Below are 144,179 nucleotides of genomic sequence, written 5' to 3'. Positions count from 1 at the left end.
AGGCAGGAGCAAAAAACCTCTTCCATTTCTGCCTTTGTCCAGCGTGCAATGGTGATGTTAATGAACACAACATTTTCAAAAAGAAAAGAACAAGGAGACAGAGAAACACCAGTGCATGGAAAGTGAACTAACTGGCTAACCTGCTCTCCTGCAAAGAGAACTGGCTGTCCCTCTAAAATAATAAGGTAGAATTTTTTTTTTTTTCAAGTTATACATTGCTGGTATTTTGGAAAAGATCAATGTTTGTCAGCACGAGATTTGTAGAATTTGACAGGAAATGTTTAGGTGTACCATCCTTTCGATTAAAAATGGATAAAAATGTTAATGGACAAATAATCATGGTTCAACTTGTAGGCATTCCTATTAGAGCAGTCACTATTTTCATGTGACAATTAAAAAGATTTGATACCTAGGAGCTTTGAGATCAGTTCACTGTAGTTTCGCGGGGTCAGGGGGTGAGTAAACATTTTAAGAACACTGAATTCCCAATATTTTAAATTTAGAGTTCCTGAATGATTATTTTTTAACATAAACTTCTGTAATTGTACCTGGAATTAAATCATTGATTATTGAAGTAGGAAGGAACAGTAGGCATGGGCTAGTCTGAACTTCAGAGCTGAGCCGGCCTCAGGGAGTATAGCCTGGTTGTGAGCAGATGGGGATTTTCATTAGATGAAGTTTGGGGTAAGATTTTATTTTCATGATTAATTGCAGCATGGCTAGAATTAAAGGTATTCACCTTCTTAAGCCTCATTATCCTTATCCATAAAATGTGAATAATAGTATCTATCATATGAGGTTGCCAGGAAGATTAGGCCAGATATGAGCAAAAAGTACACTGAATATGAAAAGTGCCTAATAAATGGCAGCTATAATTATTAATGCTTGAAATCACATGACTAATAACCACTCCACAATGGCATATGCCACAGAAAACAGGTTCTTCAGGTTGTTACCCCTATGTAAAACTAACCATGACAAACTATTGCAGAAAGAACACTGGATTAACAAATGACCTGTGCTTCTGTCTTGACTTTGATACCAACACTATATGATTTGGGTTACATCACTCTAACTTATTTCAATCTTGTTTCCCATAATTAAAGCATAAGGTAAGCCTATGTTACCTGTAAGTGCCTTTCTAGAGATAAATTGATATCATCCACTTTTGTCTGTATTCCTAGTCTCTGAGTGATATGGAGACGGCTCACAGCTTTTATACAAGGTAGGCGCAGAGATTGCTCTTGAGTTGACACAATGCTATAGGCCCTAATGGAAAAATGACTGAGTCGTGCCTTTGCTGTTCTCTATACATTTTCTATTGCCCTGTAAGACAATCCATCAATAATGAAAAATCACTACGTGACAACCATGATAAAGTAAGTCGATATCCTTGGGTCCTTTGAGTGACCCAAATTTGAAAAGGTAAACATACACATAAGTAGAAAACTAACTTCACTCAACCTTAAGCATAGTTTATGACAAATATTAGGTGCTAAATTCCTGATGAGTGTATGAATAAAAGAAAAAGAGATTGAACATTAACTATTTTGAAGATGGATAAGACTTACATAATAAGGAGACATCCAGTGACAAGTAAATACTTCCTGTATTTCTGTTCTGTACTATCTTTCATTTACAGACACATTATTCTTTAATTTTATAGTCTCCGTCATTGTTAAGTATTTATGCATTTCATAACTCAGGCAGATATGAGAGGATATCTGTATATAAGTAAAGTCAAATATGACCAAAAAGAAAAGAAAGAAAAACACAAGTAGTAGAAAGTCACTTTTTCCTAAAACCTTTCAGAACATTTAAGCTTGTGTTTGAACTTTAAATTAGTTCATAAATTTTGATCATTTCTCTACCTGAAATGCTATTCCCCCTCATCTCTGTAGTATGTGCAAGAAAGAAGAACTGAGTATTTCACAATCAGGTTTTGGTGATGATTCAGGGCTCTATCATATACCAGCCTGACACAAACCTGTTAGAGTCCTTTATCATTTTTACAATTCCATATCTGCCTTCTCATCAGCTCCTTGCCAAGGATGCAGTATGGTTCAATGAGACTGTCCTTCCTAATCACTCCCCTATCATACACTGTCTTTCAGCCCTAAAAATGTCTTTCCTGATCTCTGAACACATGTGCTCTTTCAAGCAATTTGTCAGAAATGCTCCATCGCTTTTCTGCACTTGAAAAATGCTACCCACTTTTAAAAATCTCTGTGTATTATTCTGTTCTTTCCTCTGCTCCCTCACATATTTGCTAAGACCATCCAGTAGAGTTTTTACCAATTCATATTGTAAGGCATTTTCTTATATTGCCTGACTAACTTAACTGGGCATGAGTCTTCAAAGGCACAGTGGATCATTCATTTTTTGTATGGTAATTTTGTTTGAATCAAATGGATTTAAAGACTCAGAGTTTCTCTAAACTTCCAACAGCAAATGTAGGTATGTTCCAACAGCAGGAGACGTTAAAAGGGAAAATGACTCCAGAATGACGGGAGGTTCTCCTAATGAAATTGTGAAGCTGTACTAACATATGACCTTGCTAAGGGAAAAAAAAATCACCTTCTATTTGAAGAGCCTTATATAGATGTACAGGCTGTTTTCTAATGAATTAAGATACCAATGGGTATGTATACAAAATGGAAAATAAATAAAGAAAAGATGAGAACTCAGAAGTAAGGTGATTTACTCCGGGGCACTATACTATCCATGGAGCTCTAGTCCTCTATTGGGAAGCAAGATGTGAAGAAAAACTGCAATGTCCACCAGACCACAGAATATGTGTGCTGGGACAGTGTCACTATCCAAAGAGGCTGATGGAAGTGATAAGGTGTATTAATCAGACAAGTAAAAATTTCTCAGTTTCATGTACTCCCCGTGGGAGTCATTAGGACCTTGTCAGGATCTATAATACAGGGCACATGGAGAAAGAGATTAGACTGTTTGTTAGAGTCACAACCAAATGAGTTAGTGGGAGTCCCATCTCCATCAAGCTACAAGAGTGTAAATCAGGGTCTGGGGAGATCAGTTATTGGGTTAGGGAATTATAGAGCAGGATATTGAAAAGAAGTGACTATTGGGTGTTCACAGATATAGGGGAGTAGAAAACAGAGGAGCAAGAGATGCCAAGCTTAAACAGTCAGATTAAGTTCTCCTCTCACAGATGGAAATAGTGATTTTAATGTATAATTGGCTGTTTTATCTAGGACCACTAGCAGAGTAAGATCAGGGAAGATAAAAACAGAATAAATATAGGTCAACTATGCAATGTGATTATCATGGACTCTTTAATCCTAATCTTCATTAATAAGAGTTAATTAATAGAAATGTATTATCTAGAGTAACACGTGTGATTAATACTCTATATTTGAACTCCCGGTTGCACGCCGACCATGTCATGTTATGTTCTCAGCATGCATGTTTAGATGGAAAAAGACACATGAACGTATTGAATGGATTAGTAGACAGAATTCAAGATAACGTCAAATCATGCTATATAAAGGCAACGTTATTTTTAGTCAGAAAGGAAAACATGAATCATGATAGCACTATTTAAATGTAGACGAAGGACTAACTCTAGATTTTGTGAAGTTGGTACAAGTTGGAGAGAGTGTATAGTCTGCCTAAATACAAAGACCTTTGCCCTTTTCTCCAGCAGTAGAGCTGCCCAAGCAGAAACAGAATGATCTGCAGAATGCATACTGTTATAAACACGCTCATTGGTGGAATATTTTGTTCAATATATTAATAGGTAAGAAAGAGATTAGAATTATCAACTCAGTGGTATCTATGACTTTTAAAATCAATTCTGTTATTAAAAATACAATTAGAAATTATTTTGCTAGCTGGACTCCTACACCTTAGGATTTCTTACCTTTTTTGTCTTTTTACTACTGTAAATATTCTCTTTTGAAATTATATATTCAAAGAGCTGTTACTGGGGAGTGGGAACAAAATTGGTTTTCATATATTGATCTAATATCCAGCCATATTGGACTATCTTATAGATTCTAAAATTGTGTCTATAAATTCCTTGGTTTTCTTCCTATATACACAATTATATAATCTTAAAATAATGATTGTTTTATGTCTGCTTTTCCAATTCTCATAAATTTTATTTCTTTTTCTTGTCTTACTCCACTGTTTATAGTGAATGGAAGTAATAAGTACAGCCATGTTTCTCTCCTTTCTTGTGTTAAAGAGAATGCTTCTAATATTTCTTTATCAAAATTGGGTCAGATAAGGGCTAATATCAAAAATATATAAGGCACTCATACAACTCAACAACAAAGAAACAAACAATCTAATCAAAAAATGGGCAGAGGACCTCAAGAGACGTTCTGTCAAAGAGGACATACAGGTGGCCAATAGACATATGAAAGATGCTCAACATCACTAATCATCAGAGAAATGCAAATAAAAACCACAATGAGATGTCACCTCACCCCAGTCGGAATGGCTATCATCAAGACAAATAGTAACAAGTGTTGGAGAGGCTGTGGGAAAAAAGGGAACCCTCATACACTGTTGGTGGGAATACAGATAGGTGCAGCCACTATGGAAGGCAGGGAAGTTCCTCAAAAAATTGCAAATAAAATTACCACATGACCCCGCAATCCCTCTCCTGGTATATACCCAAAACATTTGTCCATAAAGATATGGACAACATATCCATATATGGAAAACATTTGTCCATAAAGAAATATGTGCTCCAATGTTCATTGCAGCATTATTTATGGTGGTCAAGATATGGAAACAACCAGCGTCCTTCAATAGATGATTGAATAAAGAAGATGTGGTTTATATACACAATGGAATACTACACTGTCATAAGATGAAATAGTTCCATTTGCGACAATATGGATGGACCTTGACATTATTATGCTAAGCAAAATAAGTCAGACAGAAAAAGTTGAGCACCACATGATTTCACTCTTATGTGGAATATAAAACTGAAAGGAACAAAGGAACAAGACAAAGATACAAAAATTCATAGACACAGGCAATAGTTTAGTGGTTACCAAAGGGTAAGGGGAGAGGGGGAAGGTCGAAGAGGGTAAAAGGGGTCAAATATATGTTGATGGAAGGAGAACTGACTCTGGGTGGTGAGCACACAATATGATATATAAATGATGTATTACCGAATTTTATACTTGAAACCTATGTAATTTTACTAACCACTGTCACTCCAATAAATTTAAGTTAACACATTTTGTCAGTAAGGGTTGATTCAGTTGCAGGAAAAGAAACGACTCAAACTATGTTAAGCATAAAATTAGTTAATATACAGTGTTGAAGTATATTAACTTGACTGTCATCCAAGAAAATGTATACATATCCTGACTTGACTTTCCAAAACAGCGTTCACCTAACTTCCACCTTCCAGATCTTATATAAATTTATCCAACTGGAAGAACTTAATTCACTTTCAGAACCTTACCAATGAGAGAGGGAGGGAGACATAGCTTTTAGGTTTCAAGACATTGCAAAGACTTGCTAGAAAAAGACATGCTGAGGGCTAGTCTTGTGGTTCTTCCACATTTATATTACTTTCCCATGGACATTTGCCCTTTCAAACAGTGTCATCTTTCTTTACACTCCCCCACTTACTTAAAAGGGAAATCCACAGTCCTAGCAATCAATGACTGCACACATCTCTGGATGATGTTCTTTCCTCTTCCAGGTCAGTCATAACCTCACCTTATTATCCCATAATCTAAGGACTTAATTAAATGGCTAACCTTTATCAACAATTCTTTTCTTCAGCCTGTTAAAAAAGGGGAATAGGAAATTCTTTAATTTTTATAAATATATGCTTAAGAAAGCAAAAATGAAAATAGAGGTAGTTACTAGATTTTTAGTTTCTGCAATTTACCAAGAGATCCTTATTGACATTTAAGGATATCATTTAAAATGTGTTCTCCCTTTACTCATTTAATGTTTCCATTGCCTCATTCAGCATCTTAGCTGGATGAGTTCTTTCTCTGGGGGAAGAATCATGATGGGAGACCCAAATCTGCATTTCACAGCATCTGAGCCCTTAATGCTCTTGCCTATATGGATTAGCTAAAGTTTTCCATGAGTTTTACCACCAGACATAGCATTAGAATGAGGTGCCCAAAATGATTCTCTAGCATTTTCACACATTTGTCATATCACACATTGCCAGAAGGAGCCGTACTTCACCATATTAATCCAGATTAACAAGCCCAGCTGACATGGAATATTGGGGGGCCTACTGGATCAATTGCATGAGGAATCCAAAATGGCAGGTGGCAGTCTTAATGGAAACATAGTTATTCCTGTGATGAATCATCTCTTCCTTATACCCTAGACTTCTGACACAGCAGAGCCCAGATTTATGGTGATAGAAAATAAGTATTTTGCATATGGGCCCTTTGATGTAAGACTGACAGGTGCTATTGCTTTTTTTTCACCCCTGGGTTCCTGATCCAATGTTCTGGCTATGGAAGAGACAGCATTATTTCTTCCTTGATCTTTCAATGCATATACTATGCCTTGTAGGATACCATTCCACATTTACAAGGTATTTTCTCCCAACTGATGATGTAACAGAATTGTCAGTGAGCCAGCTGCATCTAACAATTGGGTACATGGCACAGGTGAATGCCCTGGTATGAGTCAATTGCCTCATTTATTTTTCCAGTTTTTAAAAGGAGAGAGAAAGAGAATGGCTTATTTGATCAGAAATAATGCTGTATGGAATACTATGAATGAGAATAAGGCATTCAATACATTTACAGTGGTAGTCCCCGAAGAGATATAGAAGACATGGGAGTGAACTCCATTTTCTAAGTATATGGGTTACACTATAATGAGAATGAGCCAATGGAGGCAACCGACCACGGGGTATCTGGTATCCCCACAAGAGAAGAATGCCATATCAGAGGCTTGGAATCAATCTCTGCTTTGGTAGAGTGGGTCCTTATTAGTGTTGTGGAATGTAAGTTCATATTACTGAGGGCTGTATTTAAGTTTATAAACTTAGGAGGTCTTCCTTTGGTTATCCTTTATTTGTTTCTAATAAAACTGCATTGGAATCAGATAATGGGTGGTACCAGTAATTTTTTTCTGACATTTGTTAGTACTTTATGACTCAGCCACAATTTTTATAAATACCTTATGGTGCACTTGAGAAGAGTTTGTTTTATGAATACATGTAGATATACATGCTAGATATACATGCTAGTTTTAACTTTTTAAAAAGTAAATATACTATGAGCATTTACCTATAAACTTCCAAGTTGGGCTAGTAAAAATAAACTTTTGAAACTTTAACATGGAACTTGTCGGCAAAGTTTTCATAATTCCTAGAATATTCTTTAAGACATGCTGCTTAGGGACTCATGGATATCATACACTGAAAAGGAGTCTAACTGTAGAATTATGAATGTGTAAAATTTAGGAGCCTTTATAACCATCCTGTGTTATGTTTGTTTCTTGTCTCTGTGTCTTTCTCCCTAGAGTTTGGCAGTGAAATCTTTACAAATAGAGAACGCCCTGTGCTTCTTTTCTAGGGCATCATTGAGAATGAGGAAAGAAGAGATCCATTCTATACCAGGTGTGGAGAAGATCTGACAACAAAGAAGAAGTATAAGGTGCTGGCTTTTGCACGGGCAAAGTGGCTGAGTTTCCTTGAATTGACTGGCAGGAGGAAAGGAAAAATATGGGGATCCAATTTGCAGAATTCGTTTTAGGCTCTATCTTCTCTGCTTGGAGTCTCTAGGAGAGAGAGAAATGCATTCCAGTACCGCCCTGCACAATTTAGCAACTTGACTAACACCCTTGCTGGGAACCAAGTCACTGAATCCTGCAACACTTCACCCAGATTGCATAAAAAATGAGCCCACAGGCATCTGCTGAATGGTCTGAGGGACAACGCCCTTAAATTTCTTTGAAGCCAGTGTTTGATTTGAAGGACGGGAGGCATAGCCCTCAAAGGCTTAGAGAGCCCTTGGTTCCACAGAAGGTTGATCTTTCCAAGGTTTGATTAAGCATTTCACAGTGACATTCTCATTTTCATCTTTGCACCAGGCTTTGCTGACAGTACTCTGGATTAGATATTTGCTCAGAAGCCATTTTTTAATTTTAGAGTTGTTTGGCATCTGGAGAGCTGGGAGCCTGCCAAATTAACAAGTCACGATTTATTTTTGTTGAAAGTCCTTCCTTTACGTATCCCTGTCCTTTCACATTTTATAATAGTCAACAGGAGCAACCAAGTAACACTTGCAACACCCTGGCCGGAAACCTCCTCAGCTAAATCACCCAGTAATTTAGGTATATTTTCTACCTTCCACATACTTGCAGGTAAGAGTGTTGGCCCTTGTATCTCTAAAATAACAAGCACACATGTTGTCATTTCAAATCATGGTTCCACTCATTGCATACAGGAGAGATTTTAGTTTCTAAAACACCACATTAAATTTTCAGTATTACCTGCAGTACTTCAATCCTCAATTAATACTACCATTTCCAGCCAATGACAATACAGGAAGAGGAAATGGGGATGGGGAAAGAAGGAGATGGGATGGGTTGGAGAAGCAGCAGACCAGGTAGATGAACAATAAATGGAGAAAAAAATCATTTAAAATAAAACCCCTATGCTTAGCATAATATTTACTAGGGTCAGTGCAGAATCTAGAATAAATGATTTTAATCAATAAGATCCTGTTTTATGCCTCAGCTCCAGATCTGGCATGACCTAACTGTAAAACTTTAAGAACATCAGTTAAGCTCTCTGAGTCTCCAATTTCTCTTCTAAGAGATCAGGACCTGTAATGTCCCTTTGGTTCTAAAATTCTGAGCTTAGACTACCTTTGGAATACTTGTGCAAAGAAGAAACTATGCATTCCTCCTTACCCTCAGTGTCTAAGGATGATCAGCTGGCAGAGAACTGCACAAATCAAGCTGCATGATTCTTGGGGCCCCTCCCAGCCCGAGGTATGGATATCACAAATGTTTTTTATGTTCATATTCAGGTGTGGATATCACACGGTTTTATGTTGATATTCAGGGAGATATGATGCTGTCATTGTGTTTTTCCTGTTTGCTCAGATTTTCCATCATTACAGTTCTTCAGATTGAGCTGTATTAACTTTGTTCACTGTCACCTGTTAAAGAACATAATTCAACCAAGCAGATTTGAAGATCCAGTTGGTTTTTTTAAGCTATTCATAGAAGGGGTGCCCCAAGGGGTTGTACAAAATGGGTGGTTTTATAGGAAGGTGGGACAAGGGAGCTATTAACAAAAGAAAAGAAAGTATTATATTTAGACCAGGATATCTTTTGGGGGGAAAGGGAACAGTAAAGCGTTTTACTATGTGGATTATTTCTTCTTTTCGTGAGTGTTAGTGAGAGAGCCCACATGATAGATAACCTCACTGGTGTTGACCAGATTCCAGACTGGATGATTAAGACTATATTTCTGGAAGAGGTTGAAAGGTAATTAGGTCAAGGTATTAAATCTAGGTTTGATATTATGGACTTTAACAGGGATGCAATTTTGGGCCTGTGGTTTTCTCTTCAACACGCCAGAATCTCATCTGCCTCCTTGTTGTTTCCTGCTAGTTGATAATAGATTGCTCAGTATCAAACATATATTCTAACACTTAGAAGACAATGGATGTATTTAAGGCCATATTATCAATACTATTTTTATCTACTCAGAGAAAGAAACATTGAAAATATTGTAAACCAATGAAAACCATCCTGGGAAACCATAACAAAGGAAAGTCCATACAGAAAATTGCAGTATCTCAGAGACGGAAAGAAGAAAATAGATAATGAAGTAAGTTGCCTGTTATAGAAACCTATTAAGTATTAAATAAGCATACAAGGGATTGTCTCTGAACTCCTAAAGGGCTTCTCATTCAACTGGCATTTATGCCAAATTTATTTATATCATTAGCTTTGTCGTGAAGTGTTATATTTATGCAAGTACATTTTAAGTTTCTTAAGGATATTTATTTTATGTACTCAATCCATATGAGTATCTTCAGTTAATATTAACAATTATAGTTTATGACTTGCCATGTGATGCATAGTGTGGAAGTCAAAAATAAATTTCAGTGTTTCTAATGTCAAGAAGCCTACAGCCAGTTGAAGGAGAGTGTCAGGTTAGTGTATCAGGCTATGAGTCTCATTGGTTCCTGCATCAAACATATGTCCTAGGTTAATTATTGGCCTCTTGCTCAGTGATTCCATCGTCTGTAAAAAGGGGTTTATAATATCTGCCTCAGAGTTGTGAAAACAACTTTAACATCAGTTAAATACATGTTGTGTACATAACATGCTTGGTAGTCAACAACCATGGAAATCCATTTTGTCTTTCCTAAAAACATGGGAACTGCTTGTTTAACAAGCATTTACATAACACATCTGTGTCAGTCAATGTTATGAAAGCTTCATAAATATCAGTTAAATCTTCACAAGTACCCTATGAAGAAAGCATTATTACCAACTCTTTTACAGAGGGTGACATTGAGGCCCAACAGCATTAACAATGAATTGCAAAGCTGGGACTTAATAACAGCCAACACAGCTTCATATTCTGTATTCTTAACCATGAGGTGTGTGTGCTACTTTGGTTTACAAAGCCAAGCATTTGTGAGAGGATAGTCTCCTAAAATAGTCTGACTTCTAAGATGTAAGTAAAAATTGAAAATTGATGTTTTTATTTTTAATTTATGATGAGATTGGACATTTTTACATTTACTTTTCATTAAACATCTTTGGAAAATCTCTAAATTTCCTTTTTTTTATTAATTTAATCATCCATTGTTGATTTGCTGTACATATTCTCCACTTATTAGTATAATAAATTTTGGCTGTCTTACAAATATGCATTTCTATTCAGTCATTCAACAAATAGTTATCAAGAGTTTATGATATGTAAAATCTGTGCTAGACACTTGAGACATAAGGAAGAAGCATGCTTTGCCATTTGACAGATCAAAGTACCTAAAGGCACAAATATTTAAACAAATTCACATGTCAAAGTGACTATCAGTTTGATCCTCTGAATCTTCCTTTCTTCATTTACTACCTAGCTGGGAGACACTGACAAAATACTTAACATCTATTTCCCTATTTGTAAAATTAAGGTAACGACACTATGTAACTCATGGGGTAGTACAAAGAACTCACTGAGGAATTCATGTAAAGTGCCTAGCAAGAAGTAAATTTCAGTAAATTTTACCTACAGATTAGGAGACTGTTTACAACTAAACATATGACACAAGTTAACATAAGAAACAATAAAAGGGAAATAGAAAGTTTAATGAAGGATGTTCCATGAGTGTTGGCGCTTGTAGGTTGAGCAAGTTTTTACCACCAGAAATTCATGTGAGGAAGGAAAGTCTAGTCTGAAAAAGAAAGAGGGCAAGGATGAGAAACAGTAATTTCAGTAAGTTACCTGAAACACTGGCCATTTAAAGTAGCCGGCGGACAGGGTAAAACATCAAAGTATATTGTGATATTAGATTAAGAAATAGAAAAATATATACATTTTATATTTATATTTATTCTCATGTTTGTATTTATTGTTCAAACTGAAGTATTAAACGTTGAGAAGTAAAGTTTTTCCTGTTGGTGATTCTATCCATGTGGGTTTAAAACTGGCACATTCTTTAATAATCCTTTATAATGATAATTATTTATTTGAAGAGAACTAGAGTGATAGAGATATAACTTTATGGAGATCAACACCTGAAGGCATTAAACAGATTATTAAAATGCGTCAGTAGCTGTGAGAACAGTAAGACAGACAATATCAATGTCATTGCATGGGTACACCTCCCACCTGTCCTAATGAGCACTGGGAGGCAGTGAACACGCAAACACTTCCACAGCTACCTCTTTGTCAAGGCCATACACTCTCACAGGATTTGGTTCATTTCATTAACACTTTTGATAGAAAACGTAATAATATCCTTTGAACCTCTCATAAGGTTAGGATGTTAGGATTTTATTTTTCATTCCATTATGTTCATTTTCAGAAGATGCTGAGTTTTTTTTCCAAGGTCACACAGCTAGTAAGTGATAGAACTGGGACTCTAATTATGATGTTATTTCCACAACCTCATAATGCTTGAGTGTGTGCACACATATATTCACACACACACACACACACACACACACACACACACCATGATTTCATAAGAATGGAGTAATCAATGCAATAAGCAAAGCTCTGGAAGTCAGTACCCCCAGAGGGTAATGCATTCATAATACCATCAACTTTTATCCCAGATAATGAGGCACGGATTGTGTCGTGCTAATTCCCACTCCCTTCACTTCTTCTATATCCTCCTATCTTCAATTACTTATTCTATAACCTGATTTCCTTTTAGCCCAATTTTAGCCCATAAGGTTTTCTGTAGCAGAGTGAGAAACACTTGAATTTTCTGCGGAACATAACTCCAAAATACAAGAAAATTTCAGTGGTGGCTTAGAAGAATCATAGGTTATAATGCATACAACTTGGTCTATACATTTTATTAGCTTTATTGAAGTATCATTAACCTACAATAAAAATGAGCAACTTTAAATGCACAATCAGATGAATTTCCCAAATGTATATAGTCATTTAACTACCATCACAATCATGATAGTGAACTTTCCCATAACTTCCCAAAGTAACTTCAGCCAATCCCAGCCACTGTTCTGCTTTCTGTCATTAGAGTTTTGCTTTTTTAAGAATGGCAAATAAATGGAATTATAGAGTGGATAGTCTTTTGGGTCTGTGTGTGTGTGTGTGTGTGTGTGTGTGTGTGTGTGTGTGTGTGTGAAGAGTGGGCCATTTATGTTCTCAGGGAGGATGAAAGAATGCTCCAGACTAGATGTAACATTTAAACTGTGACTTAGAGGAAAGATACATTTCAGGCAGGAGGAACAACCTGCGTGAGAGCAGAAATATGAAAGTTGATCGTGTGTTTAGGGAAAATAACGAGTAATTCACTTTACCATTATGATATTTCTAAAACGTTAAGAAGTTAAATGTTCATTATATTCCCAAGCTAAAAGACATGAGAAGGTTAAAAAATGTCCAGTCAGTGCAGCTGGAGAAACATATTCTTAACCTACTTAATATTATTATTAATCCCTTAATTATCCCTAGTTAAATATTCCTTAATTCACATTGACTTCCATTTTGTGAAACCGGAAGCATACTAAATTAATCAGCACATCTGGGGAGGCAACTGAAATAAAGACACTTTCTTCATTCTGTTAGCTCTTGTCCTGCTGAGGGAACTCGCTTATGTGCCCTTTTCCTCAATGTTCTCCAGCTTAATTTTCATGAGCTTTCTTCTCATCCTGCATCCCACAGTTTGCTACTGACATAATTTCCTCTTGCTTTTATTCTCCGAGGTCAAAGTCTGTATTTGCATTGTCTCTTCCTTCTACCAATCGTTAACATCCTGCTAAGGGTAGGATTCTGATTAAGGGCCATTCATGATTAGGCTAAAAATGTCCTCCTTATTTTTTTCCTATCTTTTTAACATACAATGCCTTAAAATACAGCTGAAGTGTGTTCCATTCTCTTATAGTTTAGACCAGAAGCTAAGCTCAGATGTGTTCCCAGATATTCTTAATTCCAAGGTCAAGTTCTTAAGATAACCCCAAACTGGGTCTAAGATGAACAAGAAAATACTTATAGCACCTTAAATGATAAATAAGGCAAAACCAGACTCTTGTTGACATTGCCATACTCAAAGATTTATGCAGTATTATTAGCATCTTTACGTAACAGCAAAGGTACAGATATAAAATAAGTCTCTTGGATTTGAGAAAGTTACAACCAAGGTAAGCAACAAGAGATTAAAATATGAGCCCTAATCATGAAATATGTAGATAGTTGATATTTATAGTATAGATATAATTAGGTGCTTAATAAATTTTAAGAATAAAAATTGTTGCAGTCCTCTGTGAAAAGAAAAAAGTCCCTTTTGGCTGACATGTGATGCACTAAATTGCTACACCCTTCCCTAAACCCTAGACTATCAAATGCAAACCTTGCTTGTGCCTGAAGTCACTGTCATTTTAGTTTGCCAGCTAATTAGTGTTCTCTCCTCCAACCGTGGTTATATAGGGGATGAAGGAAAACTAACATCGAAACCATCCTTCAAGTCTGACACTGTGTTCATAGTAACTAGATATCCTTTGAAATTCAAGTTAAATAGACTTAAAAACCCATCTCAAGTCCCTAAGGAGTTCTACATGCTCTCCTACTAGTAATTAAGGGTGAGATGGGTTAGGAGAGGAGTGATTTAGATAGAGTATTATAAGCCTTCTCACTGTGATCCCTTGTAATAGAGTTGGGAACTGGCCTCTCGTTTGGTCCAGTGTGGGGTTCAATCTGTGTGTCCTGGATAGGTGCTCTCCCACAGGATGAGTCTCGGTTAGAAAATCGATTTTTTTCTTAAGATCCTGTATTCTGGTGTCTAACCTGAAATAGGAGTGTGATGTTTTGCATTCTGTAACAATGTTGGTGATTTGCCTCAATATCTAGCATACTTCACCTGATCAACAAATCAACTTCTTATTTGTCAAGTAACCATTATTTAGAAGTCATTACCCAACAAAGTCTAGTTAAAGTCAATGAATACAATAAGGTAATCCTCAGCTTTCTAGCCTCATCTACAACCATTCTATCCTCCTCCTATAGCAGACAATTAGGGATTTGTATTCATACACATAGCCATCTTGCTCACATGGCTTTGTTCAAAAGTCTTCCAAAATTTAACTGCTTACGTGGACTCTCTTAAGATGAAGACATGGTGTCATTTGGCTAGTGATGTCTTTCTAAACCCTAAAATAGATTGAGTGCCATTCTCTATCCTCTGAGCAGATCATCAACTGAGAAAAACTATGCAATATTAAAATTATCTGTTTGTATATCTGTCTCTCCCATGAGCTTATAAGTTCTCCATATCATTTCAGATTTTCACAACATGTGATCTTCAGGCTACTATATATCTGAATACATATTTAAAAAAGACCCTAAGATTATAACATTTTGTTTTGCTTTTGTTTTTTTTAAGTTTATTGGGATGACAATTGTTAGAAAAGTTACATAGATTTCTGGTGTACAATTCTGCAATACATCATCTATATATCACATTGTGTGTTCACCACCCAAAGTCAGTTCTCTTTCCATCACCATATATTTGATCTCCTTTACGCTCATCTACCACTCCCCTCCCTACTTATCCTCCAGTAACCGCTAAACTATTGTCTGTGTCTATAAGTTTTGTTTCTTCATTTTTTTCTTATTCTTTTGTTGTTTTCTATACCACATATCAGTTTTATATAGCACATATCAGTGAAATCATATGGTTCTGTACTTTTTCTGCCTGACTTATTTTGCTTAGCATTATAATCTCAAGATCCATCCATGTTGTCACAAATGGCACTATTCCATCATTTCTTACGGCAGAATAGTACCCACATAAATATGGACAGATAATTTTTGACAAAAAAGCCAAAAACGTACAAAGGAGAAAAAACAGGCTCTTCAATAAATGGTGCTAGGAGAATTGGAAAACCACATGCAAAAGAATGAAATTAAACTGCTATTTTGTCACTGTGTGCCAAAATTAATTCAAAATGGATCAAAGACCTAAATATAAGACCTGAAACAATAAACTACATAGAAGAAAACATAGGTACTAAACTCATGGACCTTGGATTGAAAGAGGATTTTATGAATTGTCTTTTGCTTTTAATTTGTGTCCCCAAAGCACCTTGCATAGTGCCAATGGAAAATGGGTACTTAATATAGATTAGTAGATCTGACTTGAATAATGAGCTATATTATAATAGGGTTGTATTATATCAATAATTAAAGTTTTAGTAAAATCCTGTGACAAAGAACAAGGCTAATTCACCCTAGAAAGGGCACAAAGCCCTTGATAATGACAAGATTAAAGGCCTATTACTATTTTAGGAAAAGTATGATCATTAACATTTATCTATCATTTCTTCTACTTTTAATTCTACGTCACTTTAGGACTTAATATGTTAGCTCATGAAATTCAATTTTCCACTTATTTGTTGTTTATTTATAGGATATAAGTAACAGCAAATTTTGAGCTTTAGGAACACAGGGTTCCTTCTCTAAAACAGAATAATCATGTGGAGAAGGAACAAGGATTAACTACAAAGTGTCTATACCTTAAATAAAATATGTATGTATTTGAGGGGAAAAAAATCTGAGTTAAGGAATGACACTTATCAGAAATAGTCAAATGGGGAATAAAATGTCTCTTGAAAAGAAATAACTGAAATAATGATAATCGTGGATGAAATGATGAGTGAGATTATAAAAATAATAGATGTTAGAAATAAGCTTAAATGAAGTCATTAAAACAGATGATCTATAGGACAATACACGTAATTCTTGGTTTGTCTGTTATTTCACACAATAGGGTACTATTTGCTTTCTTGTAAGTCAATAAAATGTAATGTATAGACCTGAAAAGTCATTGGCAGAGGATCTACTATGATGAGAATATATGTACTTTTATCAAGAATAGAGTGATGATTAGATTATTAGCCAGGCGCAGGATTGTTTTCACTATTGGCCTTTCTCGCACTATAATTTCTACTTGCTTTGCTCTTCAAGGACACATATTTCCTGAAAGCTGCCAATTGACAGACCACACACTCAAACTAGGTCTCGTATACATTGGTTGAGAAAAATACTTACTGTTCAGAGGAAAAACATATCATTGAGCATTTAATTTTATTAATATCCCGCATCTGCTTGATCTCCCACCTATAAAGGCATTTATTAAATTGCAAGCCCAAAAATATATGGTGTTTGGGTAAAGATTTGTTCATATCTTTGGCCTCAGAAGCTTTTTATTCCAGTGGAATCTTAATATACTACAGAGCATTCTTGGACAGTAGCATGAGTAAATTCATTGCATAATTAGTATTTGTAATTTCTAGCTCAACAATGCAATCATTCTTAAATATCTACTATACTTCATCAAGGTGGGCCCAGTTTTTGACACTTGCTCGTATTATAATAGGTTGGTTTGAAATATTACCACAATCAAGAGAAAGGAGTAATGCCCAGCATGCTGGCTATAAATTTCTAATTTAGCAAAAGCTATTATCATTATCTCTCAAAGACTTCTCTGTGTGTGGCCCTGAGCTAGGGACTCTGTACTTGTCTTCCCAAACTCCTTTATAGGACTTCAGTAATAGCCACACAATTAGGTCCCCATATGGTTAAAGAGAATCAGCATAATGTAGCCAAATTAGCCAGGCTAATATAGAATACCTTGTAGAAGATAGATGGAATAGGTATACGAGTGTGTGTGTGTGTGTGTGTGTGTGTGTGTGTATAAACTTTAAAATAATTCAAGCATTACTATATAAATAAGCAATGGATGTATATACAGTGAGATAAATAATAAAATTAAAATATGGTAGTATTTCAACTATATAAATATTTTAGATGCATTCATGCTAATTTAACCTAACATTTCACTAAAGCATATAACTACTCTGTGATGCTTTGTCAACCAGTTTTCACACGACATGGCTCCATTCTTTTTTTAGGTAGTCTATTTTAAAGTATCGTGCTATTCAAATGGAAAGTCCCTTGGTTTCCTAGAATTTATAAAGTTTTACTGTTCAAATAGAATGATTGCAACAGAGTTATGAAGAGAACACAATCTGGAATCAAAAGACCTGCATGAAAGTGCATCCTGTCACTGTGTAAATTTTAAAATCTATATTCACATTCTCTGAGCCTCTCTCTCCTCATCTTTTAAATGAACCGATTAATAATATTTATAGTACTGTTGGAAAGATTAGATAAAATCATATATGAAGACCGTCTCAGGACAGAAATGGCTATCGTTACTGCAGACCATTTTTAAAAATCCAGCTGTTAAAATAAAAGGCAGTTATATTGTTAGTTTTATAACCTGATGAGACTCTGAGTATTTTAGTCTAAGAGAGAGAGAGAGAGAGAGAGAGAGAGAGAGAACGAAACAAAGAGAAACAAAGAAAGAAAAGAATGATTACATTGCCCATAATCAAACCCAGGTGAAAGGGCAGTGACTATTCTACCCCCATCTTTGTGCAAGCGGCTGTCCCTTCCAGGGGATGGCCTCTCTGCCCAGTCACCTCCACCACCCACTCATGTCCAGCTCTATTTTTCCTCACCCACTCAGCTAGGGCTTCCCCTTTTACTGAACCTGTAGTGAACTTTCTGACCCTACTGACTTAATAGTTTCAGATATGATCCTGAAGCGGGAAAAAGTGGAGAAGCAGAGAGAATGTCAGTATGAACATTTAACAAAAGAGAAACAATAAAAACAGAAATTTAAGCATTGTAAAGAAATCAGGAATTGCTTGGTGAGCAGAAAATCATTGTGGGTTTTATACATGCTTATTATAAGATGATAGGTGTGTATTTATACCAAGAGTATACATGCAATACATAGATAACAGATCGTTTCTGCTGGGTAAATCTCCCATTGAAATGAGAGGCATATGGATTTTTTGATAAAGTGAATGATGTATAAATTCCCTTTTACATCAAAAACTTACCAACATATCCAATGATATCAATGAGCAATTAGATCAGAGGTTTTCAAACGTCTTTAAGATGAAGTCAGAAAGAACTAAATAGTATTCAAATTGCCATCCTGACAATTTTTGCAGAGCAAAGCATATTATGGGAAAGTATACTAGTTATTAAAATGCAATTCAGAACTAATAACACTTTTCATAAAAACTGATTGCTACCCAAGAAGGGATTACGGTACTTTTGTTTTCATTTAGAACAATCTTACCTCATATATATTTGCCTAAATGTTTTTGTATTCTGAAGACTATTTCATTTTATCTGATCAAGTTTCCTTCAATGCCTAGAGTTACTTAAGAAATTAAAAATAACAATGACATATTCCATCTTGAATAGTGTAGAGAAGTTCCTGGTTAGAACTGTATTTGATTTTTGCCAATGGTATGGGAAAAAAAGAGTGCAAATAACAAAATTTAGTTGGGAACAGAAAGCCTGGCCTATTTAGCCAAAACCCAATTTAATTGGACTTAAATTTGTAGTACAATGAAAATTGCTTAATAAACCTAAAGAAAATACTGTGAACAAAAGGAGAGATGTAGGAAATAAACGATGCCAGCAGGATTTGGTGGACAGAAAAGAACTGATGTGATGCTCTTGAAAGTCCTTGGCCCCTTCCAGGCCCTGGAAGGGACCCTAGCAATGTGTTCACAAGGGAAAAGATATTCAATATAGAATAATTCTTCCCCCGGCTCCCCCAAAAAGTCTTCTTGGATTCTCACTTCACGTTACACCAAAACAGATTCCAGAAAAATTCTAGACTCAAACAAAACACTAGGCTTTTGATTAAACCATCCAATAATTTGAGGAAAATATAAGTGAATCTTTAATAAACCAGTTGGAGAGGACCCAATGAACTTCAAAATAATTCAAACAGAAATCCCAAAGGAAATTATCTATTTGGTAAACTTGGCTGAATTTAAGTCTGGATGTTTCCCATAGAACACACCAAGCCAACCACAAAGGTAGTTCACAATGAGATTTGCAGATTATCAGCTTCCTAACACAGCTACCCATCCTTGGAGAACCACTGTGCCCACGTGACTGGGGACAGACTGAGCCAATCTCAGCTGCAGGGGTAAGAGGAAGAGGGGCTGCTTGCCTTAAACCACTCAATGAAATCCATTCCCGGGTCACAGCTGCTGGTTCAGGGGAAATCCAGGAACCAAAGTAAAACAATAAAATGTGAGAAAATATTTCCTAAGGTCTTCTGGGAAAGGGAAGCTCCTTTTCTTTCCACGGAAGATATTGAGAGAGAATCTTTCTCCTCTTTGAAACTACATTATGTGAGAATTGAGGTGAGGAGCTGTTGAAACCAGTATGCTGTGACTGGGAGGGAGAATGAGTGGTGAGAGGTTCTGCTGCACCTTAGAGAGAGAATGGAATTAACACGAAGTGAGGCAGAGGGAAGAGTTTTGATGTATCATGGTCTTGGGTACATTGTTTAAGTTATTACATAAAGGCTCTCCTCATGCCATATTTTCAGTTTCAAACCCAGTAATTTACCTTTGCTGTGTAAAATAGTTCAAGGTGTGTTTTCCATAACTTACAACACAAAACATTCAAAATGATGCATTTTTAAATTGATATTCTCCCAAGGCAATTTTTTTTTCAAGAGGGTTTTCAAGTCATCCTCAGATAGTCCCCAAAATATAAAAATTCACAGTAACACATCAGGAAGTAATTCCTTATAAATAATTCATGATGGGAGTCCGCTGAATATAATCCACCCTAGTGCACTTAAGATGGAAACTGATTTATAAACAATTTATGTTTTAACGTGAAAGGAATAGTCTTCATCTCCTAGAATTTCACCGTGTGTAAAGCTGTTTTATGTATATTATCTCATTCAATCTAGGAAACCCAAAGAAGCTTACTTTGGCCAAGATCCCAGGAATATGCTTTTAGAAAGAGTTGATGTCTATCTTAGTCCATCTGACGTTGATATTGATTCATTTTGGAGTTCTCTGTAACTGTGCAAATGCTGTAAACCCAGAATTACTGGATTTTACATATTCACATATCACCATCCACTTACTCGTATCATATCTCACAAAGCAGACCCATAACATTTTCTGGTTGATGATCAGTGGTTCTGTAACTCTACTTCCAAGTGGGAAGATCTTGGGCTTGTTGGGAGACAGACTGGGTTTGAAACTGCCCACGTTTACTAAATATATAGCATCTGGAGAAGTTACTCAAAACACTTTGGGCCTCCGATTTGTGATGTGAAAGTGGGAATAATAAACACCCACATAACAGAGCTTTGAGCACTAAGCAAGATAATTCCTTTTTCATTCTTTCATTCTTCCTGTAACTTCTCTTACCCTCACGATTTCTTATTTCACAAAAATGTGCACATTTTCATATTTTTTAAATTTATGTTTGATCATTTCATTCCCATACAATCAGTGACTGCAGAATGAAACCTGAACTCTATTATCAGGACTTCCAAGATTATCCACGACCTGGCCCTGGACCACTTCTCAGTTCTTCTCAGTTCCTGTAATTTGGCCACCCTTATAGCCATGTGCTCTGGAGGTAGAGCCTACCTTAAAAGGGCCTGAGTGTTCCCCTCAGCAAGACTCAACAGTAGTCAGGTTTCTTCTTACTCTAGGTCCTGACCTCTCTCTTCTTAGAGCATTTACTTTAGAAAACGTGTGAATTCTTACTCAGCCTCTTTGTGATGTACACAGATCTTTTTAAAGCCACTTGCAAGTTTTACAACCCAGGACTTTCTTTCTCAAGGACCTGGCAGCCATCCCTTTAAAGTGTAAGCATCCAGGAAGATAATCCTATCTGTTGGAGGGCAGGAGCCTGACTTTGGTGGGAGCTTTGCTCCAAGTGATAAAGAAGCTACAAGAATGTTAACTTTTCCTTTAGGTGAAGCCAATTAGCAAACACAGATGGCCTGTGTTCTTCCTCTCATGCAGTGCTTACAAATCTTTCCATCCTGTGTTGCAGCAAAGTTCAGTTCAGACAGAGTCTTGGCTTCTCTCCCGTGTTGCGACAGCCTTGAATAAAATCTCCCTTGCCTGTCTACTTTTGCTGGATGCAATTTTTTCTTTGACAGTCCACCAATGCAGTGTGTGGTTATGCTCATGCCTATCTTAGCCCATGTTCTCTCAACCTAGGACAATTTTCTCTCTCTTACCCACAGCTCTTTATGCATCTTTATGTCAAAGGATTTACCATGTGGTTAATTGTGCTTGTTTTAACCTTCTCCTCACTCGGACTAGGAGCCACTATGAAGGCAGATACTGTTTTATTCACATTTTTGTTCTTACAGGTTATCCCAGTATTAATTAGATGCTTACTGTACCCTCGACAAGAGATTGGTATCTATCAAGCAGAACAAACAACCTCCCATCAGACCAGACTTTTAGCCTCTTATTTTATAGAGTTTGAACAAGTATGTTAGAGCCCAAAAGGAAGTTGGAGGTGAGAAGGAAAATCCCATAAACATACTAGTATCACTGCTCAGCAAATAACAGTTTGACAATGATGAAATCTTCAGAGGAAATAACTGTGTTCCTGTAGGGGGCCCTAGCATCTCAAACTGCTTAGCATCTTGATACTAAAGTACTCAGAGGTTCCACTGATGACTGTTTGTTAATCCACATGGAGCCAGCAAGGGAATTAACAATTGAAAAGTATTTTCCGAGGAAAAACAAAAAAATATCAAAGATACTCATTTAGAGTTTTAATAAGACATCCCAGAAAAACTCAACAAGAAAATAGTTAAATTAACTTCAATCTATTATCTTTTATTTTTTTTTCAAAGGTAGACAGGAAAGTAGCTTAGATGGAAAATAAATTAATTTTATACAACTTTAGAGGCTTCACATGGATAGTAGCCATGACCTTGAGAAGGAATGTTGCTTTTATCTATGTTAGAGTGAGAGTAGCTGAGAAAAGGGAAAAGTAATAGTGGGAAAGATAAATTGAACTAGATCTAAACACTTAAAAATCTTGACTGGAGGCATGTACTAGTGAGTCTAAGATAACATAACTAGTCTCTTTCATATTACATGACTAGTTATTCTGAGTAGAGAGAAGTCAGTTTACTTTTTCAGCAAATTATCCTCTAGATAATGTACTTCTGGATAAATGTATAGAACTTTTTCCATGACTATGTGTTACAATATGTTTTAAAATGTTAACTTTGGCAAAGACTTCATGCATCCCAATGCACTATGCATTTGCTAAGTTTAATAGTTAATGTTTTGTCCTCAAATAGCTCACGTTTCTCTGGAATTTGACACAATCTAATGTTCTTCTTAAAAATGCTGTCTTCCAAGTCCATCTGTATCTATGTCTGTCTGTCTGTCTGTCTGTCTGTCTGTCTGTCTGTCTATCTATCTACATATATTTAAATGTCTCCTCAACAAATCCTAATGTCTGTTCCTCAATCAGCTGAACCTTCTGTGTGACTGAATTTTCTTCTCTTGCTGTGATTTCTCTTTCTAGGCTGAGTTTGTAGGGCTGCTGTTCAAGACTGGCATTATTGTCCATACTTTATCTCTTTTCTCTCCTGTATCTAAGTTTTCTCCAAGGCCAACAGATTTTGCTTTGTATCTCTCACAACTGTTCTCTCCTCTCCATCCCCATTGCCATAGGCTGCCTTTGTTCAAACTCTCATTATACATTTTTCAAAGGTCTCCTTCATACTATTCCTTATCATCATCCTATCCATCCATCCATCCATCCATCCATGTAGCCATTCAACCATGTATCCATCCATCAATGTATCCATCCATCCATCCATCCATCCATCCATCCATCCATCCATCCATCCACAATACTACTACCTGAACAAACCTGAAATGTTATTCTGATCACGCTACTCTTCCATGTAAAAAGCTTCAGTAGCTTCCTATAACTTATATAATGAAACCTAAATTCTTTAGTAGATCTGTCAAGATACAGTATCACCCAATTTTTAATCTTCATCTGCTTTCTGTCTTCCCATTCATGACTTATGCAATAAGCAATTCTGGGCTACTTATTTTGCAAATACACTATTATGGACAGAACATTTCTGTACCCTTAAAATCCATATGTTAAAGCCCTTATCAACAATGTGATGGTATTAGGAGGTGGAGCCCTTGGAAGGTAATTAGGTTTAGATGAGGCCTGGAGGGTGGGGTCCCCATTATGGAATTTGTACCCTTTTTTAAGGAGAGGAAGAGGCATCAGAGCTTCCCCTGTCTCCATGCACTTGCACCAAGGAAAGGCCGTGTGAGCATATGGAGAAAAGGTAGCCGGCTAAGTCAAGAAGGGAGTCCTAAACTCTGGTGTTGTCAGTTTAGGGGATATTAACTCTTCTGATAAGTGTGTACTGAGTTCTCATTGTTTTTCATCAAGTATGATGTTAGCTGTAGATTGTTTGTAGTTGTTCTTTATCAAGTTGAGGATGCTCCTTTCTATTCCTAATTTTTTGAGAGTTTTTATTATGAATTGGTTTGGGAATTTTTTCAAATGTTTTTTTCTACCTCAGTTGGTAAGATCAGAGGATTTTTCTTCCTTAGCCAGTTGATGTGGTGGATTATATCAACTGATTGAACTATATCTTTTCACTAATGACACTGTGTAGCTAAAGAAATGCAAAGACTCTATTTTGAAACAACTAGAATTAATAAGAACTTGAGAAGGTGGATACATATATAACAATAAAATTGAATCACTTTTGTGTATTTCATTAATAAGTACCTAGAAATGAACAAGTGGGAAAAATATCATTGACAATATTGACAATAGTATAAGAAGTTTTAGGAATAAATTTAACAAGAAAAGTATAAAATCTATATAAGAAATATATATAACTATTTTTGAAAAGCAAATAATACAATTTATTTTAGCTCTTCTGGATCTCTTGCTTTTTCATAAAACTTTTAAGATCAGCTTGTCAATTTCTGCAAAATGGCAGCTGGGATTTTTATAGGGATTAGATTAGATCTGTATATCAATTTAGGGCATATTGCCACCTTAACAATATTAAGTCTTCAAATCATGATTTGTTCGGGTTTAAATGTACTGCATCACTGTTTTATAGTTATCCTACCTGTGCTGTGTTCTTTTTGCCTTTTGTTTTTTTGAGTGGGATGAGTAAACATTTTTACCATTTCATATTTATCTTCCTTTGTTTTAACAGTTAACCTTCTATTGACCTTTTTTCAGTGATCATTATAGATATTACAACATACGTGCTTGAGTTAGTAAGTCTAGTAAAAGTGAGTACTTTCATTAATTCTCAAATCTTAGAACACTTCAACTCCATGTATTCTCTGTTTGCCATTTTTGTAATTGTAGTCTGCACTTTAATTTTACAAATATTTTCAATTCCATGGATGTTACTCCTATTATTTGTACAATCAATATTCATTCAGATTAACTCACATATTTACTCAATTCATTATTTTTTATTTTTCCTTAATGTATAGTCTTCTATACGGGATAATTTTCTTATATATACGATCAATGTCCTTGTACCTAATGAACTCAACTTAGCATTTATTTTAATGAAGTTCTACAGGCAACAAATTATCTCAATATTAGTTTTTGTGGGAATAAATATTTTATCTTCATTTTTTGAAAGAGAATTTTACTGAGTTATAGAATTCTTAAGGGCGATTATTTTCTTTATACCTTAAAACATATTGCTCAATTATCTTCTAAATTCTATTATTTCTGTTGAGAGATCAACTGGAAGTTTTATTGCCTATATAAAGGTAATGTGTTGTTTTCCAGTTCTGTCTTTAAGATATTTCTTTTTGGAATTTTATTTAACAGTTTTACTATGATAAATTTAGGTGTGTTACTCTATATTTATACCGCTCAGGTGGTATATTTTAATCTGTGGCATATTGTCTTGCATCAGTTTTTTTAAAGTTTATTATATTATGTCTTCAGATATTGTTCCACTTTATTCAAATACTATTTCTGCCCTATTCTCTCTCTTTCCCTTCCTAACTTCCATTACACATGAGCTGTTTTCATTATACCTTATGTACTTTTCTGTATTTTATAACACTTTTATATGGATATTTCTAGTGAGAGATCGTTCCTGCAGCTGAATATAATCTGCAATTAAAGCCATGTATTTCAGTTACTGTATTTTTGAATTGAAGACTTTTCTTGAATTCTGTTTAATACACTGAAATTCTCTGGTAAAATTCTCTATATTGTCATCTATTTTCTGGAACCTAACAATGACAGTTATTGTAAGGACTGCATCTAATAAAGTCCATTATCAGGACCACCTGTAGTTCTGCTCCTATTGTTTTTTGGTTTTCTTTTCTCTGCTTCTTGATATACTTGGTAATCACTGGTTAATGGCAAACACTTAGAATAGAGAAAAATCCTCTTCATTCCACCTGGAATTGAGATCTGCAATATATGCATGTATGTCTTCCACTTGGGTATGATTTCTCCCCAGTCTATGACTGCAAGAGTATACCTCCTGGTTCTGAGGTGGGTTCTGAATTTCAGGCTTCAAAAGTTATGGTGGATTTCTTGTTTATAGTTTTCTTAGGATGCATCTCTTCAGACATTCATGCATCCCAACTAAGAGTCTGGGATGCCTTATAGGGTACCTCCTTGGCGGGATCGAAATTCCAGTTCATTGGTGTCGTCTGAGGAATGTGCCTCCCCAATCCTAGCTGGTTTGGTAGCCTAAATCTCAATTTTAGTCTTGTAGTGTTATTTAGCTGTTTATTCTCTCCCTCCAGTTAGGAAAAGGATCTCTGCCTGATTTCAGCTGGACCAGTCTCTATGTTGGCCCATGGCTGCTATGAAACCTAGGTAAGCGGTGCCTGGATCCATCCAAGATAAACCAGGTGCCATAGGAGCTGGACTTTGTACCTCTCCTCCCACTGGAGCCAGTCACTGGATTCCTACTGGGCATAAAGTACTGTGTGACATGAGGTTAAGAGGAACTCAGAGTTAAATGAAACACGGCCTCACCTCTCAAAAGAATTTACAATCTAACTAGAGAAATAACTGCTACACCAGAGAGTTGACAATGTCAAGAGAAGGCTTTTTGTCACATTGCTTTTGAAATGCAGGCTGTTACTTATTCCAGCCTCATTGACATTTTTCCTCCCCACCCCATTTCTCCTACTTATACGTTCTGCCTCTCCTTTGGTCAATATTGACATTAGTCCAATAATCATTTTTGAAAAGAGCCCAGAAGGGAGGAGCTCTCTCCAGGTTTTAGAAAACAAGATAAACAAATACACAGAAGGACAAAAGTGAGGGATGTACTGAAAGAATGAATAGTCAATACTCCAGGGTGAGAGTGAGCTTTCAGAAAGAGAGGACATTAGCAGATATGACAGTAAAAATTAAGTGAAAACATTGAATAAAATGTCATCTACAAACCTGCTTCCTCCTCTTAATATTCACACAAAGAATAGAGTATGGGTACAAATATTCTGTAAGCTCTGTCATGGAGTTACCTAATCTACTTACAGCACAGACCAAGCAAGGCTGAAGAAATCATCTTGGAATTGAATGGAGCTGGGGGAACACAGAGACACAATCAAAATTGATTCCCTTAATAATGCTCCAGACCCAGCACCTTCTCCACAGCCCCATCTTCTCCTGTGAGATGTTGTGTGCCCACACAAATTTCTCTTGTTTCTCCTGCCCTTACAGGCTACCTTTCTTTGCCCTACATCAGGCTGCTCTGATTTGCAGCATTTAACTCTGGGTCGTCTTGAAATCGCAATTTCTGTCCTACTTGAATGACTGCTAGTTTTATTCACTAATTTCTTTATTTCTTACTGGATAACTCCTTAATAACTTAGTAATTTCTCCATCGTTTGACAATTATCTTTAATATTCAGGTCTCTTTTCTGAAAACTCATCATATTTTCCCTAATACTTTTAATTGTAATCAGTTATTACATTTCCAACAATCGAGCAACATGATACTGTGGATAAAAGACTGGTCATTGCAGCCAGACTACCTGTTTTAAAATCTTACCTTCTCTACTTAATAGCTGTGAAAAGTTGGCAAAATCCCCGCCTCAGATGTGTTGCTTGTAAAATAGGTACAATAATACTGACAGAAAGGTTGTTGTATTAAAAAAAAACGATACATATTGGGGTGGCCGGATGGCTCAGTTGGTTAGAGTGCGAGCTCTGAACAACCAGATTGCCAGTTCAATTCCCGCATGAGATGGTGGGCTGCATTCCCTGCAACTAAGATTGAAAACCGCAACTGGATTTGGAGCTGAGCTGCGCCCTCCACAACTAGATTAAAGGACAACAACTTGGAGCTGATGGACCCAGGAGAAACACACTTCTCCCTAATATTCCCCAATAAAAATATTTTTAAAAGTAATAGAAATTATATATTTTTAAAAAGAAAGATACATATTGACTGCTTTCAACAGTGAGAGGCATAGCTTTAGCCGTCAATAAATTTTAGTTATTTTTATTATTATTGACCTTACTATCCTACGCTATCTCCATATTGAAAAGTTATTTTCATTGTTTGCATATACATACATGTTACTTTTACATAAAGGGGAGAAGGAGGAAACTCAGTCACATTAAAAAGAGAGAGAACCAGCGTGTTGGAGCTTAGGTTTTCTTAGAGGCTATTCTGTGCTTATGCGATATTATATGCTGCCACCTGCTGGAATCCTCAGGAATTGTTCCTGTCGCATGAGGTGGTGATGAACCTTGCCATGTTTGACATAACTTCCCATTTACACAAAATAAAGAACGTAAAATATATTCCTCACAGTATGCATTCAACGAATATTCATCTGAGCAATTCTCACTAGGTGGTTCTGGGAATAACTAAACGTGATCTTAAAACTCTCTGAAAGGCTGTGTGGTCTGCAAAAGACAATGTCAACGTGCTTATGAACTTCCTCGAATTTATAATGACGATAAAGGTTCTTTTGGTTATGAAATGCACACTTCAGGGTTATTGTAATGAAAAGTAGAATGTTAGATAAATGTGACATTTAAAAGGCTGTATTTTAAATAAAAGGAATTTAAATTATTGATATCATAAAACATTTTTTTCTTGTTATTTAAATATACTACAGTATAAAATGAAGAAAATAATTAAATAAGTAGAAGACACTGAGATAAAACAATCAACAATATCTATTCAGAATGTTAAGGAAAAGAAAAAATATATTTTTAAAATCCTTCTATTAGTTCCCACTAGTTAGCAGATTTTTGTTTCACAGAGTCTAGAGTTCCGTATGAGAGCCATATTTTGGTTATATGCAATGGCTAAGCTTTGAGCCAAAGTGAGAGAGAAATTCATATGGAAGCCCAGAAAATAATATGGGAGGATTTCATAGGTAAGCTTAGAAAATATAACTCCTCACGATTTAAAAGTGCTTAAGCTCAAATAGAAACTTAGAACCTGTGAGATCGCTCACATTATAGGAAGTTAGAGACAGTAAAGTACCTGTCCCCCAAAGGTGAAAAACCCCAAGGAGATGTTGATGCATTGTATTAGCACATATCCCTTAATAACAAGAAACTCATTAAATACTGGAGTCTCTGTTTAGAAGGAGCACAGGTTAAGGCCAGGAGCATCAGGTAAGAAAATGTGACAGCACTATTCCTAGCTTCCCTGCTGAAGAGGTCTTGTCATCTGAATACACCTCTGCCCCATTCAGGACCCTAGTCTATATCCTGTGGGTATTTGTACCTCATAGTCAACATGTTTGGTATCAAGAACACAAGTATGCTTTAAAGTCATATGAAAGCTATAAAGATCTCAGAAAAGTTCTCATGTCCATCATACACACACCCGCACACACACACACACACACACACAATCGCCAGACCCCTGAATCTGTTTCTTGGACCCCTTAAGTTTAAAGAATCCAGGATCATATCATGTGTAAGGAACTTTCCAATACTAAAGTCCAAGTAGTAAATGTGGGGCATCGTGATAGTTAATTTTATGTGTCAACAGGACTGGACCACAGGATGCCCAGACGTTTGGTCACACGTGATTCTGGGTGTGTCTGTGAGGGTGTTTCTGGGTGAGATTTACATTTGATTTAGTACACTGAGTAAAGTGGATCACTCTCCCTAATGCGGGTGGGCCTCTTTCAATCCGATTGAGATCTGAATAGAACAAAAAGCCTGGGTAAGTGGAAACTTTGCTCTGAGTTTTTTAAAGTTGGATAATTGGTATACAACTGCCTTTGCACTTGGACTTGGATTCGGACTTACACCATCTGCTGTAACAGAACCATAACGTCATACATTTATCTTTCCAGCCTCAAGAGATGCAATCCATAAAATGGCACTTTAAATTCAAATTAATAAAGAACATTATGAGATTCCAAATGTCTCCATTCTAGCACAGTTGACAACACATTGTCTTGTTCCAAGGTCCTCTTGCCCTTAAAGTTTTGATTAAAAAATGCAAAGTTTCTACTTGTTACTGTAACAGAAACCTTGTTTTGAATTGATCACATAGGTATTCATGGTGTCACTTTTCCAAAACACAAGAATAAGCAGAACAACTGATGGTTTTCTAAATCAGCCGTAACTTAGGGGTATTATGGAGATGTTGTTATGCTCTCTCAAGATGTTTAACAAGCTTTGTGCTCTTCTTTTACTGTGTCATTCTCTAATATCATCAAGAAGTCACTCCGCCCTGTATGGAGGCTCACAGTCCTCCAGAAGGCAATGATACCTTCATAAAGTTACCTCATTTCCTACCTAAAAAGAAATTGATCCCTTTGGAAGCAAAGCTTCTAGCAAGAAAAGTTTTGTTCGTTTGTTTTTTTGTCTGTTTGTTTGTTTGACATAACATTGGAACAAAACACTATAGCTCTTACTGAAAGTGAAAACAAACCTCAGATAAATGTGTGGATTACTGGGCACCCATCTTTGTTATCCTCACTTTCACCTTTTCCTTCCAAGTAGAGTCACTTACCTGCAGTGCTTTGATTTCTCTCCAATTTATTCTCTCCATTTTAATAGAGAGAGACTAAACTAATAATAGCCCTCAAAGGATAATGTCTCTGCACAGAAGTTTCTCAATCAAAAATAAATAAATAAATAAACGGTTCAAGATCTGTTCTCCTTGTGTTCATTAAGGATCTGGGTTCCTTTCACCTGTGGCTCCTCTAAAGAGCAGTAGGTAAGACGTGAAGGCGGAGTGTCTGCTTCTAAAAATTCTTGGTTTTGCAACGCTGCACATCACTTGCACTCACATTTTATTGGAGAACTTGTGATATGGTCACACTTTCATGCTGAGGGGCTGGGAATTGTAGACGCTAGGTAGGTAGTTGCCTCCCAGCTACAATAGTAAATTATGAATGGAGAACATGAACTGTGGTTCCACTACCCATTCCTGCTACACTCTACAGACATGCCATTGAGGAAAACTTAACCTTAGATATTTCATTTCCAGTAAGCTACAAATGACTCCTAAAAACACTGCTTTTCCTCTCCATGGGTGATCTTGTTCTTATCTGAAATCAGAACACATATCCCAAAATGGAATTAGATTTATTACTTAGAAGGTAGAAATGCGTGGTGATATGAATGTCAGAAAACCTTCTGAAAGTCAGCAAGACAAGCAGCTGACTTATAGAATAATCATGAAATATTAGATTCTCAAAACTGTATGAAGCATTCCAAACAGATATCCAGACTACGTAGTTTGATTATGGGGGTGAACATGTTAATAAAAGCTAACATCATCCCCATAAAAGTAACTCCCTACAATAGAATTGCTTTAATTTTCTACATGAACATCTAGTCTACCCACAAGGTAGGATTTAAGCTTAGACTATTCACACAGAAACTTCAGATACCAAACAAAATACCTCTTTTATTACTGTTGTGGCCTGATTCTAATGGGCATGTAATTCTCTCTGATGCAAATGGGAAGTGAATTGCCTTGCGAGCCCTGAATGGGAAATGTGGTCCTCACAGAACATTATCTCCCAATCCCACATGCAAACATCCCAGTGCAGGGAATTATAGCAGCTTGTCTCATGTTGTACAAAAGGCAACAGAACAATGGTCTCATATTGAAATATTCAGTTCAATAACAAACGAGAGCACATTTCATTTGCTTTTGTGCATTTTTCACTTACTTTCACTTGTTGATGTGAAAAAATCTCGGCTATGATGATTTAATAGAAATGGCAAATTTTAAAACACTGAGTTTCTACAATTTGAATTTAATACCTGCACATTATGAAATTCCATGACTACCTTTAAAAGTCAGGCACACTATGCATTTGAATGGGCATCAGAGCTTTTCCTGATTTATGTATGAATAGCTACAAGTTCTGAAAGCCAACTAAATAGTCTAAAGACAGATATTTATTACACCAAAACACCTATGTGATATATTTTCCTGGAGAAATTTTAGAATTTTCTTAAATAGGTGAAAAATATCCTTAACATCACATTTGAATGACACCGTAAGTATATTCAGAAATAAAATGTGACTTAATCATATAACATTTTTGCTTAAAATATTTGGGGAGGACAATTTTCTTGATACACAAATAATAATATAGAGACTAAAGCAGGCATTGGAGTTGTCCTTTTCCCTATGTCATGGGTTAAAATATGGCTGTGCACCAGAATGACATGGAGAACTTCTAATGCTACAGAGTCTAGGTTCTATGTCCAGAGTTTCTCATTTAGCAGGTTTTTTGTGGAGCTTGAGAATCTGCATTTTATTTAACAAACACATCAGACGATTATGATTTAGCTGGGTCACAGATTTGTCGATCACTGATAAGGATTTTGAAAGATTTGGAACAGTGCTTCTCAATCTTATTGTTCATACAAATCATCTGTTTCCAAATGATTGTTGTGACTATCAAATAAGAACACGTAAGACTTTGCACATTGTGAGGCTTTATATTAGATATGATATTAGATATGATTGTTTTCATTAAAGGCTTATGAATAATTAAAAAAAGGAAAACTGTTTAACTATTGGAATACAATTGCAAGCAAACTGAATGGGGATGCACAGGGAAAACAGACACTAATGAAAAGACGGGTGTACACCAAGGCTTCACTCTCCTGGGGCATGCCCATTTTAGTTCCTGAAAGATGAATGCACAGCCTTCAAACACATAACTCTGTTTCCTTCCTTCCTATTTTCCAATGTATTCTCTGCAATAGAACCAGATGGAATTTTCTAGCAAGCCAGACTGAATGTATCACTCTCCTTTTAAAACCCCTCATTGACTTGTCATTGCTCTTAGGATGAAAGTAAAATCCTCAACAGTATCTGTTGATGCTCTTCTCTTTGCCTGGGGCCCTCTTTCACCACCCCCAAGTCCCATCTACATTAATCACCCATTAATGTCTACATTATCTACATTAATTATCTACATTAATTCCCCAATTTAGGCACCACTTCCTCTAAGAAGCCTTTTTTCAAGACTTGTGTTTCCCCAATGCAAGCATATTCATACTTCCTTGCTTATTTTTCTGTGTTCTCCTTTAAGTCTGTAACAATGAAGGCAAGCATTCTCATTGTCTTGATCACTAATCCTCAGCAGTCACATCATGCCTGGTACACCATTGGTGCTTAATAAGTATTAGTTCTATTGATAGATGAATGGATGGAAAAATATGGTACGCACACACACACACACACGATGGAATATTATTCAGCCATAAAAAATAATAAAACTGCCATCTGTGACATATGGATAAGCCTTGAGGGCATTATGCTAAGTGAAATAAATCAGATCGAGAAAGAGAAATACCATATGATCTCACTTATATGTAGAAGCTAAGGAAACAAAACAAACTACAAAACAAAATCCAAGCTCATAGATACAGAGAACAGAATGGTGGTTGCCAAAGGTGAGGAGGGTTGGAGGGGTGGAGGGCGAAATGGATAAAGGGAGTCAAAAAGTACAAACTTCCAGTTATAAAACCACTAAGTCATGGGGATGAAACGTACAGCATGGTGACTATAGCTTAAAACACCATACTGTATATCTGAAGGTTGCTCCTGGTCCTGTTGGGGCTCTCCGACCTTTCAGCTTGACTCTACTACTAGTCTGTGATCTCGCTCCACCTTTCAGCATCCTTATTATTTGGTGAGGTCATTCCTCCTGTCAGTCAGTCAGTCTCTAAATATCTATTGAACTCTGTGCTAGTCACCAGGCTGGCTGCTGGGAAAGTAGGAGGAGAGTAAGTCAGCTCTGTCCCACAGGACCTGGAACGTAACAGAGAGTGCATGCTGTTCTCATGGAGTATGGAAAGCTTTACAGGCCTGCTATTGGTGTCACTCAAGGTGACCTTTATTATTTTCTGTACAGTTCCTTCTCATAAAGAGTTTGAAGTGGCCTGGGGCTGGGTGACCTCCCAGTGGGCCAGCCAGAAGCATCCCCCCATAGCAGTAAAACAACTTATAGCTCAGGGTCCATACAACACCCTCCTTCCTCCCTCAGGGTGAGTTTATTGCCTACCAGGACACTGTATGTGACTCTGGGCTGTTATGTTCTATTTAATTCAAGAGATTTCACTCTGGGGTATAGCTGTTATTTCTCATGTGTCTTCTCTTTTCCCAGAGTGCATCAAGCACTCACACAAGAGAATATGTAGAAGATCTCCACAAAAATAAATGTTGCTACCTAGGTGAGAAGATGAAGAAATTCTAGTATCTTCATGATTAGAATTCAAACCCCATGTCAGTATTAAACGATGGACAGGTGATCTCCACAGAGAAAACTAATTGAAAGCAGAGCTTCTAATAATTCTCCACCTGTTGATTCTGACCTCCCCCCCCCCCCCCCAGGTCTTAAACTGAATAAGCAGAAACGCTCCAAGTTGCAATAAACTCATCTCCAAATTAAAGAAATAACATTTGGCCAACAGGGATATTCATTCATACTCTAATTACCTTTTGGTAATTGGAAAAAATCAAGAAAGCAAAGAACAGTTGCTCCTTATGACCAGTAGTTCACCCAGGAATGTACAACAACCCAGTAAAATACAAGGTGGGACCTAAGCAATAAAGATAAATGTTTTAAATAATCTAACATGTACTAGATACACTGTGTTTTATAGCTGCACAGTGAAGTTAGTGAACTGCAGTATGATAAGAGAATATAAAATACTAAAGAGATTGGAAGCAATTTAGAGAAACCTGAGTTAGGAATTGGAATAAAGAATGATAAAGCTGTTTTGGAACTAGAAGCTCTCTAACAGGAAATGTGTAGCTATACATATTTTTAATGTCAATTATTCAGGGCAGCATTCAGGTAATGAGTGATCCAGAATCCCGATAACATGACGTGAAATCAGAGTGAGTTTAGAACCTCCACTTCAAGAAGAAAGGAAACAAATATTTAGTCTGTGCACGAAGGAGAGAACAATATGGAGAACGAAAACAAAACAAAACAAAACACAAACTTGGCCTCCAGTAGAACCTGATCTAGAAGAGGAGCCGCTGGTCTGACTGAGGTAAAGCAGGGCATGCTGGCCAGATGAGCCGGCCCTTCAACCCCAACGAACATGTTTATCTTGTGGAAACCAAATGTGCTCACACAGTCCCTCGTGGTGCGGCAAAGCCACAAAACTGGTGGATATACTTTTAGAGTGCTGACATTTTACGCCAGGAGCCCAGGCACAATGCTATTGAGTAAGGCTAACGGATAACATTTTCTGGACTACTGACCAGACACATTTCTACTAAGTCCTTTACCTGTGTTTTCTTTCTTCTTCCTCCCCAAAGCCCTTTAAAGTGTGTATTCCTAATATTCCTATTCTATGGGTGAGGAAGTTGAGTCAGAGACAGGCCAAGCATTTTCCCCAAAGTAACAAGTGGGACTTCCATCCCAGGCGTTCTGACTACAGGATCCCAAATTTGAACCATTTATTTGTACTTCCTGAAAATTCTTCCTTGGTCTCCAAGGCTGGATGAGATGCCTCTCCTATGTGCTCCTTTTCATCCTGGGTCCCTCTACTTGTTGGCCTGTCCTGGTTCTATCTTTCTGTTCAACAAATCTAGAAACTCTTTGAGGCACAATAAATGTCTTATTGTTGCATCACAAGTGTCAATCACATACCAGGCCCATAATTTATATTTGCTGAATTATTGCAAGACAAGACTACAAATCAATGGATATTAAAACAGGAAGACTGCCGGCCCGGTGGCTCAGGCGGTTAGAGCTCCATGCTCCTAACTCCAAAGGCTACTGGTTCGATTCCCACATGGGCCAGTGGGCTCTCAACCATAAGGTTGCCAGTTCAATTCCTTGAGTCCCGCAAGGGATGGTGTGCTCTGCCACCTGCAACTAAAATTGAACACGGCACCTTGAGCTGAGCTGCCGCTGAGCTCCCGGATGGCTCAGTTGGTTGGAGCACATCATCTCAACCACAAGGTTGCCGGTTTGACTCCCACAAGGTATGGTGGGCTGTGCCCCCTGCAATTAGGGCAACTGGACCTGGAGCTGAGCTGCGCCCTCCACAACTAAGACTGAAAGGACAACAACTTGAAGTGGAACGGCACTCTCCACAACTAAGATTGAAAGGGAAACAACTTGACTTGGAAAAAAATCCTGGAAGTACACACTGTTTTCCAATAAAATCCTGTTCCCCTTCCCCAATAAAAAAATCTTTAAAAACAAAACAAACAAACAAAAAAAAACCGGAAGAGCAAGAAAAAAATTTTGTTCTTGACCAGTAGGTGGCAACAGTGAAAAGCTGGCAAAAGAAGGACTCTGAGACCTGACCAGGAGGCCTTCGGACTGGGGCTACCAGTTTTCAGAGGAAGTCACTCATTATATAAATAAATTTAGTTACTCTTCTCTAGATGCCTCCCAACTTCATGGCACCCTTTTCCACCACCAGAAACTAGAAATGGTTTAATTATACCATTTGTAATAATATTTCTGTTGGATCTATTTTCCCACTAGCCTAACTTGTAAAATACTTATTTTCAAGGAACTGATAAAAGGGTTTATATATTTTACTTATCTAATGAAGCTATAATTTAAATACATATACGATATATGCTCCAATTTGAAAGTATACTTTCCTATTCTTGAATATTTGTGGTGTAAAGAAATTCTGCCTATAACCACAACCTGATACTGGAGGAAAACGAAATTATCCAAGACTAGAAACCATTATTTGTACTGAACAAGGAAGAGGAAAATTAATGTGAACAATTTTCCCTTTAGATTTAACCACAGTTCAAACATTCTAGAAGAAGGAGCACTCTGCAGTAAAATTAAGAATGTTCCTCCCACAATTATTTATATACAGTCTCATTCCTTCTAATAATAAAACTACTTAGACTAGTGCTTCTCAGAGTTTATAGTGAATATAAAACACCCAGGGATCTTGGTAAAATGCAGCTTCTGATGCAGGGAATCTGGGGTTGGGCCAGAGATCCTGCATTTTTAACAAGCTTTCAGGTGAGGCTCATGGTGCTGGATGATGGACCACAATTTCAGCAGCAAGGATGTAGGGTACCATTATGTTCAGCACTTTCCGGACAAGAATAACCTGTGCCTGTGTGTATTAATAGGTATCTGATGTCCTCAAATTGAATCTTAAGAATATGAGTATTTCTTAATTGTATTTTGACTTATCTTAATACACTTAGATGAGTTACTATAATATATTTTGTAAAATCAGTCATTTCCCAAAATTGATATTACGTCTTTTCCTGAATTAATCCAAAGTATAATATTCTAGCTATCCATTGCTGTATAACAAACTTTCTCAAAACTTAGTGACTTCAGACAACAGTAATTCCATTCTATCTCACAATTTTGTGGGCTTAAAATTGAGGCAGGCGTTGCCTGAGGTCACCAATGATATTCAGTTGGCAGGTAGTCTGATCACAAGGGTCCCCAGTGTTTTTGGTGACATGTCTAGAGCAGTGGCCGGAAGGCTGAGTCCATCAGGGTTCCTATCCCATTCCGTGGTTTCAGAGCCTCTCTAGATGGCCTTATCGGCAGGGCAATTGGACATCTTACTTGTTTCAGGCTTCAAATCAGGTGAGAGCTGCCGCCCACGTAAAATAGAAGCATGGCATCACTTCCACCATCCTCTATTAGCGAAAGCCATTATAGGCCAGCCAACGTTCCAGGGAAGTAGAAACAGACCCTTCCTCTGAACAGGAGGAGTGTCAGGGAACGTGCAGCCATCTCGAACCTCCCACAGTTAGCTAATATCAAAGAGCAAATCAATGTCATAGAATCAGTACACATCTGTGTATTTGTTGGCAGGGGTAGAAAGGACTGGCATATTTATATTGATTTTTTTCTCTATAAAATGAATTATATATTAAAATTGAATTTGTGTCTCTCTTTGCTTCACTTGACTATTATTGTACGCAAGACAGAACACATTTAGGTTTGCAAATATATTTATTCATACTGAGAAATGTATACAATCTTTCTAGGTCTCAGTTTTCTTATTACTAAATTGAGCGTGAGAACTTACCTGATTGCTAAGTCTCCTTAGAACTCCATGATTCTAAGATATTTAATCTTTCATCTCATGAATTATACTTGTAGTTGTTTTTTTTAATATTTGATGTCTCAAAAGTATATCAAGCCAAACAAATATGTATATACGTGTACATGTATACATTATTACATATATAATTACCTATTTATATACTCTCTGCCTCATCTTTATTTCCAGCAAGTTCTTCAAGAGCTTCTGCATAATTTAAGTACTGCTTATTTAAAGATTTACCACTTTAATTATAGACATTCTCCCTCTTTGAAGATCTTTTAATTGGCATGTGAGATAAACATACCTGCATGTTAGTCTTAGGTTCTGATGGAAATGAAATGCAATTGTGCTGCCATTGTTTACTATAGGACTTGACTGGTGTGCGGACACTTAAAAAAAAAATCCTTTATACGTTTAGGGAAATCTTACAGCTCATTCCATCCCATATAATCTGTTTATATAACATAATTTTAAAGCTTACATAAAACATTCTTCAGTGCCAATTATCAGTGACTATTTTAAATCCTTTAACCTTCTCATGATTCCTATAAAGCGTTCTCTTGTAATTATAATTTCCAGAAAGTTAGAACATAAAAAAAATCTCATCTACCACCTTGAGCCCATTCTAAAAAGGGGTGATAGTGAATATTTGGGTTGGCTTTAAGACCTAGAATAGACAGGCAAAAGCATTTTGTTATCGTAAAAATGTCATAAAATTTCTAGCCATTTAAATACACATTGACTTTTCAAAGAAGTAAAAAAAAAATGTAACTCGGGATTCAAAAATAAAAGGGCTGGGATTAGGAGAACATCTTCAGATTCATGGATGCAGGCAAGAAGTGAGATACCAGATGAGAATAACATACCAAATGAAAGAGGAAAGGGTTAGGGGAGAAAAATCCCCACGCAGAACTAAAGGAGAAAATATGGGGCTGAGCAGTCAATGCCAGCCAGAGGTTGTAGGAGCCACATAGGAAAAGCAAGTGCTCATGAAAAGCAGGGACTGGAAGCTCCAACAAAGGTTTGCACACAGTATGGCTGCTGACAGTTATCATCCATCCTTTTTAGGCTGTAAAATGGATGCCTACTTAAGGTAGTTCTTAAATATACACTGTTTTATCCCCAAATTTGGAAAGTACCTATGATGGGCTAAATCATTCTCCCCCAAAATTCATATGATGAATCCCTAACCCTTTGTACCTCAGAACATCACTGTATTTGAGATAAAGCTAAAAAAAAAACACACGTTGATTTTGAATAACTAAGGCATAATTTGAGTGTTGTAGAGGAGGCGGTGGTGAATAGGGAGGGGGGGGTTATTGAGGAACAGAGGAGTATCTTTCACACCCTGGAAATGATGTCTTATGGCCTCTCAGTCACAAGCCATCATTTTTCCTAATGCTCTCGCTTCTGATTTTCACTTTTTGTCCTTAATAGGCAGAGTCTGTGAGCTAAATATTTTTGGTTTACCCGAGGATGCTAAACTGCACCGAGTCATTAAGCTCATCCTAAAGGTTGCTGAGGGAGGATTGAATAAAAGCAGAATCATACGATTCAGTTATAATGCACTTGATATACATTGCTAGCTTCATAATTTATAGTTCCTGTCACTTACATGAAGGACACCGGGGGAATTTTTACTTATTATTTTACTTTATTCTGATATATTGTACTACAAAATCAGTTCTTTGCTTAAAGAAAGTACCGGAAAAAATGTGTATGTAAAGCTCATTCTCATAGTATTCTATTCAGTATTCTGGGTCTAGCCGTCACTTGCAATTGGACTTCATAGCAGGAAGGACTAGAATTCAGGTCTAGAATACTCCGGTCTCTATCTGGTGTAAGACCGTGAGGGAATTACAACTAGATTATACCTAACAACTTACAATAAGAATAAACCTTAACTCCTGTTTCCCATTAGTAAAAATTTGTGAAATAAATCAGTCATCAGAAAGGAATACATATCTAAAAAATATATTAGCCAAGACAAAAAAATGTACATATGAGTTCCACTAGAGAGAAAAATAAGATTTCTAATTTTGGTGTTCAGTGCACATTTTTAAGTTCATACTAATTTCATTTTACTGGAACTTTCCCCTCAGGTCACAAGTACTGGAAAACTTCGAAAAGCACAAAGAAAAGAAGGCACTCTAGTTACTGCACTTACATATAATTGGTATTCATATTTTGATATATGATCTACGGTTATATTTTTCTGTGCATTGAAAAATGCTTTTTAAATCACGCTGTATATATCATTTTGCATACATTATGTATCATTAAATCTTCTCCCTTTATAATTTAGTGGCTCTCAATTATATCATTATAAGAAACACTCTGTTTTACTTAACCATTTAGATTGCTCTCTACTTTTCCTATTGCAAATAATATTGTGATGAGTATCCTTGCACATATGTCATCCATATATATTCCATATATACAGAACATCATTTGAAAGAGTAATGCTAGCCAAAAATTACATCGTGAACAATGTAACTCCCTCATTCTCACTGCATTCAAATAAATGAGTATGATTAAAATTATGCATATCATCTTCACCTCTCCCATCAGGTATTTGATGGTAACTGACAATTAGCAATTGCTCCTACAGTGATCTAATTTACATTAATTAACAAATACAGTTGAAATTTATTGTCCTGTTGAGTGAATCATGAGTCTGGCAGCTGCTATTACCAAGGCAGGTATTTGTGCCTGGCTATTAACAGATGGTCTGAAAAAGTATTTTGTTGACTGTGTTCTAATGAACTTATTCTAAGGAACAATGTTATATTAAAAAAAAAAAATACATCACCAAATTTCTCTGAGAAAAGTTTAAACTGATTTTACATTGGGATTTCCTATACAAAAGGGGAAACTCCTTCAACTAAATTCATATTAAAAGAAAACCTAGATACTCTGGAGTACAGACATTTTAAGATACATTCTCAAGGGGGAAACATCTTCTCCAAGTATTTCCTGTGCTAATGTTGGTCAGAGAAAGACAACACTGCTGAGTGGAAAGTAAATCTACATCTATTTGGCAATTACAGTGCTGTCTAATTTTCCATCTTATCATTTATCTAGAGTATCCATTTTGAACAAACCAGATCTTGTCTTTTTATCTATATTTACAATAAAAGGATCAATATCCAAGTGTGTTCACTGTCAGTGCAATAATAACAAAGAAAGAAAGCTGTGGGTCTCTGTAATGATGAGATGAATTTCTTAGAATTAACATGTATTTTTGAAAACAAACAAACACAAAACAAAGTCTGAACTTAGCTTGGCCCTCATGCCAAACCAAGTAAATTTAATCACTATAAAAATGCGTCAAGAAAATAGTCAAGGCTTCTTAATCTGGGCTATTTCAAGTGGCATCCTTAAATTAACTCCAACAAAACTTCTATGTGATTAAAATGGCATTGTTCATTTGCATACTTTTCAATAAACAAAAACATTTTTACTTTAAAATACTTGATTACTATGTACTGAATAACTAAATATGACATAGTTTTTGAATACAAAAATACTGTTTCATGTTTTCCTTCCAGGAAGATGCTCACTGCACAGTCACTAGGCAAGGCAATTGTATTTCCTTCATCTCTGGATGTTGTCATGGCATAAATATAGGAAAATACTAAGGACTCTGGTGATTATAGTTATTAGTGTGAACAGGTATTCCATTGGTTGGCCCTGCCTTGTTTTCAATAGGTAAACATAGCACAAAATTTAGAAGGTATACATAAGTGTAAAGAAAAAAATCTCTTTCTTACTCCTGTCTCCTCAGACCCTCAATTGTCTTCTCTCGAGGAGACGCTCTGACAATTTCTGTGCAGTCTTCAAGAGATGTGACAGCATGTAGAAGCATTTTAGTGTATGCATATATCTCTCTTTTAAAAAAAATACTAATGGTAAAGGACTCTCTACACACTGTCCTGCAGCTCCCTTTTATTTTTTAACATGGAAATGCCTTGTTCTTTTCTAATAATTTAATGTTGTTATGGTCTGATATGCTGTCATTCAATCAAACTTCTGTTAACATTTATTTCTTCTCCTTCACCATAGTGTAATTTTGACAGCATAGAGTAAGATCAAGAGATATATCAAAATTTAGAGACATTTATTCTAGGAAATATATATTTTTGTATATGTGTAACAACATCTGTAAGATAAATCCCTGGAAATTAAACAACTTAGGCAGAGTATAAATTCATGTAAAATTGTAATAGGTATTGTCATTTGTCCCCATAGAGAATCAATATATACATGATATAAATATAAATATTTGCATCAAGAAAGCATGACAATATCTATTTTCTCTATTTTTTATCGATACAAAATATCATCAAAGTTTTGGTTTGAAAATTTGATAGCAAAAAGGAAAACAATTATTTTGTCTTTGTGATGGATGAGGAGAATATCTTTATATAACTTTAATAGCCATTTATTTTCTTTGACATATTGTTTATGTCTTTAAACATTTTTATATACAGTTGTACTTGTTATTTATTATCTAGTTTATAGCCTTTCTTACAAAAGCTTTTCATATAATAGAGAAAAAAGTCATTTTTTCTATTTTATTAAAAATAATTTTTCTACTGCATCACTTTCTTTGAGTTTTTATGTTGTTTACTGCAGAGTATTTTTATAAATTTTATAAATTAAATTTAGCAATATTTTTTTCTCTGGCCTCTATTTTTGGTTTTGTTTTTGTTTTCAATACTTAAAACACCCTTCTTCTAAATTTGAAGTATGTGTATAGCTTTGTTTTTTTACTTTTCTATATCTGGTTTATCTGAAATATATTTGGTTTAAGCAATGAAAGAAGACTCCAAATTGTTTGTTTTCTAAACGATTACATAGTTGTCTCGAAACTATTATATAATCCATATTTCTCCCAATTGACATGAAGTGTTAGCTTTATAATACATTGAAGTTTACATATGTGTTCCATCAGAATTGGGCAAAGCCAAATCCCACAGCTCAGTCTTATGCCTCCACAAGGATAGCCAACCAGGAATTATCTCAGTATGTCACCAACAAATATTTCTCAAGGTCGATGCTGAGCTAAAGATAACTGACATATAAATCTACAAGTTAGACTCTCTGCCCTAACAGGAAAATGTCACATTAGGTAAGATCAAGAGATATATCAAAATGTAAAGACATTTATACTGTCAAATATAAATTATCTTTTTGGGATATGTTTTACACTTCATACCTAGAGAAAAAAATAAAACATACTGTACTGACCCAGTATCTGGCTTTCTTCAGATTTTTGCAAGTCATTTTATTATCTCATTTTATCAGACACAGTCTAAATTACACAATGACTCATGGGCCAAACTGAATCGTTTATAAATATAAGTAATATATGTTTTTCCTATGAACGATTTTTGTTTCTCCATAATCTCCATCTCCATTAAAGTTGTGTCATGGATTCTACCCCCCCCCTTGTTATATATAGTGTCTCAAAATTAAAAGAAATTTACTCCAACTTAGCAAACTCATCCCAAAGCAAAACCTATAGTTTTCTTGATCTTAATGAGCCAATTTATATACAGTCATATCCAAGCTATACAAATTGGCTTAGGTCCCTGATGCCTATCTTTCTCATTATAAAAGTTCCAACTTATCTAAAATAACTCAGTATCACTCAGGTCTTTGAGGCTTTCCCGTGTTAGTGAACAAATACAGTCACAGCATAAGCCTTCCAAAAGGTAATTAATAATATTTAGCATTTACATAGGACTTTACATCTTCAAAGGACTTCACAAACACTAATTAACCCACATACTGACCCTTTTAAAGGAAGTAAGCAGGAATTAGCATTCGTTTTATGAATGAAAAACTGACTTGTAATAGAGTTGTGATTATGCAGCAGCTAAAGAAGTTAATCCCAAGTAATATAATGTCTTCTCCCATTATATTTCAGATGATTCTGGAATAATTTTCCTCATTCTCAGCACTGTTGCCATTTTGGTCTGGATAATTACTGGAGGGGTCTTTTCTGTTCATTGTAGGCTTCTTAACAACACAGATGACCTCCACCCACTAGATGCAAGTCACACCACCTCAATCTTAACAATCAAAAAGTCTCTAGATATTGCCAAACTCCTGGGAGGCAAAAAACATCCTCGGTTGTGAACGACTATCTAGAAGAAAGGGCAAAAAACTGATTGATTGTCTTTGTCACAAGGTTTTCCCTTACAAATGCCCTTTGCTTCTCTAATTCAGTTTTAGTCATTACTATATATCGCAGAATCTCAGCAGCTAGTATTATTCTTCCATCAGTTGTTACAAAAATAACAACTGATATGATTTAGTGTCCTAAGCATTGTTCTAATACAAACCCACACATGCACATGCACACACATTTAGTCTTCAAAGCAACCCTATAAAAAAGGTACCACTGTTATCTTATTTTATACAGGAGGAAACGAAGGCAAAGGAAATTTGCATAACTTCCACAAGTAGAGAAGTCTAGATTCAAACTCAGGCACTTTGGTTCCTGGGGCTTAACCACTAAGCTATACAAGTATGTTTTTTTTTTTCCCAGCAGAGAGTGTTTCCGCAGTGGACACTGTTAATTTCATATGTGTCAGTATAAAATCTCTAGAAAGCAATGCTGATAGGGAAAGAACAAGTCTCAAACAAGAAAGGAGAGAGGCAACACTGTGTAGCTGTACTCTAAATATATTTATGAGTTACTCAATAAACACAAGATACACAAAGCATAAAAGGATCACATAGCACTATTCGTATCTTCAAAGAGCTAACCCAAATATATCAGATAAATGATTATGAGGCACAATATAAAGAACACAGAATTTCTAAATCCCTGGGTGGTAGAGAGGAGATTCATCATGACTAGGGAGCGAGGGCAGATCATGTAATAAAATGACATATGAGCTGTGACTTTAAAGATGAATGGGATTTTAAATTTAAGGATTGTTGTAACAGGTACTCAGAGAGGGCATTTCAGAAAGACGAAGCAGGATATTCATGGAAGTAGAAAGGATGAAGTGTAGTAAGTCAGTTTAGCTGGAACTGGCTAAGCAGAGAGATAAGATTAAAAAATTAGTTTGAGGCCAGGTTATAAATGTATTTTAATCAATTGTAATTTTTCCAGTAGGCCTTACAGAGCAAATTAAGAAGGAGAAGTAATTCTGTAGTGCTGCGTTGTATTCACTAAACACGGCTGAGCACTTTGACATACCCTTATTTAATCATTGAAGGGTTTCAGAAAGAAGAGAGCATGATGAGATGTGTGTTATCAATTGCTGGTGCCTTCACCTGGAGGCTCGATTGGGAAAGCATCTGCATCCCTGCTCTGTGGTTAGCAGCATTTGTTTTCTTGCATCCATAGGATCCATGGCAGCTTACTTATATAAAGATCAGCAAGGATGGGGAGTGGAGGGAAACGGAGGGAGAGGGAGGGAGAGAGAGAGAGAGAGAGAGAGAGAGAGAGAGAGAGAGAGAGAGAGAGAGAGAGAGAGAGAGAATGACTGGGGCACCTCGGCTAGTAAGATGGAGCCTTATACAATGTAATGTAATCACAGACTTGCCATCTATCACGTTTGCCATATTCTATTCATAAGAATCAAATCATAGGTCCTGCCCACATTGAAATGGAGGGGGTTCTGCAAGGATGTGAGTACTAGAAGGCAGGGATCATGGGGACCACCTTATAATCTTCCCACCATGGTCCATCTTCCAACCCTCAATGAGACACCTCCTCCCTTCCATATGCAAAATATATTTCCTCCTCCCAAGTTTCCCAAGAATTTCATCCTATTATAGTATCAGCAAAGTACAAAACTCATCATGTATATCAGGTTCAGGTACAGATGTGGTTCCTGGTATATAATCTATTGAGTCTAGCTAGATCTCTATCTATGGACCTGCAAACTGAAGACACAAATTATCTGCACCCCATGCACCTAATATGTAATGGTGGGAGAAGTGAGATAACAGCTGTAGACATTCCCCTTCAAAAGGGAGGGGAATGAAAGGTAGAAAGGAGTTTTTGTCCAAAACAGTTCTGAAATCCAGCCGAGTGAATGTTGGGAGCTCCTGGAGAGGTTTTCAAAGCTTGGAAGTACTTCTCTGTGGCTCTTGGTTCCACCCTCTGAATTTATGGTTCTGGCCTCTGAGTGAATCATCTTTTTTCCCATGATAGACGGCAAGTTTGCAGCTCAGTAATCTTCTGAGACTGCTAACTGCCTATAGAATTTACATGGTTTTCCCTCAGTCTCTTTTCATTGTATACGCCCTCTGTTCCTTTTAGTCCAAGCTAGCAATGTTTCTGCGGAAATAATTTTCTCAAGAATCTTATGGGTTTCCTTACGGTTCTTTCCACTAGACAAAAGTCACACAACAACAGATCTACGCAAGATAAGACCTTTTCTACTTCGTCCTCCTGCTGAAATGGCTCAGAGACAAACAACATACCTTACCTTTCTACAGGCCTTTTATTAATAGTTTGATAGAGAGGATCTCTTGTGGAGTTGAATACTTTGGTTTTTATGCATTTCCAAGCTTAGAGCAAAATTTGCACAATCACAAATTCAGCTATGTCTACATGTCACATTTTTGAAGCAATTTCTTAATTTCAGAAGCTTTGCTATCTGGAGAGTTTGAGAATTTTCAAAATCATCAACTTGTGGTAACTTTTTGTTCAACAGACACAAACAGATTTTGTTTAAATTCTTTTGCATTTTACTATAAGCAGCAAGAAACCAGGTGGCATTAGCAACACTTTGCTTGGAAATCTCCTTAGCCATATGACCAAGTTTATCACCTACAAATTCCCTTTTTCACATAATTGCAGGATACAATTTTACTAAGCTTCTGCCACTACATAACATGATACACCTTCCTCCAGTTTCCAATCATACCTTTTTCACTTTCTTTTGAGCCCTCATTGGCAGTATTCTTGAAATCCAATTTCTACTAACAGCCTGCTTTGTAATTTCAGGTTTCTCTACTGTGCTCCTCAAATTTCTTTCAAACTCTACCACTACCCATTCTCAAAGACACTTTTTAGGTTTATTAAGCAGCAGCTTCTTCTGGCACCAAAAATCTGTATTAGTTTTCTATTGCCACTTTCTCATCTGAAGGAAAAACCAGGAAACCACCACTTCCCCACTCTCATGATTGCCATAGGCATTTAGTTGTTTGAGGCTGTGCAATCCACAGCTACTTTTTCAAAGCCATCAAGTAGAGAGAAAGAGAAATTATTTCAGCTGAGTCTCCAGATATAGTGGAAGCAAGACAAGACATTCCTGTTTTGTTCAGTCTGAACACCTGAGCATAATTAAAATGGTTGTTTTATACCATTAAATTTTGGGTTGACTTGCTAAGCAGCAATGATAACTGGAACAATATTCATAAGTCCAATTTTTGTTTTTTAATAAGTAAATGTATTTTAACTTTCTTTAAATAAATTATTAAAGTAAACCAGTATTTGTTGACAGAAATTTTAAGATAGCATACAATATCCCATTTGGGAATGTATGGTTTATTAAAATATGCTAAAATTAACTATTTCAGCATTAAGGATATATAAAAATACTTCAATTTCACAATTATTTATTTTTGTAAATTGTACTTTAAAAAAATCAAGTGGATTTTGTTTTAAATGTTTATTTTCTCTATGTGGTTAGAAAAAGAGAACATTTGGACTTATAATTGGCAAGTACTACTTCACAAATAAATACATTAGCGTTATGAATAGTGCTCTATTACCAATAAATAAAGGGAAAATTGGAGGAAGGGATCCAAGATGGCAGAGTAGATAAACACTGTATCTACATCATTCCATGATACTACAACTAAATTATATAACAATCAACCTGGAGAACCATCTAAAGTCTAGCCACAGAAGTCCTATACTAAAAATGTAAAGAAGTAGCCACATCGAGATTAGTAGGAGGGGCAGAGGAACGAAATGGACCACAAACCTTCCTTTGCTGGTTGAGAACCAGGAGGGCTATCTTGGACGCAAAGGTTCCCCTGGGGCTGTGAGGGACCACAGCCCCCCACACCAGGCTCCCCAGGTTGGAGTATGCATGCCAAGAAGAGGAGCCCCCACAATATCCGGCTTTGAAAAACACTGGGGATTCTGACCATGTCGGTGGGACAGAAGGCTGTGGGAAAACCATACATCCTCTTACACAGCCCGCACACAGACTCGGTCACTTGCAGGCACTCACCTTGGGCTCCTGCGGAGAGATGGTGACTCGGGGCATGTCAGAGACATACAGTGGGCAGACTGAGGTGTGTGGCTGAAGACTGGAGGACAGTTAGCATTTTCCACTGAGGGCTACTTCTCCCAGGCAGACAGCAGGTGAGAGCCATCTTTCTTGTGTTGAGCCCGCCCCCCCAGGCCAAATCTGAATCTGACAGACCTGGTGAGATCTGCTGCTCCACCCTGCTGACTCAGCTGGGATCCCACTCCACTCAACTAGCGCACTGCCAGAGGCACTTTCTTCATCGCAGCCCATGCTGCATTGCATTCTTTCTTGAAAAACTATCAAAGTCCACAGGCCCCACATGGGCAGCGTCTGGCCTAGGTATGCTCTGAGACTTTTGTTGACTCACTCCAGGGTCGGCACTGACACCAAACCAGAGTCTACATCTATATTTGTTGGGATGATAGATGGGAAGAGGTTGGGAGCAGGGTGAACAAGTTGAAGGGATTAAAAAGCACAAATTGGTAGTTACAAAATAGTCATGGGACATAAAGTGAAGCATAGGGAATATAGTCAATTATATGGTAATAGCTATGTATAGTGCCAGGTGGGTACTAGACTAATCAGAGGGATCACTTCTTAAATTATATAAATGTCTAACCAGTATGCTGTACACCTGAAATTAATATAAAATAATATCGAATGTCCACTGTAACTGATAAATTCAAAAGGGGAAAAGGTGGAGGGCAATAAGTGGTCATAATTTCTAGGTATAACACAAATTAAGTCATGGGGATGTAATGTACAGCATAGAGAATATAATCAATATTATTTTGATAGTGTAGTATCGTGTCACATGGTTGCTGGACTTGTCATGGTGATTACTTCTTTAAGTATATAAATGTTGAATAACTATTGTGTATGCCCGACACTATTATAACATTGTATGTTATCAAAATCTTTAATAGAAATCTTTAAAAAATAAAGTATTTTTAAAAATTGTGATATTTCTATACATGAAACTGTAAGAGTGGATGAATCACTAAAGCAAGAGAGTATAGTATGAAAAAGCAGACTGAATGTAGAACATTTAAAACCCAGAAGGATCTTTTTTAAAAATTAAAAATGAATAAGAGTATAAAATAGAAAAACCCAAAATAAAGATGATAAAGGTATAAGGAAAAGTGAGGGTGGCAATTGTGTTGAGCAACCCTTTTCCATTGATTATGGTGCTTTTGCTGAGAAAAGTGTAATATTTTACGTAGTTAAATATATCAATGACTTCTATGAATTTAGGTTTTCAGACACAAAGGGCTTGCTTTTTTTTGTTTGTACCTAATTCCTGAATTCTGTTACCTTATTTCTGAATTTTTATAATTCTGATATACTCATATGTTGTTCTTTCATATCTTTTATCATTTTTCTCCACATCTTCCAGCTTTTTAAATAGAACTTTACAATTTTGATCTGTTTTATGACCATTTCTTTTTTGCATGCTTTCATTCTCTATGAAAATGTTATTCCTCCAATTATTGTTTTATTTACATCATATCTTTGTACATTTAGCCTCAATATTTTTTTGGTTGCTCAATTTTAGGTAAGATTCACTTCCCTGATCATTTAGGGAGGCTAAATGTGGTTAATGGTAACTTTTCTAATTTCATAGAACTCTCCCTTCTGGTACTTTTCCAAAATATAGTAGTTTGCCTTCCTAAAATTTGGCTCTGTTTCCCTTCCCATCTTTATCTGGACATTTTATTCACTTTATCTCTCTTGTCCCTCTGTTGCTCAATTTTTATTTCACTCCCAGTTTATCTCCAGTTCTGGAAAGGAGAGATGGTGGCTCAGTTTTGAGAATTCACAGGGTTCAGACTATGCCTGGTCCTTCACCTTTAGCCAGGGCTCCTTTCCCTCAACTGCTTTGGATTGGACAAAACACCTTCCAATTTCAGTGGCTGGTCTCTCTGGCCCACTGTGCTTTCCAATAAATACCTGCTGACTATTTATGCAATTCTTGGTTTTCTCAGGTCCCAAAGATGCCCATACAGCCCTCTGCTCTCGTCACACAAATGCTAATATCATGCAAGTCTTATAATTCACCTGTTTGTCCTAACTTCTTGCATGTTTGGATTCATGGGGATTCTTTGTTATGTGGTTCTGTTGTAAATGTCCTGTGGGTTTGGGGTTACTACCTAGTTGTTCTGTCTGGGAATTTGTAGAGATTAATAAACTATACTCCCATTGCCACCATCATCCCCAAATTCTGAAAGCTTTTGGCTTTTTTGAAGCATTATCACATTTAAGAAGCCTCCTTTTATTTACTTAATTTTATTTCTTTAAGGAAGAATGCTGTTGAATTTCATATACCAATTTTTATTGCTGCCTTTAATCCATTAATATGGTTGCATGACCTCGTATATTTTTAAATATTGGATCATCCTCACACTCATGAAAATTGGACAGTACTTAGAAATACTTTATTGCTCTTCTCCTTGCAATATTTCATTTTTTTAAAAAAAATGTTATTGAGATATTTTTCTATGGGAAATTCTGCAATCAATAGTTATTTTAATTTTTTATATAAGTAATTTTATCTAGACAGCTTACACAGCATAAAATTTGCAAATCATAAGTTCAAGGGTTTTGATATATATATATATATATATATATATATATATATATATATCTCAAACACATCAATAAAAATACATATTTTCATTATTTCAGAAAGCTCCCTTTGCTCCTTTCCAATCAATACCCCTCCCCAGTGTTCCGATTTCTATTACCATAGATTAGTTTTGTCTGTTCCTGAGTTTCATATAAATGGAATCATACAACACGTACTCATGGGCACGTGGCTTCTTTCACTCAGTAATGGGCATCCATACATGTAATTGTTTGCATCAGTTGTTACTCATTTTTGTTGTTAATGATGAGTAGAGTTCCACTATAAGAATATACCATAATTTACTCACTCATACTTTTGTTGAAAGACACATGAGTTATTTCCAGTTTGGCTATTATAAATAAAGTTTTGAACTTTCTCAAGCCATTTTGTAAACATAGCTTTCTCTTTCCATATACAGATATGTAGAGGTGGATTTGCTGAGTCACAGTGTAGGTATATAACTTTATTTAAAAATTATCAGTTTTTCAAAATGACACCATTTTACTCTCCCACTAATAATGTATGTAAGTCCTGGTTGCTCCAAATTCTGTGCTATTTTGGTTAGATGTCAGTATTGAGGTTATGAAATCCTAAGAAATTATTTAGAAAGACTTCCATGTTTCCTCTATGCTCCAAAATGTTTCCAGTATCAATGTGATTATCTGTTTCTTTAAAGGCAATCTCTCTAGGACATGTCACTCAGGAATCCCCAGCATTTATTTGGTTAACCTGGCTTACTAGGGGGTGTTCCCATCACCCTTCAATGTTCCAAGCACATCTCTTCAGAAAATGTTCATCTTTTCTTGTTGGAAGCTATGTGTGTGTGCTCCCTTAACAGAATCTCTAACAAGCTCTTAACATTTATGGGATGCAGCAATAAACAAATCAGACTGTATTTTCTTAAGAAAATTATATATGCAATTTTAAGAGTGAAAAGCCAGGAAATGAAACTAGCACTTTAGACAATTCTTTAAAAATGCGGTGTGAAAAATAAAATTAGCAAGAGAACATAGGCTCGTTTAAGTGTTGAGAGAGACAGCCTCTAAGGAGGGAAAATCAGGAAAACAGAGACAAAGGGAATCATTGATTATTCTCCTTTCCCTCTTACCGAGTAAAATGTAAAATGAACGAAGGCACGGATTTTTGCCCATTTTGTTTATTGCTGTTTACCCCAAAAATTGAAACAGCACCTACAGCTTACAAGACACTTATATTTGTGGATGATTCAACTTAGAAAAGCAGGGGACAGGGGGTGTTATGGACTGAATGTTTGTGACCCCCAGACTACATGTGATGAAGCTCTAATCCTCAGTGTGATGATATTTGGAGGTGAGGTCTTCCAGAGGTAACATGGTTTAGGTGAGGTAATGAGGGTGGGGCCTCCTTGAAGCGAGTAGTGCTCCTGTAAGATGAAGAGACCAGAGCTCAGTCTCTCTCCACCACATGAAGATATAGCAAGAAAGCGGCCTTCTGTAAACCAGGAAGAGGGCCCTGACCAGAACCCAACTTTGCTGGCACCCTGATCTTGGACTTCCAGCCTCCAGAACTGTATTAAATGTCATTTAAGCCACACAGTCAATGGTATTTTTGTTGTATTGTATTACCTTGAACTAAGACAGGAGGAATCCAGAAATTAGCCTTAGATAGGAGCCTAAAATATTTTGCTTAAAATTCTTCAATGCACATTTCTTGAGCACCAGATAAAATGTATATTCTGCAGTGTGGTGTCGTGTGGGGTGTCAGGCGGGGTCTCTGGTCCCGCTCCCCACATAAGAACGCAGGACATGGTGAGGCCAAAAAGGAACACACACAGAGCCATAGGTAGGGGAGTCATACCACTATATTCTCACCAGCGGCATCCGCCTCTCTGCAATCCGCTCTTGCTAGCCCCCGTTGTTTTCTGCTAGCATAGCCAAAGCAAGTATATTAGAGGCCAATGGCTTATGGGTTACAGCTGACGGCCAACTAGCCACAGCTGCTGGCCATCTGATCACAGTTGATGGCCATTTACTACCCAAGCCAGCACCTTTCTATGTGAGGCCGAGAGCCTGGAAACTGCTTTTTGGGGCTTTGTCCCCACAGTGGCATTTAAGATCTTTTAAAGTCTATCCTAACCTATTTACCTCTCTCTCTCACACACAACTACATCTGAATTATTGTATCCCTCCACACTTTTGTGCTTTCCATGTCTTCATTTATAATCTCCCCTCTGCCAGGAAACACCTTCTATACTACTATGACTGAGGAAATTCTACATTATCTTTCTAGAATCCACTCACTTATTAACCCCATAAGAGAGGCCTACGTAAAAACAGCAGATAAAAGCTAGAGAGCTCTTCCGGTATGCTGGGTGCTGTCATTCTGTCCTCAAATATCCTGAGTGACATAGGTGTTGTTTCCATTCGAAAGTTTATAAACTAAAGTTCCAAGAGGTTGTGATTTGCTCAGAATAATACCGATAATCAGTTATAACTGGGATTGAGAGCCAGGATGACTTGATTCTAAAGCTTTTACTCTTTTTTTTCTGTACCATATGGCTTTTGGGGCAATCCATTATTCCCTTAACTAAGATAACACATCTTTTCTATTCAATTATCTTTCTTCCAGTATACTGTTGAGTTCTTTGAGTACAGACTGCCTTATTCAGTTTTTTACCCAAAGGATTATCAGAGAGTAAGAATTTACAGGTATTATACATTGTTTGAAGGTGAATGGTAGCAGTTGTTTACATAATAGTTCTAGTGCTGAAAGAATTCCGTATTAGCTGTTTTAAAGCTAAACTCAACCTATCTCCCAAAAGTGAAGATTTCAAAGATCCAAAACAACCTTGTTATCTCAATTTCAGGCAAAGCACATGCGTATAAAGCAGCTAGTCTAGACACCTGACTTTTCAAGAAGATACTATCATCCTAAAGAAATGAATGCTCTTTCAGGACAGTTGTAAGTCATAGGGATGCAGAAAAGGCCGGCGGAGTTCTTGAACAGTTAAAATTTCATCTTGTTTTCTTGCAAGAAATCATGGCCTCAGAGAGTAAAAGCAGAATAGGTGTTTCAGTCCTCTTTAAAGGATTTTTATTTCATAAATATTACAACAGTGAACAAAGTATAACAAATGTCTTCATTCAGAGTTTATATTCGAATGGTAGAAAATAAAGTGGGGATGGGGGTGAAGGAAAGTATGAGGAAAGACCTGAACAAGGTTCAAAGGAAAAATAAGCAGACCAGTTTGACTACAGTATGGTGAGCAAGGGAAAGAGAGGTCACTGGTAGGAAATGAAGTCAGAGAGCTAACAGATGATGTGGGATCATGTCCAACAGTCCATGTTAAAGACTTTGGAAGTTATGAATGATGCGGATGTGACTTTGACTAGGAGTCACATGACTTGCAGCTTTAAAAGTAAAAATTTTGTTGTGGAGCACAGACAGTAGTGAAGTATGAGAAAAAAGAGGAAGACCTGTTAAGAGGCTCTAGTCCCATGAGTAGTAGGGATGGAAACCATGGTTATTGGAAAGAGTGGCGAGAGGTCATATTCAGAATGTATTTAGAAGCTGTATCCAACAAGATTTGCTGTGTACTAGAAGTATGAGAACAGATGGCATCAAGGACTCTATGGCTTGTGGCTAGAGCAGCCGGGTGAATAGAATGCACCACTTAATGAGGAGGGGAACACTGCACCATAAGTTTGTTTGAGACATCAAGAGTTCTATGGGGAATATTTGTAGATGAAATTATGTGATGTAAGATTACTTCAAAATAATCCAGATGTCGGTAAATATGCAAAAAGACTTATCATTGATAATTGTTGAGACTGGGTGATGTGCACATGCAGGCTTATTATACGATTCTCTCTTTTGCATTTAAAATTCTTCTATAAAAATCAATATTAATGCTTTTAATAATATGAATTTTAAAAAGAATGGCTATGGTTAGACACTTAAACTTAAGAGGGCCTTCAGACTTCATATGGAGATGAAATGGAATTCATCAAAGAAATCAGGGCTAAAAAATAGTGGGAATTATCAGCATATTTAAAGCCATGGGACAGGAAGAGAATATCTATGGAGTGAATAAAAACAGAGAATAGGTCCACTACAAAGAAACTGACCTCTCCAACATTTAGAGATGAGAAAAATCTAGAGGCAGTTTTGCCATGATTTTGCAATGCATATTAAGCCACTGGAAAATACGTAACTTTGAATAATTCCATTTCTAGGAATTATAAGAAATGAATAGGAATAGTGGACACAGACTATGTAAAAGATTTACTACAAATGCTCAGTAGGGAAAGAGAAGGTAGGAAGAGGTGGCATGATGAAACAACCTAAAAGTTAAACAATGGGCTAGCTGGATACACTACAGTACATTCAATGGAGTATTGTGCAGCAATTAAGAATGATGTAGGTATATTTTAGTGACCTGTATATAGTCTCACAATTCATTAAGTGAGAAAAGCTAATCAAATAAAGCATTTCGGTTTGTTTTATACTTATTTGTTACACTGTAATGTAAGTGTGTTTTGTACTTTACATTTTCCTTACCATTGATAACCTAAAATAGTAAATGTTATCTTTGGTGGTAAAATTATGCACTGTTTTTCGCCACTACATTTAAATTTATTTTGTAATTTTTCTCAAAAGACATTATAAAAATATACAAATGATCTTAAGTAGGAACCTGATTTGAATTAATCAAAAATTATATCGATACCATGAAATCTGATTGAAATAACTATTATTATTTTTTAAAATATCGTATGCAATTATTTCAAAAGCATTATTAAATATTTTATTTAAATTAAGAAAAATAACAAAATTACATTAATTTGTCCCACTGTTTGGATAACATTTCTGATTACTTACAACTAACCTAGATACAATTTCCAAAGTACCAAATTCCAAGTATTTCAATGGTGTCATGAAAGCATATTTTTCAAAATGTATAGGCTGCATTCCAAAATTCAGTATATAAATCCAAACACAATATATACTATACACACTGACTTTAAATAACCTTAGGATAAATAAGTTATATTAAAAGTCAAAGCAATTTATTTCTCTATAATGAAAGTTATAACACGTATGCCATTTGACAACTATTCAATGGATTATAGCTAGAAAAATTACTCTGTGGACATCACTTATTCTAGAGTACAAATTCACATAAAAACACTGTCTTTAGAAAAAAGTTAAATGTGGGCCAAGCACTTTTAAAATCTCAACGTTTTTTGTTTGTTTTTTTTAATCAAACTGATCTAATTTTAAGTATTTATACCATTAAGTCTCATTCCTCATTAACAAGGTCTTATTCATGAGCTTGACCTTAACATTAAAAAATAAACTTGTTTACATTTCATATTGAAAAGAATTTGTTTTCCATTTAAAAGACCTGTTTTTAGAAGCCAAATTGTAACAATTCTTTTTTCTTACAATGCTTTTATTAGATAAAAACTTATTAAAATTTTGATTTGATTTTAGAAAATCCTGTTTGGGTCAATACTATGACTTTAAAAGCTTATACATGTATTTTATTAATATCTGAGTCCAAATTCTAGATTTCTATGGGGATATCATAGAAACTGTTCTTCAAACTGTTTATTTCATCTTAATTACAAAAATCATCAAATACTGCACTGCTAAAAGAATGGCTTCTTTCTTGGCTTTGGGCCATTGTGTTTTCTATCTCAAAAGTTAAAATTATTGTTTTCCTATATCTACCAATACTGTTTAAGCAGATTTTAAGAGATAAACATAAAATGTAGTTTAGTATTTTATCATTACTATTATTGCAAGAAGTCAGCCACATCAGAGGCTTTCCTCACTGGAAAAGCAAGCTTTAAAGCAAATATTGACATTCCTCCTGTAATACACATTTGTCTATTGAATCAGTTACCCAACCTTCTTGCAGAATTTTAAACTTTCTCTTAAGAGTTCTTCGAAAAGCTTTAAAATCTACAACACGACTATGATCCTCCCCAATGATTACATGAGACACTCCCTCAGCTAAACAAGAAACCACTTTTGCTCCATGAAATCGAAGCTCTAAGGCTGTGATAGCTAATCGTGTTCCCTCAATTTTGCTACTCAAGTCATTAATAACAGTATACAAGTCCAAATAAATGGTGTGGTGTCGAAACATACTGAGCGGAGAGTTGTCCCAGGAATATCGATGTTCTAAATCAGCAATCACCGGAGCCATTTCTTCAGGAGTCTGTTCATCAGCATTTTTAATTCCTGAAAACACTTCCTTCAGTTGGTTCAAATCTGTATCAATAAAATAACTATCGCCATAACAATCATATTCACGGGCAAAATGTTGTTTTGTTGATGGGCACATGTGAATCATAAAGCGAGGCTGCCATGGCACACAGCTTTTGGTCTTAAAACACTCTAACAGCCACTCAGGCTTAACGACATCATGTTTATTTGATGAAATTATGTTTTTCACTCTGATGTTCTCAGACCCTGCAATAACACAGTATGTGTCTGGGCCGGGATTTTGTACTATGTAACCACCAAGTTCTGCAATTCTGTTCTCCAGATCAGGCTTCGGATGGCTGTCTATTCCATTCATAACACAAAACTCCACATCTTCAAATGTATTGGAAACTTTGTTTATGTTAGAAAGGTTAGGTGCTTTTAAGTGCTCGATAATTCCAATAACTTTCTTAAACTTTGGGGCAGCTTTCCGCTTTTTTTCTTGTGGTTCATCATCACCACCTACATAAAGGTGTTTAGATGCAAGCTTTCCAGATGCTTTCCCTCGAAGTTGTTCTAAGTCATCGAGAGTCATGCATTCATGCCACTCTTTGTCTTCTCTTATCTTTTCAATTCGTGGAAAACGCAAAGTGCAGCCAGTTCTATACATTTCACTGGGGACAATCTCTGATGCTTTAATCTGAACAATGACAGAATTACAAGGTTCTATGTACACTTCTGGCTTTTCTGTTCCACATAAAATGCTACTTGGTGGAGCTTTTTTATGAAAAGGCTTCCAATGTTTGGCCAGTTTTAAACCCAGATCATACAGTTCTTTCATGGTGTAACCCGAGCCAACACGACAGAGAGTATGAAACACTGAAGGTTTTTCACTAGAAGGGGGTTTCTCCGCTACAGCACACAAAAAATGAGACATCATTCCACCCCGAGAACCTTTACCCCAATAGCCCCCGACAATTATGATGTCCAATTCATCCATCAGTCCATTTACATACTCTGGTTTAATTTTTAACCATCCTTCACCTCTTTTGTCTGGCTTATAAATGGATAGAGGATGTTTAACCATGATTCCCTCTTCTCTGTTATCTATTGCTTCATTCAGAGCATCAATTACTTCGTTCTTAGTATGAGCTTGTGTTTTTTGCACTATTTCTATTCTACCTGGTATTGGTGTAAAAATATTACTAAGAATTTCATACCTTGTTCTCAGGGTCTCACGTCCCAGTTTTTTATTATTGACCATCAACACATCAAAAACACAGTAACAAGTTTGCAGATCAGAATCTTCTACCATTCTTTTAATATCAAACTTGTTCCCCTTCTGCATAAAAGTTTGTGTATTAGGATTATAGGCCATCATCTCACCATCAAGGATACACATTTGTACATCTGTTTTGAATGCCTTATGAATGAATGGCGTAAGAGAACCTTCTTGTGGAAAGGCACCGAACTGTTCTGTGTATTTATATCCGTTTCGGGAGAAGTATTCATACACATCCCCATCTTTGTGCATTTGCATACGCTCACCATCTAGCTTGGTTTCGATGTAGAAACTCTGATTTTTCATGTCCTTTTCAATTCGCTCAATATCTGCTATTGCAGCAAGCATTGGTTTAAAGGGAGAGAATAAAGTGATAGAAATGTCAGTGAGTCCTACTGAAGGATCATGCAGTTGCCTGCAGACTTTTTCCAAGTCTGTGGTGACATTATGCAACTCAATAGCATCATTATGAAAAACAGAAAATATAATTTGGTGACTAAAACCAAGCTTTAAGTCCTTTACAATCATGCGTATAAGCCACTTTTGTTCAAGTGCCGAACTCTGAGTTATAAGCTGAAGAAGACTCTTCTTTACTGAGTCCTTTCTTTTGGCAGAATTATTGCTGGCAATTGAGTCTAAAATGTCATTTACTTGTTGTATGGTTAAACTTCCTTTCTGTAAACATCTTGGTTTCAATACAAAGTATGCAATCATTGCAAAGTCTCCAGCATCTCCACGAGTTCCAGTAGGTGTCCTATAATTTAAAAGTTTAAGAGCATCTTTTCCTTCTCTAGGTAAATTGAGCAATTCAATATAAAGCTTGGCAAGCATAGTTTCTTTGATTCCATACGCCATTCTCTCTCTTTCTAGCTGAGGAAGAATAAGTCTCATTGCTGGATAAAAAGAGTCTGTGACATCTTTTTGGTTCTTATGGAGGGCACTGTGAAATCTTCTCCAAGAATCTAAAAATTCCCTGAAGTGTCTGATTTTGTCTGCACGTCCTTTGCTTCTCTGTATTCGTTCTAAAGTTGAACACAAATCTGCAAAAGGAACGTGAGATGCAACAGTTTGCGAAGTTTGTGAGGCAGCCATAGAAGCGATGGTGAATCCTCTGGTTTAACTAATAAAACAAAAAGAGAGCAACTTAAGTAAAAGATAAAATTCAACTAAATATTTAATGTAAAGACCTTACAGAAAATGCCTAGTTCACAATGTTTGATAAATGAAAATAGATCGATGCTATAAATGCTATGAATAATGTCTCTTTTCAATCTCCACATTTAATGATAATTAGTTTACCTCCATTCTATTTAGTATTTATTATCAAAAGTATCACTAGTCCCAATCTCTGTGTTTACAATAGTAAAATCAATAATTCAATTCGTTCTCCCTAAATTGCAACCTCTACTGAAATTATTTATTCCATTTATTTAGCACAGAATGCAAAAGATGATGGCTAATAATGATAACAAAAAAAAACCTAACAAATAAGGCTGAAGTCACTGTATTTCTGGGCCTCTGAGGTGAGACCTAGCCTTATATTTCTCCTCTTTTTCTGTCAGACTTAGCATCAGAAACAAACTTCTTAAAACAGATGTGTTCAACAAAGCTCACTGAATTGACATTTGGCTTTATAGGAAGTTTGAACGCCTACAAAACTAAGATCCCTAACAAAACAAAAGAAAGAAAGGAAGGAAGGAAGGAAGGAAGGAAGGAAGGAAGGAAGGAAGGAAGGAAGGAAGGAAGGAAGGAAGGAAGGAAGGAAAGAAAGAAAGAAACAAACAAACAAACAAGCTACCTTCTTCTTTTAGACAAACAAAGCCTACGTCTATGTTTTACTTTCACTTCTTCACTACTAGCTGTCTATGCCAAATCACTCTGGAATTCAAAATCCAACTCAAAATATCCACCTCACAAAATCTTGACCTATCTCTTTTAACTGTATTTTATCATAGTTACTTACAGTTTTAGAAATTTAAATTTATTGGTATGCTTTTGTTGTTGATATCCCCATGCCAGTTACCCCCACCATGACCTCCATTCACTGACTACACATGAACCAGGCACTGTGCTATGAGCAAATACCCTATGTTTCTTCTGCCTTATGAATGCATACATTCTGTAAAGAAAAAGGGATACAATGGGAACTGATTATAAAATGCTAAGTGCTTTAGCAAAAATAAAAACAGCAAAATGTCATGAGACAGAGCTTTTCACTGAAGTATCTTCTACTGTGGACTCTGACAAAGATACCTGCCAAGAAGAGCTCCTGGTGGCTAACTGGGCTCAAATTTACAAAACAGCCTAGCAGCTATTTCTGCACAGGGGTCTCTCACACAAACTGCACTTAATTGTGATGCCTGCACTGAACTGCCTGCCTCCTGCATTGAACTGCCTGCCTCCTACACTAAACTACCTGCCTACACTGTGTTCCTGACATCTCAGCCAGTCCTGCTCTATAAAGGAATTCCTGGAATTGCATTTCAACCAACAGGACTGAGACTTTCCCCATCCAATAGGAGCTATGCAGTGAAATCTCCATTAGCATCTTCACCAACCAATCAGAGCAACTCCAGTCTGACAGTCAGGACAGTGCCTTTTGGATCAATCAAACTGTGAGGATTTGGAGTCATTTGCATGAGGATAGACCAATCAGGGATCAGGGGTAGGGATTTCTGTCTATCTAAGCCAGCTCTCTTCTAGGAGTGCACTTTCCCTTTCCCCCAAAGGCTGAAGACTGCATTCCTGGGCAGGAGCTAAAACACGGAAGATGAATCACCAAAGATGTCTCACTGGGCCAAAGCAGAGCAGTCTAAGCAGAGAAGGGCCATACTACTTCATAACTGAGCAGCAACACCATGGAGCTGTTCCACAGTGATGCTGTTCTCACAGTCATGCTGTATCACAATTGACCTGTTTGCACTGAAGTTTTCTTCACAGAACTCCAAATAGGGGATTTCTGTTGGTGCTCAATTGACACCAACGCCCATCAGTTGACAAAAGAGAGGGGATAAAGGCTACCTTGCTGGGCTAGGGTCTGGAATATTTCCTAAAGCAGTCACCACAAGTGTGAAATTTCTTTGCAGTTTTAAATATTCATGCAAGTTCTATTATAATCTATAAGGTATCAGAACTATTTTAATATGCTTTAAACTATGTAACACTAAAATAAGCTAACTTTTCAAAAGGAGACTTCAAGTAAAAATGTGTGCTCCAAGAATATAAACTGTTTTTATCCTGCGGTTTCAGACACCTCCTGGCACATCCAATGTAGCCCAGAGAGCCCATAACAGTTTCACAGGGGGCTGGGGAGCGGGGGAATCTACAGTAATGCAGAGACCAAAAATTCCCCACCCCAGCAAACAAAAATAATCACACACACGATCAGGACAAGGCAACATTATCTAATATCTAGTACAAGCAAAGGAATGGGTAATTACTATACCACATTCACTAAACTGTCAGTCTCTAGAATTGTGCCACCAATACCTGGGGAGACACAAGTTTATTTGTTGAATGAAATGCTAAATATCTAGAGTTGAGTTCCTGGGAAAGCATACTAGGAAAGGCCAGGAGACAGAGACACAAACAGACACACAGACACAGACACACACACACGCACACGACTGGTGGTATTTAATTTGGTTAAAAACATTCAGCAGCTGTAACTGCACTGGGAAAGGTTCTCAACAGCCATTTGGTGGTCTACAGGGAAAAAAGCCGCACTTTTCAGTCTAATTCCTGACAAAGAAAACCCACCTTCTACTGAGCCAGTTAGACCAAGAGATAAGCACCATGAGACTACATTCCTGAGTTTTTATCTGCGAATATAGTAACTGCTTCCCCTCACTGTGTCTCATTTGCATAACTGACTGCACCACCTGGTTATGCATGTTCACTGTCCTACCTCTCAAAACATGTTCCCTCAAGCAAGTACATTATAGCATATAATGCTATATTTATAATTTATATATAATGTATGTAAAATGATGTGAAAGATACTTCTTTAAATGTTCAAGTTTTGGTGTACAGTTTCCAACCTATCTATAGAGTCTACATGGTCTCAAAGTTTCCCTTAAGTCCCAGGCAAAAACTCAAATCATTTTGTACTAATGTTGAACTGTAGTGATGGGTGTGGATACGCATACAACCTAAGGCTGCTAGATAAATAACAAGGATTCCAAAACTAATCTAAAATGACTTAAACATTTGAAAATTATTAAAATTGTATCAAAGGCAAATATTAGGATTTCCACTGCTTTTCACATGCGCTGTAATTTGATTTTCTGGATTCCAGGGGTTTTTTTAGCTGATGTTTTCAATTTGTGAAAAAATAAAACTAGGAGCTTTGTAGTTAGGGCTCAGGCTCTGGAGTCCAATAAATATGAGTTCAACTGTGGCCTCTGTAACAATTGCTGTGCAATATGGGGCAACAACTTAATTTCTCTAAGATTCAGTTTCCTTAAATGTCAAATGGGGTTAATAACTATAGCAATTAAGATGAGAATGCCAACAGATAATTTACATAAGGTGCTTAACACAGTACCTGGCAGTTAGTAAATCTTGAATCAATTTTAGTACTATAATGCTGTTGATCCAAGCAACATTTAAAATATATTACAAAGTACTAAGCAGATACGAAGGGAGAGGGACACTTCACTTTTTGATAACCATAAGCAAAGCTTTCAAGACAATGAATACAAGTTATTAGTACACAATATTGGCTCATCATCCATTCAGCTGCTGTCTATATCTTCTGCTGTCCTGAAATGACACAACAAAACACACCAGCAAGATTGTGACTATGGGAGATGATTCAACGTTATTTTATTGGTGAGAAAGTGACTAGCACAATTGAAGTTTACTTCGTGCAACCCTGGACAAGATGATGTGTTTCCTACGAGACAAAGGGTTTACAGTAGCCTACCTTCAACCGCACTTTGTGACATCTGGGGAAAATTTCAGCTGAAAGAAATTAATGGTTAAAAAAAAAAAAAAGCCAGAAGCCAGTGGGCACCAAGCAGTTAATGAAAGACAAAGCGTAAGAAGAGAAATAAGGTAATTCCTTCCAAGTCTCTTTTTCCAGTTCCACCCGTACACACTCATACCTGCAACATCAATGGAATGGTCCACACCTCTCCTCTGCCACCACCACCCCCCGCCAAAAAAAAAAAAAAATCTTCAACGGATCGTAGAGGAATCCCTGGCACTGGGCAAACCCTGTTACTTCTCTGAGCCGAGGGTCCCCATTGGGTGGGGGTGTGGCATTCGGAATCAAAACGTATGCAATTAAAGCAACCAACAACACGGTTCTTGAGAGACAAACGCGGGAGAAGTTCTAGTTCCCTCGCCCCACGTCCCAGGAGTGGGGGTCTTGGTTCAAGAGCCTGAACCAAAGACCTGGTTTCTAACGCAGCGCGGTGGCCAATGTGTATATATATACATATATATATATATATATATATATATATATATATATATGTATGTATATATATCTATATATACATACATATATATACATGTATATATAAAGTTTTAAGGCCGACCATAAGCATTTGCAGGACTGAGAATACGCGAGATGGTCCCCTCCTGCTTTGGCCACCCTTGCCCACCTTCCGCCTGCCCAGGCTTCACCTCTGGCTCGCTCCGTGGACTCCCAGGCGCCTCCTGCACCACAAATCTCCTACCTGACGCGAAGCCTCGGGCACCGCCACCAAGTCTGAAGCCGGATGCCGGCTGCTCCAAGCGCAGACGCAGTCGCCACAAGGTGGGGGGGGGAGGGGCAGTGAGGCCAGGACGCTAGGAAAAGGACGTGCGCAGGCGCGCCGCATCTGCGGGCTTGCGAAGCCGTGACATCACAGGGATGAAGTGTGCAGACGTGGCGACTCTCCGGAGAGATGCGGAGAAGAACCTCGCCAGGGTGTGTAGGACCTGAAGCTTCCCTCCTGGCAGTGTAACTCCAAACAATTCACAACAGCCTCCCAAAGCAGCAGGTGCTTTTTGTCAAAGGTTGACCTACGAGAGTGGATTTCGTCGCTGCCCGAGACCCAGGAACACGCTGTGCATTGGCTCTTTACTTAGACCGTGAGCCTGAGCCCTCTCTCTGCTTGGCCTGCTCATGAACAAGTGACAGCCTCCCTGTTCTGTTACCTATGTAGACGGTGATACCAATACTCATCTTGCTGGTTGGTTATGAAAGCGTGGGTTGAAGAAGGCGTCTTCCCTCCCCAAATGTCTGCTTACATGGAAAATGTTCCTTAAATGGAAAAATTGACTTTGCAATATTGACTACGGTTGTCCTTTCCTACTTGTGTTTCATGATGGTACAACTTTGATGTGAGTTCTTATCTCTTAATACAGATGTAATACATACTTCATAATAATACATAATATATAATTCATAATGTATACGTAAACAGTTCAATGCCCCAAAATCAACCATGGATTCTTCTAGTATCTGTTCAAGGAGTCAAACTAAAGTTAGTAGGCAAACCTTTATTAGCACCTGCTATGATGTAGTAACGGCCCCAGGAATACGGGATGGCGAGATGAAAACAAATCTAGTCCTTACGTTTCAGGAGGAGCTGTTGATTTCTACTAATATTTTGTTATTTTAGCCTACTTAATCCTTGGTGCAGAGACTCCAAGGGCTGTCATTAAGTATCTCCTGGCGTTGCTACGATTATTGATTTATTTATGTATTAGTCTACCGCAGGGCCTGGCACTTATTAGGTGGTCAACAGGAAGCTGTTACCAAGAGCCTGGCTTTGACCGGGAGCTCTCCGTCTGGTAGCAGAAATCCACTCTGTATGTATAAAACAGTACACAGAATAGGGAATGACCAAGTGGAGGGGGGCAGGTTTCTGTAAATAAACTGCCCAGTACACTTTAGTGCCCAAGGGGGGTGACAGTGAAGTTAAGGAAGCGCCAGCTTCAGGGGCCCATTCGTGTGGCCACTTCCAAGGCCCTGAGAGTGGCCCTAGCAATGTTCCCATGTCTTGTGCTATTGTAAAATTTGACAAAGTAAGATAATTTTGCATCTTTTTTCTTTAAAAGGACTCTAGAAGTCTTCCTAGGTCCAAGCCTCAGAAAGCCTGCATCCACCTGTGATGGTCCATTCTGACAGGTAGGAGCCGGCGGGGTGGGAGAAAGACAAAAAGAGACAAAATAGTTATGCAAGCGCTTGAAAGTACAGAACTCACTCCCATGACCCTAACAGCTCTATCAAGCAGACACACTTGCTTCTGTAAGAATTGCATCCGGCAGAGCGATCTGGTGGACTCAGACCTCTCACCCCCAAGCTTCGGCCTCCAAGTGCCCGGAGGGCGGAGAGGCCGCAACATGGCACACCCCCACGCCGCCAGTCCAGCCGAACCCAGAACGGGAATGCCTGCGGCCAAGTGCCGGTGTATCTTGGCCCATCTCGGCCACCGTCTCGGGGACTCCCCTGTACGCGGTTTCTGCGCATGCCCGGGAGGGGGAACCCGGTCCCCACTACTGGGAGAAAGGAAGAGAGCAGGTGATGTGGGAGCTGGCGGGGGTATTTGCCGGCGACACCGCGTGTGGGCCGGAAGTGGAGGAATCGAGAGCGGCGCCGCAGGATCTCCGGGTTAGACTGTGGCAACCGCGGCGGCCCCTGGGCTGGAGGACGATGAGGAGCGACGGAAGCGGCCAGGGGGGACGCTGCTGCGCGGCGCCGGGTTGCGTGTTCACGGCCGACTGCGCACCTTGCGAGCTGGTCTAAGTAAGTGCGGTGCGGGGCCGCCGGGGCCGCTCCCTCCAGGGGGGTCGCGGGGTAGGGCCAGCGGGGGCCTGCCGGGCGCCCTGTTGCCGAACCACCTTCGCAGGAGTGCGGGTTGCGCGTGCGGGGCCGTGCCGGACTGGTTCCCCGCCTCGTCGGCCCCGGACGGAGCCACTTGGCACCCTCGCGTGCTGGGGGGAGAAAGCCACACGAGAGGCCGTTGTGGAAAGTGAGGCGCGCCGGTGACCAAAGGGCCTGTGGTGCCCCGCGAGAACCGGTGGCACGGCGTGCACCGACCAGTACTTAGAAACCGTCCACGCCGCCCTCGCGCTCCCCCACGTAGATGCACCGGGAGACAAAAATCTCAGCTCCCGGGTCGGGGATAGAGCGGTAGCCCAGACCCATTCACGTCACAGACGTTTAGACCTTGGACTCGCGTGGCAGGAAGTTTTGTTTTAAGCCACAGCACGGGAGCAGCCCCCGCGCCATTGAAGTCAGTTTGGCTGTAGATTTTTGTCGACCTGTGTTTTGACAGCGTTTGTTGTGCACTCAAAAGGGCATCGCTACTGTTATTTCGCGAGGTCTCCTAACGAAGGAAAAGTCTCTGATGCAACAACTTTTGCATCTGTTTGCCGTGCGATTGTAACTGCATAGAAACACGCGAGCGGATGTGGGCTCTTCAGTTGTGATGTTTGCTTTCCATTGATCCATTTCTTTCGTAATGGATTAATCCTCGTGTACAGGCTTAGATCAGTGACAGACCTTTTACTCAAAGGTTAAATTTCGTTCGACTGAATTAGAATTTGTGGCTGTCCATCAAGTGTTATACCGTGATCATCCTAAGACATAGACTGCCCAGTTCAGGAATTGTTGTACAGACTGCGGCCAGGCACTGCTATCGACTGAAAATGCAGAGTGGAATAAGACGGAATCACTGTCATCCAGGAGCTCAGAGTCTACGTAAAGCAGCTAAGTTGAACTGTCCTAGGACGTGGCACCTTCGCTAATCTGTACACACTACAGATGTGGGATGGTAGGCAGCAGGGAGTGGAGGTCCAGGAAAGGCCTTCGGAGGGAGATGCTACCTGAGCTGCGTTTTGATAGAAAAACAAGGCATTGCCCTCGTTATTTCCTGTGCGAAAATACTCAGGTATTCTCCATTAATTCGTATCCAGTATTTAATCTAACAGAACTTCGAGTTATACTTACTTGCACTTATTCTGTGCTGATAGGTAATAAATACCTTAAATTTTGTCCCAGAGAAGTAGCTGCATTTATGACACTATGTATTACTTTGATGTCAGCATTTTTTCAATTATGTGTTTCATTCCCCTTTGTACATAAGGGGAGGCATGTGTTTAGAAAGGCTAAATACGTTGGCATAAGCCACCTAGCTATTAACAAACCCAGCCCAAAACACTCCACTGCACCACACTGCCTCCCATTGATAGTTGCCGTGTTTTGCTGAGTATAATGCACACTTTTTTGCCCAGATTTGTGAGTGAAAAATAAGGATGCGCATTACGCATGGGTGGTACTAATTCCGTATCTATATAAATGTTTTTAATTTAGTTATGCTTATGAGTTCAAAGTGTAACTCTAGAAATCAATAACCATATCCGTATGCAAAATAATACCCAGGAATACGATAGTCAGTTTTGTTGAATTTAAGAGAAACTTGCAATAGCGAAAAGTTCTTGGCCTTGTATGATGTGTAAATATCGTTTACCATACATAAAATTTCTTGTACCTTCTGTCTGTTCTTGTGTTTTGTAATTATTTGTTACATAAATTTCTTGTACCATAATATGTTAAAAAATAAATGCTAAGATTCCTTTATAATAACAAAAAACAGGTACCTAAATGTAAACAAATAAAAATTTTAATCAAAAAATTAAAACGAAAGATTTCCCCCCCCCCCGAAAGTTTGGGCCAAAAACGTGGGTGCACAGTGTACACAGGAGCACATTATACATGGCAAAATACGGTAATTTGGAATGATGGACGCAAGCCAGCTTATGAATAGCTGTGCATACAGATCTTGATATACCACCTGCCTTCTCAGGCACACCTGAGGCCCCTTGCCGTCTGAAGATTTACTAACCAAGTTGCCCTGGGTTAACAGTGTGACTTTGACTTAGTGCTGGGTACTGGAAACTGTTCAACCTAACATTTGTCTATGATCTCCCATCTCTTATTACTTATCTCAAGGGAATCTATTTCTATTTCTTTGCTTTTCATTAATTTAGAACTCTGTTAACTCAGATTCTAAAACCATATTCTTGTTTATTCACCTCAGGAATGTCTGAAGCCCTTGTATACTCTTGAATACACTAAAGAAGGTTCTAATTGTGCTAATTAAGATTTTTTCTTTTCAAATGATAGACTTCTAATACATTATTACATTTTATGTTACTCTTTTATATAGGTGTTCACTCCTTCAGCAGTACATTCTATTGGAATTGCAAAGGTGTGTTATTTCCAGAACATGAACTGGAATTTCATGCATTTATGACCTGGTCTGAGAGGCTTATTTCTTCTGTAATATTGATTTTATAAGAAAATCAATTCTAAATTTTCTCTATCTAGATTATAGTAGAGTATTTAGAAAATTACCCCTTTTAAGTTGGAAACTTCTGAATTTCATTATTCTTAATTCTAACATCTATTTTGCGTTGTTAGCCTTTTAGATTTTTTTTTTTTTACCATTTCCTTTCATATAGATATTTATAATCTCAGAATAAATTGTGGTTGGCTTCCAAAGTGATAATGATCTCATCTTTTGTCTGTCATTTGACTATATGGGCCAAGTCTTCTATGCTTCAAGTGAAGGGAAAAGCACAAAAATGCTACTACATTGCTGCCTAGTATGTTTGACATATATGCTCAAGCTGATTTAAATGCCAGTTTAAAATGCCCTGAACTATTCAATTACTCTTCAACATCTCCATAGGCAGTTATTGTTCATTTGTCCCATAGGACTATTAATACACACTTTTTCATTATTAATGACATGTGGGTAACCATTTGGGAAATAGATAATTCATTCTGTGGTGTCTCCAACACATTGATAGCAGCTATTTGCGTTTCCATTTTAGCTGTGCAGCTGGCATGGTTTCTTAACTTCCCAGTGCTTAGCAGAAAAGTAGATATATTCATGCAGGAAGGCTGAATCTGAGTTCTGTATTACTTGACTGTGTTTGGAAGCTGTGAATTTTCCCAGAGTCCTTAGTGAGCGCCATGGAATACTCATTCTTCCTGTGATACAGATGTTAGCAATGACACATGAATTTGCTTTCCACTTTTTATAGTCTTCACTTGAACCTACGCATTGTTCTGTCACTGTTAGGTATGTTTTTCAATATATGAGCACTTTCTATTTTTAAACAAGGTGTTCCTAAAATTATCAATTTGAGATGGACTTAAGGGCCTTTAAAAATAATAGTTCACTTATGACTTGGGATATTTTTATTTTATTTATAATTGGTTAACCTTTAGTTAAATTGTTTTTGGGGAATTCATATTTAGTTCACATATAGGTAAAATCTTTTGTAGTTTTTGAGACCACAAAGATTTTACCTGTATGTGAATTAAATATGAATTTCCCCAAAATAATTGACAGAATCAGTAAATTAATATACATTGCAATACAATGTGAACTTTTGCAATTAAAAAATAACTAGAATAACTAGCATTTACTTTTGGTGAGACAGTTCTGACCTTCATTAAAATAGAATTTTGTCTGTGATTGAAAAAACATTTATTTATAATATTTGGATAAAATATTGCTGGGTAAAGTGATCTGAATAGATTACCAATGTCAGAGGGAGAGTATAAAATTCTTTGGCAAGGAGGAGGTGAGTTGTTACTCTAGACTTGGAATTAATCTTTAATGTACTGTTTGCCATCATTTAATTTTTATTGGAGAGAATAACCTGCGTTCTGGTAAAGCAAAGAAAAAAACACTGCCAAGTTCATGGAAACGCATGACAGTTCCTTGTATATTTATTTCTTAGCTTCTCTCTCTCCCCTTTCTTTAATTACACACTCCTAAAACATACTATATCTGTTGTTGTACATAAAGATTATTTAACTGAAGTTATTTTCTGCCCTTTACAAATACGTTACTTTGATGATAGTGATCTGGGAAGGAGACTGAAAATGTATGATGAATGAAATATTTTATAAACCTCAATTGAAACATAAAGTTGCTACATCGGTGCACATCAGAGATTTCTAAAGACCTGTGCACATCAGAGATTTCTAAAGACCTGTTTTTAATCTTGTGTGCTTGCTTACATCTCTCACTAACTTTTCAATTACTGTTAAGAGTGACACAACCAAGGCCACCAACCTTCTACTGTAGTAGTTAGTAAAGACAGTATTATTTATAATCGAATGCCTGTTTTCTAACTCTTACCTTTCATTTTTCTATCGCCTATAGAAAAGAATTTGTGAGACCTTGGGGATTATTCAGGTAATCTCTTCCTTTAACAAAAGTAGAAATTCAGATCCAAAGTAAAAAAGTGATCTGCAAAGACACCCATTCGAAATGGATCACACCACATTGAAATGTGGGCTTGGCTAGTGATCTGAGTAGGAAGCAGCACTCACTGGGTAAAAGCCTTACTCAGAGCCTAATCCAGGCTCACAGGTCCGCTGTGAAATTTGTCATCTGTCTTACGTTAGGTGTTTTTATTAAAGATACTTCTCTTTCAGCATCTAGCAAGCTTCAGTAACCTATATATACATATGTATTATAATGCACAGAAGATTTAATGTAGTACATCATCTTAAATTTGAAGTAGACAAGTCTCAGGAAAAAAGACAATAAAGTTATACTCTAATTAAGCAGTATAGAACAGTGGTTATCAAACATTTTGTTCTCAGAGCCCCTTTACATTTTTAAAAATTATTGAGGACTTCAATGAGTTTTTATATAGCGAAACAGATATTTATTGTTAGAAATTAAAGCTGGGAATTCATAAAATACGTAACTTTGTCATTTCAAAATAACAGTGAAATTCATTACATATTAACAATATGCAAAACAATTGGGGAAAAATTAGTAAGGAATATGACATTGTTTTACATTTTTGTAAATATCTTTAATATCTGCTTAATAGAAGACTGTTAGATTTTCCTGTTTCTGCGTTCATTCTTGTAGGTTGTTTTAGGTGAAATATATGAAGAAAATCAGACTCACACAAATGTGTAGTTGTAAAGGGAGTATTTTTATAGTCTTTTGAGATAATTGTGAGACCTTGGGGATTATTCCAATATTTAAAAGGTGATAGTTTCTTGAAGGTCAGTTACATGGTGGAACCTGAAACCCGTATCAGAGAACTTTTTGTCTGCTAACATTAAAATTCATTGTTTTATCTTATACTGAATTTTTTATCCCTGCTTGATTTTGTGACATCATTTATTGGTCATTTGGAAAATACTAGTTTGCCATGTTGAGCAGATTCTTCCAAATGTTGATAGGTTTAATAGGTTACCAAAAATCTCATTTGTCGCCAGAATGATGCTATCAGAAAAGTCTGTAAGTCCTGGGAAGCTGTTGGGAACGTCATTGATTTTTTTTTCAGAAAATGTCTGCCAAACACCTAAGTTTGAATAACCAGTTCGTCAATAGTCTTTTTAAATAAAAAATGGTGCTACCTGAAAAAGACAGCTAGCTCAGCTCACAACTCAAACATGTTTATTTCAATACACAACACCCCGTGCTTTATGTTACGTGTCCTCTCCATTTTGTCGAACGTTTGTCACACAAAGGTTTAAAAGATGTGTACTCAAATTGAAATATAATTAATAATTTTAACTGCTTCTTCAGTGCCATCCTTAAGTACAACTGGTTTCCACCACCACCTCCCCCCTTCCTGGAGTTCATGGTGATGGAGAATACGATGACTTCTCCATTTTGGCATCAGTACCGTTATTGCTAAGGCACCAGCAGTTTTCCCCACCACTGGTTTTACACCATTAGTGCAAATGTCAAAGAGTGAAAAGGCAAATAGCATCTTAGAATAATTATAATACTGATCTCAAAGACCTCTGGAGAAGGTCTTGGGGACCGCAGGGAGGCTGCAACTGTCTTTTGAGAACCACTGGCATAGGGAGAGCTTCAAGTTCATCCAGTCCAACTGCCCTACTTTATACTGTCCTTGTCAAGTATTTAGATTACGCTTGAATACTTCCAGTTCCCATGAATAGTTGTGCTAAATGAAATAAAAATAAGTGTCATAGACAGCTGTTTGATGGAAAGGTAAAGAAATCTTAACCCTGGAGTTGTACTTTGTCCTGTTTTTAAAACGTTTGCATAAATCTCCACCTGGTTTCTATGAGTAATGAAGCACGATGAAATCCAGAGATCACTAAACTTACACTGTAAAGGACACATAGCTAAGATTTTATTTTCCTTTTGCTATATTCCAAGACAGTTGTGATCCTCTATTTGATTTCCTGTGTCATCTATAATTATATAAATTATGTTAGACACGTACAGTTATGTGAGTACATGTCCATGTCTGTTTCCTGAGTACATCATGAGCTACTTAAGAACAAGGGTTGTACATGTAGAATGTGTAAGTAGTCTGCGGTGCCTCATCACTATGATTGACAGCTATTTGTGGCCTTGTCTTTAATCTTTAAATAGTCTGGTAGGATGCATTGGAATCTGATGAGGCTGTGACGCCCCCCGGGGGCCACTTCAGTGGTCCAGGCTGGGTTTGAGGGCTGCCTGGGGACTTGTGCTTATGTTTTGAAGACTTATCAGTGTAGCTGGGCACACTTGAGTACTGATCTCTGTTTTTAGATTTTTTTTAAATCATCAGCGTACAGGCTCGTTATTTAAATATTTGTCCTTCGCAGTGGAACCATGTGCAATCCTCCAAGTCCCCACGTGTGTGAGGTGATGGAGAGGAGAGTGCCCGGCGCTCAGTTCACTTACTGCTCAGCTAACACTAGCCAACATGATGGTTCTGACAGCGTCACATCTTTAAATTTTTATAGCTGTATTTTTATTTTTAGTCTCAAATTGGCTGTTGTATAATTCTAATGGGCTAATATTTAAAGACAAGAAGCACATGGAGCAAGCTAAGCTGCAGTCAGTGATAAGAGCTATGAAAATACTAAAGTAACATAGAGTACAGAGAATACTTGAGACTGGGTGGACACATTAAGCTCCGTGGCTAATATTTTTTGTTTCCCTATATTATGAAATACAGTACATATCATTTCTGTAAAAAATTCTGTAAAAGTGGAAATAATAGTACGTATAGAATCATGGTGAAAATTAAAGGAGCTAATTCATGTAAAACACGACAGAGGGCTTGGTATACACCCTCTGCTCGATAGTAAACAAAACAAATTAGTGAGGACCACAAAATTTTCAAGATGATGTCACTAGATCTGTCAGTTGCATTCATATGATCACGGACTTATATATATATATATATATATATATATATATATATATATATATATATCAAGACGTTGCTTATACTTCAAAACCATTCTTTTAAAAGGAAAACAATCATACCTACTTTGTCAATACATTATACTAAAGATAAATCATGGTTTCACTAGATTTCTTGACAAGTGCCACTAATGTCAGTATGACATCTCTAACCACATTACGTAAATTAAAAAAACAAAAATTATTTTTCAGGTTGACTCTTTTCATTCATATAAAAAACCTGTGCATGTTAAAAGTAATGTGCCTGTTTTTAGTTTTAGTTTGTTATATATTGAGACCCAGAATCAAACCTATATTTTTAAAAAATATATTTGTTTACACATCATGTTTTTTTGTTCATAATTAACATAAAGCATGTAAAACATTAGGTGAGGAAGAAGATGTGTTTAGTTTTGGATGTTTGAGACGTCGAAGCATCAGGTACTCAAGGAACAGATAAATTGAGGTTGTAGGTAGAGGAGACATAGAGAATGGGAATAATTTACATACAACTGTAATAGTTGGAGCCGTGTGCCATCTGAAAGAATGAAATCACTGAGGGAAAGAAGGTAAGTGGACAGGACTTTGGAAAATGCCTAAATTTGAGGGTAGGTCAGAGGGAGAAACACAGGAATTTGAGTATTCTGGAAGCTGAGGAACAATCAACGTTTCGTGCCACTTAAGGGTATGATGTTGCAGTGTTAATTAAGAAAAAGCCATTGGATTTATTAGCAGTTGAGGTTTGCTTTTTATGAATGATCATTATGAAAGCTCATGCATCAGCTTCTCAGATAGTAAGTACCGTGTTTTCCCCGAAAATGAGACCTAGCCGGACAGTCAGCGCTTAGGTGTCTTTTGGAGCAAAAATTAATATAAGACCCAGTCTTTGTATCATATCATATCATATATCATATCATATTATTATATTATGCTATACTCGGGTCTTAGAGTAAAATAAGACTATAAGATCCGGTCTTATAGTAAAATGAGACCGGGTCTTATATTAATTTTTGCTCCAAAAGACGCATTAGACTGATTGTCTGGCTAGGTCTTACTTTTGGGGAAACATGGTAGTTAAGGAGTTGCTGGGGTGGTTAAAGCAGCAGATAGACAGGTTTTAGAGACATTTGACATATGAGAGCTGGTGTGGTAATATGGCAAAGGCAGAACTGAGTGATGGTAATAAAAGGTATTTATTTAAGATGTAGGTATAAGGTTAAACCCATAATGATAAAGTAGAAGAAGCATGAGAGAGGATTGGATATTGGTTGACTAAGATTCTGTGTTGTATAAGTCTAATGTTCTTTTCCTCTAAGCTACTCTTCTAAGTATAAACCTCGATTCAACCTTGAATATATTAAACTCACCATTTATTAACTTTTCATTCACACTAATTTATTGGTAAATACTTGTAAATGGACAACTTGCATACTGCTAGCTGTAGAATCTGCAGTGGATTCTATTAGAGGCAGTGCTCATTTGCATTGCCTATTACAACATCTGAATCTATGTGCAGTTGTTTTTATATTTCAGTGCATGGCTCCAGTAATTGTGTTTTGCTGATAACTTCAGCAAATTTTGTAAATAAAAAATCCTTCCTGTGCTGTTTGCTTGTTCCAGTTCCTTTAAGAGCATGGAGAGATATAATATAGATCAGGAAACAGAAATTATTGGCAAATTGGGTTATGTAGTGAATTGAGGTCTCTTTCTAGACCACCAATGTGCCATAATATATTAAAGAGAAGTCTCTCTCTCTCTCTCTTTCTCTCTCTCCCTTTCTCTCCCTCCCTCTCTCCACAGCAATTTTTATTAACCTGTGCTTAAAATTGCCTTCTATTTGATGTTCCCCAAAATAAATTGACTTTTATTCTGACTTTCGCAGTTTAACAGTCCAATTGTAAGATTATATTTATTTATCACAAAGTCATTTAGTTAAGATGACTTTTCAGGAATGCTTTATGGAAAATTGCAAGTTTAATCCCTATTTTTCCTAACCAATAATAGACTTAAATATTCAATTTTTATGGTTTTACTCTTAAACAAATATGCCCAGTGCTCAGAATACAGTTATGTTTTCTTAGAAGTCTAATAATTCAGAATATTATCAGAATATTACTGGATTTCTCATTTAAAAAACATTTTAGTCTTGAGTGTGTGTGTAAAATGTGTGTGTGTGTGTGTGTGTGTGTGTAAAGTGGTATACTACCCACTAGGGGATACAGTAGTGAAAAAGAGAAACACAGTTCTTGGCCTTATAGATTTAAATTCAATATTATATATTGACATTAGAAATTAAAGACGCTACTTAAAAAAATAATTTTTCAGGGGTGGCCGGTTAGCTCAGTTGGTTAGAGCGTGGTGCTAATAACACCAAGGTTGCTGGTTTGATCCCCGTGTGGGCCACTGTGAGCTGAGGCCGTCCTTAAAAAAATCATAATACGTTTTCATAGTTTGAAAATTTTATATAGATTTAATCTATATATATGTGTGTGTGTGTGTGGTTTGAATTTTAAAATATGCCTTGTCCGTGTACTAGGAGCTTTATATTTTATCTGTGTTGGCAGTAGTTTTTTTACAAGAACTTTGTATGATTTGAAAACTGAGTCACTTCACTCCTGATTACCTAGGTTATAGAAGTGCTTTGCCATGCCCTTATGAGATTTCTGAGTTTTTTTCTTTTATTCTAGGTGTGTGGTAAATTCTGATGTTGATGTTAATTTGAGCAGGACACGGTAAAGAGTGTAATAGTACAGTTAGAAATACTAGTCACAGAAGCAAATAAAGTTAATGTATCTATAGCATTTATAAATGCTTTTCAGAATTTAACTTACTAATGCTGACCACACTTATATGTTGGCATTATTAAGTTCTCATTCTACTGGGGAAAAAATTCATACTGCAAATAAGTGATAAACCCAAGATTATTCCGCAGATACACGAGTATGGTAGAGTAGACTTTAAGTCTGGTGAAATTTTAATGTTTTTTCCCTACTATATCGCCAAATAACTGATGTTTGAGTTACTCATTTCTTTGCTGCCTCTCACCAATGATTTGCCTGACTGTGGAAAAAAAACAGTAAAATTTTTCGCTAAAGAAATATCTTAAATAGTATCTTATTTTCCAAGCAATACAGTGCTCTAGTATATTTGTATTTTATATCCGAAACCTTGTTAATCCTAATCATTACACACAAAAAACTTTTATTTTGATGTATAAAGTTAATGCCAGTGTGTTTTCATGTTTCCCCAGTACAGCTTTTGGGTACAAATGAAAATCATTCAGATATTGCTTATACTTTAAAAAATAAAAATAAAATTAAGTAAACATTAAATGAAACATTTAAGTGACCAGATGTGTTGTTGAGACCTATCCACCACAAGGAAGGAATACAGAGTAGACCTGTGTAATTGAAGCTGTTGATAAGTAGCCATCATAGATTGTGAAAGGCCTTTTATTGCTGACTGGGAATAATTATTCAGTATTCAGTGTAATTGACTTACTTGCCTGCTATAGTATTGCTCCTTCAATCTGGTTTTTAACCAGGTCTGCTACCTAGTGCTCAGGTATTGCTTCTGCTATAGTTTTTAACCTTGGATTTTTGTTTTACCTCACATACCTGCTTTTCTCTCTAACTTAACAGTGCTCGTTGTAATAAAACTTGTTACAACTGGGTGGCAGTGTTGATTTCGGAGAAACTTCAGAAAAAACGCTATTCTGTTGGTTTATGTTCAGTCCTTTGAACATGAATTCAAATTTGAAAATCTATGTTTAATGAAATAGTAAATGTGTTTAGTAAAGTAAGAGTGAAAAATCAAATCTATTAAATTATCTAACTCATCTGTATAGCCAATCTAATTTCACTTGATTTTATGTTTTTTTTCAGTGTTTAAACATGATAAACTAAAATGCCCCTTTTATTAGCTTATGTTGTACAGTACAATTTTAAAAATTGGTCATTAATAATTATTTATTAAATTTAAGAGTAACGTCTTTGAGATAGTTTTGTTAGTAAAAGAATTTAACATCTTTAAAACTTGATAAATATATACAAGTAAGTAGGTGACTACTATATAATAAAAATTGTCATGTCTCTCACCTCTTGCCTTTTGAAGACAACATGCATAGTTTTTTGTGTGATAAAAAATTGACTTTTGATAACTTTTTTCTGTCTTATCTGTTATATTTTTCAGCAGTGTTTTTAAAAATTTCTCTCCAGTATGTAATTTTCCTCATCAGTCTCTGGTTCTCAAATAGAATATCTGTTTCTTTATTTCACACTGATATCCCAATTGTTTATGGCCCAGTCAAAGCAATTGATGTTAACTCACTGGTATAAAATTTCAATAAGGACTGTGTAAATGATTTTGCATATTTCCTGATACTAGCAATCAAATTTATTTTTAATTTCATGTGAAAGACAAATTAAGGACCTTTTTCTTTAAAATGATACAATATTAGAAACTAGTGGTTAACTTAAATTATTATTCTTTTGAGTTTAGCTATGAAAATCTCCAGATAGAAAGGAAAATGTGTTATTCTTTCTTATCCTAGATTATTTAATTATAATTTTTAATGTGAAAAAGAAAATTGACAATATTATATCAGATTGGTCTTGATAGATTATAATGTTAACTACCTGTTTAATCAAAATTTCCCTCAACCCACCTAGCTCAGTGAAGCTGTAGGATACAAACTCAATATTAAAAAATCTGGTGTGTTTCTATATATACTAATAACAGACTATCAGAAAGAGAAATTAAGGAAGCTATCCCATGTACAGTTTCATCAAAAAGAATAAAATAGGAATAAAATTAAACATGGAGATGAAAGACCAGTACACCAAAAACTGTAAGACATTAATGAAAGAAATTGAAGAAGACACAAATAAATGGAAAGCTATTTTATGCCGATGGATTGGAAGAATTAATATTGTTTAAATGTCCATACTACCCAAAGCAATCTATGGATTCACTGCAATCCCCATCAAAATTCCTATGGAATTTTTTACAGAAATAGAACAAATAATCCTAAAATTCTATGGAACCACAAAAAGAAAAAGTGGGATGCCTCACATTCCCTATATTACAAAGCTGTTGTAATCAAAACAGTATTGCATTGGCATAAAAACAAACGTAAATCAGCGGAGGAAAATAAAGAGCTCAGAAATAAACCCACACAAAATATACAGTCAATTAATTTACAACAAAGAAGCTAAGAATATAATGGGAAAGTATAGTCTCTTCAATAAATCATGTTGGGAAAACTTTATTAGTATCTTACCGTACACAAAAATTAACTCAGAATGGATTAAGATTTTAATGTAGACCAAAAATGACAAAACTAGAAGAAAACAGGTAGTAAGCTCCTTGATATCTGTCTTGGTGATGACTTTTTGGATCTGACACCAAAAGCAAAAATAAACAAGTGGGACTATATCAAATTAAAAAGCCTCTGCACAACAAAGGAAACCATCAACAACATGAAAAGGCAACCTTGGAATGGAAAATATTTGCAAGTCAGATATCTGTTAAGTGTTTAATGTCCAAAATATGTAAAGAACTCACACAGCTTAATAGTTAAAAAAAAAAACAAGAAAACAAACATTCCAGTTAAAAAATGGGTAGAAGTTCTGAATAGACATTTTTCCAAAGAAAACATATGAATGGTCCACAGGTACATGAAAAGATGCTCAACATCTCTAATCATCAGGGAAACGCAAATCAAAACCATGCGATATCACTTCACACACGGTAGAATGGCTAGTATCAAAAAGACAAGAAATAATAAGTGTTGGCAGGGATGTGGAGACAGGGAACCCTTGTGCACTGTTGGTGGGAATGTAAATTGGCACAGCCACTATGAAAAACAGTGTGGAGGTTCCTCAAAAAATTAAAAACAGAACTATGATATGATCCAACAATTCTTCTTCTCTTTATCTTAAGAAAATGAAAACAGCCAGTCCACTTATACCCCTGAGCCTCTCTGTTCTCTCATATAAAAATTGGGAACATGGCATCAACTTAACTTTTCTAACAAATCAAAGAGAGTACATGAATGAAAGTACCAGGCAGTAAATAAGCACTTTTAAAAAAAATTAATATAATTTGATGACTTTGTGTTTCACAAATATAGCACTTCAGGGAAAAAGGAGACTGTTGACAACAGACGGGACAAGGGGAATTAGAACAACCAGTACTGTGGATGGATGGATGGATGGATTTAGGCTTCCAAGGATTCTCCCTAGTACTGTGATTTATTACATCATCGATCAAACTTTAAAATCAGAGATGTATGTTGAATTACTGATTATGTCTCTTTCTTTCCCTTCAGGACACTTACAGAGAACTACAATGGAAAAGTCTTGGATGCTGTGGAACTTTGTTGAAAGATGGCTAATAGCCTTGGCCTCATGGTCTTGGGCTCTCTGCCGTATTTCTCTTTTACCTTTAATAGTGACTTTTCATCTATATGGAGGCATTATCTTACTTTTGTTAATATTCATATCAATAGCGGGTATTCTGTATAAATTCCAGGATGTATTGCTTTATTTCCCAGAACAGCCATCTTCTTCACGTCTTTATGTTCCCATGCCCACGGGTATTCCACATGAAAACATTTTCATCAGAACCAAAGATGGAGTGCGTCTAAATCTTATTTTGATAAGATACACTGGAGACAATTCGCCCTATTCCCCGACTATAATTTATTTTCATGGGAATGCAGGCAACATAGGTCACAGGTTACCAAATGCGTTGCTTATGTTGGTGAACCTCAAAGTTAATCTTCTGCTTGTTGATTATCGAGGATATGGAAAAAGCGAAGGCGAAGCAAGTGAAGAAGGACTCTATTTAGATTCTGAAGCTGTGCTAGACTATGTGATGACTAGACCTGACCTTGACAAAACAAAAATTTTCCTTTTTGGCCGTTCCTTGGGAGGAGCAGTGGCTATTCATTTGGCTTCTGAAAATTCACATAGGATTTCAGCCATTATGGTGGAGAACACATTTTTAAGCATACCGCATATGGCCAGCACTTTATTTTCATTCTTTCCAATGCGTTATCTTCCTTTATGGTGCTACAAAAATAAATTTTTGTCCTACAGAAAAATCTCTCAGTGCAGAATGCCTTCTCTTTTCATCTCTGGACTCTCTGACCAATTAATTCCACCAGTAATGATGAAGCAACTTTATGAACTTTCCCCATCTCGGACTAAGAGATTAGCCATTTTTCCTGATGGAACTCATAATGATACATGGCAATGCCAGGGTTACTTCACTGCGCTTGAACAGTTCATCAAAGAAGTAATAAAAAGTCATTCTCCTGAAGAAATGGCAAAAACTTCATCTAATGTAACAATTATATAATTTTATTTTTGATTGATGCACTGCATTTTAATTTGTGCAGAATGATAAAGAATGTTTCTTTCTACAAGTGTGTTATGTCTGTACGTATCCGAAGAGTGACAGTAAACTATGAAAGGACTTCAGTGCTCTTTTAAGATGATCCAAATAGTTTTTTACATTTGAAAAACTATAATTCTTGGGATTATTTCATACATTTTCATCAAACCTTTTAATGTGGTTATATATCCATATCTTTAGTTTAATATGTCAATGTAATATATTCAAAAGTTCCCTGTTGCTAAAATGGTATACTTTACATGATACTTAGATTAATGGCAGGATGTAGAAGGCGAGATATAAATGGGAAACCTTTGGATATTGCTCCTTTAGTAAATATTGGGACAATCATGGTAAGCGAACTTAGTTCTGTAACTGCATTTTTCACCTTAAAATGAAGTGCATGGTATTTATTCCTTGAATTATGCAATGCAATGTTTTTATTGTAAATAGCACTGGTCATATACCAATGTATATGGTAACCTGGGTTATATCTATTTTTATGTAAACTATTTTGTTTTTGGCAAGAAATGAAATTGAGGCCTGTGTGCAGGTTGCCATTGAATTTTGCTCTGGTGAATGCTGAGATCCAGCTTTTTCTTACAAATAAATGGGACCCCACTTTCCAATATAAATGTACCGTGTTTTGTTAGGTACAGTCTGGATCATGGCATGTAAAAATAGAAATTTAGAATTTTACTGCAGCTTTGATGTGCATATTTGAACTTTTTAACATTTGTAATTTGTGTGGCAAAGAGAATTTTAGCTTCTATCAGTTTCGTAAGTCTACAGGTGAACCACTAATGGCAGTCATAATGAAGATTATAATTTATGTAAAAATTAAATTAGGAAGCCTTATCATTACATAATTGTACATACTGTTTTACAGAAATTCCCACATTTGATTTTTAAGCCCCAGTATCTTAAGTATATCTAATCCACTAAAGCCAAGATATAATTTATTGAACTTTCTGAAAACAAAAATTATAAAAACAAAAGGAAAAAAACTATGTTCTTTGGTTTAATGTTTCAGTTACGAAATAGAACTGCATCAAAGGACAGTTTTAAGAAGTCTCATTTTCTACGTGTAGGAATGTGGGGATGAAGGCACTTTAGAGCTTTGTATCACAGTTCTTATTACCACATTTGACAATTAAATGGCTATCAGTGGGAAGTAGTATTTAGATATACAGAAAAGTAAGAAAAATCTTACTGTAAAAAAAAAGTGATCCCCTTAAAAGTTGCAGAATTTACTTTGAAAAAAAAAATATATATATACACATATATATATATACATATATATATATATATGTATATATATATATATATACACACACACACAAGCTGTGAGGCATAATTGTGTTGTTTCGAGCAGTCCTCCAAAATTAAATGTAATTGAGCTCTGTACATTGTTGTCAGCTTTAACATGACATTTTGAATATTTTAACTATATTTATTGGCTTAGAGCAAGCAGCTAGAGCAGAGAAATAAGGATCAATAATTTTGACCTTAATTGAAAACTCCATGGAGATAGGGCTAGAAATACTTTTGCCAAATAACATTTCTCATTCACTTGTGTCAGTATCTAGAAAACAATAAATTATAACAAGTATGATTAAAGGATGTTTTTCTATAAATTATTGTAAAGTTACTTTTAAAAAAAATTTGGTAATGCATATCATGGAAGGTGTATTTTGTATGTATAATTTCACCACAATTAAAGGCTACTTTTCATCTTGTCAATCATTGCTATGTAAAATGACTATCCTAAATAGTAATGTATTAAAAAGAAAAAAGTTAATCAACAAAATATATTGTATTTAGACATGATGTTACATTGTACACCCTAGACTTGTACCATTCTTTAAAGTTTACAAAGTACCTTTTTAAGTTTTCATGTAATTTAGTTGTATTACACTGGTGAAGTATAAAAACTTTTTCTTCATCAGTGTTTTATGCCTTTTTTAATATGTACTCCAGGTTTATGAACAATTACTTTTTTTTTTTTTTTAAAGCCAGGACTTCAAAAGTTGTAAAGTACTTGCATCCCATCCCTACCTTTATTCTCTTCTTTGGGGTAAGGAGCCTTTTTTTCTGCAGCAAAGGGAAGAGGCAGTTTCTAGGGTTGTAGTACATCTTTCCTAGTTTCTGTATTTGACATTATTTCTTTAGATAGGAAGAGAATAGAAAAACTCATATCGGGACTATGAAGCCCATGGCATCATTTTTTTTTTTTTTCAAAATGTGTCGGCCAATGTATTTGATATTCATGTGAATTCTTCATGAGTCATTTTGGACTCATAACTTAGTGGGAATAGAAGTATGTCTGTCTTGTGTATTAATTTCTGGCTCATTTATGCAAGAGCAGCTATGGGAGTTTCTGAATGAATTTTAAGTTATTCAGCTGCTGTAAATTTGGAAATACTTGAATGATTTTACATATGGCAAGGTACAATCCATCTAGATAAAATTCATTATTTTAAAGAATTATTGGGGGGATGGCAAAAGGATATTGTAAAATATGGGAAGAAATAACGTGTAGAAGATAAAAGAATACTAATATAATAGCGCCAGAAAGGGAAATGTGATGTATTTCCTAAATACAGATCTAGGAAATAATTAACTGATAGATAGAATTGGTGAAAAGGAAACATAACAGTGTAAAACATCATTTAAACAAGGCATTTCTAACATTGACTGGAGCATCTGGTATTGCAACTACCCTATATTTTTGCGAAGACTTTGACTGTAAAATCAATATTTTTATTAAACTTCTGAATTTTGTTACAGAGCAGCTTAAATTTATTTTTTCATGATGAAATGTAGACACTTGATAATTATCAAAGGCCCAGCTTTGATAATGTGTCACTAGATTAATTATAATCTTACTGAGAATTCATACCACCTGATGCTTTCATATTCATTTCTTAAGTTTGTAAAATTTGGTTTGAGGTGGGAATAGGTGTGGTGGATGTAAAGAGTGATGATCATACTCAGTTTTACATGAAGTGTCTTGCAAGCTCATAGTTTTTATTACTGAGCTCCTTCCTTCCTTAATCTAGGAAGGTTAGGCATAAATAAGGTAAAAAGGATATCACAGAGTCACTTTTTAAATTAGGTCTTGATTGAGATGTACTGAAATCCTTCACTGACCTCTTCCCCTCTGTTTTTCCATTTATGTTTGACGACAATTATGGAGGAAAAAATAATTAGTCATAATGCTTTTGAATTGTCCTCTTAAATTTATGTATTTTCCAATTACTCAGGTAAAGCTGGAAATGACAGAGCACAGACAACTATTTTTTAAATAATAAAGTAGAAAATGAAAAGCACTTCTGTTTATTTATGTGACCACATATGCACATAATCTTAGCTAATCAGAAATAACACATTCATTTGTGTGGCGAAATAAATTCATTCATCCTATTAGTCAACATGTTTTTTTTGCCAAATGGCACAAAGATACCTCCATTTATATTTTGTATCTTAAAAATGTAGTTTTAAAAATAAGACTACGTGTAAGAGACACTTTTTTGACAAAAAGTGCCATATATACCTATGTAATGGGTATGTGTTGTTTAACATAATTTATAACAATGTCTGTCAGTACAGCATATTCTGAAAATGCAAGTTTTCAACCTATTTAGATACATTCAGGATAAAATTAGTTAATGCAGTTTCATAATGTAAATCATTTTTGTTGCCATATTTCATTTGAAACTAATAGAATTTTAAAACTCATATTTGAATGTTATAGTACATTATGTGCTAACCATGGCAAGCAAACACATTTGTTTTTTACAATGAATTTATTTTAAAATACACTATTTTTCTGTACTGACATGTAATAAATTGAAACATTAAAAGTTTGATTAATGTCTTAAGATAGTTTGTATTCAGTCTTTTAAAAATTAATTTCTATTAAACTAAGTTATATGGTAGAGCATTAAATTTTCCTTAATGGGTAAATAAAATTCCCGGATTTCTACTGAAATTAATGATTTTTATTGTAATGGCTTGGATAAAAAGAAGTTACGTTTGTGTTCCTTTTCCTCCTATTATCCTCCCACATACATTTAATTTAATGTAATATTAAATATTTTCTATCTGTGAACGACTGGTGAATAAACACGCCCCAAAGCATTTGCTTACATGAATTAATGTAGGAAGAAATAAATTTTAACTTCATAGTTACGTTGCCTTCAGATTTCATAAAATGCCTTCTTTCATGAAATTCTCTGATTTGGGAAGCTGTTAAAAAATGACCTTATATTCATTCAACCTTTAGGGGTCTATAGCTTCCTTCCTTGCAAGAATCTTGCATGTTTGAATAGTGTCAGAACCAATGGGATGATAGGAGTATGTGGAAACCTTAAATAGCCCTCTGGAAATGAAGAATTCACTTATGTGTGACCGTCTTTCCACGGGTAGATCTGGTGGGAAGTAGGATCTCTCATGTACTTCCCTGAGAGACCAACCTAAATCCCAAGGTGAAGTTTCTAGAGCACTAGTTCTTATTTTCAAAAGATAATTTTTTTTCACATTTCTATTTCACTCTCCAACTGTTGTTTTATAGTCTGTTAAGTCCTGAAGGTCAAGAACAGTTGGATCTGATTAGAGAATGTAACTCCTGCCTTATTAAGGGCAAGGGAGGGGAAAAAATATTGTGTTTGAATACCTACAAGTATAAGGCCCAAGTGTAGAATGTGTTGATGTCATTGAACCCGTACAACAAAATTTTGATTAATTTGCAGTCCCATTTCTTAATAAACAGGTTCAGAGTGGTTCAGTAACATGCCCAAGATTACTGAGAATAGAGCCAGGATTGGCTCCATTGAATCTCTCCAGTTATAAATCTAGGACAACTACACATTGCCTTATTTATTAAAAAAATTTGAATGTTTTAATTCATATCAGACTAGATGTAAGATGTTGAAATGGAATTAAAAGTAGACCAGTGTGTGGACAGAGCCAGGAGTGTAGTTTCCAGGCTCGGCCTCACATGGAAAGGGGCTGGCTCGGGTGGTAAATGGCCATCAACTGTGATCGGATGGCCATCAGCTGTAACCAGTGAGCCATTGGCCACTAATATAACTGCCGTGGTTACGCTAGCAGATGATGGTGGCTGGCAAATGTGGATTGCAGTCCGCATGGTGGATTGCAGTTAGCAAGTGAGATTGGCAGGCAGAGAAGCAGATAGCGAATTGCGGATCATGTGGCTCCTACTTCTTGTGTCTCCAACCCAGCCACCAGGGAGAATATAGTGTTAAGAACCTCCTATCCATGGCTCAGTTGGTGTTCCTTTTGGGCCTCACCATATCCTGCATTCTTATATGGGGAGCAGGAGCTGAGTACCCTGCATGACAACCAGTTTTTCAGGAACACTCCCACCCGAGGAATTGACTGAGTTGAAAAATTAGCAATATTATGCAGTGAACTAATTTTTTTTGGAGTAGTTAAATGATTCCCCTGCAGGGAAATCTAGAAGTTAATTAAGACTTATTCTCTTTCCTTAGCCTTTTATAGATAACCTAGGTTCAATAAATCTGGAAATCATCTTCCTCATAAAGTGAAACTGATGCTTTTGAAACTGATCTTGCTGTTTTTTGTTTTGTTTTCCAGTATGATTTATTTTCCCAACCTTTCTACTTGTGTACCATGCCCACCTCTGAAATTATAACGGTTAACATTTTTATTGAATGCTTGTTATGTGTCCTATTGTTCTGACTCCTTTTTCTCATCTATTCTTGATAACTGGGTAGACTGTTATCTGGTTTCTAACTCCCCTGATCCCTCTTCTTGGTCTCCTGTTCTAACTTGCCAGAAAATCTTCATGCCTTTTCCTACCGAAGGGAGTTTAATGACTGCATTTCTCATTAGATCAAAGTCTGACTTCTTGGTCCACAGGGTCCTTCACTAATTAAACTTAATCATGTTGTAAAAGGTATCTACTCTTTCTTTTCCATGAATAAAACTCATTCCTCTTCTACACGTTTCCTTATGCCCAGTGCTTTAACCTTCAGATCAAAAGTCTTCTCGCTCAATAGGTTCCGAGTCATAACCCAAATTCATGGTAGCTCTTAGCAAGTTTGTCCCCTTTCGAAACACCCACTGCCCTCACTGTATTTGGTATTTTCATACTTGATTGTACGCAGTTCTTTATTACACACTTCCCTATTTCCCTTTTGTGTGTCTTGCTACTGCAATAAACGAAGATCTGGCAGTGTCACATGGTTCTTTTCTTACACGGCACCTAGCACAGTGCAAGGCACCTCATGGTGCAAAATACATTTTCTGTGTAGAAGAGGCTCACCAATTATAAAGTCCAAACTTTTCCTTCCTTCAAAGGAAAAAGATGCACAAAGGCAATTACTGTAGTATTTCATATTTCTTAAAAGTTGAGACCTAAAACGGCAATAAACCTGAAAGGGAAGTTACGGACCAAACCAATGATTAACGTATACAGATCGGAAGTTACCCATGTGATTAAATCACTGTTGTGTATGAGGGGGGCAGTAATTGCACAGGATATATGCCACTTGTGGTTTCTAGTTTAAGCTGAGCAGATCTCTACAGAGGATTCTTGAACTCACTTTTACCTCAAAATATATGTCCTGGGAATAGAGGCCATGAAAAAGGCCAATATGTCATATTAAGTGCCTGTGATATCTCACTGGTTTAAAAATAAGGATAATGATAAATTTTTAAAAAGGGAACCACATGTACACAGGGAAAAATATAAAGGAAGAAGGCAAAGCTGGGACTGAATCACTATCATCCACAGTAGATGTCCCATGCCAAAGTGTTCTTTGGCCTTCTACTGATATTCCCTGACGTTCTGATCATTGTCTTATCCTCCACCAATTCTACTGGTTACTAGAAGGCTTATTAAGCTCATCTGTTCTCTGTTCCATAAACACCCTTAGTGCTTTTTGTTTATCTCTTTTTAAGAGAATTTTACCTTTGTCTTGCTCAGCTTAAGCTTAGTTTATATATTACATACGATGTAGGACAATAAGATTCCCAAACTCATCCTAGAAAAAGTGCTATATACCTCGTTGCTGAATATCACTACGGTCACCGACGCCATCACCTAGTCCACCCTTCAAAGCAATTTTGGAACTATTTTTCTGGAATGACCATCAGAGCTGTCATGGTATTACCCTTGCTGTTCTTAATGTCATCAAAATGTCTTCCTTACAATATTTTCTTTTTTTCTTTGGGTAAAGAAAGAAGTTATTGGGGGCCAGATCAGGTGAGTAGGGAGGGTGTTCCAATACAGTTATTTGTTTACTGGCTAAAAACTCCCTCACAGACAATGCCATGTGAGCTGGTGCATTGTCGTGATGCAAGAGCCATGAATTGTTGGCGAAAAGTTCAGGTCATCTAACTTTCTCACACAGCCTTTTCAGCACTTCCAAATAGCAAACTTGGTTAACTGTCCAGTTGGCACAAATTCATAATGAATAATCCCTCTGATATCGAAAAAAGATTAGCAGCATCGTTGCAATAAGTTCCCGAACTTAATTGTCAGACCTCGTATATTATGTATTACATATATATTTATAATCAATTGTTGACAAAAGTGCCAAAACAACTCATTATTGAAAGGATTGTCTTTTCAACAAATGGTTCTATGTCAAATGGAAATCCACATACAAATGAATGAATTTGTACAAAACTCAAAATGGAGCAAAGACCTAGAAGAAAACAGCTGCAATCTTTTTGATATTGAATTAGGCAATGGTTTCTTAGGTACGACACCAAATGCACAAGTGATAAAAAGTGATAAATTGGGCTTGTAATTTTTTTTAATTGTGCCTCAAAGAACAGTATCAAGAAAGTGAAAAGACAACCTACAGAATGGTAGAAAATATTTGTAAATCACATATAAGGGACTTACATGTTTCTAGAATATACAAAGAACATTTACAACAATATAAGACAACCCAATTTAAAAATGGGCAAAGGATTCAAATAGACATTCTCCAAAGAAGATAGACAGGTGGGCAATAAGCACGTAAAATGATACTCAATAGCATTAGTAATAAGGGAAATGCTAATCAAAACAGCAATGAGCTACTACTTCACAGCCACTGGGATGGACATAATAAAAAAGATGGACAGCAGAAAGTGTCAGTGAGGATGTAGAGAAATTTGAGCACTCACGTTGGTGGGAATGCAAAATGGAGTAACTACTTTGGTAAAACAGTTTAGCAGTTCTTAAAATGTTAAAAATGGAGATAGCATTCTCCCATTTTTAGACCCAGGATTTCTACTCTGTCCCCAAAAATAAAACCTAGGATAGACCCAGGATTTCTACTCTGTCCCCAAAAATAAAACCTAGCTGGGCAATCCAGCACTAATGCGTCTTTTGGAGCAAAAATTAATATAAGATCTAGTCTTATTTTACTATAGTATAAGACTGGGTCTAATAATAATAATAATAATAATAATAATAATAATATATAATATAATACAGGGTCTTATAATAATTTTTGCTCCAAAAGATGCATTAGAGCTGACTGTTCAGTTAGGTCTTATTTTCAGGAAACATGGTAGGTATATATCCAAGAGCATTGAAAATATATATTCACACAAAAAGCTATGCATGATTATTCATAGCAACATTATTCATAATACCAAAAAACGTAGAAACAATCCAAATGTCCATTAAGTGGTGACGGAATACGTAAAATGTGATACCTCCACATAGTATCATGTTATTCAGCAATGAAAAGAAATGAAATACTGACAGATGCTACAACATGAATGAACCTTGAAAACATTATGCAAAGTGAAAGAAGCCAGTCACAAAAGACTGTATGATCCCATTCATTTGCAATGTCCCAAAATAGGCAACTCTAGACAGAAAGTGGATTTTTCATTGCCTAAGTTTAGGAGCACTGGGGGGAAATGGGGAGTGACTGCTAATGGATACAGGGTTTCTGTTTGGGGTGATGAAAATGTTCTAAAATGTGATCAATCTGTATAACAACTGTGTGGAAATAGTGAAAATCATTGAACTGTACCTTTAAATGGGTGAATAGAGCTGTATGTAAATTATATCTCAACAAAGCTGTAATGGGTGAGGCCATTTAGGAATATTCTAAGTAAAAAGTCTTGGATTCAAGTAATACTAGTGGATCTGGAGAGAAGTAGATGGATTCATGGTATACTTAGGGTGTAACTGATGGGGAGGAATGCAGGATAATATAGCATGGATACTATATCTTTGCCTTTAATACCTGGATGATTAAGAGAACACAAGAAGTTTTGGAGAGAAATACCAGGACTTCGAGTTCATAATGAGTTTGAAGTGCCCATAAAGCAAAGTAATGAGCATTTTTTATTCTTTTCAGCTGCCCAGCAGCACCTGCTCTTTGCTTTGGCAAAGACGAGCCAGAGATGGTCTCCCCACGTGGGAGGCTCCTCTCACAGCTAAGATGCAAATCTGTCCATGACCCAGACTTTGTCAATCAGACTTATGGTGGAGGCTGGTGACATGGAAAAGGAAGAGCACATCAGACCTATGCTAATATGCGCAGTAGACATGAGTAGCAGCAGCACCCTGATGCCGATTTCAGAGCCTCAGCACCTGTGGTTCTAAGTAGGTTCCCAAATGTGTGAATGCAAATGGTGGTACAACCTGAAGGATCTGTGACCAGAGGGAAGAGCAGTAGTATTTTTATGGGCTCAATTCTGCATTGTAGAACCTAGAATCAAGGAATTTGGACATTTAAAGGATAGGAGAATGAGAGATATCCCTAGACGAGAAAGAGAATGAGATGTTTGATTCAACTCTTTGCAGAGTAGCTGGCACTTGACAGTTTGGAACAAAGTTTGTGACCTTGTTCAAAATTTGAGTGAACGAATTAGCTAATCCTCAGAGAGCTCCTGAGGTTGTTGAGTGTTAATTGCTTATGTAAATACACATGGGTTATAAAATTTGGTGTATAGTATCACGGTGAAAAAGATTAGCAAATTGGTGTCACAACAAAGAACAGCTCTTTTTATTACAGTGCAGAGTCCACGGGAATTAAAGGGGGCAGAGACTCTCGGCTCTGGACTGTTTACTCCTCATGGAACAAGAAGCAAGACACCATTTTCTGAAACTCTTTTAACAGTCTTAACTTATAATCATGTTCCCAACCTGCGTTGTAATTTACTATTTCTCTGTTACTTAAGATTTATTCATGAATTTTGGTCATCATCAACAATCTTCATTGCTATTAGATTACCACACCTTTATTTGCTTAATAATGTCAACTCCTCTAGGTTAACGATAGACGTGGTGACAAAGTTAATTCTTACATTTCTTTTTTTCCTTAGCTGGATACTTAAAGGTGGCAGAAATGAACATATTTATGATAAAGATAAAGGAGTAAGAAAGAGAGGATGATATTCACACTTAGAATTGTGTAATTATAACCACTCATTGGCCAAAAGCAGAAGATCAGAGCAATTTTACAGTATTGACTCTTGTTACTGTAGTGGGGGGGAGAAAAGGGGGTGGAGGAAGGAGAGGGGGAGAGAAAGGGGGGAGGGAGAGGGAGAGAGGCTATTTATGTTGGCCTTTTGATTCTGTTCCATTGACTTCTCTGTCTTTATCTCAGTACCACTCTGATGGAATTGAAATAATTTAGTGCAAATCCTTAACATTTATTCTTTTTCAAGATTTTTTGACTATTCTAAATCATTTGCATTTCCATACAAATATTGAAATTAGCATGTTACTTTCTTTTAAAAGCCTATGAATTGATGAACTATTAATTTGGGTCAAATTTATCTTAAAAAATATTCATCTTGAGGCTTTCTTTAAGTTCTCTCAGCATTCTTTCTAAATTTACAGTTTGTTTTCAAATAATATACTTCATATAAAATTTAAGAATCATTATATGATATACTAATGTTTTCCCCCTCTTGCTTTTGTGCTAGTTTTCTCATTTATTTTGCTTCTATATATGTTACTTTCACACCAAAAACTCAATTGTAAATGCAGTGTTAGAACAAGAAATAATGGCTAAATCAAAAAGCTATTTTTTTTTACACTAACTCGGTGTCATCATTTTACTTTTTGGAAAAAGGATTGTTATGTACATGGACAAAAGACTGAGGTGTCACCTCCAACATTTGCTTCCCACAGAGCAAAAAGATGATTGATCTTTTATTTTTTTTTGGGGGGGAGGGGTTGGTCACAGAGTTTTCATACCTACACAGATGTTGAAATAATAAAATAGATAACCGTTCACTCACCACTTATATTCAGAATTTGCTTATTTTTTTTTTCCATGTTTGCTTCACTTCTCTGTCAGTCAGTTATATCTATCATGTATCTTTTATGTTGAACTATTTCAAAGTAAGTTGCAGGTATGACAACACTTAATATTTCAGCATACATCACCTAACAATAAGGACATTCTAAATCAGCAAAATATCAGTATTATACCTAAGATAATTAAGAATACAATCCCCCCCCAAAAAAAGAATACAATCCCATCTACAATAGTATTAAAATAATAAAATAAGAATAAACTTAACCAAGTAGGCAAAAGACTGTATACTGAAAACTATAAAACATTACTGAAAGTAAACAAGACAAATAAATAGACATTCCATGTTCATGGATAGGAAGACTTAGTATTATTAATCTGCCCTCAGTTTCTCCCCAAAAGTCATTGAGGTTTGTTTGGGTTTTTTTCGAAATAGGCTATTCATCTGGTTTGTACATTGCACTTGAGTTTTATGTTTTGTATTATAGAACAAACTAAGTTTAGTGCAAAAGTAATTTTGTTTTTTGCAATTATTAACCTTTTAAACTGCAATTACTTTTGCACCAACCTAACATGATAGATAAAACACATACAAATATTCTTAAAAATAAGAATGGTCCATGAGATAAAACTTAAAATTTCAAGGAAAAACAGTGTCTCAGTTAATTGAGTGTCTGGAGGCTCAGAAAATGGAAGCCAGTTTGTCAGTAAGTCCTCAAATGACCAACGAGACGGTGACGCTGAGTGTGGGTGTTAAAGCAGATGTGTCACAGGAGAGTTTGTAGGTTTATTTTGCTAACATGGGTTGATAACAGTAACTATAAAATTAATCCAACTAAGTCCCCTGATCAACTCAGTAACCTCCTACTTCTGATTTTGCTTCACCATGTATTTGCAAATGAATCAGCATATTTGAGAATATTTGTTGATCAATAAGAATTGTTTGTCTATCTATAGTTTTATTTCACATTGTTAACAAGTTAACATGCATGTTATTAAAAAATAATTTAGAAGAAAAAATATATACAACGGGGGTGCCAAAAAAATGTATACAAGTGGACACATTAGTCAGCGTTGTTCAAGCAGTAGTTCCCATAATCAGAAGTGTCTGGATGCTGATGGTAACCACTCTGAGCACCTCTTATAATTGCAGAAGTCAAACATGACTTGTATTCATCTTTTGTTATTGGTATATATTGCATACTACAATTTTAATATTTTTTCCTTGAAATTTGTATACATTTTTGGCACTGTGTGTGTGTGTGTGTGTGTGTGTGTGTATACTTTTATTTTTCTTTGACCCTGGTTCCTGAAACAGACTTCCTAAATTCCTTTGAATATCCTAGGTGGTAGCAATGTTTTTTTGTTCTAATCAGGTAATGGTCACTGCAGTCACAAAACAACAATTAGAAGCTTGGAATTTTCAGTTCTACCACCAATTCTCCAGACATGGGAGAGGGGCTGGAAGTGGAGGTAATGATTGATCATGCCTAATGAACCCTTATAAAAATCCTTAAAATAGGAGGTTTGAAGAGCTTCTGGACTGGTGAGTGCAGTGGATGCTGGGAGAGCGGTGTTCCTGAAGAGGGTGTGGTGCTTCCACACCTCTTCCCACCTACTGTGCCCTACACATCTCTTTCATCTGAATGTTTACGTGTATCCTTAGTCATATTCTTCTATAACAAACTGGTAAACAATAAGTAAACTCTCTTCCTGAGACGTGTGAGCTGCTCTAGCAAATTAATCAAACCCAAAGAGGGGGGCGTGGGGACCTCTGGTACATAGCGAATCCATCAGAAGCACAGGTGACAACCTGGACTTGTGATTGGCATATGAAGTGGGGTGGAGACAGTCTTGTGGGACTGAGCCATTAACCTGCAGAATCTAACACTAGCTCCAGGTAGATAGTGTCAGAATTGAAATGATAGGACATCCAGCTGATTTTGCAGAGAATTGCTGATGGGGGAATACGCCCACACATCTAGTGTCAGAAATGTTGTGAGTATGGTGGTAGTGTAAGAGTAAAAGACATACATGGAAGGAAGACTGAGGTTTTTTACAGGCAGAATTGAGAAAATTTGTCAATCAATGAATAAGAATTGTGTATAGCTTTATTTCATACTGTAAATAAGTTAGCCTTTATGCTATTTTTTAAGTAATTTTTTAAAGCTTTAAAAAATGTCCATGGTTCATCACTAATCAGGGAAATAGCAATCAAAACTACAATCACATATTACTTCATATCCGTTAGGATGGCTACTATGAAAAAACTAGAAAATAAGTGTTGGCAATGATGGTGCAAAATTGGAACCTTTGATCACTGTTGGTGGGAATGTAAAAATTGTGCAGCTGCTATAGAAAACTGTATTGAGATTCCTCAAAAAATTTAAAATTATCATATGTTTCAGCAATTCCACTTCTATGGATATATTCAAAACAATTGAAAGCAGGGTCTCAAAGAGATGTTTGCACTGTCATATGCATTGCAGCAGTTATTTACAATAGCTGAAACATGGAAGCAACCCAAGTTGATCATTGAGCAACTTAAGCTGATCATCATCCATCACTGATGGATGAATGGATATGCAAAAATGCGGTGTTGTATTAGGAATCTCCAGAGAAAAGGAACCAACTGTGTGTGTGTGTGTGTGTGTGTGTGTGTGTGTGTGTGTGTGTGTGTGTGTATGAAGATATATATGTTGCAATAGAAGTCTGAAGGTCTGAGAACAGAGAGAGTTAATGGTGTAAGTTCCAGTCTGGAAATTAGTAGGCTCAATACCCCAGAAGAGCCAATGTTTCTGTTTCAGTCTGAAGGAAGAAAAAGACCTAAGTTCAGTCTCAGCATTCAGGTAGGAGGAGTTTCCTTCTGCTTGAGGGAACGTCAGCCCCTTTGTTTTATTCAGTCCTTCAGTGGATTGGATGAGGGCCACCTACATTAATCATAGACATATTAGGTTGGTGCAAAAGTAATTGTGGTTTTTGCAGTTATTTTTAACCTTTTAAACTTCAATTATGTTTGCACCGACATATGTTTGCATAATACATATGTGCAATGGAATATTATTCAGCCTTGAAAAGAAAGGAAATTCTGACATATGCAATACATGGATAAATCTTGAGGACATCATGCTAATTAAAATAAGCCACAAAATGATAAATACTGAATGATTCCACTTATATGAGATTCTAGAGTAGCCAAAAAACTTAGAGGCAGAAAGTAGCATGATGGTTTCTAGGGTTTGGGGGAGGGGTAGTGGAGTTGTTAGTTCAATGTGTATAGGTGTTCAGTTCTTTAAGATGAAAAAGTTCTGGAGATGGATGGCGGTAATGGTTGTACGACAGTGTGAATGTGCTTAATACTACTGAATTGTGCACTTTAAAATGGTTAAGATGGTAAATTTTATGCTTTGTGTTTTTTACCACAATTAAAAAAAATGTAGGGCCACAGGAGACATTGCAGGCAAGGATAGACCTGGGAATCAAATGCCTTTCTCTGCACTGATTAGAATGGAAGAGACCCTAAAGAAGAGTTACTGTGTTTCTACAGATGACCAAGATGAGACTTGAGGGTGAAGTGACCAAACCTAGTCAACAAACTATAACTAGAACCCAGATTTTCTGAGTGCTAGCCGGGCTTGTTCCACACACTCTGCTATCTTCTGAAGCCTGAGGTGATATGTGCACCCTCCTTGTGCTGCAAAATCCATGACATGCAGAGGTTTCCCAAAATGAAATAGATTTTCTTGTCTGGAATGGGATGAGACTTACCAAGTCAAAGGTCAACTATATTAAAAAGAAATTGAAGAGTGACTTTTTTAAAAAAAGAGTAAGGTAGAAAATTTTATGTGATGTGTACTTTAACCCAATTTTTTAAAAATTAAAAAAAATATATTGTCTACAGTTAATGATTTAACATGAGTACTATTCTGAAATGGTAAGGATTTTAATAGTCATTAGCAGAGTGTGGTTTATACTTTATTTATTTGACTTGTTGTGCTTGGTTAATTATTACAAGTACTGCTGATGGATAAACGATAATGAAAATTTCACGTTAATTTTTCACTGCATTATGATTGCTTTTCCTGAGTGTGGAAATACTAACATCGGTCTGGATTCTGTTTAATTTTTGAAACTATTAGAATCTCATTATTTACTTTAAAATATGTGAACAGCTGTAGCTGTGAAATGAGAGATTATGCTTTTGGTTAAAATCCTGGAAATCACCTTCTCCTTTTTTTTATACTAGCAGCAGAACAACGAGGCTTATATTTAAGAAGAATAAACAACAACAAAAAAAAAACACACAAATTCATTTTGAATGCAACAAATTCAGAAGTAATTAACAATAAGTACAATTGATGAATTCTTACTAACATATGAGACATGTTTTATGACTGACTGCAATTATCTAATACAGCTTTTATAAATTTTTATATAAAATTATATTTCTCTTGGGTGATTAGACTTGGTAATAAAATGATCTGAGAACAAGAGAGTCTTTAGCTTTATAGTTTGAGTAGCAGGAAAACACAAGACGTTACTGATTCTGAACAGACGACTAAACATAATGGAATTTAATCTTATGTGAGACTATATATATGTGTGTGTTCTTTTCTATTCTTTTCTCCCAATGGATAGATTCTTAGCAACAAGATTGTTGAGTTGAGCTATGTGTGTATTTTCCATGTTTAGGTATTGTCAAATTGGTTTCAAAAACAATTTTATTATTTTACATTTTTGAAAGTGTAGAGTTTGCTCACATCCTAGCTAGCAATACAAAATTAATAGTCATCAATGCTTATTATCTTTATTGATTTTTTTTCACTTTGTGTATTGGATTATTTTATTTTGTTTCTAATTTCTTCAGATGAGCATTTGGTCCTTTTGAATATCCTTGTATTTTGATTATAGTTTTGTCTTCAATGCTATAATTTTATTGATGAGTATAGCCTTTGCTGTTTTAGTATAAATTGTTTCCTTCTCATTGGTTTCTAGGTAGTTTCTAATTTCAGTTTGGCATATTTCTTTGATTAAAACTTTACTTGTGAATCTATTTTTACATTTTCAAGTAAACAATTCTGGTCAACTTTTGTAATGATTTCTTTTTTTTATTAAATTGTATAATCAGTGAATGTGATATTTCAGTTATTTGTTGCTAAGTAACAAACCACCTTAATTTCATGTCTTATGAGTGTAACAGTGATGATTTATTATTTTTGTAATTGTATGGGTTTTCTGAGTGATCTTCTGCAATTCCCTCTCAGCACACTCATGTGACTGCATGCATCTGCCAGCATGCTGGACTGGAAGGTTCAAGATGGCCTTACTTACATGTTTGGTAGTAGATGCTGGGACACTTTGGTGCTTCTCCATGTGTCGTCTCATCCCCCAGTCGGCTAACCTGACTTTCTTATATAGTGGTCTCACGGAAGCAGTCCAAGAGAGTGAAAGCTGAAACTGGGTGACATCTGCCATGTTTTACTGCTCAGAGCAACTCACAAAATCAGCTCAGATTCAAGGGGCAAGAACATAGAGAAACCTTTTGATTGGAAGAGCTACAAAGTCACATTGCAAATGGGCTTCCACCAGAGGGTTTGTTCTCACAATCTTCACAAACTGTCTCTCACAGCAGCCTGTAAAAACCTCTACTTTTTTGAGTTGTTAACGTTGATTAAATTTTGTAGTATTCCTTGTATATTTGAAAAACAAGATGTTTTAATAGACAAGAGTCATTATATTCTTATCATTTTTGAATATTTTTGAACTAAATAATATGTTAAATAATATAGCATTGAGATCATAAAGTTAAAACCAAGGAGAAACAACTGGAAATGCACAGAGAAAGACATTAGTTGTATGAGACATTAGCCCATCTCTAATGGACTAAGTCCATCATTGGTCTGACAGACCACATAAACAAAAAATAAGGATATTGAAGATTTAGTAAAGTTCTACCTTATTTTGAAGTATTTGTGTTATATAATGATAATATTATTCATCCACAAAAACTCTAATTAAATTTTATAAATAGAAATAGTGAAAATGTTAATGCTATACAATAAACTAGAAATTAGTACGAAAAATGGAAAAAAATGCCTGGAAATTACATACACCTCTTAAAATGACTCTTGAGTCAAAGTAGAAATCCAAACCTAGTTATCAGATATTTTTGAAAATATTAATAATAAAAACATTACATATCAAATATGCTTGAATTTCACTAAGAAATGCTTATATTCCTATGATCACTTAATAGCCTATATTTATATCAAATAAGAAATGAATGCTTAAAATTTAATGGAAGAAGTTAAAGAACAAAACAACTTAATAAAAGTAGAATGAAGCAAATCATAAAGTAAAATTACTTGCGATTATTTAGACAACAATAACAAAATAAGTTTTAGCTATCCTTTCATGAAATAAAGAAGTCACAAGTAGGCAATTAAAAAGATAGCTACAGCTACACAAGAAATTGAAAATAAGATAAGCTATTTTGCATAAATTTATCAAATAAATTTTGAAGTTGTTTGAAATGAGTGATCTTACATAACAGAACTTAAGCTCCATTAACAGTTTTCAATTTTTCATTTTTTTCTTTTGTGCCTCCAACACCTAGAACATTACTGAAGAAGAAAATTGTGAGTGTCCTTCATCTAGCAATTGCTTTCCCTGCTTTATTGTTTCATTTTTGTTGTACACACACACACACACACACACACACACACAAAGTATGTAAACTTCTATTTCCCCTTATTACTGCAAAAAATAGTTCATAATACCCTTACTATCATTTTAGCATCTGTAATAGCTCTAGAAATGTCCCATTTTTCATTGTTAGTGCAAATTTATACATTCTTTTTTCTTTGTCTTCCTAAAGATTATTCATTTATTTGTTGTTTCAAATAACCAAATTTCCTCATCCTCTTTATTATATAATTAATTATATTAATTTCTTCTCTTCTTTTTATATTGCATTTATCATCTTAATTTGCTTTTACTTCTTTAATTTTTTAGCACTTTGTGAACTGTATGCTTAGGTCATTGTTTTCCACTCTTCTTTTCTGAAATACACAATTGAAGCTGCTATATTACTTGTTTTAAAAATAGCTTTAAATGCATCTTACAAGTTTTGATATGCTTTATTTTCCACACATCCCACAAATTTTGCTATGTTCAGGAATTTCACCAGGACTTTCTTGGGTCTATTTTTCTGAGTTTCTACTTGGTGAAGCACATGGTGAGCACTTTCAAACTGCAGTTTCACGTCTTTCAGAAATTCAAAAAAAAAAAGGTTTGTTTGTTTTTCTACAAGTTTTTAAATCATGGTGTCTTTAGTCTATCCCTTCCCCACTTATGTCTCCTATTTTTTCCATGTTAGGCGTATACTTTGTTTTTAAGGTTTTACTTCCACTTTATTTTGTAGGCCAATAATTCAGAACTCAAAAGTGACCCCTCTTTCCTTCATTTTATCTATTGAATTGTTTAATTGGGGAATTATAGGAATTCTTTTTAGTTCCTAAAAAAAAATTCCTGCAATTGAATCTTTCACTAATTTTTAAAATTCGAGTTGTCTCTGTCACCTCTGTTTTGTGTATGTATAGGGGGATTTTTGCATTCTCTTTCTTTCTGTAACTGCGGACCTCTTCTAAAAATCTCATTAGTTGTTTTTACCGCCAGAGCTGGTGCATTCTTGTCCAACTGGTGACAAATCAAGTCATCTCTAACCTGATAAACTGGCTGTGTACTCACAAGGAAACTTGTAGTCTACTGATGAGGCATTCAGGGATGATTTCCTTTCCTCTCATCTCTTTATATTCGCCCAGCCTTGGGGACTGGAGGACAACTCGACTCATCTAGTTCCTTTGTGCACTCGGAGGTCAAGGAAACTTGGCACACTCATGTGGGGCTCATGGTAATTACCCCTGGAGCCCACAGTCTTCTGCTCACCCGTTCATTTCACGATCCACTGAAACTCCAGTCCCAGATAGGATACTACAAGTCCTTACTTTGGAGGAAAAAGCCTCACTTTATTTTTCTTTCTCTAGGGACAATTTGAACCCAATGTTTTATTTTTTTTTATTAGTTTCAGGTGCACAAGACAAGGTAATACTTAGACGTTCATCATTTATATCCCTCACACCGTGAACCCCCCTCCCCTATTCCCCCATCCACTATCCCTCCGACCTCACACCGAGCCATCACATTATATATATAAAATTATAGTTGGCATTCGTTATTGTTCAGCTTCAGGTGTACAGTACACTGATCAAGCATCTACATCTTCCCTGAGGTGGTCTCCCAGATGGGACCTGTGTCCATCAGATACCCTACAAAATCTTTACAACATTATTGATTACGTTCCCCAAATTATTTTTCAAAAACTTTGAGGCCATTTTGTGGTTACCGACTGTTTTCTAATCCCAATGTCTTATTAACATCCAGCCTCTAGACTCCAGGCTCCCTGCAGTTTGGCTCAGGAAAGATAGATAATGTATAGGAAGTTATCTGAAAAAAAGGCAGGAAAGAGAAAAAAAATGCTTTCATGTTGCATTTTTTTTCAGAATACCCTGGGCTTCCTTTGGTTTTTCTTTTATTTTAAGTGATTCCCTCCTTACATGGAGACCCACAATTCTGATTTCATATTTTCTTTTTTTGAAAGAGGTGACTGAATTTATTCTGGGCCCACATAGAAAAGACAGATCTATTAAACACATCTCTACAAAAAGCACTTATAAAGATGCTGTTTTCTTAAGTTTCCTAATACTATGAAATAACTGAAATTACCAAAAAATAACTTTATGGCAAAACTGAAAATAAAAGTCTTTTTAATGAATGAATTAGTCTTTCTATCAATGGATGCTGACCTTTTCTCTTTACACTGCAGTTTTTAAAATGTGGACATTTGAAAAAAAATCTGAAAACATTCAAAATTGTTCTTTAGTTGAAGGAATATAAATATCCTCAAACAAGCAGAATTCATCAGTATGTCTTTGTGTGCATTGTAGACGAAGAAGGAGCCACACGCTAAATCTGACAAGCTCAGGGGTGGCCTGCATGGCAGGCCCTATAAACTCAGAGACTGAAATTAACCACATAGGATGGTCTGAACATAAAAATTCCTAACTAAAAGCGGGTCATGGCTGGTAGTCACATCCTTGGTCTGTAGCTTCCTTGACAAAGGTCAGTCTTTACCTTAAGTGAGCCTGTCTATTGTCTTTTGGCATCTAAGATAACATACCCTTAGAAAATCAGAGTAATCCCTTTTCCTAGACCACTCAGGGCACAACCCACAGCACCAGAGCACCAGGAAACAGAATCCCTCACTCTTATCTTGTTTTCCCAAAACCATCTGTATGTGCTGTAAAATGTTAATTATTATCTATCCTGTGCCCACCAATGTAAAAGAAATATGTGTCTCTCCATTTTACTTTTTATTCAATCCCAGAGATATCCCGGCTTTGCTTTCTCCCACCCCCTTAATCTATCAACAATGGATTTCATGTAACCCTCCTTACATCTTCTTGTTTGATTGTAATGTATAAAATAAGTGGTGAAACTGCCATTTTCTGAAGCATTTTCTTAATCCGTTGAGATTTTGCTTCCCGGCGATTGTCATCAGTTTGATTCAAATAAACTCATTAAACTTCTCTACAGGTTTGGACGTTTCATACATCGACAGCATTAACATCTAATCTTGTGTCAAAATGGCTTAAAGAATAAGGAAAAAGTATTACTCAATACAAGAAGTACCGAAATAGGGAACGCGAAGAATAGATTAAGTCAGCAGAACAATGGCATTAAAGAACCAGATTTCTTCTACGATCTTGCTCTCCTACCCTCAGCCTGTCAGCCTGAGCATCACAGCAGTCGGTTAGCCAGCAGAGTTCTAGGTTGTCATATGTAGATATATGAGAGAGCAAGAACAGTGTCTTTTTCTTGTGTTTCTATTTAAAGATGATGAGCCTCTCAAGAGACTACCCTTTTATATCTGATTGTTGAAAATCTCACTCATTCGTCCACACTTAGCTCTCACTGGCAACGTGGATGGAGTCACCAGGACTACACTGCAATGAGTAAGACGAAAGCGTGCAATCGGTCAGCATCCCACAAAGGTGGATATCTAAACAAAATTTGTTTCTAGATTTGCAGCAGGAAAGAATCTGTTAAAATGGTGAAACAAAATTGGGCATACAGATTTGTCTGACTTCAGAGCCTGCACTCCTAACCCCTATTGTTTTACTTCTCACATTCAATAAGCACAATTTCAAATTAATCATTAAAAACGTTTGAAAACTCTGCTTTATTAATTTTTAAAGGCAGAGAGAATTTCATAATTAATATTTCCTGCTTGGGGAGAATTACTTTATTATGTCTTCCAAGGTTTTTAAAGTGGTCAAATCTGACCAGGTATTATTTGAGTGTTCCTGTGTGTCAAAGTGTATTCTGTGTGTCTATATATGTAAATTAGAAAAACCCATTCATGTATATGAAATAGGTAGATGATCTCATTGACTGACATATGGTATGTCCATCTTAATATTAATGAAAATATTATGTAAATATTGTAAAGGTAATGAATGACTAAATTATACTTTTATTGAAAATGATACTGACTAAACAGACATTTCTTTATTTAATTGTTTTATTTATTGAATTTATTGGGGTTAATAAGATTTTATAAGTTTCAAGTACACAATTTATATAATACATCATCTGTTTATTGCACTGTGTGCTCATCACCCAAAGAGTAGTCTCCTTCTGTCACCATGTATTTAATCTCCTTTACCTTCTTCTTCAACCTCCGTTCACACCCCTTCCCCTCCAGTAGCCACGTACTGTTGTCAAACAGAAATTTATTAAAAACACACTTCAATAAACATTATTCAAGAGCATTAAATCTGAGAGCAGTTACGCAACAAAGTGAGGACATATTCACAAATGAACACTGAGTTCTTACCAAGGTGGATTTTTTTTTCAACAGTGAAAAATACTTGAGCTCCAGTAAATGCATATGTACTCCTCTTTTTCGTATAACTATTAAGAAAAAGAAATCAGCATTACTAGTCATGACACTTTTTTGTATAAGAAATGATCAGAGCTGTCTAATTTTAAAAACGTATTGTTGCTTTACAGTTAAATTACACAGGGTGATTAGCATTTAGCCTTTTAAATCAAGTTTCATTATAATAACCACTGACTACATATCTATTTCTACCACAAAACAATATAACTTTTTCTGAAATGTAATAATTACTTGTATCAAACTATTTTTTGTATTCTGAACACTTTAGGAAGCCATCTTTCCCTAGATCTGTTGATCTGTTTTTAGGTACATGCAGAGAGAGACAGAGAGAGACAGAGACAGAGAGACAGACAGAGAGAGAGAGAGAGAGAGAGAGAGAGAGAGAGAGAGAGAGATGGGGACAGAGCCAGGAGTGCAATTTCCAGGCTCTCGGCCTCACATAGAAAGATGCTGGCTCAAGTAGTAAATGGCCATCAATTTGCATGGCCATCAGCTGTGGCTAGTTGGCCGTCAGCTGTAACCAGTGAGCCATTGGCCACTAATATAACTGCTGTGGCTACACTAGCAGCAAAATGGGGGCTACTAGAAGATTGTGGCTGAGCCTGCAAGCGGTGCAGTGAGGGTTGAGAATTGTGTGGCTCCTGTTTCCTGTTTCTCCAATCCAGCCGCCAGCGAGAGTATAGTGGTATGACTCCCCTACTTATGGCTCCGTGGGTGTTGCTTTTTGGCCTCACCATGTCCTGCATTCTTATGTGGGGAGCGGGAGCAGAGACCCTGTAGTGTCTCCCACATGACAATATATATAGATATATATATATAAGAATTATTGCCTCCATGCTTGAGTGATCCAAATCCTTGTGAAACCTTTCATCAAAGAAAGGGATATAGCAGAGATTTTCCAAACCTTCTAATTCTTCATAATACTATTAGCCAGAAGTTTATAATTAAGCATGTTGAATATTTTTGAGGTTGTCAATATAAGAAGCAAGCAGTCAAAGAACGGTTGTTTGTTTCATACTGTGGTTTAGCCTCTTGGATAAACTTAGAACTTAAATTCTTTTCAAATGTACCTTCACATGTTCCTAAATGCCCACTCCTGAGTGGGTGGGACAAGTAATATGGTATCTCCATTTGTTTATTAAATTTGGTAAAGCTATATTACAGAATGTTTTACATTCCAGCTGAGAAAAAGAAGTGGGTAAAAAGTAGCTAAATACTAACAGAGACCTCTTTGTGGCTCAGGTATCATAGCTTTTCCTCCCTGAATAAGCTTGTGGTTTAGTGTGTTATTCAATGAATATGGACATGCTATTCATTTAACAGAATTTCAGTTGAATTATTGTCAAATAATTTCCTCTACAGGAAACAGATCCTTGATTTATGGAGTGATAACTTCCTTTTTTTACTCTAGGTAAGACATTCAAGAGCACATGAATTCCATTCAGTTATCTACCTGTCTTCCTAGAAATTTAATTGTGTGATCACTGTGGAGGGCATGCAAATGGCAATGACTGCTTCTCCATGCCTGGGTCAGGGGGAGGCCTCTCTGCTGCCTTTTGTGGAGGAAACACTAGCTCTTTTTATGCTCAGGGTTGCTCACTGCGTGATTCAAGATGGAGTATTTGTTTTAAAATGGCTACATATAGCCTGGTCAGTGGCTGTCTCTTGAGCCCGTCAGGCATGAAGGTCCCAGCCTCATAGGGCACTGAAGGCAGAGGCAGTTCCCTGAAGCAATCAAATTATGCTCTCTCTCTTCAGAACTTTTACAGTAGATTATGGAGACAAGTGGCCCATCAGAAATGGAAGCATGTTGACTCACAAAAAGAAGCAGTGGCTGCTGCGCCCTGAGAGTAGCTAGTTTCTATCACTGCCTTGAATTCTTTTATTTCTGCATGATTTTAGGTAATATTAATACACACACATATAACCTGAGTGAGATTCAAATACTTTCAGTCAAAAGGGTTTAATTACAATCCCAAACTAATGCTTTTTTATTAAAAAAAAAAAGGAACATTATCTGGTATGTGTCACCCTGATTGACATGGAAACAAAGACTGTGACAAATGACTTGTATAACGTGATGTCTGATGCAAAAGAGTTTGCCTACTCATTTATAAAACAAGACCTCAGAGATCAGAGAACAACTAATTTGGAGGACCAAGGTAATCATTAAAACATTTTTAACTTTTTAAAGGTTTTTAGAAGTCATTTAAAAAGGTCTTGAAACTTGCAAACACAACGGAAACAAATAACAATCCCAACAGGTAAAAAGTGAATAAAATGGAGTCAAGCTTAGTGAGATAATGAGGAAATGGGAACTCATGGGAGGGTAACTCGGCTGACACCTGGTAAAGGTGAAGATGTGCCTACTTTTCAGCAGGTGTTTGCTTGAGAAACACCTTGCAGATGTTACAAGGAGACAAATACAAAGATGTCTATTGTGGCACTGTTTGTAATAATGAAAATATGTCACATAATGAATGAGTGAAACATTTCATTCACATAATGAATGAGTGATATATATTTAACGTAATGAATGAACACAGTGAATGAAATGAATAAAAAATGGAAGCATCTTAAATGTAGTTCTACATTCCTGTTAGCCTCATTACAATTCTCAGGGACAGTTATCATCCCATTTAATAGATGAAGAAACGGAATCACAGAGAGGTTGCATATGTTGCCAAAGGAAAGTAAGGGGTACAGCCAGGATTTGTACCCTGGCTCTGGAGCCCGTATCTTTACTTACATTATTTCTATAACTTTCCTTTTGAATGGAGAATAGAAGTGTGGGGTGAGGGAGAGCTCCACAGTCTTAGTACCTAGGGGAGTTGTGCCTGGCCAGGCCTTGGCAAGTGCTCAGTAACTCAGTTCTGGAAGTATGAATTCCTTACATGATATGTAGGTGCTAGGGGCAGAGCAGCCAGAAACCAAGAATGTCCAGGAGCTGGTAATTCAAGACAAGGCATGATTTGTGTCCCTGCAGCAATACCCAATCCAACAATAGAGTTTTGAAACTAAAGTGACCCTGGGTTGAGTCAGGTTGTTTTGTATACATGTTAGACTGGGGCAGAGGCAACCTATGGACTCATACAGAGGTGCTTTAGGGAAAGAGCAGTTCATGGTGGGACTGAGGTATTTGGAGCTGGAAACAAGGCCGATTCTCCTCAAAACAGTATCAGACTGAGTGAGGACGTAAAGCTCCAAAAGTGGAAAGAGCAAAGGTGGGACGCCCCTCAGGAGGAGTTATCCTGTGGGTAACTGACTCCCAAGCAGTGAGTCCCAGAAGGAAAAAGCTTTCCCTTCAAAATGTATCCCCCCACGTGTAATGAACCCCCCTCATAATTTAATCTAAATTGTCTTGCAAATTTAGTCACATTCTTTTTATTACATTGCGAAGATAACAAAGAGAATACTCCCCAGTGGACTTCTGTGCCTCCCTTGAGGTCACTTCGTTTTGTTTCCTACTTGAGGGCTGTTAATAAATCACTCTCCAGCTGAGTATAGTTCAATGCTAAAGCACTTAGCTTATCTGACCTTCACATTAATTATTTTTATTACACAAGCAGGAACTTTAATGTTCGTTTTCCCCTTCCCTGCAAAGCCACATGGCCCCAAGTAGACCCAGTTCTCTCACGATGCAAAAGAGGGAGCTCCTTAAGCACCTGCGTAGCCAAGTTCCCTCGAGTGTGCTGATCCAAACCCAAAGTTCCGTCAAATCAGTAGTTTTAAGGGGCTCGTTTGTGAATGAGTATTTTGAGATGCCATTAAAATTCTTACAAAAACTGAAAGTGAAATGAGGAAGACTGATTGAGCAATCGACTGGAAGGGCAAATGCCAGGAAGACCTATCATACAATAGGGGCAGCGATGCAGCAGGACAGGGAGAAGAAAATTCAGGAGAATTCTCCTGAGGACAAGAGCCTAGCGGGGCCATGTAATCAATGTAGGACATCAGCAAACACAAATAACAGGAAATGATCCATTCCCTGTGGTCACTTATTCTAAAGACCCAAACCTTCAAAGCACAAGGAGTGAAATGTGAAATGGATGACTCCACAGAAGGGGAGCAGTCACGCCTTTCTTCTTGTCTTAAGGGAAGAGAAGAAATGAAACTGAAGGAGTGTGTCTCCATCCTCCCCCAGAAGGAAAGTCCCTCTGTCCGATTCTCCAGAGATGGAACGCTGCTGGCCATAACCTTGCTGCTGGCCCTGATGTCCTGCTGCCTCACGGTGGTGTCTTTCTGCAGGGTGGCTACCCTGCAAGCAGAGCTGGGGAACCTCCGGGCGGAACTGCGGGAGCACCCAGCTGAGCGGCTGCCAGGTCTCCCCCAGGCGGGAGCAGCAGCCCCCAGGGCAGCTGCTCAGGAGGCTCCAGCTGCCACCGCTGCACTGAAAGTAAGTTGGCAGGCAGCAGCTGCAGCCCCAGCACAGTTTCCCCACAAGGCTGCTTCCCCCACCTCAGATGTCTTTGCCATAACTTGGAATTTTTTTTTCCTCGTCTTAGGGCATCTTTGCAGCACCAGCTTTAGGAAACAGCAGCAACTCCAGTCAAAGCAGGAGGAATAAGCGTGCCACTCAGGGTTCAGAAGAATCAGGTACGTTTTGGACACAGAAGCATTTAGGAGTCAGGGATCCCAGCGTTCACAGGTGTGCAGGATAGCATCGGTTTGGGGGAGTGAGAGGTGAACATAACCTGGAGACTGCAGAATTTCCCATCTGAACCAAATGTGGCTTTCCCACAAAGCTGGAGTACTGACAGATTTAATAGGCTGCACAGCACGTTTTGTCCTCCAATGAGCAGATTGTGGGGATAGACGTATTTGTCTGTGCTATACTTTAATTCTAGAGGAGGAAAAGGGGGCACATCTTTTTCCTGAAATAGATAGTTCATGCCTATGTCAGAAGCATTGTCCAGCACTCCAGAAAAAAACCACTGTATGTTAGAGGAGAATTAGATTTTGTCGACCAAGGTCACAGAAGGTCAGCCAAAGACAAACATTTCCTGAGGGTGCATTGTATACTGTGAAACCAAGGAAAGATGATAGCCCAGGCAGGTGTGTGTTTGTGCTTTATTTTGTTTCTTGATTTAAAACGTTTATTTTATTCACACATACACACTGATTTTAAAGCTTTTCTTCAATGTATGCTTTTCTAGGAGATCCACATATTCATTATCATCTTGAAATGCTGCGTTAGTAGTTTCTGCCTCTCTTCATGTTTCACTCGTTCCACAGATTTTTATAGATTCCTGAAACCTCAGATTTGGTGAGGCCTCCCAAAATGCTCAATTCCAGTTCTTTCTTTTTGAAGATGAAGAAGAGCATTCGCATGGCATTAATGATCACAATTGAACAGATCCTTGGCATGACTCCCCTTTTATATGGAAGAACATTTTTTGAGCACCTAGAATATGCCAGGCAGGGATATATTAGGATAAGTATTGTCACACCTACTATTTTCTTTAACCTGCACAGTGACTATGAGATAAACAGAACATGTGTAATCATTTATATATATATATATAAATGTATATATATACATATGTATATTTGTATATATATATACATATATTTGTATACATATATTTGTACTTCTGAAGAGAAGTGCATGGGAAACATAGAGATGATTATTCAGGTATTCTTCTATCAGACCCTCTACCCCCCTCCACCCACCCCACGCACACGCATGTTAGCTGCTCTGACTGAACTTATTTTCACTAAATGCCTTGTTCATAAAAAATATTTTTTATTTTGTAAAACCATATTTTTATCTGGTTATCATATCTTTGTGTCAGTTATCAGAAACAGTTGGTTTTAAACATTTTTAAACTAGGAAATACTCATATTTTTACTATAATTTAACACATCAATTATTTTTATATTTTTCATTTTAGCATCTATATTTTTTACACAATTGAAAAAATGCAACATGTATATTTTTGTGTGCACTTATTGTTGCACCATAAACATTTTCCCTATTTCTAAGTAATTCTCACATATCTATATTAGCTTATTCATATAATTATTTAACACAATCATTTCCAATTTCTTTTTGCAGTAATGGAATATGACAAAATTATTGTGCAGATCTCTTCTGTTTTTGAGGAATTATATGTTCAATATAAATTCCTTAGATGGAATATCTGCGATAAAGAGGATAAAGATCTTTATCACCCTTGCTACCTATTGCCCTATTGCTTTCAAAATGAGTTATAAATGTATGCAATTAAAATGTAAGTTTTCCACAGATTTACAACATTTTATCTTTTAAAACTTATTTTGGCTAGTTCAGTAGTTGTAAAACAGTATCTCAAATTTATTTTCTTCTTACAAATAAGAATTAACTTCTTTCCACATATTTTGATAACTTCTAATTTTATCTTTTGCTAATTTATTTATAAGTTCTCTCATTTGTTTCTCCTATTTTTATAATTTTGAATAAACTCTATATTAGGCATATTAATTATATATCAAAATTTTGATGTAAATATTTTCACAATATTTTGCTGCTTTTTAAAACTTGTACAGATATTTTTTAATGTGATAAACTTTTATTTTGATTTTCTCTCATACATCAAAACTAAAAATATGTTTGTTCATAACCTCTTAAATAGGCATTCTATTCTCTGCTATTTTGACTTTTTGATAATTTAGTGTTTTAGTTTGGTATTCAACTCATTAATCCTTCTGGCGTTTACTTTGGTAAGTCATGTCATACCAGCTTTAACTTCCTCTTTCTTTGATTTTTTTCTTCCTAAACTGTTGCTAAATATCTCAAAAAAATTTATTACATGATTCTTTTTAATTTGTTTGCGTTGGAAAGTTTATTATGTTCCTCAGGTATAGTTGAACCTATTTTGAGACTTTTTTCCATTGATTTATTATTCTGTTTTAAATAAAATATTTGAAGTACTTTTATAATGTAATGAGTTTCAATGTCTAGTAGGCTTAGGATACCTCAGTCTTCTTCAACCTTCTCTGCTAGTATTTCCCTGCCTCTAAATTTTAGTTTTAAAAATAAACCTTAACTTTCCTATTGTATAGAGGATATAGGATACAGCAGATTTAAGAAGTAAAGGATTGAATAAGAAATCAATAACTCCTTGAGTCCCACTTCTCCAAAATATCTCTATTAATATTTTCAAATTTTTCCTATTGCAAAATTTTACATATCTATGTTTTTATAGCATCCAGAAATTTTATACTTATGAAAAAATGTCCCCAAATAATTTCAGATTTTTATCAAGTTGGAGAATAACAGAGAATTCTAACCTAGTAAATAAAAATTTACCCACTTTCCACAGTCCAGATGTAACCACGGTTATCATTATCATGGTTTGCCTCAAATTTTTATAAACTTTTAGTATAGTATATTCGTAAAGTATATAGTATATGTAGTACATATGTATATAGATATACTATATAGTATCTATATATAGTATATAAATATCATGTATATATAGTGTATAGTACATATGTCTACATGTCTATATATCTGTTTCTATGTATACTCATAACATTTATAGATCTGAGATGGAAAGTTTGAAGATGAGAGCCTTAGTGACCGGTAATATATGCTATTCCTTGTCAATGAAATTTGCTTGAATATTATTTATTATAGGTACTATCCTTTTCTGCAGGGAAAATTTACTTGTTAGTACTACTCTAAAATATTTACTCAAGAAGTTAACTATGATTTTGTTGTTGTTTGGTAGAGTCATTTCTCTGGAACTGAGAAAATTCTATACAGGTTGAATCTATACAGCTTTCTTTGGCTTTTGTTTCTATTCTAGTTATTCTGATTCATTTTCAGTAAGACTCAAAAACTATAGGTTGTCCCTTTTACTTTTGAAGTGTTCATTTATGTTATTTATTAATTGTCTATATACACTTTAAAACCATTAACATTTTTGTTGGAATTTAAAACTGTAACTCTGAAAAGGAAAATGAATTTTCAGTGTTTAATACATATATTCAAGAATGCTTAATATCTCAAGAATGTTTAATATTGAATTTTAAATTTCCCAATTGACATAGTTTTTCTCATGTAGGCTTCACTAATTAAATTTAAAAAGTGTTGCTATTTTAGAGTTTTAGCATTTTTAAAAAGCTTGTTAAACTGTTTAAAAATGTACAGTTTTCAATAAATCAAACAGCATTTGATCTCATGCTTCTTTATAAGTCACATAAACATACTATGGATTTATACTTAACAGAATTATGATATTATTTTAGATTTTTTCTGGAATACTCTTTCTACATACACTCCTCAATGACAATGTGCCATCATTTTATATCTGTCAAAAAAGATTCATAGCTAAATATTGCTAAATAACACACCCAAATGTTACCTGTTCTTATTTTTCTATAAATCTAACTCAAATTTACCAGCCACTTCAATTTTATTGCATGTATATTCAGTTTGTAAGTAAATTGCAGTGTGTTAGGCTAGAAAGCCTTACCTCCCCAGCATACAGCAAGCATTGCATCAGTATTTGGTACTTACTACATATCACCTAAGAAGGCTGTTTTCATTTGTACAGGTGTCTGTACAGCTAAAGAATAGAGACTTCTGTGCTCTGGCTCCTCTTTCTTCTTCTGTATATTCATCATAACACTTGTACACAGTATTCTATGAATATTTGTTGATTGGTTTTGGGCTCAATATGAAGTAAGATAAAATGATTTGAGAATGATTTGGCATCATATTGTGTGTGGGGGATTTTCCCATGTTTCTTCACTTGTCAGGTCTCACTTACAGGCCATCTTATGCAGTATTTTAACTTGGCATTTATGGATCTTGAGATTGTCATGCTAAACAAAATAAGTCAGACAGAAAAAGTCAAGAACCACAGGACTTCACTCATATGTGGCATATAAAATTAAAAGCAACAAACAAACAAACAAAAAGTCATAGATACAGACAACACTTTAGTGGTTACCAGAGGGTAAGAGGCAAGGGGGAGTAGAAGAGGGTAAAAGGGGTCAAATATATGGTGATGGAAGGAGAACTCACTCTAGGTGGTGAACACACAATGTGATAGATAGATGATGTATTATAGAAACATACACTTGACACCTGTGTGATTTTACTAACCAATGTCACCCCAATACATTTCATAAATATCAAACAAACAAGCAAAACACAAACAAAAAAAACACAACTAGTTAACCAAAGAATGAACCTAATCATAAGACTAGAGTCCTAGGGAGCGTCTGGAAATACCTTGCCTCAGATCCTTTTGATGCACCAGGTACAGGCACTATTTGGGCTAAAAAGTCATAGAAAAGCTCCCACGTTCAGGAACCTCTTTGACTACAATTTCATGGATTTCTGGGTTTATTTAATGTTTTCTTTTTGTTTTTGAAGTATTATTTACATATGATAAAGGGCTTATATCTTAAGGAATGCAGCTTGGTGAATATTCATAAACTGACAGCAGTAGATGCAGGGACCACCATCAGCCCACATGCCTTTTGGTTGCTCCTTCCCCTCCTCCCAAGGGTAAATGATGCTTTTACTTAATCTTAAAATTTGCTACTTTGGCTCCAGTGTTGTTTTCCTTAATTATGTTTTGTTTCAAATGAAAGCTTTATTAAATTTTATGTATTTCATAAGATAATTTCTGATTATAGTATAACAAACAGAAATGTGGGGAAATCCAGGATCAAAGAATTGCCAAATGGCTCATATTAGCCAAATATTCACTTTTAAAGTGTATTTGGAAATATTCCCAAGTGTACGAAAAGAATAACTAAAGTAATAATGGCCTTGAAAATATTACCCATTAAAATTTATTCAGCAAAGGGATCATGATAACCCATGTTTTTAACGCTCACCTAGCTATATGCATTTTAAAAACTAAAGATAAGCATCTTTAGAGTCCAGAAAGAAAATGAATTATTGTAAATGGGTTCCTGCTGAACTGAATCAATTTATTAATAAAATCAGGTGAACTTTGTATTTTTCCCTTGTTATTCAGTACAGAATTTAAAAGTTATTAGAAATCATGTGTTTTAGATTATAGAAAGACAAAAATTATTTTTTGATATTTTTTTATACTTGTCTCAATTGTAATAATAAAATAGTGGTAAAAACATGCGCAATTCAAAGAAATATAAAAAACAAGAGTTGGAGAAAATAGCCCATATTTTATATTCTTAATGTTTATTGTAAGGTTTTGACCAATCGACTTTGTTATTTTTCTCCAATTTTTAGTTTGGAATTATTTTTAGAGTTACAGAAAAGTTGCAAAGGCAGTGCAGAGAGTTGCTATATACCCCTCCTCCAGTTTCCCATAATGTTAAGATCTTATGTTACCATGGTACCTTGTCACAACTAAGAAACCAACACAAGGACTTAACTAATAACTAAGCTCCAGACTTTATTTGAATTTCACCAGTTTTTCCACTAGCGTCCTTTTCATGTTCCAGGAACCACCCAGGACACCACATTGTATTTAACAGTTTTTAAATGAGTTTTGAATATAGTATACATAAATTAACACCTAATATTGGAATGTAAGTATTTCTCTGGAGTAAACACTTTTCATTGTTAAAAGTAAAAATATCAATACTATTTTTGAGTCTTTTTTGTTTTTGAAATTCAGAGTCCATCTCCTGTGCATGGAAAGATGGGATATCTGAGGGGTGTCCAGTCTTTGATTGACATATCTAGCTTAGCTGTAACTTACAAGGCTGAAAAATGAGTTTTGAAAGCATAAAATGTAGGACTCAACCAACCAGTTTGTACCAAAATTAGGCTAACTGGAGCCTCTTACCCAGTAAGGGCGTGTTCCTTCCTAGAACAGAAACAGCTGGCTGCTGTCATGGTGATCTTTGACCAGAATCTTCCCTGACTGTTATTTCCCCCCCTATCCCCCCACCCCCGCTTCAATAATGAGAGATGCTTTTTTTTTTTCAGTGTTGCAAGAGTTGGCTTCTGTTCAATTTCCAAAAAAAGTATTTAAAATGAAAATTGTGACCTGACAACCAAATCTTTGAACCCTGTTCTTGTCAAGTTTAAAGTTTTGGGAAATAGAAGAGCCAGAAAACAAGTTAGTTAGTGTAGCCAAGAGGGATATTGCATCTCTTCCACGTATTCTGCAAGGCTTCTAGGTTCCCAGAATGTTTCTCATTGTTGGGTGTTGATTGGAAAACAAAACAAAAGTGTTCTGCCTATCTGAAATTACATTACAGGGAGGTGGAAAGACACAGAAAATAATCAATAAATATAATTCAAGAGTAAATTATCATATTAGAAAATGGCAAATACATTGAATACGTGAAAGTTTTAGGACAGGTTTAAGAGAATCAATCATGTGAAGGGTGAGGGAAGGTGAGGAAGGGATGTGGTTTTCTTTATTTCAAATAGGGAGTCCAGAGCACGTCTTTCTATTTTCTCCTTAAAAGCTCAATAATTCTTTTTACTTTCAATTTTTTTTTTCAAATTTGTAGACATGGGTATGTTATACATAAATTCATAATGTTGAGTGATATGTTCTCGTAAATAATTTTTTAGGAATGAGTTTTAATGTTTAATTATGTTTGTTATATTTAAAAGAACTGCATTGGGCAGCTGTACTTTTGTTATGGATTTTCTTTTAATCCATATATTCATTTCCAAAGAGAAAAGTAACAGATTTTCCTCAAAAAAGAGTAAACTTCCACTATACAAAGCTCTGAGGTAGGCACTCCAGAATATACAGAAAAGAGAAGAGAGGACCTCAGTGATTAGTATGTTCCATGTGCAAGCTCTCAGTTATGCCATGTCCATCTGATGTCATTCACCCTCTCAATACCCCGATTAGGTGGCATTATTGTCTTTATTTTAGATGAAAGAGTTGAAGTCCAGACATGGTCAATTTCTCCTCTCAACAAGCTAAATAAATATTCAGTTGGGGAAATTAAACAAGATTCGTATAAATTTTAAGATAAAAATAAAATAAACAAGCTCTTTAGTCTTTCAGAAACCCGTATAAATTAGGACTTCAGTTGATTCTAGTTCTGAAATAGATATTGTTATTTTCATTAAGTAAGAAAACAAAAAGTATTTCAAAATTACGTGTCAATCTCATGATTAAACAGCTAATTGCTTTGAGAACTAGTGAATTCATTATCTATTGACTAGAAATTCTGAGTTTTTTTTTTTTTGATTATGCAAGCTGTCTGTATTTATTGTTAAAGTAAGACACCAGATTTGAGAAAATGTATTGGGTCCTATAGTGGCCTAGACTATTACTAGTGTTATTACCAATGAGAGAGACAGCTACTTATGGAATCATAGAATGTTAGTAGTGGAGATCACAGACTAAAAGATTATCTACACTATGGTGGAGAAGAGCTGACCTGGGTTTTGAAGATTGAGTAGATTTGGATAAGAGGAGAATGTATCCCAGGGTATAGGAAGAGTAATATAACAGGAAATAAAAAACAAACAAACAAAAAAACAAGGAGAAGCCTTATGTTAGTAGGTGCAAGAAGCATAACACATACCAACACCTTGACGTTATCCACTTATTCTTCTAAATTTTTAGATTTTTGCAAGTGCTGATTGATTGAAGTGTTGTTACAAGTTCAGGCTTTCCTCTCCTCCTCCTATGGCTAGACAGTTTGAGATAGGGGAAATTGAAAATAACTGTTTCATGATAGCCTCTAACTCTAGTAGTGAAGTCACACAGCAACTCGTCCTTTTTTTTTTTCTCTATCTGCTGCTCTAGAGCTTCTTCTAGGAAATAGTAACAAATTTTAGAGAAATAATACACAACCATTTACTTTAAAAAATATTATATCATGCTACAGTTCTATGGATGAAAATTCAAAAAACTTATTGAGAATTATTTCTTATGGAAATTATTTTTTTCATATAACCTTGTGTCCAAAAGTTTATTGTTAGAGGGTCCAGGAACAGGTTTTTAAAATTTCTTTTTCATGGAAACATTTTTTTTTTTAATTTATGGAACCTATTTTCCCTAAAGCATTAATTTAATCTAATTTAACATATATTATAAAGTTGAATGTAACAATGGTTTTTTATAGAATTATTTGGAAAGGTTGAATGTTATGAAGTCTACTTTCTTTCCTAAATTGTTCCACAGATTTTTAAATTTTGAATCTGTCGTAAACCAGATACTGCAAATTTGTAAATAATTGTTCTTAATATCAAGTGACTCCCAGTCTAGGGGCAGAGACAGTTAAACAAACCATTAGAATGCATAATGAAATGTATGTTGATATACATACCACATTTTGCCATGTATAATGTGCACTTTTTTGCCCAAATTGTGAGGGAGAAATAAGGATATGCATTATACATGGCTAGTACTAATTCTGTATCTATATAAATGATTTTAATTTTTTTATTTATGGTTATGAGTTAAAAGTGCAATAATAAATAAATATATAAATAAATTAATTAATTAAATGCTAACATTCCTTTATAATACAAAAAACAAGTACCTAAATATAAAAAATATAAAAATTTGAATTAAAAAAATTAAAACGAAAGATTTTTTTCCCTGAAAGTTTGGGCCAAAAACTTGGGTGTGCATTATACACGGGAGTGTATTGTACTTGTTAAAATATGGTACGTATAATGTGTAGGAGGATCAAATGTTTAGCTAGAAGGATCAGGGAAAGAGTTGATATTTGATCTGAACCCTGAAGGATGATTGCGCTTTCACAAGATGGAAAGTGAAGAATGTTTAGCCACAGGAAATGGCAGATACACAGTCATGGAATTAAGAAGATGACCTCTGTTCTGAGAAAGTGTGTTTAAGTACAGCTGTGTGGGTGAGTAGAGTTCATGAGGTGGTGAAGTAGACTTGATTTTTGTATGCAAGGGAAACCCACTGAAGGAATTACAAACATTAGAAGAACAAAATAAATTTTATGTTTAAAAAGATAAATCTGGAGAAAATGCAAATGATTGACTAGGAATTCTAGAAAAGTGAAGAGGCCCAACTTGTACGCTAATGTAATTGTCAAGAACGATGAAGATAAAGATCTGAACATAGGCTACCATGCGCCTCATCTTGTCTCTCTCTCTTTTTTTTTTTTTAAAGATTTAATTGGAGAAGGGGAACAGGACTGTATTGGGGAACAGTGTGTACTTCCAGGTCTTTTTCCAAGTCAAGTTGTTGTCCTTTCAGTCTTAGTTGTGGAGGGTGCAGCTCAGCTCCAGGTCCAGTTGCTGTTTTTTTAGTTGCACGGGGCACAGCCCACCATCCCTTGCGGGAGTTGACCGGCAACCCTGTGATTGAGAGCCCACTGGCCCATGTGGGAATCGAACTGGCAGCCTTTGGCATTAGGAGCACGGAGCTCCAACTGCCTGAGCCACCAGTTCGGCCCCCATCTTCTCATTTTTTATCATTCATTCTCTCTCTTTCTTTCTCTCTCTCCTGCCCTTCCTCTCCTTTTCTCCCTCTCCCTTCCTCCCCTCCTCTTCCTTCAGCCATACTTGCTGTGTCCCTCCAAAGTCAGCCTTTGCATATACTCATGACTATTAATTTGTTTGGAATGTTTCTATCTCTTTCTTCCGACTCTAAAGTGCCACTGCCATTCATTGAAGCCTTCCTGATTAATCAAATATCTGGGCACACTATCACATATAAATGCAACTTGAATTCTGTTTTTATGATATTGATTCATGCCTGTTCTTTCCACTATATTGTATGCTCCAGGCGAGTAGGGATTGTTTTTCTTTTTTCTTTTTTTCATTTTTTGATCTATTCCTAGCACAGCACATGACATAAATGTAGTGCTTGGTAAAATTGCTGAATGAGATGAATGTGAGATAGAATATAAATTTAACAAAAGTTAAAAATTCAAACATTAGAACTTATTATTTGAATTTTAAGAGTGAGGATGAAGGAAGGAATCAGGCATGTTTATACACTTTCTATCTTGGGCAACTCAGGGGACAGTTATATGTCCACTAATAGAGAAAATAGAGGAGTAAGAGGTAAGTGTGTGAGGAAAATAAAGAAATAGATTTGGGCATGTAGAAGTTGAGGTGTCACTATGGCATCCAGAGAGAAATGTCCAAGGGGAAATTCAAGATGTAACAGCCAATTGTGTAACTTATTGTTACCTTTCTCCAGATATTCAAGTGTATTTCTATTTTTGGTTTTACCCTCCTTGACTTCAGACATGTTTGCATGTTGTGTCATGAAGTTAATACTCTTCACTGCTAAGTTACTGATGTCCAGTGACTTCCGAATATACATCGTTAAAAAAGAGAAATATTCTAAAATAATGCAAAAAAGTCATGGCAGAAGAAAAAAAACACATATCTTGTGGAGATGACAATTCAACTATAAAGTTAGTAATTTAAAATTAAAATATTTGGTCAATTGTAAAATGAAACAACATTAGATGATGATGGTGATTTTTTTGGTTGTTTTTGGTTTCTTTTTTAACTCAGTGATTATGAGGCTAGGCAAAGGGCTACATATCCTACATTGCTTTAGGCATAGGACATATTACGAATGGTATAATACATTACAATGTCCAATTAATGCTTAAAAGTCTTTCTATTTACATATGCACACATAGAAAGTCTTCAGTTCAAATATTTTTCTTTACTTCTATCAGCTATAGTTATTTCTGTTTTATTTTATCAACTCCATTCCAGCCCTTAGAAAACTACCACCCCTCTCTTACTTCCTCAGGACCATTATAGTGATACTATCTTTCTGAATTCTCCAGAATTGAAAACTTGAAAAAAAATGAGTTTTTAATTCTCCTTCAAGCACCTATGGTCATTAGTCACAGACTTTTACCTTTATTTTTTCCACAATTTATTTTGGATGCTCCATTTATATAATTTCATTAGAGACCAGATCATCCTTATAGTATATTTATTACCAGTCAACAGCTGAAACTTTGCTAACTCCTTTCATGGCAACTCATTGTATACATAGACATATGTATGATCAACCTGTATCAGACAACCCCATCTCAAGATTAAGAATTCCTTTTTTTTTCCTGTTTTCTAGTAAGTCAAGTACATACTTCTCAATCTAGCTCTCTAAAAATTCTTTTAAAACTTTCAACTCCTACTGGTTTCATAAGTAACCACCTAAGCAAACTGCTTATCATTGATCAAATAAAACTTTATAATACAGTTTTCCACACCTAAATGTTTATCCCAAAACAATGCTTTATTTAATTTCTTCATTGACTTATGTCCAACTTTAGGTAAATATTTAGATCCTGAAAGGATTTCCCCTAATTAAACTTTTCTAGCTGGGTGAAGGAGAACTACAAAGAATTAGTAGGTATAGGTCATGTGGATATGGCAAAAGAAATATAAAAAGGTCTGTTTTTTCATGGGAACCATGCATACATAATCTGCAATAATTTCATTATTTATGGTCATTTATATTAGAATTAGCTTTGTTGAAATAATGCATAATCAACCATATTCCAGTTTGAAAGGGTTTCGTTCCAATACAGAAAACAATACAACAGATATTAGCAGTCCCATTAGCTTTCAAATCCCTTTCCTGATTAAATGGTACTTGAATATTATACTTCAGAAGGTAGGTTTCAAACCCAGATATAGAAAATATATAGAAAATATTTAAATGCTATTCTAATTGTGAAGTTGGTTGTATTTTATTATGTCAAATATTGAGCAATAGCAAGTTGTTTTTTTTCTAAAAGTTTTTGTTTTAAGGATTCTGTTTTGTAAACTATTTTTGCCCTCGACATAATATTTTGTTTTGAGAAGTACTTTACACAAAGTTTGATATTATGAGTAAATTTTTCTATGCTTGCAAAGTGTACTCAAGATTAATTTTCCATGTTTCACACATCACTATATATATATGTGTGTGTGTGTGTATAGATATTTTTTTTCACATCTTGTGTGTGTGTGTGTGTGTGTGTGTGTGTGTGTGTGAGTCTCCTCATCAGACACAAAAGTATGCTATTGCCTTGCTTTGTTAAAAGATAAACTGTCCTCAAACTCTTGTATAATTCCCTTCAATTGTAGTAGAGGGAAAGAAGTGTGAGAAACTTATGAAAACCAAACACAATCATTAGTATTATAATAATTGTTATCAATGCCGTGTTTCTTACATTAGACTATGCATTCTCAAAACTCTTGTGGTTGTGGGGGGGGCTTGAGACATTCTCTGTTGCTTGGGTCTGCTCCTATTTCTTTGGAGTGTACTTTCTCTCTTAACAAACTGCTCTAGCACCACTTTTAAAAAAACAAAAACAAAAACTCTTGTCGTTGGATATCTATGCTATTGGGAGATACCAAAAAATAATATTGCTCCTTTTTGTCCCACTTTTTGTGAGTAATAATCTATACTCTAAGATCAGATCTGGAGAGAGCCCTAAAAGGCTAAACTGGAGGTAAGTTGTTAATAGGTATCAAATTTCTTAAAGGGAGAGTTGAAAAGTGAAGAAGCAAATAGCACTGATAGGCTGATGGAACATGAGGAACATCTAATGGAGAAAGTCCTGTTTTTATTTTCAACAAAACTCCTTGAAAAGCCCAGTGACTTTCTCTGGAATAAGGAAAAATAATGAATATGATTAGCTTCAGCGAGTATAATTCAAATATTGTTATTGAACTGCCATTTTGATATCCCATTTTCTTTTCTGAAGAGTATTTCTTAAAATAAACTTTTCTCTCGATAATGTATTTTCTTCTAAAAGTTAGATTGCTGCCACTACATGATGGAATGGACCATTGTTTTTCAATGTGTAGCTTGTGGCCAAGTTTTAGTTAGGCTGCCGAGATTAAAATTCAGATATTTTCATAATGGCTTGGTAGTGTCGAGGCATCACTCATTTGGTAAAACTAATTTTGTCTAATGAGGACATGTAAGTCTCCTGTAGGAGTTTTAGGAAAACAGTCAGGGAAAGGGTTAATTGAAATAGGAAGCAATGCCGACTAGTATTTCTTTGGTCTCTATCAGCTTCATTGGGTCTTGGTGCTCTCATCGTGTCTGTCCTTCATTATGTTTCCAGTTTGTGTGGTTCAATACTATTAGGAACAATAATGCCAGCACTACAATTAATAACAGCCAAGAATGATTTTGCAATGATTATATACTATGCATAGTACTGAATGCTTACATTATCATTTAATCTTTATAATATACATGCACACATATCATGGAAGAAAGACAGAAAATTTGGAAGTTTGACTTTGACTTTTGTCAACATCTTCTTCTGTTTTGTGTGGAGGAAAGATTAGAGCTTTACCTACTCTGATTGACCCTTGCATACCTCACAGAACTTATCATGGTGCCTTGTAAGTAGTAATTTCTTAAGAAGTGTTTGTTAGAAAAATAAGAACGTGTTTAAAATAGATGATGGCTATGCTATATAGTATTGTGCCCTACAGAGTTTAGCTGCTTTGGATGTTTTGTTACTTCTTTCTTTCTTTTTTTTTTCTTCAGTAAATGTTAACTTTTTATATAATCCCACTGTACATGTGCACAGTTTATGATCTGATGTTTTGTTTTTTTAATTTTATTGGGGTGACAATTGTTAATGAAATTACATAATTTCAGGTGTACAATTCTGTATTACATCATCTATAAATCCCATTGTGTGTTCACCACCCAGAGTCAGTTCTCCTTCCATCACCATATATTTGATCCCCCTTATCCTCATCTCCCTCCCCCCACCCCCTTACCTTCTGTAATCACTAAACTATTGTCTGTGTCTATGAGTTTTTGTTTCTCATTTGTTTGTCTTGTTCTTTTGTTGTTTTTGGTTTATATACCACATATCAGTGAAATCATAGGGTTCTCTGCTTTTTCTGTCTGACTTATTTTGCTTAGCATTATACTCTCAAGATCCATCTATGTTGTCACAAATGTTCGTGTATCATCTTTCCTTAATGCCGAATAGTATTCCATTGTGTATATATACCATAACTTCTTTATCCATTCATCTATTGAAGGACATTTTGGTTGTTTCCATGTCTTGGCCACCATAAACAAAGCTGCAATCAACATTGGTGCACACGTGTCTTTATGTATAAATGATTTCAAATGCTTTGGGTAGATACCCAGGAGAGGGATTGCTGGGTCACATGGTAATTCTATTTGTAATTTTTTGAGGAACCTCCACACTGCCTTCCATAGTGGCTGCACCAGTCTTCATTCCCACCAACAGTGTATCAGGGTTCCTTTTTCTTTCTTTAAAGCCATCCTTATTCACAACTGTTCTGCCTGTTACAATCTTTTTACATATTTTCATAGTAGAAAGTCTACCATAGTAACTGCATTAATGAGTCACATTTTCCCTATGGCTACCCTTGTTTCACAAATCAATTAAAGAAACACAGAGTAGACCCAAATGTTCTGCTCCTATCGAATTGATCAGATTAATGTAAAAATGTGTTGGAAAACTTTCATAGTTATAAAGGAATTGCAGTTTTTAACATTATATTTCCACCTTTAAATGCCAAGGGACATTTCTTAACAGATTTTCTCATGTGATAACTCTTTTTAACACTGTTCTTTTTAGGCCTATTCATTTGCACAACCTCAGAATACAATCATTACATCTATTATTCCATGTTTTAAAAATTAGAAAATTTTCAGTTAATCAGCTGAGGCAGAAATTCTAGACTGAAGCTCTTAAAATATATACATTGAGAAGCATGTTTTTAAAGTATTGCTTCAATTCTGAAGAAAACACTTGCTACATAATAAAAAATCTAAACTAATATTTTCTTAATTTAAAATAGTCATGCTTAGATTTATGTTTCATATTCTCATAGATGTTTACTGCTTTGCTTTGTTTTCCTACAGACACTGTCCTTATTTTGCTTTTACATGAAGGCATTTGTCTTTAACAGAATAGTTATTTATTCCCTTGAATATTCTTTGGAATATTCTACTGTGCATACAGCATGTGATATGAATGGAGGTTTCCCAGAAACTTCACTGATTGTGCAGTGTCATAGAAATCTTCCATTTTATTTTTAAAAGATGTTCTCTCTTTCTCTTTTTGGTCCAAATATTTTACCAAAAGCCTGATTAGCTCCACAGTGAAACAGATGTCGTTTATATTTTGGCCCTGTCACCTTCCACCTCAGGTTCTGAGCAAGTTGTTTACATTTTCCAAGACTTAGTTTTCAGTATGTGATTTTTAAGATCTTTGTAAGGTTGCCTGAATTTATATCTGCTCAATAAATGTTAGCAATTATACTTTTATTTTTAGTAATGTTAATGGTAGTACTTATAGTACTAGTGAATCATTATTACTGTTAGATTTTTTGAATCAAGAAATCATTTTAGTATAATCTGTTAGTTTGATTGGCTCTTGTATTTGACAGACTTGAAAAATGAATAATAATGACTAAACGTGCTTTCTATACATAACATTTTAAAGCAAGTTAGGTTAAACTGTAAAAATAACATATATACTTACTGTACGTCAGCAACATGTAGAGTTTTTCTACAACATGAATTTCAAGTAAAAATTATATTTCAGGTACATTATATTAAAAATCCTTTGGTAAATTTCATAAAATAATTTTAAGAACAATATACAAGAACAATATACAGAGGAAATATAATATATTTGGTGTTACTGGAGATTGGGTTTGTAGCTTTGTGTTCTCAGTCATCCTTAGTTCCCTGACTATTTCTATTGGAGTAACTAAAATGATACATTTTTGCTTTTCAGTCACTCAAGACTGCTTGCAACTGATTGCCGATAGTGACATGCCTACTATACGAAAAGGTAACAAAATAGTCCCAGTAATTTTTTCACTTAGAATTCAGTCTAGTCCAATCACTTGTAAGTTTCAAGTCCAGACTGTATTCAAACTTCATTTCAAATCAACTCCCTACCTGAAAACTTGTTATAGTCAGATGTAAAATAATAAACTTAAATTTATTCAAAAATGATTAGGGAATAAATATATAGGCTTATGTAATATTTTAGAACAGAATTACCTTAGAGACACTAATACATCGAAATTTTAAATAATGAGCATATGTTAAACAAAATCAATACTAAAGCAAGTTCCATTTTTATTATTTATAAATCATTTTGGCTTTCATATTGCCTCAAGATCATTTTTGCAAATACTAATTCTCCTATTATATTAAGTTGTAGAAATCATAATAGGATGAAGATAAAACTGAACATGTCATGAACACCTTATATCAATTAATTTATTAATAAATATATAATATGTACAAATAAATAAAACATTTTATTTTAGAAAGTTCAATGTGAAATTATTGCCTTTTATTTTACAAATAATGGTTAAAAATATCCAATGTTACAGTTACTGTGTGGGCATTGGGACTTAGCAATGACTAAAATGTGTGTTTCCTCACTTGCATGGAATTTACCTTCTGATAAGGGAAAAACGGAAAAAGAAATAAACAAGTAAAATGTAAACTGATAAATTTAATGCTGTGGAGAAAAATAAAGCAAGCAGGGGGCAAGGGAATATTTAGGCTGTGAACTACAAAAGAGAGTTCAGAAGTGTCAGGAGCTTAAGCTGGAGCCAAGAATGGGGAAAGAAGAACAAGCCCAGATAATGAATTGGGATTGACCTTTGTAATAATTCCCAGGAGTGGTATTTTCCATCTGTATTTTTCTATGTGACTTTAATTCTTTTAAATGTAACACAAATATTAAACTGTGAAATTCTATTATTATTTATTGCTCTGCATTTTCTAAAGTCATAGGTTTGCAACTTTTAATAGGCAGCAAACTGTTGCCTAAGAATTAAAATTAAGTCAGAAGACCCTAAGGACTAAAGATAAAACTGAAAAAATATAACTTGGAAAAGATTTGTTTTACTCATTTGGCCAAAAACAAAAATGCTGTACATCACACAAAAAGACACAGCTGGTCTTCCATTGTGAGTGTGAATTGCACAGTGTTATGACCTTCCTGGTGCTCTCCACCAATCCAGGTTGCTTATCTGGGTGCCTTGCCCTCGGGACTCATTGGTTGGTTTTGTGATGCCAGAAAGCCTTGAGCAGTATGTAAATGTAAGTGTGCATTGGCATTTTAGCACTACTGCTTTACTGCTCCCCATACATTTTGATATGCTGTGTTTCCATTTTTATTTGTTTCAAGATATTTTTGATTTACGTTTTTATTTCTTTTTTGATCCCTTGATTGTTCAGGAGTGTGTTGTTTTAACATCCACACATTTGTTAATTTTCCAATTTTCCTCCTGTTATTGATTTCTAGTTTCTTGTCTTTGGAAAGGATACTTGATGATTTCAGTCTTATTAAATTTGTTAAGATTTATTTTGTGCCCTAACATTTTTATTTCACATATAATGGTTAAAATCCTCGAGAATTTTCTTTGTGCACTTAGGAAGAATGTATATTCTGGTTCGGTAGAATGGAATATTCTGCATGTATCTCAATTAGTTTGGTCTATATTGTTGTTCAAGTATGATATTTCTTTATTAATTTTCTTTTGGATGATCTATCCATTAATGGGGTATTGAATTCTCCTACTGTTATTGTATGGTTGTGTTCTTCTTCCTTAAGAGCTGTTAATATTTTCTTTATATATTTAGGGTCTCCAATGTTAAATGCATACATATTTTTATTTTATATCCTCTTGATGAATAAATTCATTTATCATCATATAATGGCCCTCTTTGTCTCTTGTGGCGGTTTTTGGCTTTGAGTCCATTTTTTCTGATATAAAAATAGCCACTTCTTCATTTGCATAGAATATTGTTTTCAAACCCTTCACTTTCAGCCTGTGTGTGTCCTTAAAGTGAGTCTCTTATAGGCAGCACATGGTTGGATTATTTTTTAAATCTATTCAGCCACTCTACACTTTTACTTCTCCCTCACCCACATTTTGTTATTGATGTGACAATTTACATATTTTTACATTGTGTATCTATTAACAAATTATTATAGCTCTTTTAATATTTTGTCTTTTAACTTTTATACTAGAGTGAAAGTGATTTACAACTCATTTCAGCCACTTCTTTCAGGTTGATTATTAGGGATTTGTTTTCTTTCTTTGATTGTGTTATGCTTTCTTGATTCTTCATGTTCCTTGTAGATTTGCTTTGTTGTCTTTGCATTTGAAGAAATGCAGTCTACCTCTCCCAGTCTCCATGGACCGATTTTCACAGACATATTCATTGCTCAGCAGTGCTTGTTATTAGCCATTCTAAGGCTGGGGACAAGACCCCCTTTGATTCCTTTCATCCCTCTTGGAGGAAAAGCATCAATTCTTTGCTTCCCCTCAATCATGACCAAAAAAAATGTTGGCTATAAGAAGATGCTCTCCCCTTTACTATGTTATTAACTGTATCAGGGCACCAAGCTCTTTTGGTTGTTCAGTGCTCAAGATGAAGCAAGATAGAAACCAGCTCTACAGAAGACACTATGAGAGGCCATGAGGCCCAGTGCACACTCTAATCTCACCATCCCTCCATGAGAGAATCATGGGCTGAGGCAACCTTCTTGATGCTGAGCTCAGTCTGTTTTGGGGAGGGACTGATGTGAGACAACTGAAATTGCTCTTCTTACCCATATAAATATAACTGTTACTTAGTTTGTGCTCCTCTGGAATGCCTCTACTTGTTAGCTCAAATCTGAATTTCTCTTCAAGGTATTTTAGCACCAATGTTATTTTTAAATCAGTGTTTCTGTGGAGGGATGATGTGTAAGGCTTCCTACTTTGCCATCTTGCCGACATGATCTCTCATTCAGAATTTCAAATGTGTCATCCTACTGACTTTTGCCTACATGGTTTCAAATGAAAAATCAGCTGTTAATATTATGGAGCATCCCTTGTACTTGAGGAATTGCTTCTTTCTTGCTGCTTTTCAGATTCTCTCTTGTCTTTGTCTTTCCCCTGATTAATTATAATGCATCTTGGTGTGGATCTCTTTGAGTTTATCCTTCTTGGAACTCATTCAGCTTCTTGAATGTATAAATTGATGCTTTCTTCAAAGTTGGGAAGAGTTTGGCCATTGTTTCTTCAAATATTCTTTCTGCCCCTTTTTCTTCTCCTTCTGGAACTTCCATAATGCATATATTAGTCTGATTGATGGTGTCCTACATGTCCTTTACCCTCTGTTTACTTTCTTTCATTCCTTTTTCTTTCTGTTACTCAGACTATATAATTTCAATTGCCCTATCTTCAATTTTGCTGATTCTATCTTCTGTCTGCTCAACTGCTGTGTACCCTTTATATATACCCTATATATATATACCCTATATGTGTACCCTATATATATAGATATATAGATATAGATATAGATATAGATAGATAGATAGATACATATATTTATTTTAATTTCAATTATTTTACTTTTCAGTTCCATAAGTTCTGTTTGGTTCTCTTTTTTAAAATATTTTTTATCTCTTTACTGATAGTGTCTATTTGTTCAACCAAAATTCTCCTGTTTTTTAAAAAATATTTTTCCTTATTTTTAACGAATATGTATGTATATAGAGTAAGCAAATATTTTTGTTTTCTTTTCCCATGGTTTCCTTTAGCTCTTTAAACATATTTAAAGATGCAGTCTTTGTCTATTAAGTCCGATGTCTAGGCTTCCTCAGGAATGGTTTCTGCTAATTTCCTTTTCTTTTTCCTTTGAGTGATCTATAATTATCTGTATTTATGCTTTGTATTTTTCTTTGAAAACTGAACAATTTGAATATTACAATATGGTAAGTCTGTAAATTATATTTTCTCCCACTCTGAGAGTTTGCTGTTGATTGTTGTGGGCTGCAGTTGTCTGTTTATTGAATTTTTCAAAAATATTTTGCAGACTATATTCCTTATTCTATGTGGTCACTGAAGTCTTTTTCTTCTCTCTCTCTCTGCAGTCAGTCCAACAGAAATTTTTTTTTTTTAAAGTCTCCAGTCATAGTAATCCTGATAGAGACTCACTTAAATACTAGGAATGAAACAAACAAAAACTCCCCTTTTCTTAGCAGATTGGCTCTGAGCTGGGAACACTCCTTCAACATTTAGCCAAGCTGCCAGCAACTCTGCCTTAGATTTCCCCTATCACCTGTGCAGAAACTGAAGATCAAGTACAGGTGTTAGATTAGGATTTTTTCAGGTATCTCTGAGCATGCCTCTGGCTCTGGGCATGCACGTTGTATTACAGATTCCTTGGTGTATGTGGTAGTGCTTCAAAGCCCTTATTCTTTCAAGTGTCTTCCTCTTTAGTCTCCTCCTTTGCAGGCTTTTTTTTTCAGCCTGGTGCCTGCCTCATTAGCTGTCCCTTGTTCCAGGTGGCTACAAGTAGTGTATGTCTTTAAAGCTTTTGATTGACTACAGCCTGGGGAGCTGCTTCCATCTGAAAGGAGCTTCTAGATTGGTCAAAGTGCATAGCCACAACATTTTGAGAATAGAGTGAGTATTTTACTTCCTGGCACCAGGAAGGTGACACCTAGAACACAGGCCACCATTTCTATGCCTGGAGGATGGAAGACGGTAAGTGAGTAAGCAAAAATACTCCAATACTTTCTTATTGAAATTTAATGGCCATTTTTTTCCATTAAACATTCCCTTGGTACTGTAAATTTTTTTACATAAATATAGATTTTATACTTCTAAAAATGTTAATTCTATTTGCCAGTTTAATTTCTGCTTCAGTGAAGGGATTTACCCGTTGAGAGTTCTACTCTGCCATTGTCCATAACATAACTCTGACATCTATAATTATATCTTTAGACAATATCTATTGATTGTCTATGACAAAATTAATATGATTCCTCTTTATTCTGTCTATCCTTTCTGTCTAAAATACTTTTTTTTATAATAACACTATATTTCTTAATTTTTATTTATGAGGTCTGACAATTAAGTTCGTGAACTTGTTACAACAATATTGCTAATCTTTTTCAATGTCAGAGGGATTATTCATTATGAATTTGTACCAATTGGACAGACAGTTAGCCAGGTTTACTATTTGGAAGTGCTGAAAAGGCAGCATAGAAAAGATAAGCGACCTGAAATTTTCACCAACAATTCAAGGCTCTTGCATCACGACAATGCATCAGCTTGCAGGGCTGTGAGGGATTTTTTAGCCAGTAGATAAATAACTGTATTGGAACACGCTCCCTACTCACCTGACCTGGCCTTCAATGACTTCTTTCTTTACTCAAAGACAAAGAAAATATTGAAAGGAAGACATTTTGATGACATTCAGGATATCAACGTTAATGCAATGACAGCTCTGATGGCCATTCCTGAAAAAGAGTTCCAAAATTGCTTTGAAGGGTGGACTAGGTGCTGGCATCAGTGCACAACTTCCCAAGGGGAGTACTTCAAAGGTGACTGTAGTGATATTCAGCCTTGTGGTATGTAGCACTTTATCTAGGATGAGTTCACGAACTTAATTGTCTGACCTCATATTTCCAGAATCATGTTGATAGTGAAAGTCTCTTGTTTATTTCTACTTTCCAACACAATTATTTCATAGAGGCAATGATGAGGTCTACTCTTAATTGCTTAATAGAATTTGACATTTGATGACTCCCTTTTTCTTGAAACACATGCTTCTCTTTGTTTCTCTAACCATATTCTTACCTTTTTGGCCACTTTTCAAACACTTTTGAAAATTACTCTTAAACGTATCACTTTAAGATTGATGTTCTTTAGACCTCTGACATAGTTCCATTCTCTAAGTCAGTACATTAATCTCAAACCTCTATTAATTATTTCTCATAAATGTAATTTGAATTAATCTATTTCTCTTCATTCCCATCTCACCATCCTAGGACACAAACCACCAGCATCTCTCACCTGGCTGGTTTTCTTGCCCCCAGTTTTGCATCTTTTCTTACCTGGAAGCCACATAGTGGTATTTCTAAAACAGATATAATAATTTCTCTCCACTACTCTCAGCCCGTTAGGGATCTCCTGATGCCTTTCAGATAGCTCAGCTTACATGGCCCTGCCTGCCTGGCTTCTGTTTTCTATTAATTTTCCTAGCCCTACCTTATCTATGAAGTAAATCATATGAAGTACATGATTTCTGTGGATTTCAATGCCAAATTATATTTGTTTTATATCCCCCCCAAAAAAAATCACTATTTCTTGAATAAGTTTACTTAATCTACCTTTAAAAAAATATTACCATTATCTTTTCCCTTAATAATATTTCCAGCATCTCTAAGATAATAAACTAGAAAATCAAGAAAAGTAACCAAATGTGATAGCTATGACATTTGATATGTGATACCTGCTCTCTGTAGCATTTATTTTCAGTGATCAAGGGAGGTAACACTGGAAGTATAAATATTTGGGAGGAAATTTCATATTCATGAAATTGAATAAAAAATAAATATTAATGAAATACATCTTTTAATGAAGCTTCAAAATTTCACATAAAACTTTGTCATAAATATCTTCTTTTAAGAGCAGTCATTTTCAGATATACATGTAAATTATTTTCATATTAATACTTACATTAATTTTATTTTATTTCACATATTAATGTACATAATAATTTTGTTAAGTTTTCAGAAACATTTAAATACAACAAGTATTTAAAGCTGAGTGGAGGGGGGAATTCAAGCTTTATATACCAAGGGACATCTGTATTTTAGCTGTTGATTAACAAAAATAAGCATTAATACTCTTGGACTTTACTTTCAGGTTCTTAAGTATCTCCTATAAGGAGTGGTGCATGCTAGGTTAGAAAAGCATTCTACAGAATAGGTACTTACTGCATATTTTCTTGTGAGCACTTATCAGTAGTCTAACTAGCATGCTAAAAATATATGTTAAGCTTTAAAATGTAGAAACATGTTATAATATTTATGCTTAAGTTTATCATTGCTTTAGCTTTTAATTTATTGTTTAGCTTGTTTTCTTAAAGGATTTAACAATTTATTCAGCAGCACGTATTATATTGAGTGCATAACATGTCTAGGCGTTAGTCTCAGCATTGGGTTTACAGCTATGACTGTATCAGAGCCACAGCCTTGGCCTTATGAAGTATAATCTGTGTGTGCATGTGTGTGCAGTGGGGGAGAAATACATAAAAGACAGAACATAAAACAAGTAAACATGTACTCTCTTTAATAAGAATATTTCCAACAAGTGATAATGGAGAAAATAAAATGGAATAAGCATTGCTAACAGAATCACTTAAAATGGAGTGGGGTCATTGAGGAGGTGGGGCCTATGCACCTGTCCTGTCTCGGTTCTTAGAACTATTGTTAAGTTACCAACCTGTGGTTGTTCAGCTCAAGGCTGAACAACAAACATCCTAGATCCATGGTTACTACATGGACAAGTATGGACTGGACTTCTTCCTCACAATGGTGACCATACCATCTTCATTCTTCACCTCAAAAGGAACCAATCCACTTTAACAAACAGCATCCTCCATTTACTTCATGGGCCTAACTGATCCCACCTGACCTAGCCAACATCCTTCATCTACATGGAGGACTGTTAGGAGAACAGCTCTTATGGTTTTGCCCTTTATAAACCCTGCCTTTCTTTGTTCCCTTTGGAAGTTGCTAACTGAATCTGAGGTCTGGATTGCAATCTATCCTTTGCTTAAATCATTGCTTTTTATTCTTTATTATAGCCAAACTTATATTTTTGGTTAACATAAGATATGATGTATCTTATGTTACAATATCAAGAGAAAATAAGAATGTAAACCAAAAAACTACTTGTTTTTCTTTCTATTCTGACAATACAGCAGTCGGATTGGGTAAGAACTGGCTCGCTACTTTTTTAGATACAAGTGTGGCCTAAAGAAATAGGAAATCAATGTAGGAGATTGCAAAAAAAGAAAAAAAAGAAAAGTAAATAAATATCTCTAGCCAGAATGTAAACAAGCAGTTTCAGAAATGTCTTTTACTTCATTTCAAGAGTATATATTATCTCAGTGATGGAGGGTGTTTCATTTTCTAAAGTTTCCATAACTAGGAAGTAAAATGCTTTTAAAAAACAATTGAATGCTTGTGACTAATTGCATAGTATTCAGCTATTTCAAATTATTTTATGTTTAAAGTTGAACTAGTTAATTCAGATATTTGCTTTATGTCTGCTGTGGGCAAATTATTATTTTAGGACCTGGGGAAATAGTAGGAAACCAAACAAATAGTTCCTGAATCCAGAGAAGTTAGGATCTAAGATATGTGTAGTTTTGAAGGGAAAACAAAAGCCCTCTTTGGTCAGAGCATAAAATAAGTGTCATTACAACCGTGAGAGCAATTGCCTTCCGAGTCATGAGTTTGTATTTTACAATCATAACAACTACGATATTAATCCTTCTTCATATTTTTCAGTGCTCTACATTAATAAATGCTTTGGGCACATGATCTCAGTAAAACTTTAAATCTCAGTTATTATAGTCTTTTCACTGAAATAAGGTATAAAAACAGGTGATGATGAGTTTGCCTGTGTTACTCATAATTGAGGAGAGCTTTTATTCATGGGCTCTCAGCATCCAGTATGCCACCAAAGAGTTTTCATTTGAGGAAAGTGTTTCTCAGAGACCTTCTTGGGAAATGGCAAATTGGGATAATCAGGCCCTACCGGCCCCATATCGGGAGAGTTCACTCCCTGAGGGAGGTGTGATAGAGGTGGTTCCTGGGAATGCTTAGAGGGGCCAAGAACAAAGGCACTTTCAAAGAGCTGTGATGTCCCCTCCTTCCTGCCTTCCTCTCTCCTCCCTCACAGTTCTTCTCTGTCTACAGTAATTGCGAACTTGGGGGGTTGCCATAAGGAATTGTTTCATTTTAACCTGAATTCACAGTGTAATTTACTTTGTTTCATCACTTTGGTTTCTTAACTCCTCAAAAATATTCAGAAAAATATGTGGTTCTTGTTTTATATTCTTCCCTTGAGAATCCTATTTGGGAAAAGTTCAGATATGATGGGTTTGCCCTGGGGGCACTACTGAAGTAGGTACATACACATAGCAATTGTGTTTATGTACAAATGTGAAAGCATTATCAACAACATATCCTAAGGTGCCTCTTAAGAAAATCCTCAGGGGAAAATTTTCTTTCATCTCAGTCCTACCGGGTAAACTGTTTTATTTTTTGAGCTTCCAGCATATTGTTTTGTGGACTCTGAATATTATTGATTTTGTTTTCCTTTTTGTTATAACCAAGGTGAAGCTTGGGGACACATGTTGTCCAACACTACCAATTACATAGAAACCTTTTTATACCATTTTAGACTACCACAGTTTCCTCTTCCTATTCTGTCACCATTTCTCTAATGTTCTATTCATTTAGTTCATATCCTTTTATTAATACTTCTCCACATTTCCCAGTCTAGCTTTGGGGTTTGCTGTGTACTCCAATGTTTCCGTAGTGGTGAGAAGTCCTGTAAACTTTCACTGTGGATTCACAGGAAAGGAGTGTTTATGTTATCTTAATCAGTGTTGATGTCCATCCAAAAGCACTGTGTTCTGGCTCAGCGATTTGGTCCCCTCTTGCCAACTCATCTCTGTAGCTGCTGTCTTCTCTCTGCCTTTTCATCCACTTGTGAGCACAGTGGCTTCCCTGTCACTCCCCAAATGAAGTTTGAGATATAATGGAGAATTAGTGTACTGAACAGAAACCACTTCAACTTGACTATGACGTTATCACCAAGTTCCTTGACCATTTCCCAGTAAAGATTATGTCTTAGTAGCTGTCCTTGCTCTCCTGAAACCCTGTCCTATTGCTGTGTTGGGAGGGGGCTTGCTTTCTTCTGATACCCTTGGCTAAGCTCCCCACATACTCATCGTTTCTTCGCTGGCAACCAAAGAAACACTGAAAAATCTCTACTGTGTGTTACTAAGAGACATTTTGTACATTTTTTTGCTTCAAACTCTGCCATCTAGACTAGACTTTATTGGGAAAATTGTGGAATGACAGAAGAATGAGAGAAAAAAACAGACATTTCATCTGAAGTGTTTGCTCTCAAGTTCCTGTATCTGATAGTTGTCTGGGTTAATATGTAAATGACAGTGGAAAAAGCAGTGGAGTATTTTTCTCCACTTTTTTTTTCCTCTTTTTTTTTTTTTAAAGATGAAATTCTCTTCTAAGTTTCAGACTTAGTTTAGCAACTAAGTAAAGGTGAAAAATTGCTTTTCTCAGTTTCCTGTCTTATAAATTGTTCTCTTCCCTGTAGGAGCCTATACGTTTGTTCCATGGCTTCTCAGCTTTAAAAGAGGAAGAGCCCTAGAAGAAAAAGAAAATAAGATATTGGTCAAAGAAACCGGTTACTTCTTTATATATAGTCAGGTAAGTTCCTCCCTCCTTCTGCTGTCACTGCCCGGTACTCCCATCTGTGCTCACTTCTGACAAGGTTCTTTGGTTTGTTTCTTAGGTTCTGTACACCGATAACACCTTTGCCATGGGACACCTAATACAGAGGAAAAAAGTCCATGTCTTTGGGGATGAATTGAGTCTGGTGACTTTGTTCCGATGTATTCAAAATATGCCTGAAACACTGCCCAATAATTCCTGTTATTCAGCTGGTAAATAATAGTTCTATATAAATAGAAAGAAAGACATACCTGAGCTTGTTGTGTAGTTTTTATTAACTTGAATGATAAGCTAGTCTGATTTAATTGAGACAGAGAAAGTCATTACTAATAGGTGGATCATTTGTACATACATTTAGGAAGGGCAGTAACTTCGTAGCAGTCAATCCTGAAAACAATTCTAGGCTGTATTTTCTTCAACCTGTAATAACAATAACAGAAGAATAACAGAATAATTATCATCTGCCACGCACCTTTTTCTGCACTTTACCTGTGCTCGTTCATTTAATCCTCCTGTTTAATGGAGATGGAATCTGAGACATAGAGAGGTAACACATATTGTCTTGGGTTGCATAACTACTAAGTTCCAGAACTTGATTGAAGCCAACCAGTTTGACTCCAGAGGGTGAGCTACCAAAACTCTTCTTTACATGCTATGAAAGAAATGCCCTTAGCTGGTTTGGGGGTCAGTTCAAGTCACACAATGGCTTCTCTCTCACTTTTATAGAGGTGACATCTGGTGTATATGGACAGATGCCTTTGTGATGTGAACATGTAGGAGTAAACTTGCATTTCAACTCAAGGGCAATGAAAATACGGAGAGAAAAAGAAAAGAGTAAGCTTTTTTCACTTAAGGTCTGTTTTAGCTGCATTGCCAACACAGCCTTTATTTTGAGGGATAATTTCAAATTAATCAAGGCTAGTGTTAGGGGAAAAAGAAGTATTTTTCTTAACACATTTATTCTTCTCTGGTGATTTGGACAAATCCATTTAGAACCTTGAGGAATGTCTTCTGTTCTGGTGTGAATGAAACACAGGATTGGGGATTTGCTGCTCAACTTGAAGTACCATATGTCAAAGGTGTTTACTAAATAAGTTAAAAAGGAAGGAAAATAGCTCATAATAATAGAGATGACTGTCATTATGGATCTGCAGCCATAAATAGCCTTAGTGGGGTGATGAGGAAGTTTGTTAAATTGGAATTCCCTAATTTTCATTAAAAAAATGCTTCCCTGCACCCAGTGGTGACTAGTATTTTGGTGTTACAAAATTCTTAAAAAAGGAAAGGCTACTCCAATCTCTTATTTATTTATATTCATTAGTACTTATACCTTTACAAAGAACTCTTTCAGATTTTCTAATCCTCTCCTCCTCTCATGTTTACTTTCTTGGCCAGATTTCCTAGATGCCTTACTTTTTAAGAATAAATAACTTGACTTTAAATATATTTCTCAATGCTAATACCTTAGTATTATAAATATAATTATACTAAGTATTATAGTATACTTAATATTATAAGTATTATTATTATTATACTTAATATTATTAGTATTATAAATATAAAAAGAGAATAATTCTGCAGGAAATTTCAGATTTGCAATTTTAATCTGTTCTGGGGAGAATTTATTTAAAACCATTAAAAACTACACATTAGTATAAATGCATAAAAAGCTTCCATGATAACCTCAACAAAATTAAAATAGCCCATTTCAGGAGCCCAACTAATACTAAAGAATCTCTTTTAGACACAAAGCTGAATCTTATTATTTCATTAACAAATTGAATATGTTTATTGTATAAAAAGAGCTTGTTCCTATAATCTGGAAGAATTGAAATAACCAATAACTCAGTGTTGGAATTTTAAATAGAGCCTATTTTTAAAAGTAGTTGGTCCCCAACAACTATTTTGAGAATTAATATTACTTAATTCCTGTGATCTAGAGCCTTTATCAAAATGTTAGATTATCTTTAGTCTCTGTGATAATGACTAATCTATTCAACAAATAAATTCCTTTTTTTCTTTCTTTTTTTACTATTTAATGTAATCATCAAATGCTTTGCCAGTCCAGAAAGTAATTCTTCTTTTGTTCGTTGTCTGTCTTGGTCCGTTATAAAAAAAACCAAGATCCTTGGGACAACATCTTTTGTCATTCGGATCACTGCTCTGTGCATGCCTAGAAAAGCGTCTGGTATATCAAAAGTGTTCAATAAATAAACACCAACTGACTGTTGCTGAAGGAAATCCGGGTGCTTTGGGTGTGATGATAGAATAGATGTTAACAAAATGTGTTTATGTAAATACATTTTTACTGTATGTTAATGAAACAATATAACTACTTTTTCAATTGATACAGTTGACTCCTGAACAACTCCGTTAGGTGTGCAGAGGTTGGTTGAATCTGCAGATCCTAAACCTGCAATGCAGACTGGGAGTATATTTATTGAAAACAATTCTCACTTAAGTGTAACTGCACAGTGCAAACCTGTGTTGTTCAAGGGTCAGCGGTCACTGAAAGTACTGACAATTCAAGTACTATTTTGTTAGTTTTTTTGTTTCTTCTCTTTCCCTCACTTCTCTTTCTTTTCCTTTATTTTTCTTTTAAAACGGAGACAGGAATTAATTAACCTGATATACTGAGTGTAGTTCCTGAATTGTGTTTTGTATTCCTGAATCACAGAATAGAATACATTATTGTAAATTAGCCACATGAAAATTTATTGGTTAGTTTTGAGAAGCTAGTTACTGTGCTGCTTTTGATTATAAAGACAATTTTAAGGAAACATACAATACAGAAGGCTATAAAAGGTAATCCAAATGACTCCTAATCCCATAGTCTGGACTCTAGCGAAAATCTATGTTAACACGCGTACTTTGTTAATAAATGGTGTTTTGTTTTTTTACTTTTAATACTTTATATACTTTATATGTACATTTAAAAGTGTATATATGTGTGTGCGTGTATTTTTATTTAACATTATTATGAAAAGTTTCTCTTGTCAATAAAATGAAGCAAAACCATTTTTAACTATATAAGATTCTACCAAGGGATTTACTTAACAGTTTTTCTTAAACATTTGGTTCCAGTTTAGAGTCTCCATTTTATAAACAGTAGGTGATAAATACATTTATATCTGTTGTAACTCCCTCTGCTATTTCTTTTAAGTCTCTTTCTCCTTCTTCTTCTAAACTAGTAGATTAGTAACTAACTCATTTAGAACTCCACTGGTGTAATTTGAACTGTGAATGCCTACATTTTTTCCCCAAACAAAATAGTTTTACTTAATATTCCTTTTTTTCTCTTTCCTATTGTATAACTACTTAAAGTTCTTATAAACCATTCTTTTCTAGGCATTGCAAAGCTGGAAGAAGGAGATGAACTCCAACTTGCAATACCACGCGAAGATGCTAAAATATCACGGGATGGAGATGGCACTTTTTTTGGTGCATTGAAACTTCTGTGACCTACTTACACCTTGTTTGTGGCTATTTTCCTCCCTTTCTATGTACCTCTAAGGAAAAAACACTTAACTGGAAATGCCAAAATAAGAAAAAAGAAAGTTAACCATAGCCTTTTCTGTGAGCTATTTGTTTTGGTTTTCTGAAACTAGACCAAACAGGAAATTTAACAGACAACCACAGCCAAAGGGTGTCATGTGAATTACAAGAAATAGAGCCCATTTAAGGAAAGATAGAATTAGAAAGACTTTTCACTGTAATGCCATGTTGAACAACTTAGTCAGAGCTTCTTGTCTTGGAGGAAGCATACGATTCAAAGGGACAGTAGTCATTTCTTCAAAAACGGTGTTCCATTATTTACTATGAAACAAGTGCCCACATCTGTAAGACGTTTTTGGGAAAACTTAGGATTTGTCCTCTATTTTTACGTTAAATATGCCCCTCTCCTTTTTCAGTTAACATGGTAGAAAGTAAAAAGAACAAATTATAGAAATCTTGCATTTGCTACATGAAAAAGTAATTAAAAGCTTTAATTTAAACGTCATATTAAACAATTGGACTCAAAATAGGATATAGATATTATTTAAGTCTTTTTGGTTTATTTCAAGTTTGCAAATTTTATCTCTAATATTGTATATTACCTGATGGAACACTTCCAGACATTTTTCACAGGAGGGAAATAAGTCTCTTATGTGTTTATACATATGTGTATTTTCTGTAGCTAATTTCAGTTACTTCAGTAACTTAGCATAGGCTAAATCCAATTCATTCATATAAGCATTAATTGAAAAAAACTATAATTGTTCTTATGTAAAAATAAAATCTCTAATAAAAGTTAATGAATACATTTATAGTAATAACGTGATATAATGTCCATTTATTAATTTCCATTTCCTAGCCTTCTGTTGTAAACTGCTGTTATTGTAGTTCACATATCCCAGCCTTTAAAAAATACGCATGTTATTCGCTTTACAGAATTTGAGGTTTAATTAAAGTCCTTGGCATCCTGGAGGATGTTATATGACATGTGCTGTTATAAAGTTTGCCATATGCCAGAAGACATCATCCTAACTTTCATCTTATAAAGAGTCATATTCGAGAATGCTATGATTCTTATCTTTTGTTACATCAATATCCCTTTTTTTGCTTGTGTTTTTAATGTCATCAGTTTAAAGAGTTTTTACTCCATTCAACAGTTTACTTCGTTAATTTAAACAGTAACTGGAAGAAAAGACCTTTGGCCAGCATTTATTTTCCCCAGTCTATATAAAAATATTTTTAGATATATTTTTCAAAAAAAAGGGATGATTTGTATTTTTGTACCTAAAATTAAACTTTGTTTAAAACTGATATCTAGAATTTTGGCTTTTTGGTTAAAATAAAACATTTTGCAATTTGTTTTAAATATTATAATTAAAAAGAAATGACAGGTAGAGTAGGGGTTTCAATATTAGAAGGAGGTGAGTAACTTTTTTAGTATTGCTGCTAACTTGGACGGCCAAATAAAAGTTTTTAGACACATTTGCCTCATTTTTTGATGGAGTTTGCCTAACGCCACTCATCTTTTTGTTTCTCTCCACCTAACTACTAAATGTCATGTTAAAAATTAGGAGCATAACTGTAAAGCATGATAAAGTAATGTGTGTTAGGGTATGACAATAAAGTATTTGAGATCATGAATATTTTACATATTTCAAAAAGGGTTTGTGCACATCTATACTATATTTAAAGGTATAAATTAAATATTTCTTAGAGAATAAGGTTAAAAAAGATACTATATTTATAATAGGCTTGCACCCTAAGCTTATTATAATCTGTAGCTTGTACCATTATTCTTTTTTTAGTGACTTAACATATTTTGTCAGCAGATATAGAATTCAGCCACATAAAATATTCTTTTTTTGCTTTATTTTTTCCTTTAGTTTACCATTTTTAAAAGATTTTTATTAAAAATATAGTTAGCATACAATGTTATATTAGTTTCAGGTGTACACAATAGTCATTCAACATTTATATACATAAAGAAGTGATCACCATAATAACTCCAGCAACCATCTGACACCGTACTACGCTATCACAATATTATTGACTATATTCCCTATGCTGTACATTACATCCCCATGACTTATTTGCTTTACACCTGGAAATTTAGACCGTTTATTACCCTCCACCTTTCCCCTTACTTTTTAATTTTTCAATTACAGTTGACATTCAATATAATTTAATATAAAGTTTAGGTGTACAGCATATGGTTAGACATTTTATTATTTAAGAAGTGATCCCCCTGACTAGTCTAGTACCCACCTGGCACTATACATAGTTATTACCATATCATTGACTATATGCCCTATACTTTGCATTACATTCCCGTGACTATTTTGTAACTGCAAATTTATACTTCTTAATCCCTCCACCTTTTTCACCCTTCCCCCCTGACCTCCTCCCACTTATCACCCCAATAATTCTAGTATCCATCTGACACCATACGTAGTTATTACAATATCATTGACTATAATCCTTATGTTACACCCTACATCCCCATTAAATACTTTGTAACAACCAATTTGTACTTCTTAATCTCTTCCTCTTTTTCACTCACCCCCAATTCCCCTCCCATCTGACAACCCTCAAAACATTCTTTGTGTTTATGAGTCTGTTTTTGTTTTGTTCGGGGTTATTTTTGTTCTTTAGATTCCACATATAAGCAAAATCACATTGCATCTGCATTTCTCTGCCTGTTATACTCCACTCAGCCCAACACCCTCCAGGTCCATCCATGCCACCGCGGATGGCAAGAACCCATTCCCTTCTCTGGTGGAGCAATATTCCACTACATACATGTACCACCTCATCTTTATCCATTCTTCCATTGATGTACTCTCAGACTGCCTCCACATCTTGGCCATTGTAAACAATCCTGCAATGAACATATGGATGCACACGTCCCCTGATGTAGCATTTTGGGTTTCTTTGGATAAATACCAGGAAGTGGGATTACTGGGTCCTTTGTCTCTTGTTATAGCCTTTGTTTTAAAGTCTATTTTGTCTAGTATAAGTATTGCTACCACAGCTTTTTTTTTCTTTTTTTTTTTCTTTTTTTCGTTTCCAGTTTCATGAAATAAACTTTTCCATCCCTTTACTTTCAGTCTCTGTGTATGAGTCTCTGTAGGCAGCATATGTAAGGGTTTTGTTTTCTTATTCATTCAGCCACCCTATGTTTTTGACTGGAGCATTTAATCCACTTACATTGAAAGCAATTGTTGATAGATATGTAGTTATTGTCATTGTATTATTCATATTTTTTTATGTTTTTTTTCTTCTTTTTTTGTCTTAAAGAAGTCCTTCTAACATTCCTTGTAATACTCGTCTGGTGGTGATGAACTCCTTTAGCTTTTTCTTATCTGGGCATCTCTTTATCTGTCCTTCAATTTTAAATGGTAGCCTTGATGCGTAGACTACTGTTGGTTGTAAGTCCTTGTTTTTCATCATTTTGAATATTTTGTTCCAGTCCCCTCTGTCCTGAAAAGTTTCTGTTGAGAAATCAGCTGACAGCCTTATGGGAGCTTGCATGTAGGTAACTAACTGCTTCTCTTTTGCTTGTTTTAAGAATCTCTTTGTCTTTAACCTTTGCCATTTTAATTATAATGTGTCTTGGTGTGGGCCTGTTTGGGTTCATCTTGTTTGGGACTCTGCACTTCCTGGGTTTGTATATCTATTTCCTTCACCAGGTTAGAAAAGTTTTTAGTCATTATTTCTTCAAATAGATTCTCAATCCCTTGCTTTCTCTCTTCATCTGGCACCCCTATGATGTTAATATTGTCCCAGAGATCTCTTAAACTATCTTCATTTTTTTGGATTCTTTTTCTTTCAGCTGTTCTGGTTGGGTGTTTTCAGCTACCTTATCTCCAAATCGTTGATTCGATCCTTTCTTCTAGTGCATTTTTCATGTCAGTTATTGTGTTCTTCACTTGTGACTGGTTCTTTTTTTATGGTTTCTGTGTCTTTTTTTATGCTCACTATTTCTTTGTTGAAGTTCTCACTGAGTTCCTTGAGCATCCTTATAACCACTGTTTTGAACTCTGAATCTGGCAGGTTACTTGCCTTCATTTCATTTAGTTGTTTTTCTGGAGTTTTCTCCTGTTCTTTTATTTGGGGTGTATTTCTTTGTTTTCTAATTTTCACTGCCTCTCTGTGTTTGTTTCTATGTATTAGGTGAGTCTGCTATGTCTCCTAGTCTTGCTGGGTGGCCTTATGTAGTAGGTGCCCTGTGGGGCCCAGTGGCACAGTCTCCCTGGTCACATGAGCCGGGTGCTCCAGGAGTGTCCCTTGTATGGCTTGTGTGTGCCCTCCTGTTATAGTTGAGCCTTGATTGCTGTTATCATGTCAGTGAGTGGTATTGACCTTCAGGCTGCCTGTATGTTGGGTTTGGCCACATCCACAGCTTTTGAGCTGTGCATGGGGCTTACCCTACGGAGTGAAATTCACTCAAGTGGGCTCTGGTGATTGCTGAGGCCACTGTTTGTTGTGTCACTTGTGCAGCTAATTGCGTGGTGCTCTGCTGTGGTCTGGAGCCAACCTAGAAGTATGTTGGTTCTGAGGCCTCTTGGGAAAGTTTCCAGTCTAGGCCCAATTCAGCCACTGTCTGTGACTGCCCAGAGAGTACCTGGCAGGAGCTACAAAGTGATCCGTGGTTGGTTACTGCCTATGCTGTACTTAGAGGTGCGTGGAAGAGGCCACTCTGTGAACCAAGGATGGCTGCCATCAGTACCAGGCCTAGGGTAGCTCCGCAAACAGCCAGGAAACTACAAGGCCTGCTGCCACCTGCTGGCTCCCGTAAAGTTTAGCTGCTGATAAAGCCTCCTTTGGGAAGCAAATAGAGTGAGGCAGGTTCCCAGTGAATCAGCAAGGTGGAGCAGTGGAGCTCACCAATCCAGTCAGATTCGGATTTGGCTTGTGGGGGCGGGCTAAACACAGGAAAGATGGCACCTGCCTGCCGGCTGTATGAGAGGAGCTCCTCATACAAGGAAAATGAGGACTGTCCCTCCAGTTCTGGCCCCGAAGTTACACAACTCAGTCTCTCCCCATATGTCTCAGACGCCCCCAGAATCACCGTCCCTCCACTGAAGCTGAAGGTGAGTGCCTGCACGGGCCCTCTAAGAGGGTGTCTGGGTTTCTGGCAGCCTTCCATCCCTCCCAGACTGTTGGAATCCCCAGATTCCAACATCAGCCAGATGTTGTCGGGGCTCCTGGCACTAGTACTCCGGGATGGAGAGCCTCATGTGGGGGGCTGGAGTTCCTTGCCCCTTTGTGGGGAACCTCAGTAGCCGAGATATCTCTCTTGATTTTTAGCCTCCAATCATGGGTGTGGGACTGGCGCGTTTCGCGTCTCTGCCCCTCCTACCAATCTCGACGTGGCTTCTTCTTTATATCCTTAGTTATAAAACTTCTGCTCAGCTAGACTTCAGATGGTTCTCCAGGTTGATTGTTGTATACTTTAGTTGTAATTTTGATGTGTGCACAGGATAAGGCAAGCACAGCATTTATCTACTCCGCCATCTTGGATCTCCTGATCTACATAAAATATTCTTAAATATTATTTTACTTTCATTTTAAACCAGTATTAAAATGTGAATTCTATCATCCTCATATGTGAAATTTCGAAGAAAATTAGAGACTTTAGTTAAGTCAAAGTGTATTTAGATATTAGGAGATAGAATTAAGATTAGGTAAATACAGTGGTGTGTATGGGGATCTCCACTGCAGCAGTAGCTGCCTCAGTTTCTTTTTCTCTATTTTCACCCCATTGTTTTAGTAAAAACTGGTGTTATATTGGGATTACCTACAACAAAACATTTATAAAGTTTAAGTGGGTGGGTCCAGTCCAGATACTCTTATTATGTTTTAAATCTGAAATCAAGAGTTGTGATGAATAACTACGTGAGGGTATTAAATTCTTCCCTTGTGTGAGAACTAAAAAAATTAGCACAACATCCAGAGTGAAATAATGTGCAGCACTAACTGGCACCTGAAGAAATCAACTCTCCTCTCTAACTCATTATGCAAGAGAAGGTCTTCCCAGTGTGGTTTGTTATGGGTGCAGAAATTTATTGATAGAAGAATACAACAAACCTATTTGTAATTT

General features: G+C 35.9%; 3 protein-coding genes across 7 annotated transcripts; 2 read left to right on the top strand and 1 right to left on the bottom strand.

The window, feature by feature from the left end:
* Nucleotides 1-54,029: 54,029 nt before the first annotated feature.
* LIG4 (DNA ligase 4) lies at nucleotides 54,030-64,212 on the bottom strand. Of its 3 annotated transcripts, none has more exons than XM_081046371.1 (2): nucleotides 64,083-64,212; nucleotides 54,030-59,568 (listed from the first exon to the last, which is right to left on the bottom strand). In XM_081046371.1, the coding sequence occupies exon 2, from the start codon at nucleotides 59,538-59,540 to the stop codon at nucleotides 56,805-56,807; it is 2,736 nt and encodes a 911-aa protein (XP_080902497.1). In that variant the 5' UTR covers nucleotides 59,541-59,568; nucleotides 64,083-64,212; the 3' UTR covers nucleotides 54,030-56,804. The 3 variants fall into 3 exon arrangements, with proteins under 3 accessions (XP_080902497.1, XP_080902496.1, XP_080902498.1); XM_081046370.1 differs by having other exon boundaries at nucleotides 64,136-64,212; XM_081046372.1 differs by having other exon boundaries at nucleotides 64,061-64,169.
* Nucleotides 64,213-64,305: 93 nt separating this feature from the next.
* Nucleotides 64,306-82,307, top strand: ABHD13 (abhydrolase domain containing 13). Of its 2 annotated transcripts, XR_013993189.1 has the most exons (3): nucleotides 64,306-64,784; nucleotides 65,505-66,192; nucleotides 79,980-82,307. XR_013993189.1 is itself a non-coding variant. In XM_081045811.1 (2 exons), the coding sequence occupies exon 2, from the start codon at nucleotides 80,000-80,002 to the stop codon at nucleotides 81,011-81,013; it is 1,014 nt and encodes a 337-aa protein (XP_080901937.1). In that variant the 5' UTR covers nucleotides 66,055-66,192; nucleotides 79,980-79,999; the 3' UTR covers nucleotides 81,014-82,301. The 2 variants fall into 2 exon arrangements, 1 of the variants encoding a protein (XP_080901937.1); XM_081045811.1 differs by lacking the exon at nucleotides 64,306-64,784 and having other exon boundaries at nucleotides 66,055-66,192; nucleotides 79,980-82,301.
* A 24,664-nt stretch (nucleotides 82,308-106,971) lies between these two features.
* On the top strand, nucleotides 106,972-139,732 carry TNFSF13B (TNF superfamily member 13b). 2 transcript variants are annotated; one of them, XM_081046289.1, is made up of 6 exons: nucleotides 106,972-107,741; nucleotides 107,851-107,941; nucleotides 124,013-124,069; nucleotides 134,445-134,557; nucleotides 134,643-134,793; nucleotides 137,930-139,732. In XM_081046289.1, the coding sequence occupies exons 1-6, from the start codon at nucleotides 107,322-107,324 to the stop codon at nucleotides 138,040-138,042; spliced, it is 945 nt and encodes a 314-aa protein (XP_080902415.1). In that variant the 5' UTR covers nucleotides 106,972-107,321; the 3' UTR covers nucleotides 138,043-139,732. The 2 variants fall into 2 exon arrangements, with proteins under 2 accessions (XP_080902415.1, XP_080902416.1); XM_081046290.1 differs by lacking the exon at nucleotides 134,643-134,793 and having other exon boundaries at nucleotides 107,173-107,741.
* The last annotated feature ends 4,447 nt before the right edge of the window (nucleotides 139,733-144,179 follow it).

Source organism: Rhinolophus hipposideros, assembly GCF_964194185.1.
Source record: "Rhinolophus hipposideros genome assembly, chromosome: 4".
Lineage (NCBI taxonomy): Eukaryota > Metazoa > Chordata > Mammalia > Chiroptera > Rhinolophidae > Rhinolophus > Rhinolophus hipposideros.
This window is presented reverse-complemented; position numbering and strand designations above follow the sequence as displayed.

Coding starts and splice junctions, on each gene's coding strand:
- LIG4 (XM_081046371.1), bottom strand. CDS start 59,540: ATGGCTGCCTCACAAACTTCGCAAACTGTTGCATCTCACGTTCCTTTT.
- ABHD13 (XM_081045811.1), top strand. CDS start 80,000: ATGGAAAAGTCTTGGATGCTGTGGAACTTTGTTGAAAGATGGCTAATA.
- TNFSF13B (XM_081046289.1), top strand. CDS start 107,322: ATGATCCATTCCCTGTGGTCACTTATTCTAAAGACCCAAACCTTCAAA. Junction 107,942..124,012: donor TCAGGGTTCAGAAGAATCAG/GTACGTTTTGGA, acceptor TTTGCTTTTCAG/TCACTCAAGACTGCTTGCAA. Junction 134,558..134,642: donor ACTTCTTTATATATAGTCAG/GTAAGTTCCTCC, acceptor TTTGTTTCTTAG/GTTCTGTACACCGATAACAC.